We start from the raw sequence: 144,179 nt of genomic DNA, 5'->3' as shown, positions 1-144,179 counted from the left end.
TGTTACTCTGGACAGTACTCTCACATTGCACCAACATGTCATGAACATATGCAAGGCTGCATATCTTGAGCTGAGACGCATCAGCTCCATTCGCAAATATCTTTCAGCTGATGGCACTAGAACACTTGTGTGATCGTTAGTACTTTCAAGACTGGACTACTGTAACTCAATTCTGTCTGGTTCGTCTAAATATCTACTCCAGAAACTTCAAAAAGTTCAAAATACAGGTGCTCGGATCATACTTAGAGTAACACGATCAGAGCACACCTCCCCGCTGCTCTGTACCCTACACTGGCTATCCATTCAATCCTGAAGAAACCAGCACTAGACCATTACGATTTAAAGAACTACCGCCCAGTTTCTAATCTCCCATTCATATAAAAAAAAATCTTAGAAAACAATAAATATCAGCAACAACAACATTAAATTCACGCAGTCAGTACGAAACATAGGTGTTACTCTGGACAGCACTCTCACATTGCACCAACATGTCATGAACATATGCAAGGCTGCATATCTTCGCAAATATTTGTTCAGTTGATGCCACTAAAACACTTGTGTGTTCATTAGTACTTTCAAGACTGGACTATTGTAACTCAGTTCTGTCTGGTTGATCTCAATATCTGCTCAAGAAACTTCAAAAAGTTCCAAACACAGCTGCTCGGATTATACTTAGAGTACCAAGATCAGAGCACACCTCCCCGCTGCTCTGTACCCTACACTGGCTATCCATTCGATCCAGAATCGAACACAAAATTTGTTCTCTGTGCTACGTTTCACTGACGGACTCTTGTCCAACATACCTATCTGACCTCACCCATGTGTACATACCAGCAAGATACTTACGCTCCTCTTCTGACAATCGTATAATGGGGTCGTCCATTAATTATGTCAACACAATGGGGGGAGGGGGTTTGAAGAAGTTTGACAATTGTTGACATGGGGGAGGGGGGAGGGGGAGTTCAAGATAAATTGACGTCAACAATGTTATTTTTTACAATAAATTTAAGAAATCAGAAAATAGGAAATTAGTCGGTGCGTTGGTATGGCACACACTCGCTCGCCCGTCAACAGCCCACCAGTTTAATCCTAAACCGGTTGAGCTCTTGCCAAGGAAGTCATAGTCTTGCATCATCATATTTTGTTTTTATTCAGTGTAGATTGTAGACTGTATACAGATTTTTAAGGGAAGCTGTTACTAAATTCAAAGACTTCAGTGAGCCATAGACATCTGAATAGTATAGCTATCCACGGACTTCTATTAAACAGCATCTATGTTCTATGTATAGATGCTATATATACTGAAGTCCGTGAGCTATCAATCCCAGGATGGATAACTGAGCCTAGGAAACTTGAGAGCTTGACTATTATACAGTCATCTTTAACATAATACATAAAATAAATTATGTAGCCTACAGAAGCATACAACTTCTGCAACCAGATGCAGTAACCTTAATGCCTTACAAATATAGTACACTTTGATAACAGACTCTTGTTCATTTCAGGCAAATGCCCCCCCCCCCCCCCCCATTTGCATGTGCTGTAAAATTGTTATAGTCAATTTGAAATCTGTTAAACAAGTATAAAAAAATGTATTAAAATGTATTTGTAGACCTTTTAATTTCCACAATTCTATTTTTAGCATATCTTAAAACTCATTTATTTCGACTGCAAGAACAAACTTAAAGACCTAATAATGTTTCCTACCTTAAGTATTTCAGCATTTTTTTTTTTTTTTTAACCTCTATAAACAGCAGAGAACACACCCCTTTTTAGAACATTTTGGAAGAGGAAAAAAAAAAAGCAAGAAACATCAGGCAAATGCAAGAAGAAACCAGCGATGTGAAGCAACCGGGACCGTTCCCGAGCTCTCCTTCCAACTAATGACATCCAACCATTCAACTGTAAGGGAACTTTATGGACCCATAGATTGAGGTCAAACTATCAGGGTTCCTTGAACCCATAAAAGCCTTTGGGAGGTGGCACCATACCCTTCCCCAGGAACAACTAGCAGGCTGCGAAAAAAGTGGCACATGCACAGCTGTGCTCACGCCACTATAATTAAACTCAACAACAACAAATAATGTTTTTTTTATGTTTTCTAATTTCATAGTGTTTGTTTCTTGTAATCATATCATTAGATGTTTTTTAGGTTATAGGTGTTGTCTAATATTGTAAAGCGCTTAGATTAGGCGCTATACAAAATCCTCATTATTATTATTTTTATTAGTATTATTATGTGTGTGTTTGTGTATTTAACACACATGGAGTGCTCCAATAAAATAACGGAGGGAACTACAGTGAACAACAACAACATGGAGGACAACAAAACAGAACGTAGTTATTTTCTGCAGCTACCTAGAGAAATAATTGAGCATATTTTAAAGATTGACTTTCTTCATATAGTTGATATTTGCCATATCGCTCAAACATGCATCATCCTTAAGGATATTGCTTATGACAACGAAATTTGGAAGTATCGAATTCGACGACGGTAATGTCTTGTTCACTAAGATTTATCATTGAGGTTAGTTACTGTGTTTTAATATTAGAAAGCCTGATCATAGCGGGCAAGACATGAAGAAACAGATAAACTTTGCATAAAAGTGGCCATTCAGAATAAGTAAGGTACTTAAATTGTATTTGGGGTAAATGTGTGGAATGTCCCTTACGGCGTTTTAAGTTATTAATGACTAAATGCGCATTTCGTGTGGATTAGAACGGGCTCATCGAAGGGTCCGATTGTGAACTTCGAAAGTTATTTACCATGTGGTAATTGGGAGTAGGAAGGTGTTATCATTATTTTGCCCCTTTCGACCGATAGAATCAAGTGTCATTGACCTGAGCACTTTGAGCTTTTATCATAATGGTACCTCTCACTACACTTAAAACATTAGTTATTGTAGCAAAGTATAAATAACAAATGACAATGAGATACAATGCTGTCGAGCAGTTCTGCACACCTAAGGTTTCCGTCTCCAGTTTTGAAGCAAAACGCTTACCAAATTCGACCAATTCATGAAAATAAAATACTGCAATGCTTACCATTTGAAAAGAGGCAATTGTCACCAGAATATTCTGTTCAAAATAATATTAGTTTTGGACACACAGGATACCACCCCCTAGTGTCGTAGCCTCAACTTGATTTGTTGTGGTTGAGGCAATGAACTGATCCCATATCATGTAATGGAGCAAAAAAAATCATAACTAAAGTCAAAAACAAACAGTGTAGAAATCTACTACGTAAGTATAATCATGTTGTGAAAGAAGTTTGGCTTATTTTGAATTTATTAAGCCCTTACACAATCAAATAAAGCCTCAATGTCCTTATATGGCACACAAACAAACGAGGCTGAGAACGGAAGTAATCATTGTTTGAACTAGTATGGCGGACGATTTAAACGAAAATATCGGATAATAAAGGTAAACGAGATTTTACAATTATTTCTACAATGATTTTCCATATTTCCGGTATTAAAGAAGAGGACTACTCAATTTATTGGATTATATTCAAGGAATATGTTCAAATTGTTATTATTGGGCTAAAAGGGTGCCGGGTGTGATTCACACCTGGCTTGCTCCATTGACATGTATATGCACATGTTAGTACCCTGTCCACAAGGTAGGAGTAAGGGTACTAATATTAGTACTAATCACCCCTATGTTTTAATAACTCACGATATGTCGGCCTATTCTGCGCACAGCTTTTAAAAGATGTAATGTTTATCCATCGGGCTATAGAAATGAAATACATTACTTTATACTGTTTCTGTCAGCATTTCAGTCGAGTAATTAGGTCAGGTTTATAGCTAATTTTACACAATTCAGCGTAACAATGCCAATAAATGGCAAGAGATATTAAGCAAATTAAACCGATCTTGTATAAAAAGTAGTAGAGTTCGACATTTTATTTAAAAAAAGCTATTATGTGGAAGAGAAACAACAATGAATAGGATGTAATGTGTTTACAACGTCTTGCTTTATGGGAAGAATTACTAAATAATTTAGAAACAGACTTCCGGTATATGCCAGGGAATTTCTTGAGAATGCTGTTCTAGCGGCAAGTTGACACGTTGGGTAGCAGATACGCCATGTTACACTTTGATTAAAATCAGATCTCCACTTCACGTAGGACGGTGGTAATCTGATTTTAAACAGATTGCACCACGTTATGGCAGATATGTCAGAATCTTGAAAATACATTTCCACATTTCATCAGTGCAATCAAAGTTTTATCTGGCAAATTTGATTAGTTTTTTTTGGACAAGCCTAATGGGCACATCTCTTAGAATACAGGATGGGCCTGATTTGAAATTAGAGGGGCTCCATGCATCTGGATATCAGATTTATTTTAGCACTGCTTAAAGGACGATTGAAAATTAACTGTTAAAGTAAAATTGCTTGTCATCAGATAGAAAACCTTAATATTTTTATATAAATAAGAAAAAATGTTAATTTAATTATGTAATATATTGTAACAGTATATGTGTCATGTAAATATGCATAAATAATAATAACAAACCACCTCAGAAAATCAATAATAGCAGCTCCTCGTGAAATTTTACGTAACAGGATGAGACCAAGTTGGGATGGGATTTAGTGATGTTAATTTATAATTATATTGATTAAAAAGTGAAAAATATGGTACGTATTCCCAGGCATCTAGTCAATGAACATGATGTATTTCCAAAGCTCTCAAGGGGCATTCACACATGGCCCACACAGTGTGCTGAAGGATCCATTGGGAAACCTCTTTCCCTGTAGACTCATTGGTCCCAAACGTTTGGCCCCTCACTGTGAGTAAACCAATTTTTTCCTCTGAGCCAATGTCACCATTGACTGCAGTATGTGGGTTACACAAGACTCAGTGAGTTCTACAACTCCCAGACCCTGTAAACTGCTAAAAATACAATAACTGAACTGTATAATGCATGTGACATAGTTTATAATGAATTTAATGATTCACATTTTATATGCACAAATGAATTGGATTCATTGCACATTCAGTTATTTCACACGAACACCTGTATAAGATTATTATTATTATAATAACCATATTCATACATGAACATGTTTCTGACAAGATTAATCACACCACATGTCAAGAACTCAGACATTACTCTTCATTTCATATGTGCATCATATAATTGAATTCATCTTGTCTCTTCACTTGTAAAATTGGCTGATGTGAAGCAGACTACGTGTACGAAAACTTCCTCCCTGACTTTAACCAGATTCCAGGTGGAATTTTAAAGCGGATTTCACTTAAAGCCTAGATTCCACTTATTATAAATTTTAGGTGGGTTCAGGGCGGATTCAGGGTGGAATACAGCCTGAAATATGCAAATTAGTCCGTCTATTACTAGGTGGAATTAGTTTATTCCACCTACACTGTACTAGGCAGAATTAATTTATTCTGCCTACTAGGCGGAATCTGTTTATTCCACTTATTTAGCCTAGATTCCCTATATTATCACTTTTAGGCAGATTCAGGGTGGAATATAGCTCGAAACATACAAATTACTGTTACTAGGCAGAATCTTTACTTCTGCCTAATTAGATGGAAATACATGCAGAAACCCCATCCAATAATGAAAATGTCAAGGCGGATTTCAGACAGGTTTTTTTAAAAAGCAATTTCTGCCTAAACCATAAAAAATATGCTTCAGATTTCTATTAAAGTTTAAACTGCCTAATGATTTTGAGACATTATTGGGAATCAATGATAAATATTCACAGTAATATTTAAAATGAAAATGAATCATAAATTTTATTTTGACAGACATTATCAAATAAGATTTAGGTTTTTCTTGTCCAAAGGGGCAATGCCTTTTTCTTTCTTGCATACAAAATCTAATCCAACATGGCATCACTTAAGTATTTTTCATTTCACTTTAAAGTTTGGTGAGATTTCACACATATTTTGACCAAAACTTTCATTGAAATTATGTTGAGGTCTCACTCAAATTTCTTTGAAATATTTGTGAGGTTTCACAAAAAAATTGACTAAAACTTTTCTAAGATTTCACTAAAATTTTGATCATTATATAGTATTTTACTGAAGATTTTTTAGTGCTTCAGACATTTCAGCAGGTTTCAAAGAAATAATGGATATGAATTAAACAGGACTTATAAACCAAGGTGATATTTAAGTGTGCATGAAGACAATTATACTGATGTTGTAATTATATGACATCCAAGGCAAGAGAAATTAGAGTTAATGATAATAATAATAATAATAATAATGACTTTATTTACAGAAGGTAATTCAATTAGTTACAGAACTAATCTACCTTGAGGCCTTCTATCTTTGATGTACAACATATACAGTATATGCAACATGATATGAAGTATCTGACACTAAATAATTAAGTGGTTTTAAAAATCAAAGTATCAAGCCTGGAACATATGCACAGGCATCTGTGAACACATAAACATATATAAAATATAAAATATTAATCTGCATTGAAAAAGTCAGCCGTGAAAATAATGCAAAATTACAGAAAAGCATCCATTTGAGACACTAATTATGAGAAGAAGAAAAGCTAGGAGCCTGCCTAATATGTCACTTGTACTGTAGACTGGATTTTTGATTGCACAAACTATGATGCTGTTGTGGTCTCTCGAATTAGTTTTTGTTCCATAAGCAGCCATGGCAAACATTTATCATGATATAATTACTCTTATTTTACACTGAATTCCAACACACCAAGAATATTTTGATAAGATATACAATAATGCCTCAAGAGATTGAAAGTAGATTCTACTTTTCAGCAAAGAAAATTCCGCAAAGATATGACTATCTTTGATAGACATGGATATGTTGCAACAATTCCCACCAGTGATCTACACATTGTCCCTCCTTAAATTCTGAAGTTAATCAGTTTGGAGTTGTACAACTTCAAAATCATCCTGATTCCTGATTCAATTCCTTGTCCTATTTAGCACGTTAGCCGTTACTGTAAAGCTCTTAATAGCACAAAAATCAAAATGCTTGTCCTGGCATTCAGTTTTCATACAGATTGACCAATTATGTTCCCATCAAATTTGCATTCGGGGTATTCTCATTGCCGCACATTTTTCAAATGGTTATTCTATCTCTCGTCCCTCTTGAAAATTCGAATCGCCACCTTTTGCAAACATGCTGTTTTCCGTCAGTTTCTGTTATGCGACGATTCATTGGGCAATTACAAAATTTTGACCAATCAGAAAGCTTTATACAACGATCCTCTGTTAAACAATAAATGGAACAAATACTTATTTGAAAGCTCATTGTGGAATGAGACTAGATAGAGCATTATTTAAAAAAGTTTCGGAGACGATATTAAAAAATGGGTCCATATTGAGGAAATTCAGGTCAGGAGAAAAACAAAATTATGTTTTAAAACGGAAAACAAGATGAAAACTTGTTTGAGGGCAGTTAAATCCAATTCAAGTTAAACAAAAATACAACAACAACAACAAATTTGAAAAAGAAATTTAACAAGGAAAGCTGTGGATAGAAGTTATAAATTGTGCTAAAAATAAACAATAAAATTACAGCTATCAGAAACAGGAAATATAAATGCTGCTGAAAATCATTCAGATTGTACAAGAAACAATAAATGTTATTGTATCTTATTGATATTTTTATTGAAATGTCAGTGATATTACAATCACAAAATATCACTATATTTTCAGTCATTTAACTTTACAGACACACAAAAGCCAAGTCCTAATTATGCCTTACTTCATTCCACCTAGATGTTGGTTAGAAAATAGACTAAGTCCAGATTCCTGCTTTCATATAATAGATGCCAGTGACTAAGTTCCTAATTCCACCTAGAAGGTGGGTGGAAAATCAACCAGGTCCAAAATTATGCCTAAAGATGTATTTATAGCAGGAATTTGACAGAAGTCCATCTTAGAGTTAGACGGACTCTAGATGGATTCATCTTTGATTTCTCCAATTTTCCATGTCCGCCTTTGTATTAACCAGATTTTTAACATTTTAGGCAGATTCCGCCTGGAGTCTCCTTAAGTTCCAGGTGGAATCCGCCTAATTATTTTGTACGGGTATAGTCTGTCTGACAGCATGGCATTATGGACCATCCCTAAACATTCTGGTCAAATAGTCGCAGACCAAAAATGACCACTAACCATTGGAGGATTACATTAAAACAGCTTTTAAGCACTTAAGGTAACTTTCTTTTGACAAATCCCACAGGAAATAATGTCTGAAAGCTCAATAAATACGAAATAAATAACAGTAAACCCTTATAATACCACAGTTACTAAAATAGTCCTTTATTCACTTGTTTTTTTTTTCTCCATTTGACTTTTGTGACCTTGGAAAGTAAGTATATTTTCCAATTTTGAATAACCTATTTTGATGCTGATGAATTTTTGCAGGTCCTTACACCAGTGCATTTTCTGGAATGAAAAACTCAGCACTATCATATTGACAATGTACATTTGATCAAGTTGAATAACTAGAATAAAAGATGTGTTTACATAGTGAAGAAATGCATTTTAGTATACCATGAAGCCATCTATTTTTATGGTTGGAAGTATTTAATAATACATTATTCCATCAGATATAAATTGGCACAGATATACACTGGTTTTGTCAGATGAAAGGGGAAGGAACCCAAGGGAAATGAAGCTCAGTAAATCCATTATCTCACAAAACTGGTGTTTATCATCAATTGACATATGAGAAGTATTTTGTTTTTTACATAATTCTTAAAGATTTGTCAAACAAGATGAAATTGTGAGTTTTCTAGGTTTATAATTACTCTGCACTCAATATTATTTTCCTCGTGAGTGCCCAACTCTTCTGTTCAGAAGTAGCTTGTCGGTATCATTCAAGTTAACACATGCTTTCAAACTTGTAAGTGCAATGAATAAATGGTTGCAGTAGATTCAAAATAAAATGTCATTGTATCATAATTTACCTGAATTGTGAATCAAGTAAAATACAGGTGTCGAAAAGGTTTTTTGAAGGAATTAAAACATAAACACAAAATGTGTTACCTAAATTTCTTCTGTGAGGGAAGTTGTGGCTTAAATTTTCCATGGTCATCTTCAGTATTGAAAGGGTTAGGGTTTTTTGATGGAGTTGCATCAGTTTTCTCAGTAGCTACATCAAGTCATGATTTGACTTTAAGATTTCATTTTTAAGGATTTAAATACAGTTTTAATATCCTGAAAGTAGTAGTGTTTTATTTCTGAGAAAAAACAGGATTTTCTCAGATTTGAAGAATTTATTCTGCTTGTATTTCAGGGGTTAATGGGCTCCAAGTTTTACAGGTAAATAGTCAGAGCTTTAAACGTGCAGCATACTTGCATATTGTACACAGACAGTTCAGCTAAAAATGCATCAAGAAATTTTGTAATGAGTTCAAATTATGCATATTGTACACAGACAGTATAGCTAAAAATGCATCAAGAAATTTTGTAACGAGTTCAAATTATGCATATTGTACACAGACAGTTCAGCTAAAAATGCATCAAGAAATTTTGTAATGAGTTCAAATTATGCAAAACAATTGAATTTTCAGCAGAGACTGAGCTGTTCCTGCGATTAGTACAGTCCAGGTCATATGATGGCATGTTGGATCAATTTAACTAGGTTGTTATTTAAGGTACTGATGTTCCATACATGTTTGAAACGACAGTACGTGATCCCTTTTGAGAAAATACAATAAAAACGTAAACGCATTTTAAAAGTAGTCTGATCACTAAGCCATTTAATAAATTCAAAATGTCATGGTTAATATTTTAATTATTTGGACACAGTTTCAAAGCACATGTTTTGTGGTGTTCACGAAATGCCCATTGAATTTATTTTAAAAATGTAACTATTTTGAAAATTATTCCAGTTATTAATTTCATAACTAGATCTTCAAAGATTTATTTTTAAACCCTTGTTTAATCAAATACTAACCTGTCACAAATGTCCAAATATTGCCAAAATATCATAGTGAAATGATACAAGTTCAAAGAAAGTCACAAATTATTAGTTTTGTAAGATTTCTCTGTTCCATTGTGGCGATTCTTATTGCTCTTGATTTTCTTGTTTAATTGTCTTGTCATAACAAAACATTTCTCAAAAATGATGTAGAGAGATTCAGATGACATTTGATGAAAATCAAATAAGTCAGTTTTGTTTCCATGCTAAGCATGGGGACTAGATGACCCTGCCTATCTGTTTAAATAGGTTAGCGTCTGTGCAGTACTGACACTTTTTGTATACCATTTAAGATAAGATTTCAAAACCTTTGATTGGAGGTTGTTTCAGATGTATACAACAGACTCTGAATTTGGATCCACAAACTTTGCATGGACATAAGAAATGGGTTTTGGTATGGAAATAATTTGGCTTTTCTGTTTAATTAGCTTTGAAGGTCAAAGATCAAAACACATTATGGGATAGTTTGTCATCCATCATGCATCCATCTTTTAGCACAGATTTGTTATCACAACTCTTCATAAGCTACCAGGATTGCCATAAAGCTTTACACACAGATTCATCCCATAGTCTTGTTTGTCCTAAATAAAAATTGTGCTACTCAGATATCTGGTATGGCTACCACAGCAGCCACATGGAAAAATTTATTATCATTATTCCTTCTGAATGGATGGTCTTATCAACATGAAGTTTTCAAGTTAGGGATTTCTTATATGTGGTTGGTTTTTAACAAAAATGTTTTTGATATGGCATCCAGTATTTACACCAAAGCAGCCATCTTGAAAATCTTGTTATTGTTACTCCTGAATGGATTTTTATATCAGCATGGGATATACACTACAACCTTTTGGTCCTAAATGAGTACAGTGCCAATCTGATCTCCAATGTGACCACAATAGCAGCCAGTTTGAATATTTTGTTATCACTACTCTTTCTAAACAAAAGGTCATATTGACATATGGTTTTAACAAGAATACTTCTTATGATGTCTAGCTGGTCATATCAGCAGGGGGTTTTACTGAAAGATTCTTATGATGTCTAGTTGGTCCTAAATGAAAATGATATCACTTGCATATTAAACTGGTCCACCACACTGGTCATATCAACATGGGGTTTTACTGAAAGAGTCTTATGATGTCTAGCTAGTCCTAAATGAAAATTCTGCCATTCAGACATCTAATATGGTCACTTCATTTAATAAGGCCACTACTGAAACAATGATCATCTTGAAAACCTTGTTATCACTACTTCTCCTGAATTAATGGTCATATCAGTATGGGGTTTTCATTGAAAGACTCTTTATGTCTAATTGGTTGCAAATGAAAATGGTTTTGTCTAATATGGCCACCACAAACACCATCTTGAAAATTTTATTATTGCTGCTTCTTCTGGATGGCTGGTCATAATTATGTGTTTTTACCAAAAGGGTTTTTGTGATGTCTAGTTGGTCTTAAATGGAAATGGTGCCAGTCTGATATCAGTATGATCACCATAGCAGCATGGGATTTTGCACAGAAGACTTCTTAAGATGTCTTGTTGGTCCTAATTTAAGTTGGTGCCAATATGGTCTCCATGGTGGCTGTCTTGAAAATCTTGTTATCTCTATTTAAATGGAAAGTGGTTTTTATATCTGGTTTTCATAAGAATAGTTGTTACAGTTTCTAGTTGGTCCTTGATGATAATGATGTAAACTGGCTCCAGTATGGCCACCAAGGTGATTATCTAGAAATATTATTTCTACTCCATCCAACTAGATGGCCCTATCTTCATGGGGTTTCACGAATAGACTTCTTACAATAACTAGTTGGTCTTAAATTATAATGGAGCCTGTTACCAACCAGTCAATTTGGCAACTCCAGTGGCTGTTTTGAAAATATTCCTGTCTCTATTCCCGCTTGTAATTTTTACATGTTCTCACCATAAAACCTGTGATGATGTCTACTTCATCCGAAATAAAAATGGGGCCAATTTGACATCTGATATGGTGACCACAGCAGTTAATGTATAACTCTTATAATCACTGTAGAATATCAGAAATACTTTCAGCACTTGGCATTTAAAAGGAAGAAACGGTCTTATCTTGAATTCTTGGAATTTCTTTTTGGCCAGTGGAGCAAAAATCCTTCAAGATACTCTTGTTTAACTTAGTTTGCTTATAATGTTTAAGTAAGTGATATTTTTTATTTTTCAGTTGGTATCACCTTCTGGCAAGATATAGTCGAGATCAATCGTACAATTGGTACATAGAGTACAAAAATCGGCACCTTTTTGGACTGATGATTCGTAGAATGGTGGAAGCTCTGTCCCCCAAGTACTACACATCAGAGGAAATCTCTAAGGAAGGCTTTAGAGAATTTAGGTCTCTTCTCTCTCAACACAAGCATGCTGGGGAGTTCTTGGTTGATGAATTGATGGAAATAGTACATCACAAAGATGCGTAAGTGAATACCGTTATCATCAGCAAGAAATGCGAAAGCTTTGAATTAGCTCTAAGTTAAGGAGGGGGCTTTTTCCACAAGATAAGTGAAAATTACTAAAAAGTGTGATATTAGATACCAAGCAATGTCAGTCGTAACTCCAAATGTTACGTTATATATAGAACATCATTCTCTTGATGCAACTGTAATTGTGTTGTTGTACATAGAATATCTCTGGATGCAACTGTACATGTGTTGTTGTACATATAATATCTCTGGATGCAACTGTACATGTAATGTATATAGTACATCTCTGGATACTACTCCAGATGTGATGTTCTGTATAGAAATTCTCTGGATACAAATCTAGATGTTATGTACATAGAACATTTCTGTATGAAACACCAGATGTGATGTTTTTTATAGAATATCTCTGGATGCAACTGTACATGTGTTGTTGTATATAAAACATCTCTAGATACAACTCCAGATGTGATGTTCTATATAGAACATCTCTAGATACAACTCCAGATGTGATGTTCTGTATAGAACATCTCTAGATACAACTCCAGATGTGATGTTCTGTATAGAACATCTCTAGATACAACTCCAGATGTGATGTTCTAAATAGAACATCCCTGGATACAATTACATTTTTCGATATGATGTATATAGAACATATGTACATATACAGGGCCTTCCATTAGATTGGAAGTCAGAGGGTGAGTAGGCAGGGAGGGGGCTTGTGTGTCCTCTTCCAATGGGGATACAGGTTGTTTTTTTAAGGTAGCAGGATGTAAAATAAAGGTAGCCAGGTAAACCACCCAGCTCCAGGCTGATAAGGAAAGCCCTGAATATTAGAACCATGTGTGATCTAATATATACAACATTACAGGATACAACTCCAAATGTGATGTTATGTACATGGCATGTCTAGATAGAATTCCAAATTTTATATACAGAACCTCACTTGATATGACTCAAAATGGTATATTATAGACAAAACCTCACTAGATATGACTCCAAATGTTATATACAGAACCTCTCAAGATATGGCTCAGTTTTATATTATACACAGAACCTCACCAGATATGACTCAAAATGTTACATTATACACAGAACAACACTAGATTTGACTCAAAATGTTATACACAGAACCTCACTAGATATGACTCAGAATGTTATACACAGAACCCCACTAGATATGACTCAAAATATTATATACAGAACCTCATTAGATATGACACAAAATGTGATACACAGAACCTCACTAGATATGACTTTGAATGCTATATTGTATGCAGAACCTCACTTGATATTACTCAAAATGTTATATTATACACAGAACCTCACTTGATATGACTCCAAATGTTATATTTTACAGAACCTCACTAGATGTGACTACAAATGTTATACACAGAAACTCTCAAGATATGACTCAAAATGTTCTATTCAGAACCTCACTAGATATGACCTCAATTGTTATATACAGAACCTCACTAAATATGGCTCAAAATATTGTATTGTACACAGAACCTCACCAGATATGACTCAAAATTTTAAATACAGAACCTCACTAGATATGACTCCAAATATTATATTACACACAGAACCTCACTAGATATGACTCAGAATGTTATATTATACACAGAACCTCACTAGATATTTCTCCAAATGTTATACACAGAACCTTAATAGATGTGACTACAAATGTTATATACAGAACCTCTCAAGATATGACTCAAAATGTTAAACACAGAACCTCACTAGATGTGACTCAAAATGTTATACGCTGAACCTCACTAGATATGCCTCCAAATATTATATTACACACAGAACCTCACTAGATATGACTCCAAATGTTATATTATACACAGAACCTCACTAGATATGACTCAAAATTTTATATACTGAACCTCACTAGATATGACTGCAGATGTTATATAAGAACCTCCCTTGATATGATTCCAAGAAAATGTTATATTATACAAAGAACCTCTCTAAATATGACTCCAGATGTTATATACAGAACCTCACTAGATATGATTCCAATTAAATGTTATACACAGAACCTCTCTAGATATGACTCCAGATGTCATATACTGAACCTCTCTAGATATGACTCCACTTTATATACAGACTCTCTCTAGATATGACTCCAAATGTTATATACAGAATATCTCCAGACACAACTCGAAAAGTAATATTATTGTTACAGGATATTACTGGCTGACACTTTATTGACAATTGAAATGACTCAGTGCACTCTTTGTATAACTGTACTCTTCATAGCCGAGAAACTCTCTTGAGAATATTGCTCCAGTTAAATTTAGACCTAATCTCCAAGAGGGTCACTGTGTTTCATTAATCAAGTCAGTAATCTTAGCTCAAAGGATGTGACATGGGTTGGAACACAGACTCAAATTTAGGTTTTGTTTCATTTTTTAAGAGTCGTAAATTCAAATGTCATCTAAGACCTGCATCCTCTTAAATCTAGTCCCTGCCACAGTGGAGGGATTCTTGGTAAGTCAAGCAAAAAGGATCTTTTACGGCCAAAGTGTCATTCGGATCTCATCCTTGTGTGAGCTGCTGAACCTCTCCAGGAAACACCTGTACAGTGGAGGTAAAAGACCTACTTTCTCCACCCCATAATCTCTTGTCTCCTGCTGCTGACTTATGCTTTCAACACCCACAGACGGTCTATTGAAGGTGCCAGATTTTGGCAAATCCAGTCACATTGGATTGATCTATATTTGCAAAATGAATGGGCGATCCAAGTCATTTCTGAGGAGATTCAGATTTTGTATTTATAATTCCCCCTATTTCTTCCTCTCCCCTTCTAATGGATGTGTCATCAGATAGGGAGAAGTTCAGAATTCTAAAGTAGGCAAATACAGTCGCTTATCGACAGTTGGGCATGGGAGATTGTGGAAAAACCATAACCTACGGTGTTCTGTTCAAGGCTGTTCATTATCAGAAAGGGCAATGGCATGTTGAGGCTTTTCATAGACCTGAGTCACCTCAGTGAATTCATTCTTTCATCAAGGTTCACGATGGAGACAGCAAGATCTATATGATTCTTCAGCTGAAGGGACAAGTTTCAATCTCACCAATGCCTTCTTTCATGCCCCTATTGACCTGAGGTCATGAAAGTTTCTTCCATTTGCTTACCATGACAAATTTAATCAATTTCAAGTTCTTCAGTTCAGATTCAGTATCAGCCCATAGGTCTTTACCAAAATTATGGATTGCATCATGACCCTCTTCTAGTCGACTGCCTCTACAGCAGTAGTGGCATATCTGGACAATGTCCTCCAAGGACACATTTAAGTTCTATTCATTTCAAGGGCAGAAACAATCTCCTATCCCTTTTGAATCATCTTGGTTTTCTTGTAAACTGGAAAAAGTTCAACCCTCACCAGCCCATAGTTTTGTCCACCTAGGTTTGGAGTTTATAACCAATCTTGTATGTCACGCTCATGTCTTGGTCGTATGGATCATTGAACTCATGGCATCTTTTTCCAGCAGGACATGGATTTTAGTGCAGAAGATCTTGCAACTCCTTGGGTTATTCAGTGCAGCAGCAGATTTGATCCTGCTGTGCCACCTTTATTTGCTCCTGTTACGAATGACTTCGCTGGTTCACGATTTTGGATAACATATATACTTTCTTGTTAAGTTGAGTCCTACTGCAAACTGCACATACCATGATCTGCCATTGCATAATGTGTGTTTTGTGAGAAGTAATCAGTAGAAGAAACAAAATAGACCCTGGTCTTCCAGCACATTATGCAATGGAAGATCAGGGTCTATATTGTTTGCATTTTGACTCAACTTTAAAGCGAGCATATATGGTACTTTGTAGATGTGGGCATCTGTCTTAAAATTTTGATCAAGATCTGGTATGCTGGCTAGGAGTGGGGAAGTTGAGACATTGGGGAATGAATTATAGGAGTGGGGAAGTTGAGACATTGGGGAATGAATTATGTATGAAATCAGGGGACAGTGCTGCTTGATTGCCAATTCTAGCGCAATTCATGGGATACAAATGATTTGCATATACTCAGTAAAGTAGTTTTTGCAGAAATAAAATTAAAAAAAATAAATGTATTCATTTTTATGACTAATAGTAAAATCACTATCCATTCTTCTGTTGATTCAGGGGCAAGAATTTGACTGTGAAATATTATGCAGAGAAAGTGCTACGCTTTCTTCAACATGAATATTTAACCCAGAAAATTAAAGACTTTCTTGAGTTAGATCCAAGCAAACAGAAACTAGAAACAGGTGAGCATTATATTCAGAAGTAGATAGCTTTGTAGATATACAGATCATCTTAAAATTTTAAAACTGCAAGTAAATGCATATTTGTTTGATTCTTTCTTCAAACCTAAGAAAACACATTCATGTACCTAGTATTCACAGATGTATTGTTTAGTGATAGTGTCAGCTCACCTTTGACTCCTAAAATAACAGTCAGACCATCTGTAAAAGTCACCTGTATTAAGAAGTCACCTTTCTTAAACAGCAACCTTTTTATATCATCCTGTAAACTGTACTTTTTTACTTATGAATCTCCTGTAAGGGACCACCATTCTTAAGAGAGACTTTACTATTATGGTTTTAGAAAGTTTTCAGATAAATATTATCATTTGAAAGAAAGAAAAAACATTATGGTCTCTGTACTAGGTGCGGTGATGATAGCCCAGTGGTGCCAACCAATGGAGAATATCACAGAGAATGGTATTGCTGACCAGTTGGACAGTCTGGCTGCTGATGTTAGAAAATTGCTTAAGGAAAGAGACTCATCACATCCAATATTTTCCAGGGAATTTAACTATAATGGTAGAATGTATTACGGTTTCCTTTGACAAATGTTTTGGTCACATTCTTTAGGAAATATAGTGGTTATTTTTGGCAAATGTAAAAGGTGTTGATTTTGTTCCAAAACAGTGGCTTTGAATTTGGTTCATTATATTTTAGACAATATTGATCTTGACAGTTTAAAATACTTCACATCATACATTTTGTGATCTCACTCTGAGAATGCAAAATTTCTCAAATTTCTTCATTAAAAATTGACATAATCTCAGTTATGTCATTAGAATTGACATAACCAAAGTTTCTATCCTAGAATTTACACAAGCTCTGTTACTTCATTAGAATCAGCACAGCCTCTGTTACTACATTAAATTGACATAATCTCTTACTGCATTAGAATTGATGCACTCACATTTGAATTGACGCCTCTCTTGCTATAGTAGTATTGACACAACCACTTTTACTACATTAGAATTGACACAACCTCTGTTACTACATCAAACTGTCACAGCCTCTATTATTACATTAGAACCAACACAGCTTCTGTTACTACATTAAAGTGACATAACATCTTAATGCATTAGAACTGATGCACCTTACTACATTTGAATTGACAGCCTCTCTTACTACATTAGAATTGACACAACCTGTTTTACTAAATTAGAACTGACACAACCTCTGTTACTACATCAGACTGTCACAACTTCTGTTATTATGTTATAATTGACAGTCTCTCTTCCTGTATTATAATTGAGACACCCTCTGTTCTTACATTAAGACTGACACACTAATGCAGGCACAACTTTCTTAGCCCACTCAGTAACTTAGCTTTTAATGCATCTCCATCATTTCATTGTTAGCATTAATTCAAAATCAGATCATAGTTACTTTATCACTTTAGAAAATTCTTTGCTTGATAAAGTTTCATATTAATCAGATAGTACCAGTGATTGAAAGGTTGAATTTCTTTAGTTACGTGATTTGTGACACATTTAAAACTTTGGCTGAGAGTAAAGGTGAATTGTGTTCTCACCTAATGATCATAATAAACATTTTGAATTGATTTTCCTATAGAAATCTTATAGCCTTTGCTGATTTTATAAAACTGTTTGGCTATTAATCCGTTAAATCTTTTATCTGTAGAATTATTTTTTAAGTAAAGCAGCAACATCTACAGTCAGTATGAGTATGATAGTAACTGTGCATTGATAGTAACTGTGCATGCTCCTTCTGATGTAAGTCAGTGGTAAAAAGAGAAGGCATCCAGATGCATTTTTGTTTGACAGCACTTTACAAATATTAGAAGATTGGGAGGGGAAGGTAATTGATATTGGTTCATTTTTTATATTTTTTATGTTTGCATTTCCTGGTGTTAGTACTACTTTATGTTTTACCTATGGAAAGGGATAGAGGGTGGGTATATATATATATGGTACATCAGCACTATCCTGGCTATGGTGTACCAGGCAAGTTAGATATGGCATAAAAGTGCTTAAAACATATTTAAAGCCAAATGAGGGTAAAGTACAAAGTCCAGTTTTTAATTCACACTTTTTGAGAAAGTCACAGAACTTATTCAGCTGGAACATGATCACATGACACATTGCTTGGCAAAAAGATGTCTCCATTAACTCCTTGCTTCACAGAAATTTAATTCATTTTGATGTTTTTGTAAAAACTAACAAATGTTGCATGGTACTCTAGAGTCACACTTTAGGAACCTGTCAGATATCCCCCAAAAGTACAAATACCAAATGAAGCTGACATCCAGGATCTGGGGTCATTTTATTTTGATGGCTGAGAAGTCTGTGAATGTGGAATAGATTAGTACATAGATAGCTCCATTGTTTCTGTTTGATCAATAAAATGGTACTAGAATGGTATTATTATTAACATGAAATTATTATTATTATTGAAAGCAGATGAGCACAGATACTGATTGCTCTTCATGATTTGCATACTAGTAATAGATGTACATATTTTTAGATTATGCAAGCGTGTTTATTTTTTATAATATAAATTGACTGTGTTAGACTGACCACCTTAAAATTTCTACATGTACTATTTAATGTTGTGTTTAAAATGTATTTGGTATTTGAAAATACTGAAGCTGGAGGGATTAATTTCATAAATTTATAGATACTGTAATTATGTTCAGCTTCTATTGATTTCATTAGGGACTTTCTTAAAATGTTATTTCATTTTTCAACAGTGGATAAAAAGTGAGGATTTGTTCTAAAAGTTGTGTGATCAATCAGGAGGACTGAATACAGATTTAATTAAAAGAACTTTTCGATGGTATTAGTACTGACTTCTGCTGTTGTTTAGTGTTCTCATTATTCTAACACTCTGTAGATGGGTCTGAGTTTTCCAGAACTGTGCATTAGAATCATCTTGCAATAACATCGTAACTTCAGTTAATTTTATCTTCCTTTGAATAGCATTAATAAAATAAACCAGGTCTACATTTTTCAGTTGTACATTTTGTACTCCATATGGTGGATAATATTAAGAGTTATTTATGATGGTAAACAGGTCAGCATAGGGTCAGCATGTTTTACTGGTTAGCTGAGTGCTAGTATCAACAGACATTTTTTGATGGTGAGCAGGTCAGGTTTGGGTAGGCAATTTTTAATTGGTCATCTAAGTCATAGTAATGATGTCAGCATTGTGTCAGCAAGTTTTACTGGTCATCTAATTCCTAATTTAAGCATTGGGCCAGCAAATCTTCCTTCATAAAGTACTGTATATATTTGCTTATAAGTCACGATATATTAAAACGACAGAAAACCTGAACTGCCTTATCATAAGGTGCTTGCAGGTCAGGATCTGTCTTGTATATTTTACTGATTACTCCTAACAAACTGCAGTCCCAGATCTGTCAGCACATCATGTTCTGGGAGATCTGGGTCTGTGCAGTTTGCAGTAAGACTGGCCTTATAAGCAATTATATTTGGTATACTGCACAATTAAATGACCAGTCAGATGCACAAACAAGGTAACCTTAAAAGGCTTCTTATAGTTTTGTTTGTTAAATGTAATGATTATTAGTTGTTATCAGATCCTAAGTTTTATCTTTGTATGTTACTACCACTAAATTTTGTGGGGTGACCATTTTCATGGATTGCATTATTGGGCAACAGTGGAATTTGTTGTCTGAGTTTTTTATATTGGAACTATTAACCATTCCCTCAGTTATTGTGTTGTGCAGTTTTATAGTCACACATACTGGCACCAACAAGTAGTTAGTCATGGTATGTATTTTAGCTTATGAGTGCATTTAGAAACAATTTTATAATACGGGATGGGGGTCTTGCCATGTAGTTTGGGAGGTTGTAAGATGGGAAAACACTAATTTTCCATGAGTTGATTTTCTTATTCATATTTCTGATGTTCTGATTAGCCAAATGTTTTACTTCAAGGTAATCCAGTTGAATGTTACTAAATTTTCTTATAGCAATTAAATCCACCAGCATTTAAAAATCTTATTAGTAAGAAGGTGGGAAAGATTAATTTACCTGATTTTCTTATGACATTTAAATCCACCATAATTTAACAACTTTAATTATAAGAAGGGGAAAATACTTATTCACCTGATTTTCTTGTAACATTTAAATTCACTGGTATTTAAAAACCTTTATGTTTTATTTTTATTTAACAGATATTACAGAAGATGTGTGGAGTATAGGTCAGTGCCGTTCAGTTATTGACTGTCTTAATACTGTCCTATTCCAGCATCATGAATTTCATGGTAATAAAGATGACTATTACAACCAAACAAACTCCTACATTGACAAGGTAAAATGATATACTGTGTATATTCACATATAGATCAGATAAAGACAAAGTCCTACAGTGACAAGGTAAAATGATATACTGTGTATATTCACTATTTACATGGTAGAGGCTTAAATGCTGTGACAAGACCAGGTAAAAACCAACTAGCAGTCAATTTTCCAAAATAAAAATGTATTTCCCCAAAGTATAAATGTCAAACAAAGTGAAGGAATTAAAAATGACTTAGAGTATTATATGAATTCCTAGAATTTCTAAGTGTGTTATCAATTTAATGATAATCCAGAAAAGTTCCAAAGGTATTAAGAATGACGATTCTCATGTGCCAAATGTGCTAGCACCAGTGAAGGAACACTGTTTTAATTATTGAAAAGTTTTACTTAAAGGTAATCCATTGACATTTGAATGTCACTAAAGTCCTTGCATGTTTCACATAGAATTACCAATGATTATAATATTGTCATTCGCCCAAATGACTCAAATAAAAACTATATTATAAAATAATATATGTACGTCCATAACAACTTATAAGTCAGATCCAAACAAACTCTTACACAGACAAGATAAAATAATATACTGTATATATTAATTTATAAGTCAAATTCCATAGACAAGATAAAATGTTATAGTATATATATTCATTTATAAGTCAAATTCCATAGCCAAGGTAAAATGATATAGTATATATATATATTAAAAGTCACATCCCATAGACAAGGTAAAATGTTATACAGTATATATTCATTTATGGGTCAGATTCAACAGCAAACAACATAGGCCCTGTGACATCACCTAATGCTCTGGGAGATCAGTGTCTATGTTGTTTGTTCTACTGATTACTCCAAAGAAACTGCTTGGACCCAGATCTGCCAACACTTAATGCAAAATTAGATCTGGATCAATATTTGATTGATATACAGTACTTATTAGCTGTAGTGCCTTACAGCTCCATGACTCAGAATAACTTCAGAACAATAGTTTCATCGAACCAGTTTATTTGCAAATTTTACGATTTTGTTTTGAGCTTACTCACATTATCACATGTTTTATCATAATGGCACTCCAGTGAAAAATGTGATATTGATGAATAAGTTTTTTGGGTAATTAAACAAAGTATAGCACTTAGATTGTAACTATATCTATTAGGGCTGTTCCATTTAAGTATACATGGCACCCAGGGAAGGCAGTTTTTAACAAATATATGCCATGGTACTTTGATTCTACAGAGTTCATATTAAAATGATAAGAAAATTCTAAATTGCATCTATCGGTGAGTACCCCATATTAAAAGTGCCTTTCATGGGTCTCATGTATATTTACTGGAACAGCCCTTAATGTTAGTACATTGATGAACCAACACTGATATTGATGAGCAAGTTAAATTAATTGGGTAATTACACATATTATTGGCTTTCAGATTTTAACTACATCTATTAGTTTTAGTGCATTGATGAACCAACAATGAAATTTTCTAAATTTCCAACATCTTACATAAAAGTAGATTTTCTTAAAATGTTCTAAACTTGTTATACATGTAGCTTGGCAATCAAAATAGGGATATTGTCCAAAATTTAAAATAGCACAATATTGTTTATATTTCTTCAAAGCTAAAACGAAAAATTCATAGCAAATAACCATGAGGTTTTGATTCAGTCATAAAACACATAAAGAATGTTTTGAATTATAATATTTTAACACACCATCAAGTTTTTGTAGATCATAAATTTCACAGTTGTCACAATTTGTCTATTGAGACAATACAGGTTTCCAATTAGTCTGTAATTATAAAGAATATAATTTGTGTTATCTGAATTCAAATATTTGGTTGTGAAAATTGTGTGCTTTGTATGAAAATATTGTAGGAGAATTAGTCTTGATAACACAATTTATGACATAAATATATACAAGTGTTTCTCCAGCTTTGTTTTCACTGTGTTTGCATCTTAACATAGGCCTGGAACTGTAACTAAAATATTTTCTTTAATTTCAGTAGTTACTATAACCAACACATATAGCTTGCTACATGGCATATACACATTTATAACTTACATATATGGTCATTTCTGATTTCAGGTACTGCAGAGTAAGACTGGTATTCCGATCTCTCTCTCAGTTGTTTATAGTGCTGTGGCTAAGAGACTTGGTGTAGTTTGTGAACCAGTCAATTTTCCTGCTCATTTCTTACTCAGTTGGAAAGAACATCCCATGTAAGGTTATATTTATTTTTGTGTTTCATTTAAGTTCAGTTGAACCAGTACATAATTTGTTGAAGGTCTTTTTTCACTGAGTCATCAAAAGTTGACTGGTTTTAGCTTTACTGACCAGACAGTAAGAATGTAGGGAATTGCCTGTTATCCATTATCCGCTCATGCATCAGCTTGCTATTGCTGCTCCTACTAAATGACTTCAATGATTGCACAGTTTCATCCCAAGGTCTCAATCATCATAAAAGATGGTAATGCTACTCAGAAATCCACAGTGGCCATTTTGAATATCTTTTTATTGCTAATCCTCTTGAATGGTTGGTCATTTTAACATATTGTTTTCACGAAAACATTTCTTGTGATTTCTAGTTGGTTCTTAATCAAAATGGTGCTGGTCTGACATCCAGCCGGTCAACTTGAAAGTTTTGTTTTCACTACAGAACCAAAAGGCTTATCATGATGGCGTTATTACCACAAGACTTCTAATAATTTCTAATTGGTCTTGAATGAAATTGGTGCCAATTTGACACTCAATATAGCACCCATTTTGAATATCATGTTATCGGTACACCTTCTGAAAGAATGGCCATATTGACATGGATATTTCCGGATATTTCACCAGTTGATTTGCTTTGACATTTGGGTAGGTCGTACAGTATGGTTGCCATGATAGCCATCTTGAATATCTTGTTAGAGCTACATTGGGGAAATGGATGGTCATATGACATAGAGTTTTCACCAAGAGACTTCTAATGATAGTCAGTTCATCCTATATGAAAAAGATGCTGGTACTACATTTAATATGGCTGCCACAGCAGCCAGTTTGAAAATCATGTTATCACAGAGGAATATTAAAAAGGTTTTCACCACTTAGCAGTTAAAAAAGAAGAAATGGTCTTATCATGGATTTCTGGGTAGTCATTTTGCCTAGTAGAACATCAGTCACTTCAAGGGACACCTGTTTCTTTTAGTCATTTTAATATTCACAAAAGCTATACAATATTTATCGCAAGAGTTAGAAGAAAAAGAACAATTATCGTAGTCGGGATGATGACCCAAACAAATTTGTCTTATGAGTCGAGCATGATTCTTAGATTCTGTTATTACAAAGACTTGGCATTACTCTGTAATGCTGCTGTTTGGTTTGTCTTATGTGTAAGAGTGGTACTTGTAAGACAGACAGACTGACAGACATGCATACAGATAGACAGATGGAAGAGACTCATTTATTGGTGTTTTATGATGCATAGTCAGAAAAGAATACTGGTGCCTTGATGAGTTGTGAACCCTGTCTCACCCTTGTGTGCACATGCAGGATGATATCACATTTTTATGTTATGGTCAAACAAGACCAGTCGAGACATTTAAAATTATGTAATCATATAATTGATTTAGTTTCTGTGCACATTGTTTTGGCTCACTGAATCCAATACAAAAATAAAACATGTTCTGACACTGTAATAAATATCCATCTTGCAGAGTCAATGCAGCCAAGTCCAGTATCAAATTCAAAATAATTTGGTGCCTTCAAATCCCACCATAATATTATGTCTAGGTAGTCGTTGTATTGAGGTGATGATAGAAATCAATGTATTATGTATCTTTCCTCAGGTTTAGTCCAGAACTGATGTATACCTACATAGATGTTTTCAATGGTGGTAAATTATTGAGTTTTTCTGACCTGCCCAGGGAATTGAGCACTCCAGCCAATATCATTGACAGGGAGAGCTTAAAAGTAACAAGTCCAAGCCAGGTACCAGTGCTTTTATTTATTTATAAAAATATTAATCTTTTGCTTGTCATGAAGGCTAGACACTGTATATCACTACTATAGATGTGCTTAGATACATACATGCTACTGTCACCTAACAGAAATAGTTAATTGAAATTTTACTTGGAGCTTGAGAGAACCTACATTGATTACTTCATGCACTAATTAGTTAACAGTAGCATAAGTCATGATGTACATAATGCTTTGTTGGAAAAAATGTGTGATGTTTTAAGAGAACAAGAAATTTGTACCAAGAATAGAAAACTTGTACTAGGTTATATCAGTGTTTGGAGAGAATATGAAATCTGTACTAAGTTATATCTGTGTTTGGAGAGAATAGGAAGTGTGTACAAAGTTATATCTGTGTTTGGAGAGAATAAGAAACCTGTTCTAAGTTATATCTGTGTTTGGCGAGAATTGGAAATCTGTACTAAGTTACATCTGTGTTCGAAAAGAGTAGGAACTTGTGTTAGGTTATATCTATGTTTTAAGAAAACCAGAAATTTGCATTTGGTTATATTCATGTTTTGAGACATTAGGAAAATTTTACTCGTTTATATCAATGTTTTGTGAGAATAGAAAACAGTACCAAGGTATATCTATGTGAGAAGCTAAATTACTATTCAATATGACATGTACATGTAAAAAAATCTAATGACATTTAATTATTAAATTTAATATGTAGGCTGTATTAAATATGACAAGGACAGGCAAAGTAACACTGAGGCAATATCTTCCATGAATTAAATATGACAATGGATATCCATCAGCCAAATGAATTTAGAAATTCCATTGAAATTATTAACAATAATTATGTTTTTTCTTCTGTTTATTCAGATACAAATGATATGCAGTTTTTGAGCTAAGGTTAGATTTTGAGCCATCCTAATACTTTTAGCAGAAAAGTTGAGAGTGGGCTAATTAATTATGAGACAAAGATGTTTACAAAATGTTGATATAGTCATGGGTTTATTGTCAGATAACATGGTAATTACACTTACTTGCTTGTTGTAGGTTTTTGAGAGGATGGTAAGAAATCTGGTTGGTATTGGCCGTCAGCAAGGAAGAATGGGAGACAGTTTATTATGCCTGAGAAATGCACTGGAACTTTTCCTCATTATTTGTCCGAATGACTTGGACATGAGGCTTTTGCAGGTCCGTGTCAACCTCCACCTTAACATCAACCTCCCAGATGTAAGTTGGTTTCCTAAATGCAAAATACTTATGAAGCCGCATGTGGTCAGACTATTTAATTGAGCAAGAACTGGTGGAATGGGAGACATACTGCTAGTTTGCAAAGAAATAAAACAAGTCATTATAACAGGTCAAAATTATTTGTAGGCAAGGCAGCTTAAAAGTGAACCTCTCTTATATTTGAATCAGGGATTCCATTTACACAACGTTTTTGTCCAAAATCACACTTTTTATGCAGACTCACCCTGTAGTTAAATTTCCCAATTTCAGTCAACCCTGTGATATTGTATTTTTTTAAAACTTCTGTTGATATAGGCATACATGTATTTGATTGCTGTCATAGGTCGATTGATGCTTTTCTTCTTCTAGAGACCATATATATAAGCAGGTTGTACCCTAATTAAGTGTAATTGTCAGATAATTGACTCTTAGGTAGACCATGTTTGTAGATTAAATGAATAATTTTATTTATCTCTGACATGGTTTTGAAAGACCATTTTGTTTTGGATGAGGTTAAAGTAAACTCGGCACTGATTGATTCCACCAAAAATTGACAGTAATTTCATTTCTATACAGTATCCTGAATATTAACTGAGCTGTGTTGGAAGGTGTTTCTTGTGGTCATAGTTCATATATTAACTGATCTGCAATGGAAGATGTTATGTGTGGTCATAGTTCATATATTAACTGATCTATGATGGAAGGTGTTATGTGTGGTCATAGTTCATATATTAATTGATCTGTGATGGAAGGTGTTATGTGTGGTAATAGTTCATGTATTAACTGATCTGGGATGGAAGATGTTACATGTGGTCATAGTTCATATATTAACTGATCTGTGATGGAAGATGTTACGTGTGGTCATAGTTCATATATTAACTGATCTATGATGGAATGTGTTACATGTGGTAATAGTTCATATATTAACTGATCTGTGGTGGAAGATGTTATGTGTGGTCATTATTCATATATTAATTGATCTGTTATGGAAGGTGTTACTTGTGGTCATAGTTCATATATTAACAGATCTGTGGTGGAAGATGTTACATGTGGTCATTGTTCATATATTAACTGATCTATGATGGAATGTGTTACATGTGGTAATAGTTCATATATTAACTGATCTGTGGTGGAAGATGTTACATGTGGTCATAGTTCATATATTAATTGATCTATGATGGAATGTGTTACATGTGGTAATAGTTCATATATTAACCGATCTATGATGGAATGTGTTACGTGTGGTCATAGTTCATATATTAACTGATCTGTGATGGAAGATGTTACGTGTGGTCATAGTTCATATATTAACTGATCTGTGATGGAAGATGTTACGTGTGGTCATAGTTCATATATTAACTGATCTATGATGGAATGTGTTACGTGTGGTCATAGTTCATATATTAACTGATCTATGATGGAATGTGTTACGTGTGGTCATAGTTCATATATTAACTGATCTGTGATGGAATGTGTTATGTGTGGTAATAGTTCATGTATTAACTGATCTGGGATGGAAGATGTTACATGTGGTCATAGTTCATATATTAACTGATCTGTGATGGAAGATGTTACGTGTGGTCATAGTTCATATATTAACTGATCTGCAATGGAAGATGTTATGTGTGGTCATTATTCATATATTAATTGATCTGTTATGGAAGGTGTTACTTGTGGTCATAGTTCATATATTAACAGATCTGTGATGGAAGATGTTACGTGTGGTCATAGTTCATATATTAACTGATCTATGATGGAATGTGTTACGTGTGGTCATAGTTCATATATTAACTGATCTATGATGGAATGTGTTACGTGTGGTCATAGTTCATATATTAACTGATCTGTGATGGAATGTGTTATGTGTGGTCATAGTTCATATATTAATTGATCTGTGATGGAAGATGTTACGTGTGGTCATAGTTCATATATTAATTGATCTATGATGGAATGTGTTACATGTGGTAATAGTTCATATATTAACTGATCTGTGATGGAAGATGTTACGTGTGGTCATAGTTCATATATTAACTGATCTGTGATGGAATGTGTTATGTGTGGTAATAGTTCATGTATTAACTGATCTGGGATGGAAGATGTTACATGTGGTCATAGTTCATATATTAACTGATCTGTGATGGAAGATGTTACGTGTGGTCATAGTTCATATATTAACTGATCTGCAATGGAAGATGTTATGTGTGGTCATTATTCATATATTAATTGATCTGTTATGGAAGGTGTTACTTGTGGTCATAGTTCATATATTAACAGATCTGTGATGGAAGATGTTACGTGTGGTCATAGTTCATATATTAACTGATCTATGATGGAATGTGTTACGTGTGGTCATAGTTCATATATTAACTGATCTATGATGGAATGTGTTACGTGTGGTCATAGTTCATATATTAACTGATCTGTGATGGAATGTGTTATGTGTGGTCATAGTTCATATATTAATTGATCTGTGATGGAAGATGTTACGTGTGGTCATAGTTCATGTATTAACTAATCTGTGATGGAAGATGTTACATGTGGTCATAGTTCATATATTAATTGATCTATGATGGAATGTGTTACATGTGGTAATAGTTCATATATTAACTGATCTGTGATGGAAGATGTTACGTGTGGTCATAGTTCATATATTAACTGATCTGTGATGGAAGATGTTACGTGTGGTCATAGTTCATATATTAACTGATCTATGAGGGAATGTGTTACGTGTGGTCATAGTTCATATATTAACTGATCTATGATGGAATGTGTTACGTGTGGTCATAGTTCATATATTAACTGATCTGTGATGGAAGATGTTACATGTGGTCATAGTTCATATATTAACTGATCTGTGATGGAAGATGTTACGTGTGGTAATAGTTCATATATTAACTGATCTGTGATGGAAGGCATTATGTGGATTCATAGTTCATATCATGTACACTTATTTAAAAATGTATGGACCTAATAGTAGAGAAGGAGATAATGCATGTGCAGATTGTCTCCAGGGCATGTGATTGCATGAATTCCCCCTAAAAATATCTAGTCCCATGTTGGAAATGTGATTGTATGAATCCCCCTAAATGTAATGAATTCCTAAGTTTGAATGTGATTGTATGAATACCACCCTAATTGTAATGAATTCCTAATTTTGAATGTGATTGTATGAATCCCCCCTAAATTTAATGAATTCCTATTTTTGAATGTGATTGTATGAATCCCCCTAAATGTAATGAATTCCTAATTTTGAATGTGATTGTATGAATCACCCCTAAATATAATGAATTCGTAATTTTGAATGTGATTGTATGAATCACCCCTAAATGTAATGAATTCCTAATTTTGAATGTGATTGTATGAATCGCCCCTAAATATAATGAATTCCTAAGTTTGAATGTGATTGTAATAGGCTTGTTTGATTAACTTTCTATCCATTGCATTTGACATACAATGCATGATTTCTTTGATTGACTTTCTTTTCATTGCATTTGACATACAATGCATGATTTCTTTGATTGACTTTCTATTCATTGCATTTGATATACTATGCATGGTTTCTTGGACTGACTCCTGTCCATCGTATTTGATATTCTCTGCATGGTTTTACCATACATTTTCTATCTCTGAGCCATTTGAGAAATACACTGAGGGTCACAATGCCCTTCTGGAAAAATGTCATAGCAGAAGCTCAGTTAGTAGATAATTTGGGTTGAATGGACAATTATTAAAGTCTCATTCGTTTGAGTGATGTTGATGTAATTATTCAGACAAGTAGTTCACAAAAATGGTATCTTATCATGAAAGCAAACCCTTGGGAAGGTTTTTAAAAAAACTTGGTCCTGGCTGGTTTACACATAACATTGTGTGATGTTGACGACGTTCCTTATCTTTAGCATACAGGTTCAAAACTTGTTTGCTGTAGATGAAAAGATTTTGATTTGCGCAGTCTTTGTCCATAGTCTCATTTTAATTTTTCAGCTGCAGCTAATTCTAAACAATTTTTAAACCACTCTAAGAAAATCATGGAATTAATATTGTCATCCTATATAGTGTTACACATTTTCTTTATAATCAAAAAGGGATTGATGGATTAATCACTGTTAATTTGAGGAACTGTTAGGAAAAATGCCAAATAAGTCAGCTCATTAAATGGGTAAAGGATTATTTTTAATTAGTTAATAGCAAGGATGACACCAGTTATAAAATAATCGTTGCCAGTACTGTAAAAACTGTCATAAGCAACCTCTGCTATGAGTGACCACCTGTAATTTCTGACCACAGTCATAATGCACGAATCGATTTTATTATATAAACGCTCTTTCATGAGTTACCAACTGCTGAATGCAAGCAGAGATCACAATATCTTGGCAAAATATGCATTTTGACTCTGCTATGAATGACCACTTTGCAAAAATGGGGATAAATTCCACTGAGCTTTGTGTAATCTAATGACTGCTAATACTCAAAACAAAAACAAAAGAAGCTGGCTAACGTTATCTGAATTTTTTTTATTTTTTTTATTTTTATACATTATTGTAAACCAAGCTAAAGTATCTGTAGAATACACGTAGCCTGGGTCCAGGCCATATCCTAGCTGCAAGTAGGACCCAGTATCCAGCTCTATGAATGACCGCATCACGAGAACTGAGACATATACCAATGACTTTATGTAATCATTTGTAACAATGATCACTTGAATAATAAGGATTATTCTGATCAGAAACTTGCATTCATGAAAAGAAAAAAAAGAAAGGATTCTGGCTCCTGATAGTACAGTCCATAAACTGGGCTAATGTACATGTCGTGAATTGCCATTGTAGCGCTGAAATTAGGTAGTGGTTGTGTGTTTTGTTTGTCTTTAGAGTTAATCTGTATGCCTGGGGGTAAATATGGTCTTTGTCTATTAAACCAACAAGTGGGAATCATTTGTGGTATTCAGTTGATAGTGTTTTTATATATATTCCTGATTTTACAGTGATTACATCCCAGGCACCAAGTTGTCATCTGTTACACTTTGTTTATTGAGTTAATTCCTGTGTGTCTTCTTTGAATTAAGCCATTGACTTTTGTCTCTGTGCAAATGATTCTGTTTCTGGATGAGATAACTGTTTCTTTTTATTTCATTAATTGTTAGATATGCAATGCACATGTATAGATTTTTCATATTTTCCCAAAGTCTAGTCAAAACCGTCTTTGCAGTTGATTTTAAAAACTGTGCACTAATGATGTTAACACCTAGTACCTTAATAACAATGGAAGAACCTCCAACCAAAATGAGAAATTTTAATGCTGGAGAAAACAGTTATTTAACTGAAAGAAGTGAAGACAAGCAGACCATTTGCAAAATAGCGGTTTGAATGTTGGTAAAACAAATTTAGGGTGTTAAAAAGAAGAAGTAAATCAGAAATGATTTCATATGCTAATACATGTGCGTGTGATCTTCAGATGTAAATGTGATTTCATGTTTAATGATGGAAGTTTATCTGTATTTGCTATATAAATGTATACAATATTTTAGCAAGAACTTCTAATAAAGAATAGAATATGTACAGTGATTGTGGTTATTTTTCATTAAATTGTTATGGAACTGGACCTTGTAAACTGGTCTTTCTGTACAAACCTGTTATGAGAGACCACCTGTCTTGAGAGACCGTTTTTTGTTAGCAGAATGGGTGGTCTCTCATAACAGATTTTACTGTACTCACAACATAGTCTTTATTTCTTGCTTACTTCCCCAGTTCATGCTGTACTTTGCTTTCTGGTCATTTTTCTTAATATACTTTTTGTCCTAATATTAGGTGATGGACAGCTTACAGAGGATAGCAGATGGTGACCAGGCTAGGATGGGACTAGTAGCATATTTGATGCAAACCACCCAAGTACAGATGACACAAAATCAAGAGAACAAGGAAAACAAGGAGGTCAGTTGTTTCACATAGAGAGCAATGTTGTGTTTAGATACACAACCAGATTTTTCAGGAATAATCACAATACACGTTCACAGTCATCTCTGTTTAGCTCATAGATCTTAAACTTTTGGCCCTGAGAAACAGATCTCATTTTTAACCTCAAATTAAGTTCAGAATTCTTATTTCAAATTTAGTACAAGGCTTTACAATAAAAACTTTGGTCAAATTTAGTACAAGGATTTACATACAAATATTTTGGTCAAATTTAGTACAAAGCTTTAGATTAAAATCCTTTAGTCAAATTTACTATGAGGCTTTACGAACAAATACTTATGGTGAAATTTAGCATGAGGCATTACATAAAAATACTTTGGTCAAATTTAGTACAAGGCTTTACATACAAATACTTTGGTCAAATTTAGTACAAAGCTTTTACAATAAAAATGGATTAGTCAAATTTAGTTAAATGCTTTTCATAAAAATACTTCAGTAAAGTTTTATTTTCACAGTTTTCTATCCTAATCTTCTTACATTGAAAGATGGGGCCCCGAGTGGTCTAAAGCGCTCTCCATTACGGATCGCTGCCATCTCACCTCTGTCTGCATTGGTTCGAGTCTTGGATTCAGCCAATGTGGGTATGTGAGAAAGCTTGCCAGTAGCTTCTCATGGGTCGGTGGTTCTTTCTGAGGGTTTTCCCGGGTACTTCCTCCACCATTAATATTGGCCGCCAGTTATAGCCTATCGTGTGTTGAAAAATGGCATTAAACCCTACAACAACAACTACATTGAAAGACCCAATTTACTTTACCATTTATTTTCATCTTTAGATAATGTTTATGGTTGTGATATTTTAAGTGAACATTGTCTACCTTGCAAATCAGGCTCTCTCAAGCTAAAAACATGTTAGTCAAAGCTTTTGTTTTAATTTAGCATGAGAATTGCTGAAAAGATTTCTGCTTGCCATGGTGAATGTTAGATGATAAAGACCCAAATCCCATCAATTGTTGCTTATTGCTTGCCATGGTGAATGTTGGATGATAAAGACCCAAATCCCATCAATTGTTGCTTATTGCTTGCCATGGTGAATGTTGGATGATAAAGACCCAAATCCCATCAATTGTCACTTATTGCTTGCCATGGTGAATGTTGGATGATAAAGACCCAAATCCCATCAATTGTCGCTTATTGCTTGCCATGGTGAATGTTGGATGATAAAGACCCAAATCCCATCAATTGTCGCTTATTGCTTGCCATGGTGAATGTTGGATGATAAAGACCCAAATCCCATCAATTGTCGCTTATTGCTTGCCATGGTTAATGTTAGATGATAAAGACCCAGATCACATCAGTTGTCGCTTATTGCTTGCCATGGTGAATGTTAGATGATAAAGACCCAGATCCCATCAATTGTCGCTTATTGCTTGCCATGGTGAATGTTAGATGATAAAGACCCAGATCCCATCAGTTGTCGCTTATTGCTTGCCATGGTGAATGTTAGATGATAAAGACCCAAATCCCATCAATTGTTGCTTATTGCTTGCCATGGTGAATGTTGGATGATAAAGACCCAAATCCCATCAGTTGTTGCTTATTGCTTGCCATGGTGAATGTTGGATGATAAAGACCCAAATCCCATCAATTGTTGCTTATTGCTTGCCATGGTGAATGTTGAATGATAAAGACCCAAATCCCATCAATTGTTGCTTATTGCTTGCCATGGTGAATGTTGGATGATAAAGACCCAAATCCCATCAGTTGTTGCTTATTGCTTGCCATGGTTAATGTTGGATGATAAAGACCCAAATCCCATCAGTTGTTGCTTATTGCTTGCCATGGTTAATGTTGGATGATAAAGACCCAAATCCCATCAATTGTTGCTTATTGCTTGCCATGGTCCATCAATTGTCACTTATTGCTTGCCATGGTTAATGTTGGATGATAAAGACCGAAATCCCATCAATTGTCGCTTATTGCTTGCCATGGTGAATGTTAGATGATAAAGACCCAAATCCCATCAATTGTCGCTTATTGCTTGCCATGGTGAATGTTAGATGATAAAGACCCAAATCCCATCAGTTGTTGCTTATTGCTTGCCATGGTGAATGTTGGATGATAAAGACCCAAATCCCATCAATTGTTGCTTATTGCTTGCCATGGTGAATGTTGGATGATAAAGACCCAAATCCCATCAATTGTTGCTTATTGCTTGCCATGGTGAATGTTGGATGATAAAGACCCAAATCCCATCAGTTTTTGCTTATTGCTTGCCATGGTGAATGTTAGATGATAAAGACCCAAATCCCATCAGTTGTTGCTTATTGCTTGCCATGGTGAATGTTAGATGATAAAGACCCAAATCCCATCAGTTGTTGCTTATTGCTTGCCATGGTTAATGTTAGATGATAAAGACCCAAATCCCATCAATTGTTGCTTATTGCTTGCCATGTTTAATGTTGGATGATAAAGACCCAAATCCCATCAATTGTCGCTTATTGCTTGCCATGGTTAATGTTGGATGATAAAGACCCAAATCCCATCAATTGTTGCTTATTGCTTGCCATGGTGAATGTTGGATGATAAAGACCCAAATCCCATCAATTGTCACTTATTGCTTGCCATGGTGAATGTTGGATGATAAAGACCCAAATCCCATCAATTGTCGCTTATTGCTTGCCATGGTGAATGTTGGATGATAAAGACCCAAATCCCATCAATTGTCGCTTATTGCTTGCCATGGTGAATGTTGGATGATAAAGACCCAAATCCCATCAATTGTCGCTTATTGCTTGCCATGGTTAATGTTAGATGATAAAGACCCAGATCACATCAGTTGTCGCTTATTGCTTGCCATGGTGAATGTTAGATGATAAAGACCCAGATCCCATCAATTGTCGCTTATTGCTTGCCATGGTGAATGTTAGATGATAAAGACCCAGATCCCATCAGTTGTCGCTTATTGCTTGCCATGGTGAATGTTAGATGATAAAGACCCAAATCCCATCAATTGTTGCTTATTGCTTGCCATGGTGAATGTTGGATGATAAAGACCCAAATCCCATCAGTTGTTGCTTATTGCTTGCCATGGTGAATGTTGGATGATAAAGACCCAAATCCCATCAATTGTTGCTTATTGCTTGCCATGGTGAATGTTGAATGATAAAGACCCAAATCCCATCAATTGTTGCTTATTGCTTGCCATGGTGAATGTTGGATGATAAAGACCCAAATCCCATCAGTTGTTGCTTATTGCTTGCCATGGTTAATGTTGGATGATAAAGACCCAAATCCCATCAGTTGTTGCTTATTGCTTGCCATGGTTAATGTTGGATGATAAAGACCCAAATCCCATCAATTGTTGCTTATTGCTTGCCATGGTCCATCAATTGTCACTTATTGCTTGCCATGGTTAATGTTGGATGATAAAGACCGAAATCCCATCAATTGTCGCTTATTGCTTGCCATGGTGAATGTTAGATGATAAAGACCCAAATCCCATCAATTGTCGCTTATTGCTTGCCATGGTGAATGTTAGATGATAAAGACCCAAATCCCATCAGTTGTTGCTTATTGCTTGCCATGGTGAATGTTGGATGATAAAGACCCAAATCCCATCAATTGTTGCTTATTGCTTGCCATGGTGAATGTTGGATGATAAAGACCCAAATCCCATCAATTGTTGCTTATTGCTTGCCATGGTGAATGTTGGATGATAAAGACCCAAATCCCATCAGTTTTTGCTTATTGCTTGCCATGGTGAATGTTAGATGATAAAGACCCAAATCCCATCAGTTGTTGCTTATTGCTTGCCATGGTGAATGTTAGATGATAAAGACCCAAATCCCATCAGTTGTTGCTTATTGCTTGCCATGGTTAATGTTAGATGATAAAGACCCAAATCCCATCAATTGTTGCTTATTGCTTGCCATGTTTAATGTTGGATGATAAAGACCCAAATCCCATCAATTGTCGCTTATTGCTTGCCATGGTTAATGTTGGATGATAAAGACCCAAATCCCATCAATTGTTGCTTATTGCTTGCCATGGTTAATGTTGGATGATAAAGATCCAAATCTCATCAGTTGTTGCTTATTGCTTCTGCTTATGCTTGAAATCATGTTCTTTCTTGTTTCCTTACAAATATTCAATTTGCACATGCTTTTTTCATCAGTTAAGTGATTCTTTCAGTTTTCTCACATCAGAAAAGTATGCTGCAAACATTGTTCTGCCTGTTCTAGCTCTGTCTTCATCAGAGCTGAATACTTTTTGCACTTTATTTCTCTAACTTTGTATTAGGACAAGCTTTCCAGTGCCATCTTAATTGCCTGCCCTCTGGCTTAGAGTACTTTCAGTTTGACTCAGACCTTGGTTTTGAATTCTTTGACTCAGACCTTGGTTTTGAGCTCTTGGTGACTCATGTGTATGCAAGGGGATCACTGTATCCTGGCATAGACAACACTTGTAACCATTTGCACTGTGCCCAGTACCATCTTGAGCTGTTCTTTTTATCACTACCTCCACAGGAAATTTCTTTGTTGCCAGACTGACAAGCACTGTCTTCCTTCCTTAGTCTGACAGTGTCTTGGGAAGACCCAGCCTTTCATGCAGTGACAGAACTGTTCTTTAACCATCAGTCTCCATCAGTGGCATTTTTACAGTATTATAATGTGTATTGGTCTCTTTAAAAAAAAACACATAAATACTGGCCTTTTTTTCTATAATCTTTTTGAGTCATTGACTCTATACATGGTTTTTAAAGGAAGGTTAAAGTCCATTTGGAAAAATCAAGGATCAGTGACCAATTTAACTTTTTAGCAAAGATTCCCAGTAAGATATTGCATTCTCCCTACTTGTTCAAAAGCCTGCAAATGCAGGTTTTCCATCCAAGTCCAGAAATTTTAAACCTGCATGCCTGCTATATATCAGGCAAGCCCACAGAAGAAATACTTCTCAGAACAAGTGGAGGACAGAATTGCTTGGACAGAAAGGCACACCACTTTGAAAACCAGTGTAGGGGAAATTGAGTTTTCTTCCGGTGGTTCAAACAGAAAAAACATCTCTCCATTAAGAAGTCTCAATGCTGCAAGTAGCAAACCTCGTCCATTGCCACTTTGAGGAGATAACATTAGATCACATCACAATCCAGAGCTCCTGTTGCACAATTTAACCCTTTACCTCATAAATGTATGTTTTCTTAGGCAGTCGATATATATGTACTAATGTTACATAGAGCAATGCACTATAAATAAAACACCTATTACCTAGTTGATTCCATACACATAGACTTGTCTGTGGGCTGTTATAGCTGTATAGTACATGTTAAATTCAACATCAATTTTAAACATTTTACATTTTTTGTACACATTTATTATGTATAGAAATATTTAGGAGTAAAATCTGATCATTATATCTGTTTAATTATTTTTGATGTGCTTTAAAATTTTTAGCGAACTCATTCACTGTCAAGCCAGTGAAGTCGTGTGACCAGCCATCGCTGCCATTTCTCATACTCGAAATTTACATGTTCTTTATGTTTACATCACTAAATCATCGGTATTTGATAAATTATAAAAACTCATTGTTGCCTAAATCAGTATTGGAACCTTTATCCGAGTCATTGAAGCTTTCATAGTAGTGATTTTACTTGTGCACACTCCAGGAAAGTACTGACCGAAATCTGCTACCTCCATTTTGGAGAGTGGAGAATCGGACCCCATTACTTTAAATAGCAGATTACTACTAGAGTTTAAACAGCGACCACATGATCTGGCATGATGGTCATTCAAATCAATGAATGTAGTACCTAAGAAGGGAATTTCCCTGAAGGTGTTGCTATGATAACCGGCTGAAAATGGCTGATGTTTACAGCGGGCGTCTAAAGGCGCTTCCATGAGAATAGTGTAGAGGCATCAAAAGACGCTTCCATGAAAATATTTAGAGGAGTCCAAAGGCACTTCTGTGAGAATCAGGTAGAGGCATCTAAAGCTGCTTACATGAGGTAAAGGGTTAAGACATGTTAAAACATCACAGAATGGAGTATGTAGGCTAGATCTAAAACCTCCACATGTTTCTTGCAAACATTGACTTGTTTCAGTCATAGTATTCTGCTTTTTGCCCCGTAATATAATCGTCACTGGGTTATGATGTAATTGGATTAGAAACCTTCACACCACTGTCTTGAGCCTATATGACTAACCTCTCGTACAAAACCTACTTACTAGTCACTCTAGCTGGAATAGGCAGAGTCAATGATATACGTATCTTGTTTGGCTGACTCAGAATATTCGTGTTGGTTCAGTTTAACTCTTGATGGCTTCTGCTGCCATTGTCAGGAACTGGCTCCCACTCATGAGGAATTAGATTTTTGTCTTGAGACCACTGCCTTCTATTGGATCTTATGTTCCAGGCACATCTACAGGATTGTGTCAGGGCTATAAATTTATGCCTAAAGCAGACTGAACCAATGAGAAGAGGGAGATCATGTTCATTCTCACCACTCTGATGGAAAGGTAGACAATATTTCTGTTCTGGCTTTGACATTCTGGATACGAGTTATTTGCTCAGCCTACAAGGCAATAACCCAAGACAGATTTAAGTTTTCATGCATTTCAGCTCAGAAGGTTAATACCGTCACCACCAGCATAGGTTATGAGCACAACTGCTTTCCAGCTGACATCATACAAGCTGTGAGATGGAAGTCATTCTCCTGTTTTGTCTCTCAGATTTTTCATCCCAAAGGGCTCAGTTTGACATGATGGGACCTTGATTAGCAGTACCCTACCTGGGTAATCAGCTGTTGCTTTATTGGGACAGTGTTTCTCTGTCTGCATCCATGCATGAACGAGATGCTAACTCTAGACCATATTTCACAGGACTCAAAGCTGCTCCAAATACATTAGAAGCTTTGTGGTGTAGGGATGTTACTTCCTCCTTCTTTTCTCTGTTCCACTAATGTATTATGATCAGGTAGTATATTTGAAGAAGAAGACAAGTTTTTGAGTAAAATATGTTTCTTTAGTAATACTTAACTGACCCTCCTAAGCCCTTCCCAGTGACATCAGTGTAAGAATGTGTACATCTGCTCCAGTAGTAACTGTTGCTTAATAGAATTCGGGTGTCATTCCCTTTTTCTACACTCCACTGACTTCCACCTTTGTAAGCTGATGACTTTAGCTTGATTTTTGAGGTTGTGCATGTACTTCTAACTTATTAAGACTGGTAAGTACTATCAAAGAAACATATTTTATTCAAAAAAATGTTTTATACTCCAAAACATTTCAAGGACTTTGTAGATTGTAATTATAATTTGTACAAAGCATGATATTAAAATAACCTATGTTAAGTTGAAACTTTACTCTTGTCAGGCCAAATTTGACAGTGCTACAGTTCATGTGTGATATTCCCGTTTGTTTGCATCCTTTTGGTGAGGCAACCATGTCATATGGTCACATTTCTAGTTTTTCCCTTCTTTTTGAAAAATTGAATGCCAGCCGTGGCTTGTCCTTATTACCCCCCAGTACAGTAATATATCAATTGTGACCGTGAAGGAATTTTTGTCTTCTTAAAATAGACACAAGATTTTGACACTCTTGGCATAATTACTTCATTGTTCTGAGATGTGTACGGAAAACACTTTAATGAAAAGAAAAGGATAAAACTGAAGTAATTTAGAGCATGTGTTGTTGAATTTCAGATAAAACCTAAATACAGGAGAGACAATGCAGATGTTGAATATGCTATAGGGATGATTATGCTACATAAAAGGTAGGTATCATGATTTGAAAATGTCTTCTCAACAATCTTGTACTCATTTATAAAACTGTCACAACAAGTACTTTACAACAGGCTCACAAAAAGGAATCAGAATTAAGGTTGATGGTAGAATTTATAAATTGTCTGCTGGATTGAGCCCTGTATTGGGCCCCATGATTACATTAGGAAGCTAATTTTGCTACTTATCTAATCCTGACCTATTAAGAAAGAAACAAATATGTATACAAAAGGAAGAAATTCATACCTGTTACTTTCATTTAACACCACTAGGTGGCTACCCATCAGTTGCATTTTGCTAGTTTAAGCTTTTGCTGTGATACAGTTTACATTGCTGAACATTGCATTTTTCTATCTAAGGAACTTTAAACTTGAATTCTGCCCCCATCCTTGTAGAAAGTCCAGATAATATTTTTTATTACTGTATTTGTTACATATTGGTATATTTTTTTTTCATTTTTCACAGTTTATGTACATGGTAACCTTGTATTCCAACATGGTACCACATTATGTTGCTTGACTGGTGCCATTAGCAATTTTTATCCTTGCCAAAAAATCAGTTCATGTGAGTCTAATGCCTACGTTGCCAGGGTGATTCAGTGCCCAGAGGGCATCTTCCATTTGTTTTGTGTAACAGTCGTCTATGTTGAAACTTCATTTTTGTACTTTATAGTAAAATATTTATACAGTGGTTTTATTGCAAATATTAGTGAAATGTCTTCTCATCCTTGAGGATATCTCTAAGGATCAATTCAGGGTTTTGCTGAAGCTAGTTTCTCCACATTGATGCATATCTGTGAAACAAAGCTCTTTATTTCACAAAGTATTAATTTAGTGTGGTTGCCTGCGATCACATTTATGATTATGTAGCTTGATTTAAGGTAGTATAATTATATAAAGTAATCAACAATATTTATAACAGTGTTCAACTGATCAATTGAAATGAGATCACCTGACCTAGGGCCCGCTAGATCTGATACACATGGGATCTGCATGCTTTTTAACTTTTATTTTATTTGATACAAGAGATGCAATTACTGTGACAATACAAAGGAGGCCGGCTTTTAATTCATTGCAACAATACAACAAATACTTCCACAAATCAGAAATCAGAATACAGTCAGTACTTAATTAGGTTCTCAGAGAAATGGTCACTGACATTTCTGTTACTTTAGATTGACACATTTTATGTTTGAATACAAGAGAGTGCATTATTTTATGATCATTACACTTCAACCTAACTAAATGATAAAACTAAAATACAAAATTTCACTAGATAAAAAACTTATTTAATTGGTTTTTATTTATTTAAGTACTGACTCCTGTAAGCGTAAGTAACATTTTCATTGATCAAAATTTCTTTGAATATTGTTACTTACAGTATACTAAGAATGTCATTTGGAAAGAAAATGTAAAAAAACAATTATGACTTATTAAAAAGTCGACAGTTTGATAATGTTGATTCAAATTTGCTGGTCCTATCTACCGTTTTTGAAGATAAAACAAGTGATATATCAAAGTTTCAGTTAGAAATTGTGATCATGATTTTCTTCAGGTTCAATAAATAGGGGTCAGTTTACTTGTAATTTTTAGTCAAATAATTTGATCCACACCTGACCTTGTGTTATAAGCGTGTTTGTGAGTTATCAGGGCATGAGTTATTGATTGGTGTGGTATGCTCTCAGTCAAAAGGGATGAGTTTATGATCAGTCCACTAACTTGATTAATATTTTTACATCCCTTTCGTCCTGGCCACACACAAATTCCTTCATTGTTGTGCAGTCCCATTCTGTCTCATCACTGGCCTTTCATTGTTAATGGAAACCATCAATTACATCATCAACCTGTTTGGACCAACCTTGTTAACAGTAACTGCTGCATATTTGGTTGACAGCTTCAAAACAATAAGTTCATCTCTGGTGAAAGACAGAAACAATCTTCATGCCCTTTTCTCTCAGCTGAGGATTGTGAGAAATCAGATCTCATGCCCTCCCAGTCTTGGTATGGATATTTTATTAATCTCATCCTTGATGGTCTCCCTCCCATGCATGAATTACACAGCTCACAGTTTGAACCCTGGCCAAATCATACCAAAGACTTATAAATATGGTTCTAACAGCTGTCTCACTAGGTGCTCAGCATTAAGAGGTTTTTTGTTAAGACTGGTCGGCCTGGTGTCAGGATAATGTGACTGGGTGGGACATCATGCTACATGTCTTCGGCATGATGCCCCAATATTAAACATCACTATAAATTGCCATACTACAGACATCATAGTGATATGACTGAATTTTTTTGAAAGCTATGTTAAAAATCCAGTCAAAGACAAAATCACTCTACTCTTTGACTTGAAGATTAAGAGATGAAACATGGTATTCTTGTACATCAGCACCAGAAGGTGTGTTGTATACCGCATCCTGTCTTTAAGATCAGGTCATAGCTAAATGTTTTCCAGACACTTTATAAGTTTAAAGCCTTTTGAGATTAAGGAACTAAAGTTGGTATATTTATACATCACTAGAATATGTGTATATTATACATCACTAGAATATGTGTATATTTATACATCACTAGAATATGTGTATATTTATACATCATAGAATATGTATTTATACATCACTAGAATATGTGTATATTTATACATCACTAGAATATGTATTTATACATCACTAGAATATGTATTTATACATCACTAGAATATGTGTATATTTATACATCACTAGAATATGTATATTATACATCACTATAATATGTGTATATTTATACATCACTAGAATATGTGTATATTTATACATCACTAGAATATGTATATTATACATCACTATAATATGTGTATATTTATACATCACTAAAATATGCGTATATTTATACATCACTAGAATATGTGTATATTATACATCACTAGAATATGTGTATATTATACATCACTAGAATATGTGTATATTTATACATCACTAGAATATGTGTATATTATACATCACTAGAATATGTGTATATTTATACATCACTAGAATATGTGTATATTTATACATCACTAGAATATGTGTATATTATACATCACTAGAATATGTGTATATTTATACATCACTAGAATATGTGTATATTTATACATCACTAGAATATGTGTACATTTATACACATCACTAGAATATGTGTATATTATACATCACTAGAATATGTGTACATTTATACATCACTAGAATATGTGTACATTTATACATCACTAGAATATGTGTATATTTATACATCACTAGAATATGTGTACATTTATACATCACTAGAATGTGTGTACATTTATACATCACTAGAATATGTGTACATTTATACATCACTAGAATATGTGTATATTTATACATCACTAGAATATGTGTATATTTATACATCACTAGAATATGTGTACATTTATACATCACTAGAATATGTGTACATTTATACATCACTAGAATATGTTTACATTTATACATCACTATAATATGTGTACATTTATACATCACTAGAATATGTGTACATTTATACATCACTAGAATATGTGTATATTTATACATCACTAGAATATGTGTTTTCAGCCAGATTGGGGTTGCTATCTTTTATGTGTAACAGCTCAATATTTTATTTTTTCAATCACATTTGCCTTTCTCTTTTATAATGAATGATGTGTATATCAGCACAAAAGGTGTGTCATGTACCTATCTGCAAGGTCAAGGTGATGCCTCAGTATTTTCCATTTTAATTGCACATTACTTTTCACTCTGTTAGTTTAAAGCCATTTGAGATTATTTGATAAAACCTGGCGTACATATATGTTATTACTAGAAGGTGTGTCATGTACCTAGGGCCTAACCGAGTAGATAATTTTCACCGAGTACCGAATCCGAGTATTTGGATGTACTATTTGCCAGATCCAGGCACGAACTGAGTAGTAGTTGTCAACCTTTTCTTGAATGATGGCTTTCACTGACAAATACATGTTGGGTATTATAGTACGAGAAAAGTGCATGGCCGAAGGGAGCTTATATCGTGGTTCCAGCACCTTCATGAGTCGAGTGAAGCCAATATCTTCAACCAAATAAAACGGTTGCCTATCGACTGCTATCATTTCTCCTATTGATTTAGTTATTGCATGCTTGCATGGATCATTTTGTCCGAATGGTGTCATTTTCTCTATAAAGTAATCGAGGTTACCTTGCTTTGAGTGTTTCCTCTTTAAATCTTCTTCATCATCTCTCTTTCTTTTGTGGCTCTCTGTGGATCTGGTGTATTCGTCATACTCAGAGTGATGGAAGGATCGAAGGTGATTTATTAGAGCTGAAGTTCCATATGAACGAGCATTTTTGCCACCTCGTGTTAGCCTTTCATTGCAGACATCACAATTTGCCTTCGATTCGTCCACAGCATTTATAGTGAAAAAGTTCCAAATCTTGCTACTTAATTTCGGAGTAGACATTTTTCGATGAGTATTTTAATATATATATTTATTATTTATTAATATTATTTTGAATACGTAATAATTAAATTTTGTTAAGATTTTTTTACAAATGGCATCTCTACACTCAAATATTTACCGGAAACAGAAAAGTTACGCCACCTGGGGAATGCTAGTGAAATTACTAAAGGAAATTGAGTTAAATAAATTATCATCAATCATGATTCATGAAGTCCAATGGAATGTAACTGTTTGTGTAATTATAATTTATTTTTAACTAAATTATTATGTATTAAAAACTTGTTTTTAAAAGTTTTCGTTATTTATTGAATTATTTTACTTGTAACCATTTGTGCGCGTATTATTTGCCAAGGCAAATACTTCCGAATAGTACAGAAAAACGGGATATTCGGCCGAGGCGAATGTCCGAGGCGATTTCCGGTTAGGCCATACATGTACCACATTTTGGGTCCTATTGGTATGGTCAAGTTCAGTGTTTTATATTTTCAGTTGCTTTCTTTTTCACTCCTTTACCTTTAGAGCTCCTAAGATTAAGGGACACAACTTATACATATATGTCATCATTAGCAGGTGTTTTGTGTACCACATTGAGGACTGTATCAAGGTCAGTGTCATGGTGTTATAAATTCTTTTTTTCTACTGCACTTTCCTTTTCAGTCTATAATTTTAGAGTCATTTTGGATGAAGGGATGAATCTAGGCAGGTTGTGGTCAGGTAAATAGTTTAGATTTCAGTTATATTTACACTTCTGCTTGTTAACCTCACAACGGTTTAAGAAAAATGGATGAAGCATGGTATACTCTTGTATCATCACTAGAAGAGGTTTAAGCTTTACCCTTAGTTTCTTTTGATAAAACACTTCCTGCAATATTTAAATGGTTCTGAATAGAGTTGGTACCAATCTGACCACCACCATGTTCTTGCTTTTGTGAATGAGTTTTGTAAAACTTGACCTGATTGACCTTTGGGTCAAGTCAGGGTCATTGCTTGCACTGCTTTAGGACACAATGATGTGTACATGTACCAAAGAATTGTTTTTACCAGAGTTTCGTGTTTAGTTGTATTTTGTGAAGAAATTCAAAATCAGCACTCTGACATTAGTCTTGTTGTCATTTTATGTTATACATGTAGTATTAGAATACTTTGAATGATGCCAGTTTAATATTTTATTTTATGTTATACATGTAGTATTAGAATACTTTGAATGATGCCAGTTTAATATTTTATTTTATGTTATACATGTAGTATTAGAATACTTTGAATGGTACCAGTTTAATATTTTATTTTATGTTATACATGTAGTATTAGAATACTTTGAATGATGCCAGTGTAATATTTTATTTTATGTTATACATGTAGTATTAGAATACTTTGAATGATGCCAGTTTAATATTTTATTTTATGTTATACATGTAGTATTAGAATACTTTGAATGATGCCAGTTTAATATTTTATTTTATGTTATACATGTAGTATTAGAATACTTTGAATGATGCCAGTTTAATATTTTATTTTATTTTCCTTAACATATATGTTTAAACAAATTTAGATTGTAGGTATATCTATGACAAGTTTATTGCACTTCCGTCCATGATATCAGGTTCTAGGTCAAAAACCAGGACAAGTTTATTGCTCTTCTGCCCATGATATCAGGTTCTAGGTCAAAGGCCAGGATAAAAATTTGTTTGTACTGCACTCACAAGTATCTTGTGAAGATGATTTGTTATGCTGGAGTTTCTTAAGAATATCAGAGATGGGTTTGAAATACTCATGCTTTATTTTAACCATTCTTTCTTTGAATGAAATATTAATCTTTTTAAACTAATAATACATTTATTTAATGCTAAATTATGCTTGTTTCTTCCTCAAGAAATTTACTTTCATTCATCATTAATTCAACTAACAAAAAATTACACTAGCAAACTGAATGAAAGTGGCATTGTAACCTGTAAGACTGCAGGTGCAGTCTTGAAAATATTAGATTGTAAAATTGCCATCAGAAGTATTTAATGACCTCTGGCAATTTTTGGTGATTGCTCATACCTTCCCCAAAAAGGTCATATCAGAGAAGTAAAGGTTACTTGTTCTTTGTGATCAGCTTTGCTTAAAGGTTGTATTTAGCTGGAAAGGGAATTCAAACTGTCACATTAGACTAGCTTCCATAACAACACATGGCAACATAGTGGTAGTACATTTATCAATATCCATCTAAACATAAATTTTGCATCTAGGATACTTATGTTTCCTCTGCAATTAGTTAGCCATCCTTTGATATACCCATGGTAGGGACAATAGATCTAGTTTTTATTGTGTTTTAATGTTTGAAATATTTCAGATTTTCTGTATTAGGTCATATGTCTTTCAGGATATTAATAATGCTTTTGTAGGCAGAGGTTTAATAAGGGTGGCAGTAAATGTATATTTGACCACTGTTACTAATGCATTGTGGACAGAGGTGTTGTGAGGTTGTCAGTGCATGTATATTTGAAATCCCCATAGGAACCAACGTTCCAATCTAAGGATAGTCAACATCCTGGGGGATTCGATGTGGTACCATGCAAGACTTTACAATTTTACTGGACTTCTTGGCCAGCTATGAAACTTATAGGGTCTGAAATTTGCATGGTATTTTATTGTGAGACCATTAATTGCATTTCTGCAGGAAAATGGATAAATCTAAAATCCTTAGTTCCACATTTACAAACCTCAAATATAAATCAAATGTAAGAGGACATTGTATCACACGTAATGTCATCTATTTAATCACTTGCAGTAATGTGGCAAACAATACATAGGAGAGAATAAATGGGAATTCCAAGTGAGAATAAAATAATTTTTCTGACCACAACATAGATTGTGTTATATATCAGATAATATAAATTATTCAGTCTGATCCAGAGCTCTCTAGTAGCACTATTTTTAGGGAAGATAGAGAACTTTATTGGATGTACCAATTACATACTCTATACACAAGGTCAGGCATTTTTAACTTAATCTTAAATTTTAAACCTGGTTTTAGGCAACAATACTATTATATAATTATGAAATTCATTGATTCTAACATGTTCAGTATATAGTGAAACCCATCTTAATGGAGAGACCGTCTTTTCTGGCAATAAAAAGGTGTCTCCCAACTATGGTGTATCAGAAGTCATTGTCCATCTGTATGTGAAAAATATGGTAATTCATGATAGATTAGCTTCCAGAAGTGTTGTCCATGAAGAATGGTATTATCAGGAATATGGTATCATCAAATCCAACTTTGCCGATCAATATAAACATAGAGACCATAAGTACATGGGGGAAATATTGAGTGCAGTGTTCAGTCTTTCGTAGACAGGCCTTCCACTTCTTGCACTAAATAGGTAATTGAATTGTCATTTTGAGCATATTCAAAAAATTGCTGATCTATACAGGAGAAGTGTTGTTCTTGCTGGGAAATGGTTTTTATGTGAATTCAGTTAAGGAACCTTATGAAGATGTACCACCCAAGAAAATCTTGGACATTTTGAGAGAATGTGCTGAATACAACAGATTTAACCATACATTTTTAAGGATTTGAAATTTTTTCTCTTATTTTTCTATTTTACATACATTGTTATGAAATTGTAACATCTTTGCCAATTGTATTTTATTTTATTTTGTAGTTTATGTTTACATTTATTGAGAATGTATTATCTTAAGTTTTGTGCAGTTAGTCACTTTAACATAGAACTTTACTATTAATTGGCATAAAATAGCCATTATTTTGCTGAGGTCCAGTCTAATGCTAATATATAGGAGATGGATCTGTATTTTTGTATCAAGATGACATTAATAAAACATAATTAGTTTAAATGTAATTTTGAGCTCTACTAGTCATAGATGAGAAGAGAGTATGGGATGATCTTTTGTCCATCATCCATCCTTTGTCCATCACGCATCATCATCAGTCACCTTAACACAAGTTTGTTATCATTACTCCTCCTAAACTACTTGGAGGATTGTGGTGAAACTTTACACATCAATTCATCCCATGATACGGTTGGTCCTAAATGAGAATGGTGCCACTTGATATCCAATATGGCCACTATGGTTGCCATCTTAAAATCTTGATGTTGCTACTTCTCCCACATGGATGGTCACATCAGCATGGGAAAAACTTGTCAAGTGTGTCCTAAATGAAAAAGGTGCTGATTCAATTTCTACTATAACTGCTCCATCGACCTCCTTGAAAATTTTGTTATTGCTGACTCTTCTGAATGGAATGTTATATTGACATGGGATTTTCATCAAGGGACTTCTTATGATGGCTAATTGGTCATACATGAAAATCGTGCCAATCTGATGTCCAATATGGAAATTTTATATTGCTACTTCTTATGAACAGAAAGTTTTATTGCATGGGGTTTTTGCCCAAAGACTTCCTATGATGTATTATTGGTTATGTATAAAAATGGTGCCAATTTGTTATCTAATACAGGCTGAACTGCAGCCATCTATTATATCTTTTTATAGCTACTCATGAATGGTTGTATCAACATGGGAATTTCACTAATAGATTTCTTATGATTTCATGTTGGTCCTAAATGAAAATGGGGTCGATCTGATGCCCTGAAAATCTAGTTCTTGCTGCTATGCTTGAATAGGTCATTTTGTTATTATGATGTCCTAAATGAGAATGGCACCAATCTAATATCTAGTGTAGCCATCTTGGTGACCTTGTAATTGCTACTCATGCTGAATGGAAAGTCATATTGTGGTTGAGTTTTAACTAGAAGACCTATGATGTCTAGTTAGTCCTAAATGAAAATGGTACCATTTTGATGTCCATTGTGGTGAACACAATGGCTGTCTTGAAAATCTTGCTATCGCTATTCCTCCATAATGAAAAACATTACTTCTGTGGGGTTTTCACTAAGAGACTATGATGTTTAGTTCATTCTAAATGAAAATGGGGCCAGTTTGATGCCCAGTATGGCCACCACAGAGGCCATTGTGAAAATCTTGTTTTTGCTGATCCTCCAGGTTTTCAACAGAAGACTTTGTATGATATTTCCAAAATGAAAATGGTTGAATCTGATATTCAGTATTGTCACCACAGTGGACATCTTAAAAATATTGTAACTACTATCCCTGAATGAATGATCATATCAACATGGGATTTTACTAGACTACTTATATTGATTCTTATGATGTCATTTGAACATTCATGATGCCTGCTACAATGGCCATCTTGAGAATCTTGTCATTTTCTTCTGATTGAAAGTCATATCAGCATGGATTTTTACTCAAAGTCTTCATATGATGTCCAGTTCATCATAATTGAAAATCATGTCAGTCTGACTTCTAATTTGCTGCTACAATATCCATCAGGAAACTCGTATCATTATTTCTGGTAGGTGGCTGGTCTTATCAACATTGTGTTTTTACCTAATGACTTCTTATGATATCTAGTTAATACCAAATAGAGATGCCAATCTGATATAAAACATGTCCAGCATTGCATCCATCTTGGAAATCTTGTTATCATTACTTCCCCAACGTGGAAAGTCATATCAGCATGGGGTGTCTGCCAGAAGACTTTTAATGATAACTTGTAGGTCCTAAGTGAATGTGGTGCCAAGCTAACATCCAATACATCACAGCAGCTAACTTTAAAATCTTGCTATCACTGAACAATATCAAAGATAGCGTCAAAACTCAAGCAATTACAAGGAAAAAATGGCATCTTCTTAAATTCCTGGAAATTCTTTTGAGCCAATAGAACATCAGACCCTTTTAGGAACTCTTGTAAAATATTATTAATTCTATTATGTGTACCATTACAGATACAAGTGTGTAGATGGCAGTACAAACAATGCTCAGGTTAAAAAATTGTGTTTGAATTTATTTTTGATTTGTGGCCATAAATTTTGATTGTACATAAAATTCTTGCTAATTGATTTCTCAATTAATTGTATATTGCATTGACACCTTATATTGGCTACCATATATACTTGGATCTGCTGGCACATAATATGCTGGCAGATCAGGATCTGTTTTGTTTGTTCTACCATTTACAGCTAATAAACTGCTTAGACAGATCTACTAGTACATTATGTGATAGCAGATCTGGGTCTTTGCTGTTTTACGGTATTTAAGTTTTTTGGGCTTGTAGCAGTCACACCATTCATTAACATTGGTACCCCATGAATAAAAGTTAATGTATAATGTTTTCTTTTTGTATACTATTTCTCTACTCCAGATATCGTTACAAGTGTGTAATTTATGGTTGGGATTCTACCTGCCAAGCAACAGAGGAGTGGATTGTCCAGATGGGTGTTCATAACCTATCTAGAAAACAGCATCAGCCTTTCTACAATGTCTTGGTGGAGGATGGAACAAATAGATATGCTGCCCAAGGTACTATTATTGTTTTTAAGGACACATATCATAGAGATGAACCCCTTTTATACAGAGTTTAAAATTAGCAGTAATAAGTAGCAGATCTGCCTTCCATTTATTTAGCTACATGGACTGAAAGCAGATCTCAGACCTGTGATGAAAGTTAGTATTTAAATAGGCATGTCTGCATGCATATCTAAATGATATTGTTTTATTTTTTGTCTTGCCTGCCTTTTGGTAGAGCTTGTTATGATATGACCATGTCTGCCTGTCATCTGTCCATTAATGTTTGGGTTTTTGCGCGGTAAAGTTATATTGCACTTACTTTTGCTTGCAGTTGCAGAAAGTAAAAAGCCGACTAATTTCAGGTCGAAAGGTGAAAGGTCATGGTCATTGTAACTAAAAGATTGTACAAAAACAATGAGTTTTACTTCATTGACACAGACCAAACTTCATAGGTAGCTTGCACTTGGAGTAAGAAAGAAACCTATTGATTTGGGAATCACCAAAGTCATATATTGGGGTCACTGAATGAAAGATGAAAAATGGATTCACCAGAAACATTTCAGTTCTCAATCATGTACTTACACCAAAGTTTCTGAAATGATGTTCAGGTTGAGTATGAAAAGAAACCATCTGATTTGGGATCTAAAGGTCAATGTAACTTTGACCAAAGAGGGAAAATGGTTTTTCATAATAACTTTAATTCTGTACCACATATCTTGACCAAAGCTTGTGGATAGCTGTATTTAAAGTATGGAATAGGTATATTGGTTTTTTTTAGGTCAGAGTAGTTATGGTTCAAAGAAAAAAATGGGTTTTGCAGTATAACTATTATTCTGAAGAAAGTTTCTTAACCAAACTTTGTCGATGGCATGCATATCAGGTAATGAAGATACCTGTAGATTCTGCATTCTAGACGCCAGCGGTTACAGTCATGATGAGTCTGATAAGAAAATAATCAGTTTCTGCACATTATCTTCAGTTCAGAATAGCACACCTTATTTAAACAAATCCAAGTCTTTGAGATCCTTTTGTCAGAAATCTCTGGAGTCAGCCATATCCTACCAGTTCCTATGTAGAAGACTATTAAACATATGGACATATAATATACTATTCACTGTACTCTTGTTCACAATCATAATGGACATAGGCTATTCACTGTACTCTTGTTCGCATTCAGGACAGGCATATAATGTACTATTCTCTCTACAGTTGTTCACAACTGGGGAATGGGCATATAATGTACTAATCATTGTACTCTGTACTCTTGTACATTATCAGTATGGATATATAATGTGCTATTCACAATATTCTTGTACACAATCATTGTAGGCATATAATTTACTATTCACTGTACTCTTGTACACAGTCATTAAGGGCATATAATGTACTATTCACTGTACTCTTGTACACAGTCATTATGGGCATATAATGTACTATTCACTGTACTCTTGTACACAGTTATTATACGCAAATGGAATTTAGTAGGCTTCTTGAAATACATATGTAGCTTACCATGCTAGATATTTTGTGCCATCAACACAAAAACGTTTTCCTTTACTTCTTTTTTCTTTGCACTTGGGGTCGGGCACAACATAATTTTCAGTGTAGTAATTCATTGCCTACTAGCATTTTCAGCCAAGCTCTTGCTATCTGCACGCAAAATAGTTTGGACAAAGCTGAGTGTTATAATGTCAGTGAATCTAATTGCAGTTAACAGAGTATAATTTCCACAGGAACATTTTTGTGGTCACATCAAATCTAACTGAACTATCTTGGCAATATTGAGTCACAGCAATCTGATTGACCTATCTTGGCAATATGGGGATGCAGCAATTTAGTTGACATATCTTGGCAATATGGTGACACAACAATCTGATTGACCTATCTTGGCAATATGGGGACACAGCAGTCTGATTGACCTATCTTGGCAGTATATGGACACAGCAGTCTGAGTGACCCCTCTTGGCAATATGGGGATACAGCAATCTGATTGACCTATCTTGGCAATATGGGGACATAGAAATCTGATTGACCTATCTTGGCAATATGGGAACAATGCAATCTGATTGGCCTATATTGGCAGTGTGGGGACACAGCAATCTGATTGGCTTATGTTGGCAATTTGGTGTCTCTACAATCTTATTTGTCATGGTAATATACTTGCATGACATGACCAGATCTTTGCAGTATAAATGGAAGACATGTCCAGAAGGTAAATCTCCATCTTTTTTCTATACAGTGGATGAGAAATGTTGTGATAATAGTCTTTAGTACATTTTTTACATTATATAGGTGTTTTGTTGAATTATTTGCTTTTATGTATGTGTGTCATTATGTGTGTTTGTAAGTATCTATTGGTTACTGCATTTGTAAAGAAAACTATGAATGAGGTTTTTCTGAGTAATACTGCACAACCTAGGGAGTACAGAATTAGTATTTTTTAAAAATGATTTCATATTTTCCCATAGAAATACAGTAACCATTTAATTATATACTCATTTTATTTTCCAACTAAAGCCTGATGATAATGGAATATGTTACCAGAAACAAAGTAATTGAATTTATGCTGTATTTAAAAATAAATACACAACTGTAAATTCATCAATAGACAGTAAAAATATTAATATGCACATGGCACCACCCAGTGACCATTGAACTTGATCTTGTGTTCAATATTAGTGTTTAAAACATTTTCGTTTTGGTCTACTTAAAATTGAAATTTAGAGCTATATTTTGAATGAATATGCATTGAAAAAACTTCTCCAGTTGGTCTGGAATGGGTGGATTTTGTTTTTCTGTTGATCCAACTCAATTTTTCTTTTCTGCTTATGATGAACTGGATTTATTGGGTCAATTCTGTGCAGTAAGGAGAATGTGATCTCAGTTGGAAATGTAGCCAGAATTATAGTACAATGTTGGTGTGTATCAGGTTTTCCATGACATGGGTCATGTCATTTGGATCTGTAGAACTAAGTACATTTTAAATAAATTCAAGATGCAGAAATATAAGTATATTGATTACCATTCTTATTACCAGCTAAAGAAGACATGTGTATGCCCTGTCATTTGCATGCTTACTGTTGAAAGGACCCAGTTATGACCTGTATCATATAGATAGTATAACTTCCAACAGGAAAACTTTTGGGCTCACACAATCTAATTGAACTATCTTGCCAGTATGGGGCAACAGCAGACTGGCCTACCTTGGCAGGATGGAATCACTGCAGTCTGATTGGCCTATCATGGGAGTATGGGGTATAATGATTAGCATTCTTAGTGTATGTCTTCTGATCTTGCTTAACATTGTATCATAATGGTTAAACGGGGAAAATTGCAAAGCAGCTTTTGTATGACAGTCCATTTAGACCGCTGAAATAATACTTTTTCATTGGCTTGGCTTATTGACTCTGATGCTCTAAGTTTCCTACCAAAACCTTCAGTTACATTTTTTTCCTTGAACTTAGTGTTTTTGCTGATTTGTAAAATGGTATGTCTCTGATAGATATGTGATAGACCGTGGCCTCAGTATGCTTTTCAGTGCTATTTTTATACAGCCTAGAAACCACAGCTCATAGTCTGAACCATTCTATTTGCGAAATGTTACAAATATTTCTCGAAAATAACTGTTTAAAGGATCAGAATGGTATTTTACATCTTTCATGTTTGTTGTTGACATTGTGAACATACTTTCATTCATTTGCTTGTTTCAAAATTTTGTTTGTGACTCAGTGACCATGTCTGTATCATTATCTTTATCATCTCTGCTTTCAAAAGGGACAAAATAACTTGTTTGGTTCATTCACAAACAAGTCTAATCAACCAAAAGTGTCTATGACATGAGTGTATATGGTTTGTTTACAAAGTAGTTCCTAATACATGATACTGTTTTTAGCTGCATGCATCATGCAGTATGAAGCTGTGTAGTATTGAAAAATACTGCACAGTTTTGACAATGTAAAGTAACAGAAAAATGAGCACATAATAACATGAGTTATTGATCTGTTCTGAGCATAATACAGTTTATAGTTGTGTTTAATCTTTTTATAAAACTTAATAGAACCATGCCATTTCTTATTTACATGTGTCTAAATTGCAGGGCCATTTTGAGGAAAAATATGACAAATTAATGTATTTAAAAAAAAGAAAAAGAAATTATGAAGACCTCAGTCATGATGTGTGTGTGTGTGTGTGTGTGATTACATATTTTGCAAAAATTATAATGTAGGTGATGCACTAAGCACTGGTTCCTAATGCAGATGTCTGGGCTGGGGCGGGCAGAGACAAAATTTGTTTTGTTTAATACGTATTTTTATTGAAGTGTTGAGACTACATAATCAGATTGGTTCCAGTTTAATCATGTTGTCCTTATTTTGTACAACAATGAATGTTGGTTAAATTCATTGTATTCATTTTACGTATTTTTTATTTTTTGTTATGGTTATATATATCAAAATATTGCTAATATTGATGTTCATTAAGTAATGGGCTACACTTGACCAATCATAGAAGTTTATCAAATCCTTGCGTTAATGAGATTGGTACCATCTGAAGACCATTGGTAAAGTAGTAGCAATGATACACTAATTATACGTAGTTTGTCAGTTTTTATGCCAAGATTGCTTGTCAAGGAGCTATCTTGTGTTGGCCGTGTCCACCCATGAGTACATCTGTACTTAGTTATGTCCTGATATCTGCTCATCTGTCTCAAAATCCTTGTTAGGAGGATATAGAAAAAAACTATTATGTGGAAAAATGAAATTTGTTGACATATTGTTATGAAGATAACTATTAGATTTTCAGGCCACTAAAGTAGTTGTTACACATTTTATTCAGTTTAACATTTGGGACCTGAACATCATTAATGAAACCATACTTAGCCTTGTTAACAGTGTTGTATAAAAAAACACTTGACAGAGACATTTTTCTTTAAATTACATGAAGTATGAACTGAATAAACATCGTGTTTTTGGTTCTTACTTTACTGAATTAAAAAAAATAAACAATCAGTTCTTATAATTAATTTCAACAGCATAAATAGTTAAGTAAACTCATTGTTTATTAACATTCTTTTATTTAATCATATTTTGAATTTTATTCATAAGGTGCAATAAAACAGAACAGTGAAGATTCCTGATATATATCTACAGGCGATCAAAGAAAAGCATTGTTTTTAAAGCCACACCCACTTCTCAGTTGAAGATGAGACCACCACTTCAGTTAAAAAATCAAATTCCGTAATTGCACGATAGAAATCGTAGTTCACAAGGAATTTTTCATTGGTTTCAGGCAAAACATGGCGTTGTTCTTCATTTTCATCAATGTTTAAGACTGTATACAAATCAATGTGCAAAATGTATACCATCATGTCTTCACATCAAGATATGTAAGCAGACAATGTTTATTTATTCATTTATATTGCACTTCATTTGTAGCATTAGCAAAAATATCGCTTTTTTTTTTAAAGTCAAGTATTTGGTTAATGATTGAAATCATAAATAGAAAGACTATACAGGCTTTTATATATTATCAAATACCTCAAATATATAATTTTTGCATAGCTCATTTGGTTAAAACATTGTGCCCCTAATGAATAGGTATTGGGTTTGGACCCACCTGTGGCCATAAATATTTTTTTTCTCCTTTTATTTTGTTTTATTTTAGTCTGCAAAGCAAAATTCTAATTTCCTTATTGTAATGGTATACAGATTTCATATCATACATTATTGCATACACACACACTGATGAATTTCTCACTGCATCGTCATGTCTTTCACATCACGATTTGTAAGTAGGCAATGTTCATTTATTAATTTAACGTGTGTTTTACTTGTAGCATTAGCAAAGAGATCACATTTATTTGAAAAAAGGTCCAGTATTTGGTTCATAATTAAAGTTTTACTTAAGAAGTCTGAGTGTGAGTGTTCCTATATTCTAAATATAGTTCTCATTGAGTATTATGTACCAAAAAATATTGCAGGTGGGCATGGCTTAAAAAAAAATGGGTTCACACAAGTATGAACCCAAAACGTTTAAAAGGGCCTGGCCAATCAGATTCTTTTAATCATAATGACAAAAGAAAATTTGAATTATTTGATAATGACCACCAAAATATAATGAACAAGTTAGCACCATATCTACTTGCTTACAAATAATTTTTATACCAAAAGAAAACGCAGATTAGATGGGTGCCAGATTGGAGTTAAAATTTCATATTGCAACATTTTCCTATACTTGATAATTAAAGAAGTCAGCATTTTTTCAGGGAAAAAATTTGGTAACTACTTAGGAAATTCTAATACCAACTTAGCCATGTTCTGCCAGATTTTTAGGTCTTTCTTGATGTTAAAATTTACAAAGTTCCAGGCTATATGTGGATAATTGGTTGTGAGTTGTAAATTTTTCAGTCATAAAACCTTTGTATTTGTTTAAAAAAATACCATTGTGATTAAAATGTTAAATTCCAAATTTATAAAACCCCTTATCTGTGTTTGTCCCACTTTTCAGAAAATCTCACTCCAAGCGATGACCCGAGTATTGTGACCCATCCTGAAATTGGCCGATACTTCCAGGAGTTTTGTGGCACCTATTACTTTCTCAACCATGAGAAACTTTCAGAGTATCCAGATGATTTAGCTGAAACTGAGAGACTGATTCAAGAAATCTACAATCAGTAAACTGCTGTACCTTGTGCTAAACAGAGTTTTCCAATATGTCTGGATCAGGAATTCTGAAATTTTGAGGACTCATGCAAGACATTTTTTCTATAAAACTCATGTGTCTGCCATATGTTTGTGAGATATATCATAGAAACATTCAAAGGAGATGTGACAAGTTGTGTCAGAAAAAGAAAGATTCCAGATTTGTTGCTGCTTTAGTATTGACATTATCTTTCCATAATTCATTGGTTTTCCATAATTCATTGGTTTTCACTCCAACTTATTATTTAGAAGGACCATTTTTTCTTTCAAAAAAGCACTATACTTTAGAATTTCACCCAACAACATTTTATTCCACTCAACTGTTTTTAAAAATTATTAAGTGACAACAAGCAGACTAACTACTTTGAAAATAGGTAACAACTAATTGATGGGCATTTCTGGTAATGTCACATGGTGACGTTTTATTTGATCTGTCCCCAGTCTTTGATGATGATAATAAAAGTTCTTGTTGATAGTATCTTTTTCTTAATTTAGGATTGGGCTTCACCTATTTTGTTTGAATATTATGATATGCCGACACACAGTGACAAAATAATACGAGGAACAGTAATTTCTGTTATACAGACCTTTTGGGTAATTGTTCAATTATAGCATTTTTTATTAGTCCAGGAGATAATCTTAGCAGGTGACACCTATATTTATTAATTTATTAATATTTATTAATGACCTACCACTTTTACTAAGAGACTCAATAACATCTACAGATCTCTATGCAGATGACACAACATTGTCAGACATCCAAAACACAAAGCATGAGCTCGAAATTTCTTTACAGAATGCACTAAACAAACTGGAAAACTGGTGCACATGTAATGGCATGGTGGTAAATACTGGTAAAACTAAAATATTACTTATCTCAACACGGCAAAGAAGGACAAATCTTGATAGTGATGAACTATGTCTGACATGGAAGGATACAAATCTGCAAATAGTCTGTCATGATAGGCTACTTGGTGTTCTGGTAGATAATAACCTATCATGGACTGAACATATCAAACATACCAGTAAAAAAGTCAATTCAAGTTTATGGCTTCTCAGTAGGATAAGACATTTTCTCCCTGAAAGGCACAGGAAACTATTTTATAACAGTTACATACAACCCTATTTGGACTACTGTAGTACAGTATGGGGTAATTCAAATGATAAAAACATAGCAAAGCTGGCACATCTTCAAAAAAGAGCATTTGGGCTAATATCAATCCAGAAAGAAAGCAAGGAATGTTTAGCTGGTAGGTTAAAAATATTACCTATTAAAGACCGAATCTGTTTGAGAAAAGCCAAATTAATGTACAGGATATCTCAGAATAGTGCTCCTGAATATTTACAATCACTATTCCAGTATAGGTTACCTGGTAATACTCCCCACCTGCGATCCATGTCAACCAAACAGTATAAAATTCCCAAACCAAATAAGGAGTTATTTAAAAAAAGTTTCCAATACTCTGGAACTCTGCTCTGGAATAGTATTCCAGCTGAGATTAGAAATGCCCACTCTATTTCCTTCTTCCAAACCCAATATATCCAGTGGCTTCAGAGATGCAGCTTAAATAAATGAATTCCTTTGTATGAGGGCCTCAAGGTAGATTAGTTTTTAGCTAATTGTGTTACCCTCTTTAAATAAGGTCATTATTATTATTATTATTATTATTATTATTATTGTCCAAGAAATGGTTCTTAAGTCTAGCAGGTAAGCTAAGTAAACAACACCTCTATTGACTGAAACAATGTTTGTCTCATGTTTGAACACTGCATTACAGACTAAAAAAATGAATATTGATAAAGATGAATGCAAGACCAGGGGCATTTGCTTATGTACACCACTCCCTCATTAACTCACACACAATATGGTCTAAAAACATTTATTGGACTATAAGCAAGGACATGAGTTATTGAAGGACATATACAAAAAGTAATAAAGGGATGGAAATCTTTAGAGGGAGGCGAAGAGGAGAGGGGTGGCAGGTTACGTTGTTGAATACTCATTTTATAATCATATATTGAAATTAAGTGTAAATTAGTATCTCTTTACATCAGTGTACAGTAGTCCCCCTTATGAACTGCCCCCCCCCCCCAACCAGCAGCCACCCACTTTTTTACAGCCAGAATCCCTTGGTACTGATGAGGTTGTGTTCAGATGTACCCCTCATGAAAGGCCACCCATCTGATGTGACCAGCAGCCAGCATATTAGTGCATAAATATAAAACTTACCCCTCACGAGCAGTCACATGTTATTTTAATACGTGTCCAAAACCAATATTTAATTCATTGGGTATGGTAAGTAATCCCATTATCTTTACCAATGTCTGTTTCCCAATGTCAGGTTTTCATTACTGAAGAAAGTTTTGGCCAGAATAGATGTTTCGCTAAGGTTACTACTATATCATTAATGCAGATGTTTACAGGAAATGGGGTCAACAATGTTGTGATCAAGTTTCGGCTGCACACAGCAGTTGGGTATTTTCCTTTGATGAATACGATCAGACGTAATTGTCAAGATCATGACATGGTCAGCATAGGCTAAATATCAACACACAGAGAGAAATTGACCTTGAATAAAACACAGTACCAGACAAAGACTGAAAAAATACATGACAGTTCATTAATCAATTCCTTTAACAACAAGCCATTTTGTGGACTTTACAGAAGTTTTGTCTACGTAATAAGTAGCAGTGCTGAACGATTAACAATGGCTGAATAATTAAAAAAAGACATCCATGAAATCAGTCATTTTCCTTCCTTTTTGCCATTTTATTTTCTTGGGCCATGAGAATTGTTCCAGAGATGGGAACACCCTGTCCATGTTGCATTAAAAACTGCATTTATTGGACATACAAGTGATAAATTGTTTGTTTGTTTTTTTTCCTTTATTGATAGGCATCTTTTAAATAGAGGTTAAAGTTGTATGTGAAATACATCAAGTGGTTCTGAAATAAAATTCTTTAAAAGCATGTGTCCATTTTATGGGGATGTCTCCTAAAGGAGGTTTCACATTGGTATATTTTTGAAACATTTATATATATATATATCCCTAAGCATCGGCATCTGGATGAAACACCTATTTGGGGGAGGGTCATTTTCAAAGGTCAGGTGAACTTTAATATGATTTTGCCCTTCTTCTGTTGTGCAATTGCCTGTCTAACTTGTGTTAAATGATGCTGATCCACTATTATATATGGCCACAATGACCAAAATAGATATTTTCTTTAAATGACTTTGCCAAAATCACTGAACAAAATGTGATCAACTTTGACAGAAAGGTCCTGATATGAAGGCCTTTCAAGTTTGCACAAATGATGCTGATCTGTCATCCAGTATAGTTGCTGTTACTAACAGATATACAGACCTTTAAGTGACTTCTTCAAAAACCATGGAACAGAATGCATCCTGGCATGAAGACCTTTCAGATGGTAAAAATGATGCAGAACATCCACCAGATGTGGATGCCATTTGATTCAAATAGAATAGATTTAAAGCAACTACTTCTCCATAACTGCCGAACAGAATTTACCCAAATTTGACAGCAAGCATCCTGGCATGAGTATGTTTCAGATTAGTAAAAATTGATTCTGTTAGCTATCACATATGACTACCATAACAAAAAATATGAAAATATAGATGATACTGTATTTTTGGGATCCCCCCTCTCAACTAAAACTTGACCAACTATTATACAAATCATCCTAGCATAGGGACCTTGCAATATCTTATTATGCTGATGTAGCATCAAATATGGATCAAGATGAAAATATTAGAGAAACAGAGAGAAACTTGAAACAACTTTTACATTTTAGTTTTAGTTGCAGTGCATCATTGGTGCAAAATTGTATCATGGAACTATCATTGCCACTGTAAATTAAATATTTAGACATTGTTTGAAACTGTATTTTATAATTTGCTTTAGCCAGACAAATTAAAAAATATTTTGTAGGTTGAAGTTTGTTTCTTAGTTGAATACAGATAGTGTATTAAAGCATGTTTTAGAAATATTTACCAATGGGTGATGAAAATAGGTTTCTTTTTCCATGCGTCTCAGAAATGTGGAAAAACCACTTACAACTCGTAACTTTTGAAAAGTTATATATACTTAATTATGGGACTTTGGATGAGACTCGCAGAACTTAAATCCAAAGAACAACCCTGTACATGAAACAAAAAAAGATTTATTGCTTCTGTTAATTCATCTGACCATAAGGCCAAATGTGCAAATGGTCCTTTGTCCATCAAATGCCATCTGGTGCATGTGTCAGGAATTGATATTTTCAACTTTTTGAAAAACTGCTTGACCAATTTTAACCAAAGCTTGCACACAGCATCTGGCATAAAGGCTTTCAAGTTTGTATTTATGGTGCAGATTTTTCACATACGGCTACCATTACATTATGTAAAAAAATTCTTGAAATAATTTCTCCAAACTGTTTTGATCAAATTTGACAGAAAGTATAATGGCCTGAAGCTCTATTTAAGAAATGCTGATCTGCCATCAAATATGAACACTGTGACTGAATAGATAAACATTTAAAGTTTGTATAAATACTTACGACCCACCATCAAAAATGGACACCATTACAAAAATATAGAAAAGCCTTTAAATGAGGTCATAAAAACAGAGATCAAAAAAATTATGCATAAAGCATCCTGGCCTGAAGACCTAGGTTTTTACAAAATTTGGCATAAAGCATCCTGACCTGAAGACCTTCCAGGTTTGTACAAAATTTGGCATAAAGCAGACCTTCTAGGTTTGTACAAAATTTGGCATAAAGCATCCTGGCCTGAAGACCTTCTAGGTTTGTACAAAATTTGGCATAAAGCATCCTGGCCTGAAGACCTTCCAGGTTTGTACAAAATTTGGCATAAAGCATCCTGGCCTGAAGACCTTCCAGGTTTGTACAAAATTTGGCATAAAGCATCCTGGCCTGAAGAACTTCCAGGTTTGTATAAAATTTGGCATAAGGCATCCTGGCCTGAAGACCTTCCAGGTTTGTACAAAATTTGGCATAAAGCATCCTGGCCTGAAGACCTTCCAGGTTTGTACAAAATTTGGCATAAAGCATCATGGCCTGAAGACCTTCCAGGTTTGTATAAAATTTGGCATAAGGCATCCTGGCCTGAAGACCTTCCAGGTTTGTACAATATTTGGCATTAAGCATCCTGGCCTGAAGACCTTCCAGGTTTGTATAAAATTTGGCATACAGCATCATGGCCTGAAGACCTTCACGGTTTGTACAAAATTTGGCATAAAGCATCATGGCCTGAAGACCTTCACGGTTTGTACAATATTTGTCATTAAGCATCCTGGCCTGAAGACCTTCCAGGTTTGTACAAATGTCACTAATCCACCATCAAATATGGCCACTGTTAGTAAAACTATAAAATCGTTTAAACAACTTTTTTTTAATGGAAAACCATTGAAAAGAACTGGACAAACTTGACATCAAGCATCATGAGATGAAGACATTTCATGTTAATTAAATACAAATGATGAATCTCTGCAATCACATGTCAGTTGTTCTAAATAGTTTTTTCCAGTTATGTCAGAAATTATGTCTTGTATGCACAATTACTTCTGCAGCTTTCGAATGATTGGGTTAAACATTGGCATGATATTTATCATGATTGATGTATATAACATTATATTATTGTGGCCTGATTTTTTCAGCCACAAGGACATTGTTGTTTTGTGTCCTATGGACATATCTTAATCAAGTTGTAATTCATGTATAACTTCAAACTACATTATAACACAGGTAAATAAAATCGTTTATAATGATCTGATGATACTGATATAATAATAAAAGTTATTTCCTTACCCATTTATTTTGTTTTAATAACATGTTTCTAATGTCCTTGAAAGTTTAGGTTTTTTTGTTGCTACAAATCTAACAAATTGTTTACAACATCTGTTCAGCTCCATAAATGGAGCTGCATCCCCTTTGGTAGCACCAATTCCATTAGTCCATCTCTTTCTAATCATGCATTTGACTGTCTATATCTAGCATAGTCTGATAAATCAGTGCTTAAAACCTGTATTGGTATGGATGACTGGTCTGGGGTCCAATGTCATCTATTCGTCAAACATTGAAATTATTGCTGACAAATCTGTCCACAATGCATCAGTGCACAACAACACTGGAAAAAATTCTTCAGAAAGCATCATACTGATCCAAATTTCTTGACCATCTGCACTTGAACTGGGCTACTAGGTAGAAGTCAGCTGGATGATAAAAATCTAAGATCTATTTTATTTCTGTCAGATATGCAGGGTGGTATCCACTCATCTGACCTCTCACATTTGAAGAGAATGCTATGTCCACTAATTAGTATAGATTTCTATTGGTTATGGGCCAAGTGAGTTTATGGTATGGTCATGTTTCTGGCATTTGCATCATCCATCAATAATTATTTTTTCCAACTTCCTCCCAACAATTCAATGACCAATTTCCATCAAACTTGGTAGAGAGCATCTTGGCATAAAGGCCTTGTAATTAGTTTTAACACATGATGCTAATATGGAAAAACACAGAAACTCGTTCAACTGCTGAGCAGAATTTGACCAAATTTTACTTGAAGTACGGTAGCATAAATATGGTATGAATGATGCTTTTTCTACATCAAACATGGCCACCATTACTAAAAATAGACTAACAATTAAATATCTTCTCAAACACTGCTTAACAGACTTACAGTGAATTTGATTGAAAGCCTACTGACAATTCAGACTTTGAACATTGTGCTAGTGATGATCACATATGGCTATCATTCTTATAAAAGTGCTATTTAAATGCCATAAGACAAGAAAAAAACTGCTGGAAAGAATTTGACAAAATTTGACAAGGTATCCCAGCATAAAAGTTTTTAAAGTTTTAATGAATAATACCATTCTGCAGTCAAATATGGCCCTTGTTATTAAGAGCTGTTCCATTTAAGCATACATGGTACACAGGGAAGGCCGTTTTTTAAACATCTTTGCGGGTAATTTGATTTCACAAAATTATTATTAGTATGATTAGAAAATTCAAAATTGCATCTATAGGCGAGTACCCCACTTTAAAAGTGCCTTCCTTGGGTCCCATATATGTTTTAATGGAACAGTTCTAAAAACAGAAACAAATTTAATGAATTCTTCTCAATTACTGTTAAGTAGATTTTAACCAATTTATGACATTAAGCATTCTGACATGAAAGCCTTTCAAATGTATAAATGTTATTTTAATCTGTCTTCAGATATGGCTGCCATTATTAACACTCATAGACTTTAAATAAGTTCATCAAGAAAAATTTGCTAGACAGAATTTAAACCTAATTGACATTATGCAAGCAGGCAAAATGGCATTTTAAATTTATACAATTGATGCCATCTCCATTACTAAAACAATATAAATCTTTTGACAACTTGTTCTGAAGAAACCACTGAACAGAATTTGACCAGATTTGGCATCCACATCAGCATGATCTGCCATCAGTTGTGTAACATTACTGAAAAACAAGACTTAAGATGGCTTCTTCTAGAAAAACCTGATGAACAGAATTCAACCAAAGATACCAAGCGTCTTAGTTTAAAGGCCTTTCATTTCAATTGTTACTCAAAGAAAACCCTTCAAATGATTTATCCTCAAGAACCTGTCAGTTTAAGCTGACAAAATTTTACAGAAGCATCACAGTCATATCCTAAGATATTTCAGGTTTGCTGAGCTGCCATTTATTTTAGCTACCGTTACTAAAAATATGTAAAATTTGTAAATGTCCAAAAAACATTATACAAACGTACATCTCATAGTCAACATCACTTGCATTTGGTCTTTAGGTCAGTGAATAATCTCAGGCCCACTTGAGCCTTATTTTCACCTATGCAACAATAATAAGGTATGTTTACAGTTTTATATGCATGTGTGTAAACACGATTTTTATAAAATCAGTACATGTGCATTTAATAGTGGGATTCAAGGTTAATTAATTCTTTTTGTAACCACATCACCTTTGAAAATAAAGTTTTCACCTACAGTTACTGTAATGAACATTAATGAATGGATACACCTCAGGAAATGTATCTCAGTCATACCGGAACTTAGAAACTGACCTAATTTGCATGTCTGAATGACTTCTGTAGTTTCAGCAATTCATTCATTATACCATCAATATCTCTTACCCAGTTTCAGCGCCACTCATAAAAAAATGTATGCAGATAGATCAGGACAAAAGTAACTTAACCATACCAATAATAGGTCAGTGTGACTTAATTTCCATGCTATTGTGATTTTTACATTTTCAGCCATTTGTTCCTACAGTCTATATCTTAGACCCCATTTCACCCATACTAATGAAAATTGGTATGTGTATACATACCAATGAAAGTAGTTAAACTGTATAAAAAATAGTGAGAACAAATGTGCATGGTATAGTGACTTCTGTATTTTCAGCTATTTGTTCAGGACACCTCCATTGTACTAGACCCTATTTTATCTAACACAAACCTGATGTGATTACATCTTGATGAAAGTATGTCAACCATTCCCAAACCAGGTCATTTTGACCCAATTTTCACACTTTAGCGACATTTATAATTTAAGCTATTTGGTCATTTCATCCTGAATAAATTGAAGCCTATTTCATTTTCATGGAAGAAAAATCTGTGGATGCATCTTGAGGAATGCATCTACTGGTATACCAAAATGTGATCCTTGAGTATCATTTGTAGTTCCAGTCTTCTGTTTGCTACACCATCAATTTATTAGACTTGTATTTACCAGCAGTCATGAAAATCAACATGGAACTGCATCTTTTCAAAGTTAATTTTTAATTTTTGGCTGTTTGTTACACCCTCAATATCTTGGACCCTGTTACACCTCTACTTATGAAAATTGGTATGTAAAGACATCTCGAGGATGATGACTCAGTTATACTAAAACAGGGTCACTGTAACATAATTTTTATGCTTGATCAACCTTTTATATTTACAGCTATTTGTTCTTTACACCTTCAATATTTTGGACCTATTTCACCTACTCTTCTGAAAATTTGAGTGTAGCTGCATCTCAAAAAATGTAACCTCAACCATACCAAAAGAAGGTAACTGTGACCTAATTTTCAATCTTATATGACTGGTATTTTCCCTGATACCAGTCACTATACTGTCAGCTACTCCAGATCTGCTTCTGTTAGCAAGGGAACTTGTGTTAACAAGTAAACACCTTGTTACAGTATTAATATAAATTTTATTTAGATGCAGAAGTACAAATCCAAGCAATCTAGAATTTTGGAATTCTTTATTTTGAAAATCATTTCAGTGACATGTACTTGAAAGTGTTGTAAACATTTAATACTAATATACAAGTGTTCATTGCAGATGTAGATTATGTACTTAAGTAGATCTGCAGAGAATTATGGGTATCAGCTCCGCTAATTAGAAATTTAAATAACATATAAAGGTACAAGTATTCTAGTTCTGCCAGCATCCACTAAGTACTTTTTTATAGAAATGAAAGAAAACTTAAGAAGTTTATATCGAAGTAACAGAAATTAAGCTTTTTCCATATCATTGCAGTATTAAGCCAGAGATATATTTTGTCGAAAATTGCATTTAAAATTCCAATCACATTCTTGCTCAAATTTATTTTCAAAACAAATTTGCAGCTGTAAAATATTTAGTGGACCTTCATTTTATCTATAATATTTTCCTCAATATTTTGATTTGTCATTTTCTTGCTAAATCTTAAATTGAGGAAATGTGAAGACACAATTTTAATTATTTTGGTTGGCAAGTTGCACTTGAGGAATGAAGTTCTCAAAAAGCATAACCTGTCAGTTACTTCTAAAAATATATTAAAGAACTTGTCACAAAATGGCAGTACATAATCTGACATTATTATCACACAGAAATGGAATCATATGCAAATCTAAAGAATGAGAAACATGGACTTTTTCCTTCCCCAAAGTATTACAACAAATCAATAAAATCTTGATTAAAAACAATGTTGTGTGTGTGTGTGTGTGTCTATATATATATATATATATATATATATATATATATATATATATATATAATGTATTCCTTCCAAAATGTCTTTCTGAAACTAAAAGAGCCTTACTTATTTTTACAGTACAAACACACTTTGATTGTTTTTTTTATGTTTTTTTTTAATTGGAACAAAAAATATAATGAAAGAAACTAACCTATTGTGTTCCTTTTGAATATACAAATGTCATGTCCAAGTATTATTCAACAGTTCAAATAGAAATGTTTTCTAAATATCACAACCTTCTATTGTGTTTTTACCTTGATTGCATTATTATTAACAGTATCATATTTCTGACACGTTCTTGAAAATTCTGTTCTACAGATTACCAATGCATGCTAAACTAGAACATAAGAAATTAAAAATGTTGAATGTTAATACTCTTCCGCATTCCCATACATTCCACTTCATCAATGAATAATGTATTGGATTTAACCTCAATATCCTCTTCAAGTGACAGCTGCTTACGAATCAGTCCTTTAAGTGAATCCTGTGCATCTTTAAGACGATCCTGTAGCTGTTCAATGGATGCATTAATTTCATGAACCTCCTCGATCAGTTTGTACTGGACTGGGTCACGACACAGTTCCACGCTGGGTCGATTTTTGCGAGTATCAAGGCGAGTCTGTGCAAGCTTCATTGGCTGCTCTTTGTCAGCAATGGCAATCTGTAGTCTTGCAATGTTCTCTTCCATCTCCTTGATCTGAGCAATTACCTGTCATAAGATAAATAGGATGGTAGTCACATTCCAAAGCTATTCCAAATTATGGATTGATAGTTTTGTCCAACAGTCGATCTGTCTGGTGTGAACACTGATGTTAGGATCGACATTTAGGTGATTTTCTCTGACACTATTGCTTGTAATCGCATTACCTTGTATTGTAAATGTTTCATGATAAGTACTATAGCCATCAGTGAAAATTAAGTTGCTAATACCAATATTTTAAGGTTTGCAATCTGGCTGCAACATCACTGGCAGTTTTCTTGCAATTAAACAATGACAAAAAAGCTACAAACTATTAATGCTTTCCATTGTTTATTTATAATGTCAGATAAAAACTCTCAGCTGTATATAAATGCATGGTATGTATTAACAACATAAGTATAACTGATGAATATCAATTAAAATGTTGATGAATTGAACATTATTTGTAAGATTTGTTTTATGCACACACTAACAAAAACAAAAGGGAGGAAGTGCATTAGATAATCAAATTACTGCCTGACATGGCATTATAAATGTGATACCTCTGTGACCTTTGGGAAGACTCCCTAATTCAGACTCTGCAAGTGGCCAAAAAAGAATTAAGATTTTAAGTCTTCCTTAAGCTAATCCAGAATTTCCTGACATGTTGTACAATATTCCGTCTGTACTCACTTATAATTCAAAATCCAACTGCAAACTGCACAGGCACATATCTGCCATCGCATAATGCGCTGGCATAGCTGGGTCTGTGCAGTTTGCTAGGAGTAATCAGTAGAACAAACAACATATACCCTGATCTGCAGGCTCATTATGCAATGGCAGATCAGGATCTTTGTTGTTTGCAGTTTGACTAGACTTATAAGCAAATATACATGGTAGGCACCTTTTTAAAAATTTTTTTATTAAAATCAAGACAAAATCTCCATGAAGGCTATTACGTTATATGTATATCTAATGGAAAGGTAAGGTTGCATTCATATACTGTAGTGGCTGATGGCAAAGCAGCTTGATGGATTATAAAAATTATAGTGGACATGATACTATTATAAACCTTTGTTTTGGTGAATATGAAGTTTAGGAACCAGTAAACCTCAGTTTGATTAGTGAAGAGGTCACTATGATGGGTTTCCTGGTTAATGTGTGTGTATTTTTAACATAACTTTAGCAATTTTTCAATGACATCTCGCTACAATGTCTGCAATGTGGCAGTTTATAGAGATGTCTAGCACTGGGGCATCATGCTACAGACATGTAGCATTATGTTCCACCCAGTCACATTATTCTGACCCCAGGCTGACAAGTCCTAACAATAACCTCTTAAAGCTGAGTGCCTAGTGAGGCAGCTGTCCTAATTTTTATAATTTTTTGGTATTACTCAGCTGGGATTTGAACCTGCAACCTCCAGCATCCAAGGCAGACATTCTGACCACTTAGGCCACTGGTATGCAAAAGTAAACCTCAGTCTGACAGATGAGGAGGTCACTATCATAGGTTTACTAGCTCATGAACAAGTAAACTTAAGTTTGACGAGGTCACCATCATAGGTTTAATGGTTTATAAAACCTCATATTCTTCAAAACAAGGTCTAGAATATTATTCTGCATTGTAATTGTACAAATGCCATTTCAGATGCAAGAAGCTTTGAAATTAATGCTATGACATTACATAAAAGCCAATGACATCATGCCCATGCAACATAAAAAATGACCTAGGTGACATCACATAAAAGCCAATGACATCATGCCCATGCAACATAAAGAATGACCAAGGTGACATCACATAAAAGCCAATGACATCATGCCCATGCAACATAAAAAATGACCTAGGTGACATCACATAAAAGCCAATGACATCATGCCCATGCAACATAAAGAATGACCAAGGTGACATCACATAAAAGCCAATGACATCATGCCCATGCAACATAAAAAATGTCCAACGTGACATCATGTTAAAGCCAATGACATGCCCATGCAACATTAAAAATGACCAATGTGACATGAAGAAATATTACATGTGACATTGTGCCATCCAATAAAAACCAATTCTCAAAGGAATTATGTAATTAATAATTTTGTGGAAATTATCTGACGATTATTTTAGGCAGCAATTCAACTGGGGAAAAAATAATAATCTGTGCTATTAAGTTTGTAACAGTACAGCCTAATTTAGAAATAATCATGCTGAGAAATATAGTCCAAAAATGGTGCAGATTGTTTGATAAAATGAATGTTTAGATTTAAATTTGTGCCGGGCATTTAATAGGAATAGTAACCACATTATGCTGGTGGAGTTATATTGACAATTACTGAATAACTGGGTTTTAGCTAACCAATACTGTATTATTCTATGCACAACAAAAAATTGGGAATACTTCACTAAATCACAAAATCTGTTGAAAAATAAATGCTTTTACATATAAAGTACTGTATATATAAATAGAAATTGCACACAGCAGAGTAATTAAAAGATCTGATTTTAAATTTTCTTTATATATTTAGGAGTTAATTGAAAACATTAACTGAAATTTGTATCAGGTCTTGCCTTTATTTTGTAGAATGTATTTCCTAATTCATGCAAGTGTCATTATAATTTGATGTGGTGGATGCTGACCTTGTTAAGGTGATCCTCCAATTTACTCTTAGCATCCTTGGTTTCGGCAATTCTCTTGCTGAATGCCAAGTTGACATCGGAACATTGTTTTCTCATATCATTGGTGGTCTGCTGGAGAATGCCATCAACCAGAGAACGAAGTTCAACGGAGCTCTGTCGTTCTCGTTCTGTCATCAGGATGTTAGCATTTGAGAAATTTTGCCAGTCCTCAGGGGACACGGAGCTAAAGAATAAAGAGAAATGTTATTTTTTACATGCAGCAAGGGTTGGTGGGTTAGCAGTATTTATATAATGGATAAATACATATTTTTTCAACATGAAAGTTTTAAAACATATTTAAGAAAAAAGATATGTAAAAGCAAACATAACTGCAGCTTACTGGAATACATAGTAATTGTTGAAAATTTCTTCTTTTTTTTATAATTCAAGAATTCTTTGCCATAACAATTTTTCATGCTTAAAAATTGAGCCCAGTTCTCGGATAAATACTTGCATGCAGCAACCATTCAGCTCAGTGTACAATAAAACTAAAATCATTATTAGCATCAAAACTGATAACTCTATTGTTTCATTATGCATCTCTGATAGGAGTACATGTTAATCAAACTGATTCAGCCATTCTAGAGAAGAAATTAAACACAGATGTGTTCACCTGGTTGCTATTGAAGTTACGTTATTGCAAAGGAAACCATTCCAATCATTATTTTATAGAATATATCCTATAAAACAAAACTCCTGCCAAGCTTGATCGTAACATTGTTCAGTCATTCACCTAGTTGGTACAGATGCTACATTACTGCTATATAAACCATCCCAAACATAATTCTGGTATAATATGTCCTATTAACGATTCCTACAAATTTTGATCAAAAATGGCTCAGTCATTCTGAAGAAGTGGTTAAAAATGGGTTTTCCACCTAGTTGCAATGGAAGCCATATCACTGCTAGAGAACCACAAAAAGAAAACAATCTGGTCAAACATGTAATACAAATTGTTCCTACAAAAAAAAAATTGCCTTGGCTGTTCAAAAACAACAAGTTTAAATATTGTTGCAAATAAGGTCACTAAATGCTAGAGAAACTACACCATACAAAAATCTCAGAACATAGTTAAGGAACATTCTTTTCTCATTTTCTAAAAACTAAAAATGGCTCAGTCATTCTGGTTAAGTAATTAAAACTAGGTTTTCCATATCGCTGTTTTGGAAGCCACACCTATTCTAGGAATGCCATCTCAAAGCAAATTCAAATAGATATGGAAAGATACAGAGCTACAGCTAAAAGTGAATTTCATTATTTTAAATCAAAGTTGATAGGGAAAGATGAAAAATTAAATCACAAGAATAACAGAGAGAAGAAGCAAAACAAAGAGCATAGGAGAAGGATCAAAGTAAAGGGTTAATCAAGTTGGTTTTGCAGTCTAAACATGAAGAAAACAGTATTAAACTATCAATTCTATTGTCAACTAAAAGTCAACTGATAATACAATTTACCATAATCCTCACAATTTGTTAGAGTCAGAGAAAGATACACAGAAAAATCACTGTATGCGGAGTTCCTGCATACTCTGCATACCACAGCGGCAAATGAATTCAAGGTAGGGGCAGAATGGCAGTCTAGCACACAACCAAGAATTGCTGACAAGTTCAGATCTTGGAGACTGACCACAACCCCCACCTCAATTAAAGACTGAAAAAGAGTGTTTCATCTTGGAATCTTGGAAGTTTTCCCACATTATTATTCATTTTGGCAAAACATTATGGTATTATGGACAAATATATTATCAAATTTCTGCCATTAATTACTGGGCTACAACTGGGGCTGTTAAAATAGAATGCTCCAAGTCACATGGTTTTATGAATATATTTGATACCATCAATTATCAAACTTTCACTGTTAATTAATTGCTATACTTGGGGCTGTTAAACAGATGAATTTGTGTAATGTAAATTTCACCTAACTTAAATGTACTTAATCAAGCTAGTTTTCTAAAGTTTCACTGTACATGTATAAAGACTATTACTTACTTAGCTTCAATCTTGGTGACACCTTCTTTAAAGCCAATAGAGGGTGTGTTATTTCGCAGGTTTTCACAATACTCATCTATTGCTACAGCTGAGAATTTGTCCTTTAAATCCTTTTCCATCTGGAACTTTGCTTTTCGGTTTAATCTATTGTCAATGATTGAGGAGAAATGTCCAATAAGTGATATGTCAGTATAAGTATAATCTGATATAGCACACACATGCACAATATATATATATATATATATATATATATATATATATATATATATATATATATATATATATATATATAAGAATGTAATAATAATAATAATAATAATGCTTTATTTATAGAGGGTGACTCATTAGTCAAGGACTATTCTCCCTTGAGGCCCTCTTAAGGAGAGTATAACAATGCACATTATATGAAGATGGCAATAATTACTGTTTATTTTAACATGTTTAGTATTAAAATACTAAATTCCATTATCTGTTAGAAACACATACATGCTCATGATATCTTTTCTTAAATATTCTAATATTTTCAGCAGATTTTACATGTAGTGGAAGCTTATTCCACAGAACTGTACCAGAGTATTGAAAACTCTTTTTAAATTGCTCTGTTCTTGGTTTTGGTATTAGAATGTTTCCATGTGATATTGATCTCAACTGGTATTGTGCTGAAAAAGGCCTGAATAAGTCTTGAAGATACTCTGGTGCAGTTCCATGTAGACATTTATATAAAAGAACTGCCTTGTGAAAATCTATCCTGTCATATATTGTGAGCCATTTGAGTTCTGTAAATAATTCTTTTGAGGGATGATCAACAGATGCATCTAAAATTACACGTGCTGCTCGTTTCTGAAGTTTATAAATCCTGTCAAGCTCAGATTTGGCACAGTTTCCCCATACATTAGAACAATAATCCATTGTTGGAAGAATATATGACTTGTAGTATAGATTGCGAGTTTCCATAGGTAAATATTTCTTGATTCTGCTGAGAAGGGCAATTTTGGATGACAGTGTTTTACAAAGCTTATCAATATGGTCATTCCATAATAAATTATTATCTACAGACACACCTACAAGCCTTTCATGTTTGACATTTTCTAATGGATGATTATTTATTGCAAGAGACAGTTTTGGGTTCCCTGACTTGTGTAGCTTTTGTGATGTCCCCAAAATCATACATTTTGTTTTACCTTCATTAATTACCATCCTATTTTGTTGTGCCCAGTTTTGGACTCTGATAAGGTCTGAGTTTAATTTCATTTGGATAACTTCAGTATCAGAACTAGATGTATACAAAGTTGCATCATCTGCAAACAAATCTGTGTTTGTGGATTCATTATTTAATGGTAGATCATTGATATAGATAAGGAAGAGGAGAGGGCCCAAAACTGAGCCTTGAGGGACTCCTGAATGAATAGTGCGAGTTTGAGAGCTAATATTGCCAATGCTTACTTGTTGAGACCTTTGGTTTAGGTATGATCTAAACCAGTTTAAAGAAGGATTGTCAAATCTGTAACAGTTCAACTTTTGCAGCAGAATTTCATGATCAACAAGATCAAAGGCTTTCTTGAAGTCAAGGAAAACAATCCCAGTCATATGTCCATTATCCATTTCCTTCAGCCAAAGATCAATTAATTTGGTAAGTTCTGTTTGGCACGAGTGGTACTTTCTAAATCCTGATTGAGCTTTATGAAATAGAGAGTATGTTTCGAAAAATTTATAGACCTGAATGGCTACATGCTTTTCAAATAGTTTTGACAATACAGGTAGAATTGATATTGGTCTGTAATTTCCTGGATCCTCCTTTTCTCCTTTCTTAAAGATAGGTGTAACCTTTGCACATTTCAATGTTTCTGGAAAATTACCACTCATTATACTTAAATTTATGATATGCGTTAGTGACTTTGTTATTACTGGTGCAGCAATTTTAAGAATTCGTGGACCAATACCATCCAATCCAGAGGATTTATTAATATTAACCTTAATTAGCATATCAAAAACATCACCTTCACTAACATTAGCTATTGAAAAATAATTTTCATCAGGAATTTTAGCTTTTATAAATAATAGAAGAGCATCAAGTTCAATTGGGATATTAGTCTGGTTCTGAATACTCTTACTGGAGATGCTTATGAAGAAATTGTTGAACATTTCCACAATGTCTTGTACAGATGTTGCTATATCATCATTTTGCTTAAGTCTAGGGGGAAGGCAACTGTTCTTGCGTGGGTTCAGCTCTTTTAGATGCTTCCACAATGTTTTGGTACTCTTACTTTCATTAATAGCCTGTTTATAGTAGTTCTCTTTTGCCTTATCTATCAGGTACTTAGTTTTATTTCTCCACTTTCTATAGCTTTTCATGTCTTTTTTCTTGTGGAAATTATCTCTTAGGTGCCTAGCCTCATTGATCTCAGGGGTAATCCACTTGGGTGTAATTTGGTGTTTAAATATATATATATATCCATTAATGACATCAATTGTCATGAAAGAAAAATCACATAAAGGTTGACGTTACAATGAATGACATGATCTTAAAATATGAAACCTATGACTCTTTAAAACATTTCTTTGCTGTGACTGATCTGAATTTAAAGAGATGATTAATAATTGATTAGAATGAGTCAGACTAAAATGCCTGTCACATGCTAGTTCCAAGGTAAAATGTATGTGTATGTGTAATCATGACTCTTATGATTGCTTTGCTTATAAGTTACATCTGATTAAAAACAATTTACCTAATCCTAAAATGAAAATACTGATTGTTTTCTTTTGCTTTTAGTTTGTACTCTTATATATATATATACATACAATTATATATTTACAATTGATATATATGTGCACAACATATCAATTCTTTTATTAAAATTTGATCAAATTCTATACAATGCCTTAGCATTAAGGCCATTGTGATACAAAGTATCTAACTGATGAATCCAGTAACTTTGTTTTTAATCAGCCTCTCCATCTATCCATTAATGACATCAATTGTCATGAAAGAAAAATCACATAAAGGTTGACGTTACAATGAATGACATGATCTTAAAATATGAAACCTATGACTCTTTAAAACATTTCTTTGCTGTGACTGATCTGAATTTAAAGAGATGATTAATAATTGATTAGAATGAGTCAGACTAAAATGCCTGTCACATGCTAGTTCCAAGGTAAAATGTATGTGTATGTGTAATCATGACTCTTATGATTGCTTTGCTTATAAGTTACATTTGATTAAAAACAATTTACCTAATCCTAAAATGAAAATACTGATTGTTTTCTTTTGCTTTTAGTTTGTACTCTTATATATATATATATATATATATATATATATATATATATATATATATATATATATATATATATATAATGTAGTGATGATGTTTGTACCCGAGCCATGCAACAACATACACATATATATTGTACTGTTCATGTCTGTACCTGATCTGTTCAATAGTCTGTATATATGTATTGTAGTGTTGATGTCTGTACTTGATCTATTTGATAGCCTGCAAATATGTATTGTGGTGTAGATATCTGTACCTGATCTGTTGTATACATGTATTTTAGTGTGATATATGTACCTGATCTATTGTATACATTTGTTGTAGTGTTAATATCTGTACCTGATCTGTTGTATACATGTATTGTAGTGTGATGTCTGTACCTGATCTGTTGTATACATGTATTGTAGTGCTGATGTTTGTACCTGATCTGTTCAATAGCCTGCTCCAGGGTTCTCTTTAGAAGTGTCTGTACTCCCTCAATTGTCTCCACCTCTTTAATCAGTTCCTTCTGAACATCATCATGGACCAGATCAATCTGCTTTCTTTTCTCTCTACAATAATACAGAACTACTGAAACTGAGCACTTAGAAATAAGCAAAGACACTGCTCCCTCTCTATATCACTGTACATAATAGTGACCTGTGTAAATGTAGGTAAGTATGTCATATAGTGGCAAAAATGTGTTATAATAATTAACAAAATACTAAATAGGACATTTACCTATAGGAAGCCACACTGTAATTAAGTATGAATATCAGAACAAACTTTTATTTCTTTAATAGGATCCAAGACATTATTTATTCTGAGAGACTTTGTACTGTGAGATCACTTCATGGTCAAGCCATTATATGGAAGAAATATACAGTGTAACTGCTTAATCTTGAACTCAGTGACTATTTATGACAATCCTGGGCTATCATATACACATGAAGCATATTACTAACTTAAATCTGGTTCATTTTAATAATTTTATTGCTTTTAACAAGAAATTCTATTCGAATGAATCTGCTTAAAGTATCCCTTAGGGTTAAGTCATTTAAACACATGACATTACAAATGTGTACTTTCAGTTACTGTACTTTCGTGTCTCTGAAGTGAAAGCACTGTTCACGGAACTATATCCCTGTAAATGATTTAAAAGCTATTGAAAATTGGTTGGTGCATCAAAATAAAATGAAGTCCTTTTTCCTCCATCTTGTTTCAGGCAAATGCAAGCATGTGCCCTTAAAAGGATATTCACCTGTTCATTAAGCATTGTCTTGCTATATGAAGAGGCTCATTTGTTGATTCCAGGGCCTTATCAACTCTTGTTTTGAAAGCCTGAAGGTTATCTATCTCTACTGTGATATCACTTAATTTGTCCTCAAGCTCTTTCTTCCAATAGTGGATATCATCCAGGCGTTGTTCTATAAACAAAAAGAGCAGCAATGAGAACTAAAACAGATTAATTAAGGATATTCATCCGAAATTCTTTCAATATGGGAATTAATATGGCAAAAATAGTTAATTCTTTTCCTTTAAACTATATTGCATTGAATACAGTGCTTGGAGCAACAGCAATTCAAAATCATAAGTATTATGTGTACACCAGAAATTTCATGTATTTGATAAAAAAGAAAGACACATAATTAAAAGGCAACATTACATTTTTTTATTTCTACTTATTTCAAGGGCATTCAGAATTGTATATATATATATATATATATATTAAAAATCACTAATTTATTATGCTTCATATTCAAACTTTTTTTGTTTTTTGTTTACAAAGAAAGGAATATTACTGCACTGAAATTCAAATATGTGTTGGTTTTGAATTAGTGAAAAAAAAAGCAACGTTGACAAAATATTATGCAGAGTTTTAGCCATGGATTATCCTTTTTTGAATTAAATCTAAATCTCGCATGAAGCTGATAAATCTCAAACTACTCCCTCATGCCCAATATCCTGTCCAAAAGGATATGACTTACAAAACGAGTGACTGAAATATTTAACTTACGGAATTTTTTGTTGACATCCTTTTGTGTCTTCTCTGTTCTTTTCTCCCTTTCATTTGCTAAGCGTTTTGACTCTTCTACCAATCTCTCAGCTGCCTGGCGCTCTGTCTCTGCATTGGCATATTTTGTCAAATTTGATGTTGTCCAATCCTGGTGAGTGAATCTTGTAGGTGGCTGCACCAGCTTGGCCATTCTTTTGCACTATGTCTATATTTGTAAAAAAGAAAAATATATAAAATTTCATTCTTTCAACTTTATCATAATTTCTTTCATACTCTTATCTTTTCACTAAGAAAGCAATGGTGTGCAAATGCACATAATATTCAACACAGGTTGATGCAGAATTACTAGACAGACTAACCCTAAAGTGAACTTCAATGTAGCTGCTTTCATTGATCCTAAATAAGATAATAATTGTTGTTCTAAAATGTATGTAGCCTGTGTTATATTGGACATAAATGTTATATTGGTGTATGTATTGAACTGCCTATATATGTTTACAGTGTACAGCCTGCCAGACTGTGCATTACCATGTGCAGTAGAATATGCATGTACAGGACATCTCAAAACAACCTGTAACATGTATATGTAAGTAGGTAGTTCAGTGAAGTGAGTAAAAGAATAAAAGTGTTCACCAAAACAGAACATACATTGCATTTTGGCACTCATTACTAACCCTGTCCTATTCTCCTTTTTCTCAGTGTAGTCTATCAGAAGTCTTCACAGAGAGCAGTTGTGCAACTCTCATTAATGTAGTGATACTTGTAGAATATAAATCTGTATTTAAATACATATTTCTTTTACAAGAAATATAAGCTACTTTTTACAATGAAATCTTATTTCTCGCACGGATAGTAGATAATTTATAACTATGAATGATATCTGCATGATATTTACATTGCATATGAATTGTGTAAAGTTTATATTGTCTCTGTTTTAATTTTCTTGTTTGTATCTGTACTTGAATATTTGTTTCAGATGTTGTAGGTTTAACTGCTACCTACTTGACATAAGTTGTTGTTGTTGTAGGGTTTAATGCTAATTTCAGCACAAGATAGGCTATACATGGTGGCCATTATAACTGGTGGAGGAAGAACCCTGGAAAACCCTGGGAAGAACCACTGACCCACATGAAGCTACTGGCAAGCTTTCTCATGTACCCACATTAGCCAAGCCTGAGACTTGAACCCATGCAGACAGAGGTGAGATGGCAGTGATCCAGAACAGTGAGCACTTTAGACCACTCGGAGCCCCACCCAACATCAGTGAATAAATTTATATTGACTCGTGAATCACCAGTCTACATTTAATATTTAATTAGTTTTACCAAAGTCTATCAATTTCTAACGTTTGAGTGACCTGCACCATAGTTGTCATAAAAAATCTTCCCGATGAATATCTACTGATCAATATAAACATTGATAATGGCAGCTGAGCAGTTAGTTGAGCTGAGAAAATGGTATGTCAAGTTTAATAATTGCCAATGCAGACAGGGTTGTACACATTTTTCCAATATGTGGCATTTCATTGTAAGTTCATAGTGTGACCTTCAGTCTGGTTTATAATGGATCTCACCTCTTCGTTGGCCTTATCTACAAATGTTCACACACTTTAAAACTGATTTAGTTTGATGTATTTCCTGGGGCAACAATATAATTTTCTTGCCAGAAATATTTATAGATGAGCAACAAAATAAACGAAATATCTGCGATTTAAAGGTATGTTTAATTACATTTTCATAAATGTCATTTATAGACATGAAATAACTTAGTTGGTACTACACACCGACATGACCTGTATATCTAACATTTTTGTTCATTACAGTAATTATTATTACCTCATAATAACACTGAACTTCCAGGGGTACATGGCTAGCAGAACACCCGGCCGCTTCAGACCTTTTCCTTTTCTTTTCCACTGTTTATAATATATGACAAACTTTACTTACGTATGTATCAGTCATTTCAGACATTCTGAACCGGCTGGGTGGTCTGCCATATTTCTACTCTCAAAACGACAACATGTAGGCGACCAACGATGCTTATAGGCAAAAATAATGACTATACTATATATTAACGAACCTCAAAATCTCGGTCGAGGCTAAATTATAATACCAAACCCACCCACCCTCTAAATATCCATCTTAAATTGTTTCCTCACCACAACTTATCTCGCCAATTCAACGTGGTAGTGGCAATTTACAATTCCAAACTATTTTTGAAAAATGGAACTGACTAAGTATAAACTTTTTTTGTTGAATAAAACTCACCAAAATCTCCGAAGATCTGTTTCCAAACGTCAAGCAACAACTATCACCGTAATAAAAGGTTTTCCTAGCAACCGGGTTGCTAAAGCAAATGTACACTGAATTCTATTGGATAAACTCACTTGAAGCGCGAGACGAATGTTACATAGAATTTCATTGGTTAAATTATCGCGTGATACGATTAGTTGAGCTTGTATATAAGATGTTTCATGCGGCGAGAGCAAATTGCAGTGACGTGTTATTGTTTTGGAAAGGCGAAGTCAGTGTACGTATAGTTCTATATAACTCGGCTGTTCCTTCAACATGGACCGAGATAGAAGCGATTTTAGGTCGCCTTTCCTAAGGCCACTGTCACACCATCTTGCTGCATCAGCTGCCAGTTCAGCTGACAGTTCACCGAAATCCACACAGAAGACCCTAAAGGGGATAATTGCAGGTGAGTACAGTAACTTTGTTATTATTATACTGTGTAGTATTAACACGTGAAAGAGCAGACACCGGCTATTTCGGGATTTCGGGATTGACTATTAATAATATTCAGGATGGTGTTTAAATTTATTTAGAGCCGGGATATTTTTATTTTATTTATTTTTACCTCATAATATATTTTGGTTGCTTAATATAATGGATATAACAGGATTGTTTCTTTGTTTTATGTCAGTCAGAGAAAAAAAATAAAACAGTAGATCAGGCTCTCTGCAGTTTGTTATGTATCTGACCTAAGTGAGTATTGACATTATATATATGTGAGAAATCTGAATATTACTCAGCAGAGTGAAAACAGTTTATTTCAACATCATTTTGCTCGGTATTGAATTGCTTCAAGACTGAAGGTGGGAGGAATCATTAATTAAAACTTAAAAGTTTTTATGTGTAACCATTTTTCAGAAAATAATAAATATCGCAGAGAACATATTTTGTCAAAGTGCATACATGGCCACCATTCTAATCCATTGTATCAATATGGATCCATCTATGTACCTGTAGGCCCATCTGTCTATCAAGTTTTATTCTGTTGCAATGTAATAGATGAAATATGCACATTTGGACCAAAACTGACACCTGTCACCCCAGAAATTAAGTACATGTATGGTATAATCTAGAATTTGTGATTTCAATATTTATGCTAATTTAAAAAACAAGCAAACATAATATTAAAAAATCAGCAGAATACACACAAATATATTATGATTTACAAGACCTACCATTTATCTTCTTTTACACTCTCCTATATTTATAACCACCCACCCACCCGCATTTTATTTTTGAAATTGAGATTTTCTATCCAGATATTTTGTTTTGAATAGTAACCATGCTTTTGTTCGATGTTCGTCTTCTCGATTTATTGGGAGTTAGTGCCATGAAGACACAACAAATTATTGATGTATGTTTCTTTTAATGAATGATATTTTAATCCTGTGTGAAAACTAAACAAAAAGTACAGACCTTAATTTAATGGTGCACTTTATATTATCTCATCTGGCATTTATGTATTAGGTCCCTGTATATGATGCAAACAGGAACTAGTCTGTATTTGTGTACACAACACAGGTAAAGTACATGCACACATATTTCTAAGATTTTAGGGAGTTCCGCAAAACAAGTAATTCATCTGTATGTTTATATGGCAGCACTAAACATTCTGCGTGAATTAAAGTGGAAACCTTTTGTATTGAGAATGAGGAAGTTTGCGTGCATGAATGTTTTCTGTAGTTCCCAAAATAGCTGTGTGGTGTAGTCTTACTTAAAAAATATGTAAATGTAATGTTATTGTCATATAACAGTAGGTTGAAGCACCATGATTTTTCCTTTAAGTTTGTGTTTTGATTTTTTACTTATTAACTTATTTATTCAGTGTATTTAATCCTTAATGGTTATATATATATATATATATATATATATATATATATATATATATATATATATATATATATATATATAATTTTTAGTTTAAATTATTTGATTTATCAAAGTCAGAACTCTTATCAGCTTTTAGTCAGATTTGGTATGTGAGCTTTTGTCATTAAAAGATTTGGATTATGAGTGACATTCCTGTATATTAATGAGGTGGTTTTGAATCTGGTAGGTTTAGCAGATTTGGATATGTTTGTTAAAGGTGGTGGTTTAGAAATTGCAAAATGTTTGGAAGGTAAGAAGACTAAGTCATTTACATTGAAGACTGTTAAAGAGTCAATATTCTTATGTCACTTGTTTAGGCTCGAATAAACAGTTGCACAAGAAAGAGTGACAAAAACAAGCTTTGAAAAATTAAAATAATTTATTATAGAATCAAATCCAAGAATACAATTTTAATAGTCCTAATAACAAAATGTTCTACTGATTTCATGTTCGAATCCCAATGAAGAATCCAAGATGGAATACGATGATGTATGCTGCAATTTGTAGTGTTAAAGTCTACAGTTCCTTGTAGAAACAAGAATTATCACTCCAGTTTCTGAGAGCTGAATAAAATTTATTAAAAAATGGCCTTGTTCCACAGTATAACACGAGCACACATATTTTTCAGAAAAATAACAGAATTAATCCATTTGAATCCAAATAATTTGAAATGGCTCCAAACCAAGTAATCTGAAATAACTCCAAACAGCACAATGTACAACTAACAGCTTAACAGCCCAGCTTCTACTGAGATTAATTCTGTAAAACATGGATTAAGTCGTGTTCTAAACGTAAACAAGGTCACGTGATCATCTTTTGGAAACTTATGCAAAGCAAGTACCTGTTATAGGTCACTTACACCCAGAGTGACCCTGACGAAAACCAATCATTTTAAAATAAAATGGAACTTGTTTACAATGGTTGCTACAAATTTTGAAACAAGGTCAGGATTTATAAACTAAGTCAAGGTCAAACTCTTTTCTAAAAAAAATAAGTATCATCTCTAGTGAATAAATTTACATTACAATATCATATAATGAAAAATAAAGCATAAAAATTTAAAACTGACAAACAACTAAATTGAAATAAATATATATTAAATCAGATATACAAAACAATATGAGAAGTACAAATTTAAATATCCAAGTTTTTTCTTTACCTATCATCAGGAGTTAACAGGGGATGTATATTTAGCAGAGGTTATAGAAATTGAAAATTTTGATGCATTTAGTAGTGGCAACATGAAATTTTTGTATAGGGGCAACTATTAAAAATATTACGGTACTTTAAAAGTGCAAATATGAAAAGTTTATAAGTTATGAATTGGGACTTTGGCTGTAGTGGCAGGGAGAGATCCAGGTGATAATGCTTGCTTTATAAATTATTTGTCCTTTTTATTCCAAGAAAATCTTCCTATGGCTGTGGTCTAGGAAATAATATGAATGACACCACTATTGACAGGCAATATAGCAACTGCTATCCCCTTTATTGCTTTAATGTATGCATGAATTTGCATTCACAAGCTGAGGTATTTGGCTCCTCATGTGAGTGATATTGAGTGAGTTTGGCCACTTGTGTTAACCTTTGACCTAGATTCTCCACAATTGTGCATTAGTGTACTTGAATTTATGACTCTTATCTGCCTCTGTGCTCCATGGCATTTTCAAATACCTGTACATGTCAGAGTGAGTTTGCAAGTTATAAATATCCTGTTGACATTTCACTACACTGTATGTTAATGACATTTTTCAAATTTAGGTGTGATTCAAAGCCTTACATTTTAGTTTAAATAATTTTTTCATGATGCACTGAATTGATAATATTGTTGAAGTGCAGATTATCCAAACTGCTCTTTGTAATTAAGTCGATTTAGCACATATTGGAATAAATATACTTTCATATGAAATTCATTAAGTTTTGTGCTCATTAAAATTGTGATTTACAGCAGAATGCTTTAACCCTATTTTACAGAGAATGAAAAGTGGTTTAAGTATTAAAACATGTTACTGCATTTAGTTCATAGGAAATGTACATTTTGATCATCAAATATTGACAGTACAAACTTAGTAGTAACTGCCCCATTGCAAATAGCCCAAGTAGCTAACTTTATCTACCTGGTAATACTCCCCACCTGCGATCCGTGTCTACTAAACAGTATAAAATTCCCAAACCAAATAAGGAGTATTAAGTTTCCAATACTCTGGAACTCTGCTCTGGAATAGTATTCCAGTTGCGATTAGAAATGTCCACTCTATTTCCTTCTTCCAAACCCAATATATCCAGTGGTTTCAGAGATGCAGCTTAAATAAATGAATTCCTTTGTATGAGGGCCTCAAGGTATATTAGTTGTTAGCCATAGATGATAAAAACATTTTTTTCATTTTTTATTTTACCTCGAAAAACGCGTTTTTTTTTACGTTTTTTATTTTTTGCTGGACAATATAAATTATATGGAGGAAACCATAGAGTAGTCAGCTCAGTCAGATGGTGATAACGATATTGAGTGAAAAAAAATTCAATGTTATCTGGACTATGGTTTAAAACTTTTGACATTTTTTTCATATTTGTATCACTGAAACTTTAAAACTGGTATGTAGCATGTAAATAAGTAAAATATTGATTTTTGTGTTGCCTAAAAACTACTGGAACGTTATTTTTTTTAATATTATTTATTGAGAAAAAATGCATTTTTTAAATGTTTTTTATTTTAATTTTAACGTTTTTAACATCTATGTTGTTAGCTAATTGTGTTACCTTCTTTAAATATGGTCATTATGAATTCATGACCCCATTCTTGGTTCCACCTGCAGGCTCATTTTGTAAAATAGGTTTCCTCCCACATCTTATTAGAGGCAACTAGTGTTAGTCTTGGGATTGCCTAATGATAAGAAGACACTTGAGTCCAATGGCCTTAATAGTGAATAACGGCTTGTGTTGCTGCGATGTAATCATCAGAACAAAACCAAAACCATTCCTTGTTATTTTTTTCTGATGACCATATAGTTATTTTGCAGACTTGTGTATATATTTGCACCAATAATTATTGTTGGTTAGAGAGATCGCTTTTTGGCTGAAAATTATTACTGTTATTAAGTGGTAAACTTTCTTTTATATTCATAGCAGGTACGTGTACATTGTATTGAAAACGTATGACGCCATTTGGGTTTATTGCCATTGCCACATAGGTACATCCTGATATGTATTGGGATTTCTCAAGGCAACTTTTTCTGCTTTGGTGGGATTGATTTTAGCTGTAAATTAGTGACTATAAGTTAGAATTAAATGTATACAAAGTAGTATCATCGATATATATAATACCTGTATAATCCACCACCATTCCATTTGTTGGTATAGAGATGCTTGGATAAATAACCCTTATTTCATTCTGCAGTTCAAGGCCATTTGATCTTGTGCTGTCTGATGACCATAGGGTCAGAAGTTCATTTTGTTAATTTTGAATTTGCAAGTCATAAACTTCCTATTGAAGGTGGTCAGTTTAAAAATACTGTAGTAGTTGACAGGAATTGTACCTTTAGTGGTATTTCATTTTTTCAGATGTCCTCGGTTTAATGCAGAATGAAGAAAGTTAAATAAACTTTTCTAAGACCAAATATGGTCAACTTTCAAAATTTGTTTTCAGCTATAAAAATTACCATCTTGTAAACATGGGTAAATTTTGTGTGGTTACCCTGAATATATTTACTTCATTGTTTATGTGCATATATCTATATCTATATATATATATATATATATATATATATATATATATATATATATATATATTCTTAAATACCTCAATGCCTCCATTTGCTACATGTGCCCAATGTGTTCAACAATTTTGGCCCAGCATGAAAACAGACATCAGCTATATGAGTTCTCAATTATCTTGTCTTTAGTTAGTTAATCTATGATGCTGTCAGATAAACACTTTGATGAATTAAAACTTCATTGGTCTAGTGTACAGATTGCTCCTTTGTCAAACAACAATAAAAAGATGTTGCCAACTAAGCTTAAGCCAGTTCAATTTGTGCGCTTTCATTTTGATACCATTGATGTCACTATGTTCTGTGACGTTCACAGCTCATGTACGTGCATGTACATCTAAGCGAGTATCACATGTATTTAAAAATTATCCGTTCTATGCTCTGTTGTAGATTAAAAAACATAAACAGAACATCACATGAAATACTTTACAGCAGCTGTCAATGAATTTACAGTAGGGGCCATTCTTGTCAGTGTGTCACTGGTGTCAAGTTTTCACAACTTTATATCATTAGTAGCATTGTAGAAAAATCCCATAAAAACTGTACAGTATAATTTTAATGACACTAGTTGTTACTTTAATAAATATTTGATATTAAATATAATATATAGACGGATTCATATTGATATAGTGCATGATAAACCCTCTAGCTTTCTATAGCAGCCAGGATAAAATGTAATGTTTATATCTGAAATGTCCTTTTGAAAATTTGGAAGGAAAGTTTGTATGACTATTATGGCATGTTTTGGGTTGAGTTTTAGCTGTGTGGCTTCTTTATCAACCAGAAAAGTATGTCCTTCAACCAAAATTTACCTGGTCAGTGGTAATGCTGGTTTGTAGGCTAATGTGAGACAGGTGAGACTTCCTGGTCCCACTTGTGTCTTGTTTTGAGATTGAGAGTAAGGTATGAGGATGAATATGGCCTCATTACCTGTCTGGTCATTTATACACTAGTCTGAAGCTTTGTCCGCAATTAAATACCTTGAACATTGACCACTCTATCAGTTCCAAGGCCATTTGTCCTTACAACAGGGGTTGATTATAGAGTCCAAGGTTCATATGTGCAGTGTTATGTTCCAGGTTACAGTCATAGGTTACACTTGCCATTGAGGGTGGTAATTTTGGCAACACTACAGCAGTTTGCATAAATTCTTTGTTATATGAAATATCATTCAATTATCCACATTTTAATGCTGAACATAAGAGGTTTATACCTAGAACTAATGTAAATTGACCTTCACAATTTTTTGGGGACCAAAAATCAGATCTTGTAGGATTAGTATATTTTTGCAGAAATTTTAACCACACAACGTGCCTTTCCATTTTGATTGACATGTTATTTAAATGTACTTGTTAATTCATGTGTATGTACCAGCTGTTATGTTAATGTCTATACCACTCCTACTGTCCTTGTACAAACCAGTATATGTCCACAAGTTTTCATAAAAAGTTCTGCACAGTTAAAATTATGAGTCTCAGTCCAGACAGTGTACTAATCATTCACATGAGAGGAAAAATCAATTTTATCTTTCTTAGGTTTAAAATATTAGCTCTCTTGCACCTGCATGAATTGCTTATCTGGTGCATTGTTAACTGATCCAGGTATGCTGTGTATCATAAGCCCAGTCCAAAGACAAACTGTACTGACCCAGATCATCCATTGCATAGTGTACTAACAGATATGTGTCTGTGCTGTTTGCTCAGAGTAATCTGTAAAACATCATTGACCCTGATCTGCCATCACAATGTGTAATGGCAGGTTAGGGTATTATGCTCCTTGTAATATGACTAGATTTATAAGTATACAGTATATGGTACATGTACATAATTTGAAGGATCAGTAGAATATATTTACATGTCTGCAATTTTCCTATAAGGTATCCTGTCTGTTCTTATATGACCGATAATCAAATTGTATTTTGAACCCAATTAATTTACCACAACTATCTTTTCTTTGCACCCTCATTTCTTTGGTTTTTTTTATTATATAGCATGTTGATTATGTACAAATATTTACAGGTTTTAAAAACAATCAAAGAAGCGAAGCACATGTATTTACAAATGATGTTATCCCACAAATTGTTTTGAATAACTATCAGGCATTATCCATATCTTGCCCTGTTAGTGTAGAATAAGCAAAAATATCAGGAGTATATTAATAAATTTGGAAATATTTAATTTGTTATTGAAACCTATTTACATGAAGTTTAAATTTTTTTGTTGATTAATAAATTAGGAACAAATTAATAACTGATTATTTGGTAGTGTCGAGTATAAGTCATAATCTGTTAAAGGCAGTGTGGAGTCAGAGTCATAATCTGTTAAAGGCAGTGTGGAGTCTAAGTCATAATTTGTTAAAGGCAGTGTGGAGTCTAAGTCATAATCTGTTAAAGGCAGTGTGGAGTCTAAGTCATAATCTGTTAAAGGCAGTGTGGAGTCTAAGTCATAATCTGTTAAAGGCAGTGTGGAGTCTAAGTCATAGTCTGTTAAAGGCAGTATGGAGTCTAAGTCATAATCTGTTAAAGGCAGTGTGGAGTATGTTAAACATTCAGAGGCAGAATGAAGTATTACATGGTTGTCATAATTTCTCTTTCACAAGATAATTTTTGTTTGAGCAGGTGCCGAAAAGAAAAGTACATTGAGTTTATGATGTAGGAGTTTACCTTTACATTCTATCTATTCTTTGTTTTTTGTTCAGCTCACCTGGCTCAAGTCCAGTCTGAGCTTATGGTATGGCCTTGAATGCATGAGACTTTTCATGCCATCATTCACATATCTCTCATAATTTACCACATTGTTTACATCTCCCAAAAAGTCTGGCTCACTTTCAGTTAATCTTATTAAAACATGTTCTATCAATGTTGTCTAACCTTATTAAAACATGTTCTATCAATGTTGTCTAACCTTATTAAGGCATGTTCTGTCAGTGCTGCCTTTTTTTGGGTTTAGTAGCAACCTCCGTCAGTTTCCGAACTTTGTAGAAATGTTTTTTGTGCTTTGGCAGTTTCCCTAGCAACTGTATGACTTCTATAAGAAAATGTGGAACATGTATTTTTTTTAAATGTCCCAGTTACTATTGTGCCAATTTTGATAATACTTTGTAGGAATGTTCCTTGAAAAATGTTGCAAGAACAGCAATTTATGATAGTGTCATATGTGGCTTCCATAGCAGTGCAGAAAATGTATGTAGATGCATGTAGTTTCTCCTACAAGAGTACTGGACCAGTTCCTTATATCCCTACCTTTATTGTGGCGGACGTATATATTAATACTTTTATTCATCTGTCCATCCATACAGGACAGTCTTGTACTAGTCCTGAAATTTTGATGGATTACCATGAAACTTAGTAAATATTGTGGTCCTCAAGAAATCACTTTGTTCATGCAAGTTTATGAGAGTGTATGCCATGCATGTACTGTAGCTCAGTGCAGTCTGTAACTCATGTTAGCACCATTATTCGCTGTGTGTGTGTGTGTGCATATTAATGAATCCCCATGTTAGCACTAGTCACACCGTTTGAACTCTCCTTTTGGAGGAAATAATAACTAACTGATTGATTGTGCATATTGACAAATTACTTTGTTCCCATATATTTATCAATCTTTGTACTTGTTTGCATTGCATGAGAGCTATTGCCCCTTTCTTACTTAAGTTGCATTCAGTCTGTGATAGAATTTTGTGAATGCACTTATGCAGGTTTTAATTTAAAACTTACATGTACTCAGAAAATACAGGTTAATTATGGTAAATGATGGTTAACATTTCTTGCATTAGCATTGATTCTTCTCACAGGGAGAGTTATTTAGCATGTAACCATATATTTGTACCTGCCAATTATAGACAGTTGATTAGGACACAGCCATTTTATTCTAGGGAAGTATGTCTTTTGTGCCCTGCTATTTATCCACAGATGAGTTTTTTTCAACATTTGATTAATTTTAGCAAAATCTGTTACAATCTATCCTCTGATGACTTTCTTTTTTTGTATTTTTTGTTGTATTGTAGATATTTGTGTCACAAATTATTAAATGATCATTTAGTAACCTGTCATGATTAAAAACTGTCAACTTTGACCTCTGTGATCTTAATTAATTTGGTGCTAATTATAATCATATTAATGCAGATATAAAATAAAATTGTTACAGAAAAGTATATGACAGTACCAATTTTGAAAATAATTAAATGTGATTTTATGAAGATCCAGTAGTTATGATTAATATTTGTGTTTTTGAAAAAAATCAATTCAGTAATTATTGTTGGTGGAAAAATATTATTAGCTTTGGTGATTTCTACTGTTCTTTCTGATTTGCATTATATAAACCTTTGTAAAAAGTTATCAAACTATTTTCTACCTGCCAGTTACATTGGTTTAAGGGCTTCAACAATTGTTCTATACCGAGGTTATTATTTTTGGTGCTTAGTCATAATTGGATGAATAAATCAAGCTGCTTGTTTTTGAAGTTCAAGAAATATTTCATACTAGTTATTTTTATTTCCATTATTTTACATTTTTTCTAAAATGTAACAGTGGACATGCTTTAATATGCAAACTTGAAAATCCTATCACTGCCTCAAAGTCGTATTAATCTTTCATCCAATATGGCTGTCATGACAGCCATATTAAAAAATTTTTATTCCTACTTCTCCAGAGGATGGTAATATTGACATTGGGATTCCAGCAAAAGATTTGTTATTATATCTTCTTGGTCCTTCTTAAATTAAACTGGTGCCAATCTTACATCCATGATTATGCTGTTCACTGACAAGAATGCATGAGCTGTACACTCAAGACAATTAATACAAATGCAGATGTAGTAAAGTCTAATTCAACAACCAGTCTGGATAACTCCATGCTACCTTCCTTCATTAGAAATTTGTTTATGATACTATGAAGGCAGATTTCAACATCCTATGTCACAGGTGTTTGGAGCATTTCAGGCATTTCTTTATTAGCTTTAAATCTTGGCCAATTTAAACAATTGGGCAGAGTATTAATTAAAGCAGAGTTACAACAGGAAAAGAATGAAGATAGTATCTTTCACATTAGTGCATTTGGAGTGTGCTGTAAAGTTTCCACAAAACGTTGCTGAAGGGAACATCTTACCTGGATCTTGCATTTTTTACAGAAACTATTATTCAGTGTTTAAGATTGTTGTTGCCTAAAATTTTAATTACAAGCAGTTTTTCTTAATGTAGGGTAATGTACCTAAGACAATGAAGTAGTGGCTATTTATACATTGGTATTTATTTGTTAGAGTGGATCTGTTTCTTTGTCAAGAGTGGATCTCATTTGTTTGTCATACTGGATCTGTCTTTTTGTCAGAGCATATTTCATTTGTTTGTCAGACTGGATCTGTCTTTTGTCAGAGCATATTTTGTTTGTTTGTCAGACTGGATCTGTCTTTTGTCAGGGCATATTTCATTTGTTTGTCAGACTGGATCTGTCTTTTGTCAGAGCATATTTCATTTGTTTGTCAAAATGGATCCATTTTCTTTAAACACTAAATGTTACAGTTAGGTCATACAAAACCACTCCAGTGGCTTAATGATTAGAGCATCTGCCTTGGATGTGGGAGGTCATAGATTCAAAATCCGGCCAAATCATACCAAAGACTTATAAAAATGGTACCAGCAGCTGCCTCACTGGATGCTCAGCATGAGGAGGTTAGTGTTAGGACTGGTCGGCCTGGCATCAGGATAATGTGACTGGGTGGGACATCATGCTGCATGTCTGTGGCATGATCACTGCCCCATTGCAAGACATCACTATAAACTGCCACACTGCAGACATTGTAGTAGTATGACTGAAAAATTGTTAAAGCTATGTTAAAAATCCAAACAACACAAACATATTCATCTAAGACATAGAGACACTGGCAAAAAGACTAGTATTCTGCATGCATGTGTTAATTTTTATAGGATGGTGAGATTGAAGTAATATATAATATAATCATAATTATTATGATATATTCATTCTTTGAATGATATTGATATAAACTAAATAAAAATAAAATATTTTCGCAAAATTAACATGTCAAAGTCACATTTCCAGGTTTTGAATGGGCTTAAACTAAACCTGTATACAGAATTTGCTCCCTATCTGTACATTGGGATAGAAGGTAGCAAAACTTTAATAACTGTTTAAAAAAATATAAAATGCACATTTTTCATTCAGTAATTGTTACATAATGATTTTGAAGCACATTTTGTGTGTGTTGTTTTTATGTCCATGTTTTAATCTTAAAAATAGTTCATATTACCCAGAATAAGTAACCTTAGAGTTACATCCACTGTAGCTTTGGTTCATTCAAAGGTAATGACCTTGATAAGCATTTTTAACTGTGGGATCACATGTAAAGCATGATGCCCTGTTGTTGTATCCATGCCTGTCCTGTCCATTCACATGTATTATACAAACAAAATTCATGTTCTGACCATTTACTTGTATACTATAAATGGTGAGCATGTTGGAAGTAACTTGCTGAATGAGTGCATCATGGCATGAAGATGAATATTATAGGTATCTATGCTTGTTTTCAGCTGTACAGGTTGAACAAGACCCAGCAAGTCTCCATAAATTGAGGGTGACAAAAATCAAATTTACCATTCAAGACTTGGTTACCCTTTGCCATACATTGATATAGTGACCATAGAGAGAATGTCCTGATCTTCTAGTCTATTACAATTGGCTGTTTTAAAATTTGTGCATTTTATAATCAGGATGTTATATATTTATCCAGTTATATGTCATGACATCAGCCATACAAATTCACTGAGTGAAAAAAATGTGGTTCTCCAGTTATGACCTTGGGAGAAATGAGCCATAAAAATTCACTGTTTCACTGAGAGAAAAAATGGTGAGCTGTTATTGTAGTGGTTTTAAAATTAGGGTAGGTTGGTCATATTATTATTATTATTTAAACATGTACAAGACCGCTCCGGTGGCTTAGTGGTTAGAGCGTCTGCCTCGGATGCAGGAGGTCGTGTTCAATCTCCGGCCAAGCCATACCAAAGACTCACAAAAATGGTACTAACAGCTGCCTCGTTTGGCGCTCAGCATTAAGAGGTTAGTGTTAGGACTGGTCGGCCTGGTGTCAGGATAATGTGACTGTGTGGGATATCATGCTGCATGTCTGCGGTATGATGCCCCAGTGCTAGACATCACTATAAACTGCCACACTGCAGACATCATAGCGATATGACTGAAAAATTGTTAAAGCTACATGATTTTTTGGTAAAAAGATTTTTTTGGGAACAATGGGTGAGCAAGTGCTAGGGTCCCCAGTGAGCAACAAGGATGGTTAGCCAACCGGAAACATTTTTTTTTTGTGTTAAATTATGACATGGACATAAAGGAGTGGGTAGGATAGTATTATCAAGCATGGTGAGTGTTGGAGAAATAAACATCTCTTTTATATAAAATAAAGTATATATTAAGGCAACAGTTCTATGGTTCTGGAAAATAAAATTCAGATATCAGGTATTTTCATTCAATAATTTAATTGTATCAAAATTTCTCTGTCACATCTAATGAAACTACATACTAAGTGATGTTTATGCACTATCCTGTACATTAAAAAATGTAACATTAGTCAGACTGCATGTAGACACTTAGGACAGATTTAATGCAGCCTTCATCAGTTCAAGGCCATTTGTCCAGACAGTAGGCATGTTACCAAAAGGGTCAGAAGTTCATGTACTGTAAATTTCAACCCTGCAGACTTCCTATTTCTATATTGAGGGTGGTGATTTTAATAATACTGTAGCAGTTGACAGTCCTTGTAGTATGAATGAAATTGCTACTGAATTTCATATTTTTGTTGAAATGTTCTCTTTTTAATGCAGAATGAATTTTTTTTATAACTTGTATACTTATTTAGACTAAAATTCATTCATTCAAAATTTGATCTCAAATTATAACCCAGCTCTTTATAAATATGAGTAAATGTTGTGTAGTTATCATGAAAACTTTAACTGCATACTGTTTGTCTTACTTTCCCAGTATATATTACTTTATTGTTGTGATTGACGCATGCTCTGCATTAATCGTGACTTGTGCTACAGCTTGGTACACATAACCACTATGTCAGCCAATTCTGCACGTCAGGTAATTCTGCACAGCGATACTACATTCCTGTAAACATTGGATAACGTGTTGTGTTTGGTCGAATATCCAATTTTTATAAAGAAAGAACGATTGTCCTTTTATTAAGGATGTGATATAAAGTGTACATAAATATCCCACATTTCTACTCTAATTGCATATGAAAATGTGATTTCTAAATTGTCAACATGAATTAAGACCCACTCCATGACCTTCTTGAACTTGTAACCCAGAAAATCCGATTTACTATGTATCTTTTAGAATCATACAAGTAAATACATTATATAAAAAATGGAAATGTATACCTTAAAACAATACTGCATTTTAATCCAAGTTTCCAATTTTGCAAGAAGCTGTCCCACATGTACAAAATTGTCTGCTATCCACAAAGTGAACTTTCTAGAAATTCCCCAGCGTATAGTCTGTTTCTAAATTCTATAGTAATTTTTATTCCCATAAACAAGACATTGTAAACACATTGCAACCTATTCATTGTTGGTTCTCTTCAACATAATAGCTTATTTTTTTATATAAAATGTTAAACTTTACTAATTTCTTTACACAATCAGTTTAGTTTGCTTAATATTGCTTGCCATTTAGTGGCATTGCTAAGTTGAATTTTGTTAAACCAGCTATAAACCTGACCTAATTACTCAACCAAAATGAAGACAGAATATATTAAACAGTCCAGAGTAATGTATTTCATTTACATAGCCCGATTAATAAACATTACATCATTAAAGCTATGTGCAGACTAGGCTGACTTACCAAGAGTCATGAAAACAGAGGGTTGGTATCCAGTGTGTCCAAAGTTAATATTATTTTGAACAGAATATTCTGGTGAAAATTGGCTCTTTTTAGAAGGTAAGTATTGCAGTATTTTATTTTCGTCAGTCGAATTCAGTAAGCATTTGCTTTGGTATGAAAGACGGAAACCTTAGGTGCACAGAAATGCTCGACATCATTATATATGTTTGAAATATTGTAATGAAAATGTTTTTTTATTTGACCCAGTTCACTGAAATTAAAACACCAGAGCGACTGCTCGGGTGGCCTAGTGGTTGGAGCGTCCACCTCATATGCATGCACAGAATGAAGGCTTTGGCTGTTAGTCATCTCTGCTCCTACACTTGATGTTCTATATGCGATTTTCCTTGCACAAGGAAATTGTACTGTTTCTTCTGTTTTGAAGATAACTTAAGGCCTTTTAGAGTTAAGTGAAGACATGAAATTAGTAACAAGATGTTATACAAACATTTATGCAATGCAAAACAAAGGGCATGGTGACCAGAATGAGCCCTGAGCTTTATTTTAAAAATTGTCAAAGATGAGAATGGCATATGAACAGATGACAAGTCTATGTCTGTCTGTAATCTGCATGCTAGAAATAAACCAAGATGTTGACACAAAAAAGAACAGCAACACCCTACCTGTAACGGACCTTCTGAAGATGAAAAGACCATCAAGTTGTGTCGATGATGTTTGATATAATAGGCAGTTTATCAAGTTGTATCGATGATGTTTGATATAGTAGGATGTTTATCAAGTTGTATTGATGATGTTGAAATAGATCAGGGTGGCCATCTAGACGACATATGGGAGCCTCAGTTTTGTAGGCAATATTGGAAGGAGTCTTTTTGCAAACATCTGGAAAATGCAACTATGAAGACAAGAATAGAGGATTTGAGATAGAATGGGAAGATGAGTTTGTTTTTGTGGAGAGTAACGGCAATATATAAATAAAAATATGCAATCAGTTCAGGTATGTCATAAGAGCTGCACCACAGGATTGCCTGAGCCACATGCATTTCATGAGCCATGCTATGGCCACCCCTGATATAGGGCGTGAAATTACACTGGCTTTGTTGATATAGGTCATGAAATTGGACTGCCATATTTGGCAGAGCAGCTACTATTTCACTGTGGGCACGTTTGAAAACATTTTACATTTTTTGAAATACATGAAGAAATAATGTAGTCCAAACAACTTAATTATTAAAATTGTTGGGCCCCATTTTAAAAAATATTTTATATATTCACATAGCTTAGAGTCCAAGCAATCCAAAATCACTTGAAAATCTCTTGGTATGTATTTTCTTGTACTGCTGAGTTGTATATCTATCACCAAATAAGAACCTTAACAAGTACTTGAAAAAGTTTAAGTCACTAATTGCCATAAATATTAATAGCCAAATAAATATTCAAGATTTATTTAGTTTTTGCAATACATGTATAGAGAATCTGTGTACAGCCTTCTTATGACCGTCAGTTTCGTCTTGCTAAATTACCTAGCTACACAATTTATATTGCAGTTTGTCTCTTATTGTTGTGAATGGGATTGTTACAAACATTGATTTCCTCTAACAAGAAAGATAGGAGTGTTTTATCCCAACCACTGAATGCCTTGTTCACCTTCCAAGCATTGATTCTGCTGCCTTATGCACCAGAGTAGAAAGGATACCCATTGATTTTGTTACTATATGTACCCATGTACATATATATAGGATGCCCAATAATTATGTTGCCCTGTGTACTTATATATAGTGTTTTCTTTATGATTATTTTGCCATTGTACCCATGTACAAGGATATTATGATTACATTACCTTATGTACCCACATATTCTAGATATTTAATGATTATGTTGCCTTGTGTATCCATATACAGTATACTGGATACCCATTAATTATGTTGTCGTCTGTACCCACATGTATTGAATATCCAATGCTTATGTTGCCATATGTATTCCACATATACTGAATATGAAGTGATTATATTGCCATATGTATTCCACATATACTGAATATGAAGTGATTATGTTGCCATATGTATTCCACATATACTGAATATGAAGTGATTATATTGCCATATGTATTCCACATATACTGGATACCAAGTGATTATGTTGCCATATGTATTCAACATATACTGAATATGAAGTGATTATGTTGCCATATGTATTCCACATATACTGAATATGAAGTGATTATATTGCCATATGTATTCAACATATACTGAATATGAAGTGATTATGTTGCCATATGTATTCCACATATACTGAATATGAAGTGATTATGTTGCCATATGTATTCCACATATACTGAATATGAAGTGATTATATTGCCATATGTATTCCACATATACTGGATACCAAGTGATTATGTTGCCAAATGTAGACATGAATAATGACACTCATTGATTCTGTTCCTTTTTGTACCAAATTTAAATGGATACCCAGTGATTCATGTACCTGTGTATACTGATATTCATTGATGTTGCCCTTTGTAGCCATGTGTAATGGATACTCAGTGATTATGTTACTACATGTACAGATACCTATATTCCGTCTAATGAATAGATATTGTGTCTATCAGCAGAATATTTGCAACAGCCACCCCACCCCCGGGCATGCATGGTAATGTAGAATAGTCCCAGTGTACCCACCTCCATGCTGATAAAGGTGTCAAAAGAAGGCAACCTTTTTGCCCAGGAATGTGTCCAGTGATGACGTTCCAGATGAGTAGGTCTTAAACATTTAAGAGTTCCTTTCTTTCTATTATTGCATCTTAAGGTTTTTACACTTTTGCCGTTCTTGTTGTTTTGTATGGTGTTTTTCTTTATATACCTAGACTTACTATGCATTATAGACTGCACCAGTAGTCTAGTGGTTAGAGCATCCGACTCAGATGCAGGAGATCAATGATTCAAACCCCGGCCGAGTCATACCAAAGACTTATAAAAATGGTACCAACAGCTGCCTTGCTAGGTGCCCAGCGTTAAGAGGTTAGTGGTAGGACTGGTCGGCCTGGTGTCAGGATAATGTGACTGGGTGGAACATGTCTGCATCTTAATTCCTCAGTGCCTCAGTATAAACTGCCACAGTGTAGACATCATAGCGATATGACTGAAAAAAATTGTTAAAGCTACGTTAAAAATCCAAATCACACACACATACTATGCATTATATAGTCAGGGTTTGTATTGATGTGCCCTATGCAGACATAGATACATACATGCATGCAATTCAAAACATTGATTGCTATCAGTAATGGTGGCCACAGCTGGTAACATGTATTGTGTTTGGGGAATCTTGTTGATTTTTTCCCCAAAATATTAAACTGAAAAGGCTAAGTAACAAGCTGTGTCGAGGAATGAATAACTACTTGTATACCGTTTATATCATTGTCTGTGTAAAAAATTATATATTCTTGTACTTCATAATGAACATATATTTTGTACAATCAGCCCTGCATTTCAAATGATCTAGGCAGGTCTGTAATTCCACAAGTGCTCAGGCAACAAAAACAGGAGTGAGTAACAACAAAAAGAATCCAGAAAACATACCCATTTTTAAATGTCAGTTTACTAAAGTAAAAAGAATGTTTTGCAACTTGCATAACAATTTGCGAGATTGCTATTTATAAAAAGAAACATTCATTATTGAAGTTGGTTAGTAAAATTTGAGTGTAATTAAGTGTTTTGAAACCAGTCTTTACCTTAAACATATTGATGTATGATAAACTTTATTCTTATGTATACAAATTAAAACTTTCATGGTCAGTACCTTTGTCCCCTCTGTATCTATAATGTTGTCATGTCCAACATTTAGAAAGTCTTTCTGTCCCATATTCCACTAATTTTCTTTCCAATTGATTACCATATATATTCAATTTTATAAGCTGGATCCAATGGCAAACAACATAGATCTTAATGTGCCAGCACATCAGTGTCTTTCTTGTTTGTTCATTTAATCCTTACTGTATAGACCCAGATTTGCCATTGCATTATGCAACCATCGATCCAGTTCTGTGCAATGTGTAGTTGGATCCAGCTTATAAGTCAGCATATATCAGTATATCTATCTGGTTCTGTGCAGTGTGTAGTTGGATCCATCATATGGGTATTTATTGTACAAAGATCTGGGTCTGTGCAGTGTGTAGTTCCATCATTTGGTTATATACTGTACAAAAATGAGTCTGTATATATGGTATGCATAATGAGTTGAACTCGAGAGTTCATTAGATTTAACATAAGTGAAATCAGTCAGGTTTGATTTCAGAATCTGAGTGGACTTGTCTGCAACCCTTGTTTAACCTAATTGTTTACTTTTTTTGTCATGAATTTCATTTCTTTCATTCATATTGTACTATACTGATTAAAATCAAATTTAGTATCTGTCTTAATATCAGAAGCTTTAAGATTTGGTTTCCATCTTCTTACATCAAAATTTGAGCAATGGTCAGATTGAATTTTGTTTCTGCATCCTGAATCGAGACTTTTTCATTTATTCAATATTGGTGAAAGGCATCCATGCCGTCCACATTGGTTCACCCTGATGATAAGATCATGGCTTACTCTGTAATTGTGTCCAATTTCTCTCAAATCTTGACCCTTGTTTGTCCCCTGGGTGCACTTTTTTGCCAGGTAAATTTTAAAAAAATTTCCTACTATGTAGGTCCATCCACATCTATGAAGGCACTAGCAATAGCCAAAGTCATTAAAGGTGATACAAAGCAAATAATATAGTAATTAGTAATGATTTTAAAACAAGATATTGGGAATCAAAAGATAAATTTTTTAACTACTGAGTTCCAATGTAAAGTCTTTGATGGCTGCTAGTGTAATATAATTTTGAGGTTGAAGACACCTATGGCAATGACGATTTAATCTATCTTGACGTTGAATCAAATACAACTGGACAAAATTTATGAAAATAGACTTGACTTTACAATTTAATTAACGTCACTTTCACCCATCAGGGCATGCGCAATGGAATTGAAAATAAAACTCTTTTTGATATAAGTTAATTTCTAGTGTGCAGCTCATTTCAGGTGAAACATATTTAGACTTGTGTAAGTCTTCTCTAGTTACTTGATAAAACATTTATTGCAATATATAATTGTAGTTGACTGCAGTCTGCAAAGTTAAGGTGGCAAAACTGTCCAATTATCATATAGTTAGCACTACCAGTTCAATAATTGCTGTCTGTTTTTTAATGTTGTATGTCCCCGACATAGAGAGGAAGAGGACAGTGTTCACTGGGCATGGAATCCCATGTGCAGTACTAATATTTAGTTTTTCATCTTTGGGAACATTGCTGTTCTGTTTGTTGACTTGTGACTTGTTTGCTGCAACCCATTATGATTGGGCAGTGAGATGGAAAATTAAATCTAAGAAAGGCAGCAGCATTCTTATGAAATTACTGACCAGGTTTTAAACATAAATATCTAGTTGTCTGTGATACCAATATTGATTATTCTTGTGCAATTCCAGTACACTAAATCAGATCCATTCTGTCTTGGAGAGTAAATGTTTAGTACTGATATCATCTTTTCATTAACCGATTTTCAGATCTGATAAAAAGCTTTATAACTTCATGGTAATACATTTTTCTGTCTCTTCATCTATTCCTTAGAATAAAAACATTTAGTTTTCTTGTAGAATAAAACCTTGTTTATCTGACTTCCTCAAGGGACATGTACAACCATGTTTATCTGTTATCCTCAGGGGATACATACAACCTTGTTTGTCTGAAGGACTCAGGGGACACATAAAACCTTGTTTATCTGAAGGACTCAGGGGACACAAACAGCTTTGTTTTTCTGACGGACCCAGGGGACACATTCAACCTTGTTTATCTGAAGGACTCGGGGGGACACATACAGCCTTGTTTTATTTGAATGACTCGGGGTGGGTACACCTAAATAATTGGGATAATATTAAACCAGGTTGACTTGAATTAAATCCAGACACTAGGGACATATTGTATAAGTGGTTTCTATAAACTGATGAACTGGATTAACATGGTCCTGATGAATAAAGTCATACCATAAGAGATGAAGTAGCCTCAGTGGTTAGTGTGCCAGACAGATGACCAGAAGGGTGTGGGTTGGAACCTTGTTCAGGCAATGCAAGATTGGCTGCAGTAATGTGTCTCAGAGCAATTCACTCTGTTCTAATTGAGTCTACATGGTATAACCTTTCATGTATTGATGTGTCATTAAATGCCAAAGAATCGGCATGCATGTGATAGAACAGAGAAGTCAGCTTGAGACAAATCAGGATATTGCAAAATTTGGTCAGGAGTTTAATGAGTTTCAGTGAGAATGGTGAATTTTTTATTGTGACATATGTCTTTGACTAGCTTGTCCAAGTGAGGACCCAAAGCTAGTGTGTCTCTTAGTGAGTAGTTTTTGTCAATTTGTATTGGAACATTTATGTTATTTTTGATTCAGGAAACACTATTTTGACTAGATCTGAAAAGTTATCTGCTACCATAGATGGGAGACTATGACTGGCTAAAAAGTTAGCAAACATTTGATGCATGATCCACAAACATAATCTCAGTTACGGTATATATATTGTCACACCTAATATGCATTATGCATGATGTCACTTTTTGCCGCAGTAGCAGATTTTAAAATCAGTGTTATGGGGTTTTGCTATGTCTTTTGATATCTGGTTGGTCTATATTTAAAATGGAGCCATTCTGATGTTGAATATGGCCACCACAGCAGCCAATATTAAAATCTTGTTATTGTTACGTCTCTTGAATGAACAGTGATATTGCCATGGGATTATCACCAGAATATTTCTTGTGATGCCTGACTGGTCCTAGATGAAGATTTTTCAATATGGTTTTCAATATGGCTACCACAGCAGCCATATTGCAAATCTTGTTGTGGCTACTCCTAAATGGGTGGTAATGTCAACATGAGGTTTTCATTCTAAGACTTCTTACGATGTCTAGTTGCTTTCAAAATGAAAATGGTACTACTTTTTCATCATGAAAATCTTGTTATTGCTACCCCTCCAGAATGGATGGCCCTATCACCACGAAGGTTTTACTAAAAGACTAATTTTGTTGTCTGGTTGATCCTATTGAAAATGCTGCTGCCCAGACCACATGGCAATCTTGAATATCTTATCACTACTTTTCCAGAATGACTGGTGATGTTAACAAGACGTTTTCTCTGAAAGACTTCTTATGATGTCTAGTTGGTTGTAAACCAAATGTTGCTGTCTGCTGTCCTATTGCTACCAGAATGGTCATCTTGAAGGCCTTGTTATTGCCTCTTCTAGGTGGATGGTCATATCAACATTTCATCAAAGATTTATTACGATATCTTGTTGGTCCTAAATGGAAACAGTGCCAGTATGATGTTCAGCATGACCACTTTAGAAGCAATCTTCAAAATCTTGCTATTGTAAAATGGAAAGCTGTTAGCATGGTGTTTTCACCAGAAGACTTCTTAAGATTTCTTGTTGGTCCCTATATAAAATGGTGCTAATCTGAATATCAAAGTTACAAGTACTTTCAGCAATCGGAACTAAAAGGAATACTAGTAAATGACCTGTTTAATTTGTTGAGGCTACTGGAGCATGATGATTAGTACCTTCGGAGGATTCTTTTTTATATCGCCACTTTTGCAAATAAATTTTGATAGGTCATCTGTCTTTTAGGCATTTCTTGTAACCTGAATTTCAACCACACCAAATGAAAACAGGTCATCATTTTGTATGATGTTATATGACCATGATTGAAATGGCAATGAAGGTTTAAATTTCTGGATGCAACAGGAGGAAAAACCTGGACTGGATGTGTCAAATCACATTGTTTATATGCATTATTTACTCTTATTTGTAACTCCATATAGTACACTGGTTCCGCAGCGATCATGTTTGGTATGATGTGTTTATAAGACTAAGGTAATGACATTGAAAATTTCAGATCCAGGATTCAGTATCTTTCTGGGAAAATTTGTGGAGGTCCAGTCTGTGATTAGAATGCTACCTAGCAACCTGCACACTAATTGTGGGAGGGTGATAATACATGTATTAGCTACAGTAGTGAGTTTCATGACGCAGAGTAGATGACAAGGCACATGTTGAATCCTGAATCCAGAGATGGGGGTGGGGGACATAGGTAGTTAAGTAAACAAGTTGGCAGGTAGATCAGAAGGCTGATGGCAAAGGCAATAGATGCCATGTCTGGAATCAGCAATACCTGGAACCAGGCATGGCATGACCAGGACACATGTGATCTGTGTTCTGTATACCTGCAAAATATGGTCACTGAGTAATTAAAACAGACAGGTTATTTACTTTTGAAACCAGATGCTACAGATGGATTGTGTAATCTACAGGCAGGACCAGATAATGTGGATATTAAGAACTGTTTGGGAACTAAAAGGGACATTGTACAAAATAAAGATTACAGGATGGGAACAATATTTGTTTGAGCAAATATGCAGAAAGAAGAACAAAAGGATGATTAAAAGTGTAATCTTTATTCCATCTAAGATTACTGAAAATCATGTTTTTTGAAGATTGACAATGTTGTTTAGATTTTTTGGCATGTATGAGTATTTGAAATGATGTATGTAACTGTAATAAGAGGAAGACCAAGCATAGCTTATTGTGTGCTGAAAAATGGCATTAAACCACACAACAACAACTGTCTGGAAAGGTTTTTAAGTTGGTAGTCACTTGATACTAGTTTGCCACAAAATATGGATATGTGACAAAAAAATTAGAAAAGGTAATTTATTAAGAGCTCCTTTGACCAGATTAGTCTTAAAGTATCACAATTATACAGATGGTAGCAATTTGGCATCAAATGTAACCACCATAGCTGCAAAAATGAAAACAGTTGCAGATTTATCAACAACAGGAAAAAATGCATTGAATGGGAAATTTGATTAAATTTTCACTCTGGTATTTTGACATTTTAACTTAATAAATAAATATGGAAAATGTAAACTTCAGGTTTAGAAAAATAATGTTTATTGATAAGATAAATTGTTTGTATCCCCTTCAGGAGGTAATGAATAGCTCTCATGGCTATAAGTACCTTTGGTAGAACTTTTTAACCTGTAATATATCAAGAACTTTTTGTTATTGTACCTTTTAATGAAATAAAAGCATTACAGTACACAAGTATAGGATGTTGCAGAGTGTTGTACCTATTTTTTACTAACAATTTATACATATCCTGTGTCACAGAATTAGGCAAAAAATAACTTGGTTTTGCCTTAGAACTATTTGACTATTTCTCATTGTACATGTGTACAATGTTATCTAGGGTGAATATGTGTTTTTCCAGGAAAGGGACTGTATTAACATGTACCTCGCTAGAAATTACTTGTGACAAAGGAACATTAATAACATGATATGCACAGGTATTTTACCCTGACTTTTGCTCACTCTCCTTTGGATTTAATTAAGATCAATTTCTATAACCGACACTGGTCGTTTTGGATCACGTCAAGGAGTGTACGCTTTCCATTGTTTTCCAGCCATAGGGGTAAGTGTTAAATTTATATTTCATTTGATATGGGGAGCTTATTCGGTTTGTAATGTCTTATCGCATAATAATGCATTTATTACAACGCAAATTTGAACTTTGAATTACAAATTACAAGTCACTATTAGAGGTTAAAGTATTATCATATATCTAGAGATTTTACAGAAACTATTATTATGACCAATTTGGTTTTATTGTAGCTGATTGTGACTGTCACTGGGATTGTGACAGTGACTATGACTAGAGCTGACTATAGTTTACTAGAGATGTCTGAAGCTGTCTAAAGTTGTTTAGAGCTGTCTGGAGTTTCCAGAGTATTTAAGGTTGCCACAGACGTAGACGTAGCAAATTCAAAAGGGTGCCGTATGCTGTCTCTACATGTGTATATGTATGACTGTACATGTGGTGGATCAATAAATGAGTGTTTAGGTATTCTTTACCAACAGTTTATCAGCTGCTTGTGGGTGCAGCACCTTTTTTGCCCCCGCAAGTGAAACCTTGCAAATTCTGTGTGGATTTGTTATTTTAAGAACCATGGACATCACAGTATGATAATGGTCTATTGCATATCATAGGTGGATTTGTTATTTTAAGGATGATGGGCATCACAGTGTAATAAAGGTCTATTGCAAATCCTGGGTGGATTTGTTTTTTTTAAGGACCACGGGCATCACAGTATGATAAATGTCTATTGCAAATCCTGGGTGGATTTGTTATTTTAAGGACCATGGGTATCACAGTGTAACAAAGGTCTATTGCAAATCCTGGGTGGATTTGTTATTTTAAGGACCATGGGCATCACAGTATGATAAAGGTCTATTGCAAATCCTGGGTGGATTTGTTATTTTAAGGACCATGGGCATCACAGTGTGATCAAGGTCTATTGCTTTGGAACAGTATGTTTCATAGTTCATAATTTTAATGTGTACTTCAGCACCAAGTAAACAAACGTATATCCTTTGCATAGTAACCACACCGATTATGATAAAATGTATTCCAGTACATGAGGAAAGTGTTGTTCAACATACTATCCAAAACTATTTAAACATGGCAATTTATACCAAAAAAAGCTATTGTTAACAAATACTTATATAAAGATAGAAAGAACTAAAAAGTGCTGGAGCATATATTTCTTTATACCCGACATGACAGTGGTTGGGCAATAAAGTACCACCCAATCATCCATACGCATGTCCATTCATCACACCTTACATTGGCTGTTTTTGTAAAGGTTTTGGCTGTTAAATGTTTTCAGAGTTGTAGGCAAGAAATTTTTATTCCCTGACTGAATACATTACCTGGGTAACAATGAGTATACGAGTGACTGTGTTTGACTATACATTACCTGGGTAACAATGAGTATACGAGTGACTGTGTTTGACTATACGTTACCTGGGTAGCAATGAGTATACGAGTGACTGTGTTTGACTATACATTACCTGGGTAACAATGAGTATACGAGTGACTGTGTTTGACTATACGTTACCTGGGTAGCAATGAGTATACGAGTGACTGTGTTTGACTATACATTACCTGGGTAACAATGAGTATACGAGTGACTGTGTTTGACTATACATTACCTGGGTAACAATGAGTATACGAGTGACTGTGTTTGACTATACATTACCTGGGTAGCAATGAGTATACGAGTGACTGTGTTTGACTATACGTTACCTGGGTAACAATGAGTATACGAGTGACTGTGTTTGACTATACATTACCTGGGTAACAATGAGTATACGAGTGACTGTGTTTGACTATACGTTACCTGGGTAACAATGAGTATACGAGTGACTGTGTTTGACTATACGTTACCTGGGTAACAATGAGTATACGTGTGACTGTGTTTGACTATATATTACTTATTGCAGGTGGCATCACAGGTGGGTTGGAGATCTGCATCACATTTCCAACAGAATATGTCAAAACACAGCTTCAGCTTGATGAGCGAGCTGGCATTGCAAAACGTTACAAAGGACCAATAGACTGTGTACAAGTAACTGTCCGAGACTATGGAGTTCGGGGACTGTACAGAGGACTCAGTGTACTTGTATATGGTTCCATTCCAAAGTCTGCAGTCAGGTTAGTTGTGCATTGTGTACTAACCTTAAGCTGAGTATTGCAGGGAATGTACAGCATACAGCATTTGCTGTCAGGTTGGTCATGTAAAATGTGTACTAACCAAATCATGTGCAGTATATTAGGGGTCATACAGCATTTGTTGTTAGGTTATGTAATGTTTCTTAACCATATCACATGCTGTATATTATAGGGGTCATACAGCATTTGCTGTCAGGCTATGTAATGTGTACTAACCAAATCATGTGAAATATATTAGGGGTCATACAGCATTTGCTGTCAGGTTATGTAATGTGTACTAACCATATTATATTGGGTGTATTGTAAGGACTATACAGCATACAGTATTGGCAGTGTACAAATATTTGCCACAGCACAGGGGAGTTGGAAGGTATTATCTGATCTATCACAAAATATATGAAAATTCTGTTTTTGTTTTAATAATAAAAATGAAAATGGCTTTGTTTATATCAGATGACACAGCTTTTGTGGGTTTTACTGTATTTTTTAATACATTATTTGCTATATTATGCCATAGAAATGGGAGCAAAGCACCTTTCCCAAGGATACACCGAGGTAACCGTCACCAGCATGCTAGCAACTGAGCTACCATGGCTTCAGAATTAATCTACCTTGTGGCCCTCTATTATTTACATGTTTACATGAATGTTCAGCACAAATTAAATGCCCATCTCCCTCACTCTTGCATTTTCGTGGTTTCAATTTAATTTTTCCCTGTAAAATACAATGTATTCATTTTTGTTCTATGCATGGTGATGAGCAAAGTAAACTCATTACAGCAGTAAATGATTGTAAAACACTTGTCTTTGCACTTCCCTGTTTTAACCTCCACCCCAAACTTGGAGCTTCATGGAGAAGAACAGTCAGAAGGGCAAACATCAGTTTGGGATAAATATTTGTCTTGTCCAATAATTATGTACATGACATACTCAAGCAGCATATGCCATTCTCATGTTGGACTATTGCTTGCCTAACAAAGCACTTGTGTCAAACCAGCCAAATGATGCAAGGATTGCATAACAAAGCACTCATGTCAAACCAGCCTAATGATGCAAGGATTGCATAACAAAGCACTCATGTCAACCAGCCCAGTGATGCAAGAATTGTATAACAAAGCACTCGTGTCAAACCAGCCCGATGATGCAATGAGTGCATAACAACTTACAACTTCATGCTCAAATTGTATTTATTATTATTATTATTATTATTACTATTATTATTATTTTTCATAGGCGACTTAGTCTCAAGAGACCATGCAAATATCACCCTTGGAGTGTCATCTGTCTCTGGGGTTTTGGCATCATCTGCTGTGGCTGTGCAGGCCTATGCACAAGTGACAGTCCCTACTAAAGTTGGTGCAGACATACTGGAGAGTCTTGACTTGCTGGGGTTGCTGCTGCGCTCTTCTTTCTCTCATGTTTCTCTGCTGCCAGCTGGCCTCTCCTCGCATCAGCGACTGCTATGCCCTTGCTTACCATCAGTCTTTAGGTGCCTCTGTCCTTGGACTGCACTTCCCAGCCATCAGTGAAATATCACATGCCTTCGTGTCCCTCTTGCACACATCCTTGAAATGGAATGATGGGCAGCTGACTCTTCTGGTGCCAGTTTCCAGCTGTCCATATAGGATGTCCTTTGGCAGCCTCCCATCCTGCATGCTGGGGATACTTGCATGCTGCAGGATCTTGCTGTGTGGGACACAGTCTTGCCAGCTGATTTTCAGGATGCGTTTTAGGCACCTTATCTGGAAGGGGTTGAGCTGGTGCTCTTGCCTCATGTATGTGCACCAGGTCTTACTTCCATATAGAAGGGTGCTGAGAACGCAGGCCTGGTAGACTTGGATCTTGGTGTGCTCTGTCTACGCATTGTTTTCCCACAACCTCTTCATTAGCCGTCCCATGATGGTGTTTGCCTTTCCAAGCCTTCTGTCCAGCTCCACATCAAGCAATATAGTGTTGCTGATGATTGACCACAGGTAAGTAAAGTTGTTGACGGCTTCCAGGGTGACACCGCCAAATTTGATGGAAGGGGCAATGGTGGTATCTTGCACCATGACGTGATGGTGAGCCCAAACTGCTTGCAAACATCAGAGAAACAGTCTTTCTGGAGGGCATTCTTGATGTGGGTCACAAGAGCCGCGCCATCTGCAAAGAGCATCTCCCTGATGAGCACCGACCTCACTTTGGTCTTCAAGCATAGCCATGCCAGGTTGAACAGCCTCCAATCGGGCCTGGTGTGCAAATATACACCATCAGTGAACAAGACGAAGGCATATGACAGGAGCAGGGAGAAGATACTGAAAAGGGTTGGCGCCAGCACGCAGCCATGCTTGGAGTTTGAGGAAGATACGTCATATATAGGACTATTCTCTTCATAATGGCAAGGAAAGAAATTATCATGCTATGGAGTTTTGGGGGGCAACCGATCTTAATGAAAGGTTCAAATAAGCCCTTCCTGCTGACCAGGTTGAAGGCTTTGGTGAGGTCGATGAACATCATGTAGAGTGGCTGACCTTGCTCTCTGCTCTTCTCCTGGAGTTGTCATACTTGGACTACGCCAATCGGGTAGGACTTATAACCCATAGACTGTCAGCTTCTGTGTTTTTTCCTCACTCAGTAGTAAGGCTGGAGTGGCTGTCCAGGGCACAGGCCTGGGCTTGGACTATGTATGGAGATCCTGGGCTGCCCAGATGTCAGGATTCCCCTCTCATCCTTGCTGGTGGGGTCTAAAGGAATGCTGAGCATGACATTTGGCACCAGTTCAGATGCAGGAGCAGCTGGCAGGAAGCCATAGTTGACACCCAGCCATGTTAGGGGCTCCACTTTGGATTTTCTATCTGGGTTTATTCTCATAGCCTTTCCTTCTCCCAAAGATATCCACAAGGCAGCAGAGCCATCATCCAATGGCTGGGACTTGGTGGGCTTGGAATCAGAGTTACCTTCTCCTAGACGAACTGCCTGACAAGGATAACAAGTTCCATCTGCCAGGGTTTGGAGTCAGTTTTTATTCTCTTAGACTGATTGCCTGCCAAGGCTAATAAGCCAAGTCTGCCCACCCAGTTACACCGCCGGGCACTTGGTCACGCCACACAGCAGGCTCTGTGAAAACAGGGGGCCCTGCATGAAGGTGCTGCTGTGGATACATTAGTGCTGGGAAGGCCATATGCAAGTAACCTCCTGCCCAGCAGAGCCAGACATTGGTCCCATCGCAATCACTACACCTGGAAAGGTGAGGCAATGAGATACGCTTCACTTTCCTTTGTCAAGCAGGATGTCAGGCCCAGACCTTGCACACACCCCATATTATTATTATTATTATTATTATTATTATCATTATTATTATTATAAATAAATCAGATTTCTTATTTCTGCCTAACTGTAATATGTATTATTATCTTAAGAAGGACTGCAATATGCAGTTGACTTGATCTCATAAGATCATAAAAGAATATTGTCTAATTACAATTTAACTTATCAAGCAGATATTTAAGCTAATGTTGCTGATTTTTAAAAACAACAATGAATAAATTATGTCAGGCGATACAGATCCAGATTTTAAAACTTACTTTTAGACCTGTCCCAAAATTTACTTTTAGGCCTGTCCCAAAATTTACTACAAAAAATGTTATTTCTCCTGGCAATTATTCATAAAGAAATCATGGAATAACTGTACATATCTAATTTATGGAAAAATAATAAAGAAAAGAGTTATCTTTTCTTTGCACACTGACTTGTATGGACTTTGTTGTACAATAGGTAAGTGGCTATCTCATGCACTGTCTGGACACAGAACTTGTGACACAACCCTTAGAAACACAACCAGGTCCTAGCATAGATGCTGACAAGCCCTTTTATACTTCTGCACCTGGCAGGGAAAATTCTGCCATATTTCTTGGTAGCTACATGGGGAAAATCCTGCATGCACACACTTGAAGGGGCAACCATACTTTGCTACCAATAGCTACAAAATCACACCTTGATCAATAAAATATACTTGGTAACCATACCAACCAGGGATTATAATGAGGCTGATATCGAAGAGAGATATACAACCATTGATGGCATAACATCATGAAAGTAAAGAGTTCAGAAGATGATTTATGATAAGTTTATATGAAATATATCCCTGGAATCATACTAACCATTGTTTGATTTTGGATAACATGGGGTATTAATAAATAATATATTAACAATAAATGTTGACACCCACCAGCCTATGTATGATGTTGTAGCCCCATCCACGAAGTATGGATACTAGTGTTAGTGCTTTCACCCACATTGCTTTTATAATTTAAAAATAAATAAATTCCAAGGCTAGATTTCCTGTCCATTACAGTTACTGCTGTTATTACAAATTCGTGGGGGGGGGGGTGAGTGGTTTAAAGTGCTCACCATTATGGATCACTGCCATCTCACCTCTGTCTGCGTGGGTTCGAGTCTCGTGTTTGGCCAATGTGGGTATGTGAGAAAGCCTGTCAGTAACTTCTTGTGGGTCAGTGGTTCTTTCTGGGGTTTTCCCTGGTTCTTCCGCCACCGTTAATACTGGCTGCCATGTATAGCCTATCTTGTGCTGAAAAATAGCATTAGACCATACAACAGCAACAACAACAACTTCATAGGAACAAAATGGACATGAATCAGAGATGACCGAAACTAAAGGTGTTACAGACACTTATGTTGCTAATGTTTATCCATTTTAACTTATTTGTCAAAGAGCTTTTCTTTTTGTCTGTTTAAGAATTCTTCATTGACCAAGCTGGTGTCTCACAGCTTAGCAAAGCTACTGTTAAATGTTAGACTGCTAACTGGGATGAAGAAAAAGGATCATACTTAAACAACTGAATAGAGATGTTCAATTTAACCAGTGGGAAAAGACATTGATTTTGACATGTGGCCAAGTTTAGTCAATATTCTCTCTCTCTTTAGACCCATTTGAAATAGGGAAAGTGATAGATTTAGATGAGGAAACAGAGCAGGTAATTATTAGGTGCAGAAATAAATTGCAATTTTCCACCTAAATTGTAATCATTCTTGGTTATATTGGCAGGCTAATAACATTTTGGAGATTTGATAAATTGATCTTTAGAATAGTTTTGTAAGAAATGAATCTCACTGTTTCTTGTGTGGAATGAAAACTTGGATTCTTTTTGTAAGCAATTTTTAACCTAAAAAGGTGTGTAAAATTAAATCATGGATTTCACTTGGGTGATTTGAGTATAGGTCCAGTGCGACATACATACATACATACATACATACATACATACATACATACATATGCACACACACATACATGCATACATACATACATACATACATACATACATACATACATACATACATACATACATACATACATACATACATACATACATACATACATATGCACACACACATACATACATACATACATACATATGCACACACACATACATACATACATACATACATACATACATACATACATACATACATACATACAAAGATATAATAGGATTTGAATTTAGGAAGTTTCTACTGAGAGTAAAGATGCATGATAAAAAGGACTAATCCCTTTAGTCAAAACATGTTCAACTTTGACCTTGAATTCCTATCACAGTGATTTGTGTTAATCATTGTATTCAGCTTAGTTTCATATACAGTTGCCTGCAGTCATGAAACTCATAGATATGAGAGTACTACAACCCCATCAGGAAAAAGCAATATCACTGTGACCTATATTTCACATTGCAATGATTTGCAGCTGCATTGGTTGTGTTTAGTGTAGTTTCTCATGCTATTACTAGCAGAAATTCAACATGGTATTTATGTTTCTTGAGAATTACAATTAATCAAAGTCGGGTCACCTGTACCTTTATTTCTTGCACCATCATTGTGTTTAGCTTGGTTTCTTAGACACTTACTGCAGATTGATGTTCACACTTGATACGTGTTTGTTCAGTTTCCAAACCTTATGAATTGTAGCTGTCATACTGTAGACCGCTTCGGTGGCCTAGTGGCTAGAGCATCCACCTCGGATGCGGGAGGTTGTGGGTTTGATCCCGGGCTGAGTCATACCAAAGACTTATAAAAATGATACCTTACGAATTGTAGCTGTCTTACTGTAGACCGCTCTGGTGACCTAGTGGTTAGAGCATCCAACTCGGATGTGGGAGGTTGTGGTTTCGATCCCGGGCCGAGTCGTACCAGAGTGCTAGACATCACTATAAACTGTCACACTGCAGACATCGTAGCTATATGACTAAAAAATTGTTAAAGCTACGTTAAAAATCCAAATCACACACACACTTTGACTGCAAAATCTGTCCTTTCATATTTATGTACTTGATCATCAGTCAAGGTCCTGGTGAACTTATGAATTCAAGAATTTAACTCAGCCAGTGAGCTGATGATAGGCACTTCATCTGTCTGGTGTCCATGATCACTTGCTATTGCCCTTCATCTGTCTGGTGTACATGATCACTTGCTATTGCCCTTCATCTGTCTGGTGTACATGATCACTTGCTATTGCCCTTCATCTGTCTAGTGTACATGATCATCATTTGCTATTTTCAACTTCTCAAAATCATGAGACCAGTTTTAACCAAATTTGACACAACATTCCTGGCCTAAAGGCCTTTTCAGTTTTGTTTTAAAAAAGGGTGCAGTTCCACCATCAAATATGACCTTCATCACTAAAAACATGGAAACCTTTTAATGATGACTTCTCTAAAAACCACTGAACAGGTTTTGATGAGATTTGACAGAAGGCATTCTGGCATGAAATACCTTTCATATTTTATAAAGCAAATCTGGTATCACTTATGGCCACATTTAATACAAATGGAACAAATTTGAAATGACTTCTTCGATAAACCTGCTGAACAGAGTTTGATCAATTTGGACACAGAGTATCCAGACTTGGAGATCCAGTGCTTAAAAATTTGCATAGTCTGTTGCCCCTCTGATTTCAGATCAGGCTCCTCGTGATGTGTCAGTTGGACTTGTAAAAAAAAATGTTTAATTTGCCTGAGAAAACTTAGATAATAATAATTCATGTAATAATAATAATAAAGACTTTATTTAGAGAAGGTAACTCAGTTAGTTACTGAACTAATCTACCTTGAGGCCTTCTATATGTTATGTAAAATATGTACAGTATATACAACATGATGTGAAGAATCTGGCTTCTAAAACATCATCAATATCTTCAAAGATTTGGACTGTATTCCATGGAATCTGTTTCAGATCTTCTAGGTGTTTAACAGTATCAAAGTTTTGAAAAGATCAATAAGTAATAGATTTATGGATATAATTTGTTAATTTGCAGTTGACTTTACGTGTTAGAAAAATTGCAAAGTGGTCACTTATACTAATCTTTGGAACCATTACTTTCTTTTGTATTAGTATAAATATGATCTATAAGTGTTTTAGAGGTAGGTGTTACTCTGGTGGGTTCATTTACTAGTTGCCTCATACCTTACGAAGGAAAAAAATTCATCCAATTCCATTTTATTTGATCATTCAGAAGATCTCTGTTTATATTGCCTAGAATGTAACATTCTTTCTCTTCATTTGAAATTTTATCTACTTGAAGTTCAAAATATTCACACCAATCGGTATGTGATGATGGGGTTCTGTACACAAAACCTATTAAATAGGGCTTATCTTTTTCTGGAGTGATTTGTAGCCAAATGGATTATATTTCCTGTATTTCTAGGTCTTCACATCTTTTGCAAATAATACCAGTTCTAACATACACAAGGAGCCCACCACCGCCTACTTTCCTATCCTGTCGATAAGGTTTGTTATAGCCATTGATATACAAGAAATTTTCATCATGCTGATGAAATGCTGAATTCTTTTTCAAGATGTTGATAGACTAGTCAAGTTATTAATACACATGTATATGTCCCCATGTATGCACCTGGTCCTTATGAAGATTGTCTACTTATCATTTTTTGTCAAAAGCATGTGACATTTAGGGAATAGACTGCCAGTATTACCTTTAATTAATGCTCACTTGGCTTTAACACATAATGGATTATAATGGAGGTAGGAGGAAGTTATCAAAAATCAATATAATGCATACTGGAACTATTTCAGCAGTCATTGCAACCATTGTAGTGATGAATGTCCAAGTAATGGGATTAAGGACTAGCATGTATACACAAGAAGCTGTTAATTGGTTAGAACAAGAATCTGTTAATTGGTTAAAACAAGAAGCTGTTAATTGGTTAGAACAAGAATCTGTTAATTGGTTAGAACAAGAATCTTTTAATTGGTTTGAACAAGAAGCTGTTAATTGGTTAGAACAAGAAGCTCTTAATTAGTTAGTTTATTGCTGTAATCTGGAGCATTTAGACCATATGCAGGATGATTTCTGAGGTATTCAAAATCAGATGTGGTCCATGATGGCTTTTGAGTCTTTGATTAAACTTGGTTCTCCTTTGGTTGAGACAAAAAGAAAAGATGATTTTTTAGAAACATGATTTTTTGGTCTTTTTTTATTTGCTGCTGCACTTTTTAAATTGTTTCAAGTTAAAGTTTAATGAATAATAATTGTTGAACTTCCCTTGCTCCTGCTTACACCAGTGTTAAGCATTAAGTGGCACTTATGAACATCAAGAGTGTAGAACAAAAATGTGTAAGACAAGACACACTTTAAATGAACATCAAAACTGCTGATCCATTGAGTAAGGGGACATTGATAAAGCAATTAGACATTGGCTGGCTCAGAAAAACATTGCTTTGTATGAAATATTTTGAGATCTGAATAAACACAGAAGTCATTTGAGCATGATTTTGTTTTTATTTTTTATATTTGAAGTACAGCAGTTGCAGTGGTGTGTGACAAATAATAGTGAAAAAATAATAAATAGGGCTATTGTGGGCATATGACAATAAGAGTTGGGGCATGTAGAATTTGAGTTATTGCTTGTGATTATTTTTGTAAGCCATCCACCCAGGGCCTGCATCTAAAAAATTATTGGAGCAGCAAGATTTTTAACATTTATACAAAAAGTGCCAGTTTGCTATCAGATATGACAGTCATTACTAAGTACAGCAAAATCTACAAATACCTTGTCTCCAAAATCACAATGAAAAAATTTGACCCAAGTTGGCAGAAAGCATACTGGCATTGAGATGTTAAGACTTGATATTAAATATTGTTACCATGACCAAAAATCGTAAAATCTTTAACCGACTTCTAAAGAAAACAGAATGATCAGTATCTTGGCCTGAAAGCCTTTCTAATATTTACAAATTGTGTTAGAATGCTGTGAAATATGACCTCATTACTACAAACTAAATTTTTTAATGACTTTTTAAAAGGCACAGTCACACAGAATTTCACCAGATTTAACAGAAATAATTCTGGCCTAGAGGACTTTCAAGTTTGAATTATTGATGCTGATTGAAATGTAGCTGCTGTTAGAAAATTTAGAAAATCTTAAATTGTTCTCATGATATATTAGTCAGTTTCTGTCATTGCTAGCCATGAATTTTAGCAAGAAACCAGTTTCAGACAGCCTCCCTATTCTGTATTCCCAGTCATTTATATCTCTGCTGTGGGTGGACAAGCTCATATTTTATGCACATTTTGGGCTTTGTTTCTTTCTGGCAGTCTGCAAAAGAATAAGGGTAGGAAGAGCTGATATTTCAGCTTCCACTATTTTTAGGTGTATTGTTACAGCAATCAAGTGACCTTATCAGCCATTGCCAAGAGGGACCTTGCATTTGTGCTAATAGAAACCTTTCATTCATGCCAATAGGGACCTTGCATTTATGCCAAGAGAAACCTTTCATTCATGCCAAGAGGGAACTTTCATTCATGAAGATTAAAGCCCATGAGGGTCCAGCCATTGTCACCGAATGGACCTAACTTATTCATTTTTGGAGGATGTGGTGTAGGCCATATTTTGGCATATCATTCTACTTTCTCCTACATTCATTCCATGGCACACCAAGTGAAGACACATTTGCTTTAGAGGCCTATAGTTGTGGCACAGAAAGTGGCCAAATTGGTTAGCATGTTGCAGAAGTGGACACTTCTACCTTAAAGGGTATTTATTTGTTACCAGTTTGGAGGTCATCAGCCTTCCACTGACCTGGCAGATTGAGGTATGCAATAGCAACATGCATGTATTACTGATATTGAATTATAATTTTAGGAGTGGGATGGTAGTAAAACTAATTTTAATGATATAACATTTACTAGATTTCCTCCACCCACCCCACACTGATATCTCAACTAGTAGTCTACATCTTTGAAAAAGATGAAAATGACAGCACATGGGCCAGTGACACATGGTCAGGTTCCAGAAATTTCTCCAAGTTGTTGTTGTGGGTTTCATGCCATTTTGCAGCACACAATAGGCTATACATGGCAGCCAGTATAATTGATGAAGAAAGAGTCTGAGAAAACACCAGTAAGAACCACCAACCCACGGAAAGCTACTGGCAAACTTTCTCACATATCCACATTGGCCAAACCCAGACTTGAACCCACACATATAGGTACAAGTCACCCATTGGAAGGAATTTAAAATCATCATATGGATGAGGGTAATTTCCATCTGGAAAAGTAAGCTGCTCATTAGCAACAATTAAGTATTAAAATTAGTTCCCCATGCTTGCCCCCTATTGCCTCCAATTTTCTTTAAATGTTTTCTCATGTTCTTATTACTAACAAGTTAAATTGCTAATAAAAATTAAAATTTATTGTGATTATCTAATATCATTTTCAGGCTTGAGAAGTCATTGAAAGTAATTTAATTTGGTAATCACTAGCTGTCATACGTGTTGGTTTTGTTCTGTGCATTTCACACTTACCATGTCAGGATAACCTTAATTTTCACTTTCAGTGAATGAGATAATGCCATAACCTGCTATACCTTTGATTATGAACAACTGTGAAATTTGTCTATTGTCCACTTACACACAAATTACCATCAGTATCCAATAACAACCCCATCTCCACTTTGAAAAATGTGTAGCAGATTTTTATTTAAGAAACCTTTACCAATGATCATCCCACCCACTTTTAACAGAATTTTACAAGACAAACCCTTGGACTTTTCTTGGGAGAAATACACTAAATTGCAGACATGTCATGGATTTTAAGCTAAAAGGCCAAAGGATTAAACTTGCTTGAAGATTTGGGATGTGGATAGTTGATGCAGAAAAGACAATTGATTTCTCAGATGGTTATGGATGGATGGATGGCACTCTCAACTACTGAGAAATATTAAAATGTATGCCCCCATTTTCAGGCACTGTAATGAAGAGTACTGTTTCTGCTGTGCAGAAACTGGGCATGTGACACAGGTATGCCACTGTGACGTTTGCACGCATTGGGGTGGGGTTCTTCCAATATAATTTAATTAAATTATGACGAAAGTTCCACCCTGGCTCGTGAGGTTAGAAAGTTAAATTAGTGACGAGGTAGATTTACAGCTCTGAGCCCCCAGTCAGCTATGCCGACGGTTAAACTATAGAGAACACGAAGATGAAATTCAATGAAAAACAATTTAATAAATTCGATAATTCAAAAACGATAACTTCCACTCGCTCGTCTTTCCCTTGACCAAGTGACAGCCTAATTCATCCCGTGATTTACAGTGTGAGTTCGATTTTCCCCCTGTCCTTGCATCTACTCATCTCTTCTTTCCCGCTAATTCCTTCCTTCTTTCCGTTTCTCTAACTCCTCCTTCGTCTCCATTTTCCTCTCTACTATCTCCTTCTCAAATTTCGCTCCCAGACTTCAACTTCTCCTTCTCCTTTCCCTCTCTACTATCTCCTCCAATTTCGCTCCCAGACTTCAACTTCACCTTTCTTCTCCTTTCCTCCATCTCTCTATCTGAGACTACGGGACCAAACTGTAACTGGTCTGTCCCTCAAAGCTTCCTGTGAAAAACCACAAGGCGTTAACATATGTTTTATCGAATCTCACCTCACACTATATCGCCAATTAATCATCAGGTAAGGCCATCACGGTTTCTGTCATGCATGCATACACATCAAAATTCCCACACACTTCTTGCAGGGTAAACAATGGCATAATAACACGGTATCAGCGAATTGTTATACAGACATCAATACATTGCATCACATCAGTATATACACATATATTTAATCTCATCGTACTACAATCTGACAACAATCAGACGCATGTCTGTACATTACAAATATTCAACAATGGCAAAATCTATAATCATATGAACACTTGTGTTAGTCTACTATAAAATACCCACATAGCGAATTACAATATTAACTCATACGACGGCTAGCAAGCTATATAATTCTTTACAAATGTCACTCATTTCTTCAAAATATGCAAACATATTAACAAAACAAAGTACTTCTTCGTACTACGATTCTAGTAATAATAAAGTATACATATGACCTACAATTAAAATGCAGTCGCATTCCACAAAGACTGAACAAATATCCCACTGACCTTATTTGAAGCTCTCTGTACTTAGAATTTCCTGCTCTAAGATTTTCTCACCAATAACGAATGGCTATTCGGAGTTACGCTAACCTCTTCTCTGGGTAATTTCTCTTAGCGAACTAATTCTTGCTGGAAGACGCGGAGATATCATTCTACCCAAATCAGGGTCTCTCCCCTATCTCGATTCTGATTGGGTAACGCTGTGACCCTGTCCAATCATCTTAGCGGCCAGTTCAACCTGTCTGTCTGTCTGCAGGGAAAAGAAGTTAAGACACTCCCACTCCTTCAGGCAACTTCTTTGATCTTGGACAACATTTCCACACCTAGGTGATAATTGGCTATCTGTGACTTCGCAACTCCGAGGTCCGGCTCTCCACTTCTAGCTATGGCAATCTTACGTAACGGATTAGTGCTAGCCATTGAAGGTAATTTAATTTGGTAAACACTAGCTGGCATACATGTTGGTTTTGTTCCTTGCATTTCACACTTTCCATGTCAGGATAACCCTAAGTGTCACTTTCATTGAATGAGATAATGCCATAACCTGCCATACCATTCATTATGGACAACTGTGAAATTTGTCTATTGTCCACATACACACAAATTACCATCAGTATCCAATAACAACCCCATCTCCACTTGAAGATTTTTATTTAAGAAACATTTACCAATGATCAGCCCACCCACTTTTAACAAAATTTTACAAGACAAACCTCGTGGACTTTTTTTCTTGGGAGAAATACACTAAATTGCAGACATGTCATGGATTTTAAGCTAAAAGGCCAAAGGATTAAACTTGCTTGAAGATTTGGGATGTGGATAGTTGATGCAGAAAAGACAATTGATTTCTCAGATGGTTATGGATGGATGGATGGCACTCTCAACTGCTGAGAAATATTAAAATGTATGCCCCCATTTTCAGGCACTGTAATGAAGAGTACAGTTTCTGCTGTGCAGAAACTGGGCATGTGACACAGGTATGCCATTATGCCAAACAGACTGAGGGCTTCAGATGCCATAAATTTGGATGCAAACAAAGACTTGGTCAATCAATGTATTATACATTTTAGGAAGCTGGCAAAGACGAGAATGCATGTGCTTCAATTATAACAAGCCTAATTGTACCTAATGAGACTCTTGTCTCTAACTATTCATTGGACACTATTGTAAATGCAGAAGTTAATGGATTTTCAGGGTTTGTATGTGACTGAAGATGCTAATATATATGAACATTTAAATATGGAAATAGGATGTCAGAATGATAAAGGTAGTATGGAGACAATTTCAGTGAGTACCTGATTGCATGATGACATACCAGTACATGTAATTGATATGAAACTAAATACAAAAGGTTTTAACATAGGTCACTTAAAGGTACAAGGTATAGTGGGGAAAATAGACCAGATTAAGTTAATGTTGTCTTCCAAGGAAAATAACCAGATTAAATGCTAACCACAGTGATAATCTATGTCACTGTCAAGGCTACAATAAACCATTATGCAGGGACAGAGACAGCAGGGTCAGGTCTTGTATACATTAGGGAAGATGTAAATGCAGAAAGGTGACCTGACTAGGAGTCTCAAGAAATTGATATTTGTCAGAATAATGCAAACTCATTCCTAGTTGGTTTCATTTACAGGCCACCTTCCTCCAGAGCAATTTGGAATGACAAACTCTTTGAAACAAATGGAAAGTGTTCTTGCGCAGAAAGAAACATATACTGTGTGATGTTGATAAGGACTTACTCAATGCTCAAATAAGGAACAAAGGGATGGAATTTACTGAATCGTTAGGCCTCGTCCAGCTTGTATATGTATGAACCCACAAGGGTAACAGAAATATCAAGCACTCTTTTTGATCACATTTATACAAACCTACCCCACAATGTGGCATTTGTTGAATGTTGGTCTTAGAGGCCACTATCCTACTATTTTGAAAAGAAAGGTAAAATGCAAGAGAATTAGGAAAAATACACACAAAACTATCACTTATAGATCGGTCCAAAATTTTAATGAAGGACAATTTCTGGATGACTAATATAATGTTCCATGGAATATAATCCAAAATTTTGATGAAATAGATGATTTTTTGTTGTTGTTGTTTATAGGTTTAACGCCATTTTTCAGCACAAGATAGGCTATACATGGTGGCCTGTATAACTGGTGGAGGAAGAACCCTGGAAAACCCAGGGAAGAACCACTGACCCATGAGAAGCTACTGGCAGGCTTTCCCATGTACCCATGCTAGCCGAGCCTTGGACTCGAACCCACGCAGACAGAGGTGAGATGGCAGTGATCCGGAACGGTGAGCGCTTTAGACCACTCAGTCACTCGGGGCCCCTGACGACATAGATGAAGCTCAGAAGGTGTGGACTGACTTATTTTTGGATGTAGTCTTTAAGCATGCATGGCTGAAAGTACATTGAGTAAAGTAATGCAACGTAATTGGATTTTCATTTTGAATAGGAGAAAGAAAAGAAAACTTAATTCCAAAACACTTACAGTAGCTTTTTTATTTGAGATATTTCTAATTTTAATTTTAGATTTGGTAGTTTCGAAGAATTCAAGAAAAGAAGTGTAGATGCAAATGGAAATCTACCTGCAAATAAAAGACTTTTGTGTGGTTTAGGTAAGAACTGTTTTGACATTGTTCTTTGCAATACATCCTAAAGAATTGTAATTTCTATATGTATGTCGTGGTTTTGATCTTTTTGTGATAATGTTTTATTAACTTTACCTTTGAACACATTGATTGGTCCACAGTAATAAGAGTTCAGGTTAAGTTCTAGTAAATCAGGAGTCAACTTCATTCCATGTGTCATTGCTTTACTTCTCCCAAGATGCCAACAATTTGTCACATGGTTAAAACAAAGCATATCCATATTTGCTGACATGGATAAAAGAATGGAACAGTGTCTCTACATAGAGTATGATGATGCAGAGCATGTCTGACAGATGTATGCTTATTTGTAACCAGATATTAGCATGACACAGAGCATGTCTGACAGATGTATGCTTATTTGTCACCCAATATTAGCATGGTGATGCAGAGCATGTCTGACAGATGTATGCTTATTTGTCACCAGATATTAGCATGATGACACAGATCATGTCTGACAGATGTTTGCTTATTTGTCACCAGATATTAGCATGACACAGAGCATGTCTGACAGATGTATGCTTATTTGTAACCAGATATTAGCATGACACAGAGCATGTCTGACAGATGTATGCTTATTTGTCACCAAATATTAGCATGATGACGCAGATCATGTCTGACAGATGTATGCGTATTTGTCATAGCATAACATACAAGCAAAGTATTGACATTGCAAAGTCATATTCTAGTATTATAGTTAAGGAGCTACAAAGTGGTAAACATGTTAGATCTAATGGATGTAGGATCAAGTCTTGTTTGATATAAACAGTTCTTGACTGCTGTGAGAAATACAGGGTCTATTTTCTAGAATGCCGGATTGCAGGATTTGCACTATTTCTGAAAGAAATGTATGTTTGTTTTACAGTAATTTACTACAGTAACTTATCCCCCACTTAGAAAATTGCCCCTTTTATGTATCTTCCATATGGTAGAACATGTTATGATGTATCTGTGCTTTCATCATTTTTCTGTTCACTATTTCATGTCTGCACAATAATTGAGTTCTCCACATTCTACATTTACTAGACATAATAAATAGCTGGCATTTAGGGTAATAATAAATATAAATAAAGACTTTATTTAGAGAGGGTAACTCAATTAGTTAAAGAACTAATCTACCTTGAGGCCTTCTATCTGTTATGTACAATATATACAACATGATGTGAAGAATCTGTCTTGACACTAAATAATTAAGTGATTTTAAAAATCAGAGTAAACATATATAAAATATCAGCCTGCATTGAAAAATTCAACAGTGAAAATAATGCAAAATTACAGAAAAGGAGGCGGTATTTATTGTACCAGAACTGTTAGTTGTTTAAAGATTTCATCCGTTGGAGACATTGATTGTGAAAAGAAGAAATGATAGGAGCCTGCCTTATGTCACTGGGAATGTTGTTCGAAAGCCAGACTGATTATCATGAATAAGATCGTAAGTGAAAGGAAAGAAGCCTATTGATTTGGGTGTCAAAGGTCAGGATCACTGTGACTCAAAATTGTTTTTAGGTCACCTGGCCAAAATGTAAGTAGTGGCATGGTCCTGCATCTGTTACATCATCCATCTGTCCTTCAACGCTTGTTTGCAAACACTCATTAGGCTTTATTTGTGATCAGATTTTTATTTATTTCTGATAGATTTGGATTGGATTTGGTGTATAAGCTTGTATCATCAATACCTCAATTGAATTCATTATTGAGATTTGTTGTGTAAGCTTGTATTATCAAGACCTATGATGAATTAGTTTGAGATTTTGGTTTCTAAATGTATATCATCAAGACCTATGATGAATTTATATATGAGATTCGGTTTGTAAACGTATATCATCAAGACCTCCAATGAATTCATTTATAAGATTCAGTGTGTAAGTTTGTATGTCATCAAGACCTACGATAAATTTGTTTTTGTGATTTGGTGTATATGCTTGTTTCAGCAATACCTCCGATGAATTCATTTATGATCAGCATCCACAGATATTACTTTGGTAATCTTGTTTTTGATTGGCTGAACATATCATTGATCATATTTCAGCTCAGATTTTGATCATTTTCTTTTGTGAGTTTATCAAGACCTCAGAGGAGTTAGATTGTGAGCAATGTCTACATGTATTAATGAGGTGATCCTGCATCTTAGTGGTAGAGCTAACAAACACTTATTTATATTTTTAAACAGATTTGATCAGACTTGAGTGGTAGCTTTGTATTATCTTGATCTGATTGGTAGCTTTGTATTATCTTGATCTGTGGTAGCTTTGTATTTTCTTGATCTGATTGGTAGCTTTGTATTATCTTGATCTGTGGTAGCTTTGTATTACAGTGTATCTTGATCTTAGTGGTAGCTTTGTATTTTGATCTGAGTGGTAACTTTGTATTATCTTGATATGTGGTAGTTTTGTATATTTTGATCTGAGTGGTAGCTTTGTATTATCTTGATCTGAGTGGTAGCTTTGTATTATCTTGATATGAGTGGTAGCTTTGTATTAACTTGATCTGAGTGGTAGCTTTGTATTATCTTGATATGAGTGGTAGCTTTGTATTATCTTGATCTGAGTGGTAGCTTTGTATTATCTTGCTCTGAGTGGTAGCTTTGTATTATCTTGCAATGAGTGGTAGCTTTGTATTATTTTGATCTGAGGTAGCTTTGTATTATCTTGATCTGAGTGGTAGCTTTGTATTATCTTGATCTGAGTGGTAGCTATGTATTTTGATCTGAGTGGTAGCTTTGTATTATCTTGATCTGAGTGGTAGCTTTGTATTATCTTGATCTGAGTGGTAGCTTTGTATTATTTTGATCTGAGACAAAATCAGTTATGAACAACATCAACACACATTAACGAGTGATCAGCTGGTGGGAAATTGAGCCCACATCCTTCTGGTCTAACCACTCTGCTACTATAGCACCCTTGAGTGGGGATCTTGATGCTTTCCAGGTTATGATAACAGGGGAGTATAGATAGACCCAGTAATACATGCTGACCACAGATCAACTCCCTTTATAATGCCAAGTATATACTTTAATCATCATATGGGGAAAGTGAAACTAAAGGTCAGTTTATTTGCATCTCACAAAAGTACACATGAATGGCCTTAGAAAATTGTTGTCAATTTTCTTATTGTTTAAATCCATTTAACATGATTACATTTTTGCAATTTTGACTAGGCCTGAATTTCACCAACAGAACTTGAGTAGAGATATAGCTTTAAGTTGAGAGTCCAGCAATCTCATTGGCTGAAATTTAAGTCGGAATTAAAATTGACCAAAACATCAAAGGACTTGTGTTCATGAAACTGAAATTAAGGCCTGGTCATGAAATATCTTTTTAGCTGAAAAATTCTACTTTTGATGTTAAATTAAGATGGCAAGTTTTGCAGGGACAGGGTAAATTGATCCATTTTATTTACCTGTTATCATCCTATATTACTTATATTTCAGGGGCAGGTATTTCTGAAGCCATTTTTGCAGTTACACCAATGGAAACTATCAAAGTTAAATTTATAAATGACCAGACATCACCAAATCCAAAATACAGAGGCTTTTTCCATGGTGTTAGAGAAATAGTTAGACAGCATGGTAGGTTACAGTTTTCATGGTGTTAGAGAAATAGCCAGCAAGTATTGACGATTGTTACAATAAGTAGAATTGCATTTTTTTAAATATATTACCTGTAGTTGTTAATTACCATAAATTCATTAGTTTTCATTGGCTACCAATTTTATTTGTTTTGTGGTCACTGCAAATCACAAATTTAAAGGCCTAATGAATAAAACATCATTCTGTGAAAGGAATGAGAATCTGGCCCCAAGCTGTGAATTTCAATATAGATAAAAAGTTAGTTTTGAAGAAGAAAAAGGAAATAGATGCATGAATTCACCAGCTAAAACAAATCTGAGGCTGCTATTGCATTCTAGTCCTATTTGAAAGAAATAACAATATATGGTGAGAAATTTGCTTATAGGTTTTTGGACAAGGCATAAATAATATCATCACCCCATCAGAAAGTTGGCAGGGAATATGTTGTTATGGGTTCAGTGCCATTTTTCAGCACATGATAGGCTATACATCATGGCCAGTTTATTTGGTGGAGGAAGAACCTGAGAAAACCGTGGGAAGAACACACAGACCCAATGGAAGCTACTGGCAAGCTTTTGCTTACGCTTGCAGTGTCTGAACTCAAACTCTAACCCACTCATTGATCTTGCACCTTAGACAACTCGGCCCCCTGGCAGGGGATGTAGCATTTGTTTCAGTTGTTTATTCATTTGTTATTTATTTTTTCACTCATTTGTTATGCCCTCAGTTTCTTCCCTATTATATGAAATTTGATATGTGTATGCATCTTGAGGGAAGTAAAATAAAAACATGAAACATAGGTCACATTGACATAATATCCTTGCACTAGAAACTTGTGTATTTTCAGCTGTTAAATCGTTATACAGCCTTCACATCATGGACTCTATTTCACCTGCACTTGTGAAAATGGTAAGAAGAGCATCTCAAGGAGAGTACCATAACCAACCATACCCATATTAGGTTGCTGTGTCCCAATGGTCATACTTGTGTGACTTTGTATTTTCCTTTTGTTTCACCCTAAGTATCTTGAACTCAAATTTTAACTACCCTTACAAACACTGACATATGGATGCATTTCAAGGCAAGTTACTCAACAATACTAAAAGTGTTCATTATGATCCAGGTTTCATACTGATGTGACATTTTTGTATTCTAAATTTTCATTTGTTACATCTGTAATACTAATACCATAATTTTTACTATACATGTCCATATTTTATCCAGCAGATGAAGAGTTTAAAGGGCATTTAATCTGGGAGTGACCAACACTTAAGTTTTCCACTTCCTATGTTGTGGTTTGCACATTTACATTAGGGAAATTATTGACATTTCACAGGCAGTTAATTGAAAAAGAAAATCTCATGGAATCAATAATTTGCATCAAATATGGGTGATGGGAATTCACATCATTTATTTTAGTGCAGGAACTAAAATGCACATGAAATTGCCATTGCTGTGTTGTTGCATTTCATTTTGCACCCCTTACTGCACAAAGACGTCCACACTTATATTGTGAGCACTTGTTGGTCATCTAGCATATAAAATCATGTGACTAACCTCAAATAAATAAATTTTCATCATTCTATTTGCAAACAATTGCTGATCATTTTATGAGAACAAGGTCACATGTTACTTAAGGATGCCTTCAAGAAATGTCTGCCTAACTCCAGGTTAATGAACCCTCAATGCAATAAAGATTTCCATTGGTCAGACTATAACTGATCATGCTTTATTTATTTCTGCTTAAACTGTATGGATAATTATTTTATACCAACTTCTATAAATAATGTCCAATGCAAAATAACCAAAGTAAACACTGAATAAAAATTGAGATAAAAATGTTGCATGTATGTCAGGTGTTATTTATATTTAATTTGTTTTTGTTTGTTTGTTAGTTTTGTTTTATTTTATTTCATTACATGCTATTGTAATGTAACATTATATGTTGGACTTGATCTTGTTCAAAACTGAGTTAATTTCTGCTTGACCTGATTGATTTTATTTTATTCTGTGTAAACAACTAATACATAGCAAATTATTCTCTCTGTGTATCAGGATTATTATTAAAGAAGAAGTAAATATGTTTATTTGGGTGTAAGTTTTGGATTTTCCAGAGTGTAAACCAGGTTATAGTTTTGATTTTGTAAACATTAGGTTCATTCTAGAGGGTTATTTTCCATTAGGTAATGTTTTTTTTTTTTTTAAAGGCTATTGTGACTTGAGGTCAAGTAGAGAACAATATATATATATATATATATATATATATATATATATATATATATATATATATATATATATATATATATATATTGTAACTGAGAGGATTTTATCATTTGTGCTTTAACAGTTAGCACTTTTAAGTTGTATTATATTGTGTCCAGTTGGGTGGAAAGTTTATTTCTAAAACTTATTGAATAGATGGTGATTATTTTCTCTGGAAATACCAAAGTGCTCTGATAAAATTCTTGGATAGAGATGTTAACTGGTATTTATAGAGTATTCAAACCTGGAATTATATCTCTGCGATTTAATAAAAGACTGTTGGCACATCGACACTCCAGGAGGTATAACAGACGCATCATCACCTTCAGGTTTGAGATTTATTCTGGACATTTATTGAATTTTACTCTTGACTTCAAATTACTCAGACTTGTGTCAGTAATTCTTGGAAATTTGCAGTATCAGATAAATTTCATGGAGAACACTATAACCCATCAATATATGAAATGCAAGGCAAATTACCTAGCATTCTAAACAAAGAAACTAGACTTGAATAACTTGCCATTTGAACAGCAGGACGATCTCAAATCAAAATGATTTAAACCTTTCAAAATAAGAAAGATGGCCAAAGGCCAAAATGATTTCAATCTCTTAAAGAGTAAGATCTCTTATATAGACACTCATCTCAGAGCTGGAAAACCTGAAATCTACCAAGAAAAAAAAAATTGAGGATAAAGTAATACCTAACTCAACAAACCAAAATACTTGGCACTATTAGGAACTACATTCCTTTTCCAATACTGATACTAATAATGATAATGTAAAAACATGAAACCAAGTCAGAAAAACATGAGGCAGTTCACTATGTTGTAATACCTTAACGGTATTGTGAATGGAGTTTTGCATGAACAAACATTGTCCAGTTAATGTGTGAAGATTATTTGATGTTAAATGTTGAGATGTGAGATAATGTTTGATCTACAAGACTTTGGCATTTTTAATCATGTCATTTTTTTCTGTCACTGAAAACATCTACCATGTGTGAATTACTTCTTCCATTTCTGAACGTATGCCACCCACCCACCATTGTTTAGATCACCATCTGCATCTCTTATAAATGTGTGCTCTGTATTTTATACTAAATGTGAGTATAAAACCTTACCCTGGTCCTTGCAATGTCACGCTGTTGTCATGAGTATTAAATGAATTCATCAAGGAATTCATCTAAAAACATCAACAGTTCTACAAGCCCTGGGACATCAACATTAAGTGGAAAGAAGTTTGCATGTTAGCAGTTATTGTGTCATATTCATTTCCATGTTGGACCATATGTGTGTCGTGCTGGAATTTCTCATGAATAGTTTAGGAAATGAATTATCTTACCTTCCATGATTTTGGAATATCAATGCCAGAAACATGATGTTAGTCCATAAATTAGTGACTTCACCTATCCGGTTGAGTTTTGTTACTGAAACAGTGGAGATGCAGGATAGTGATTAAATCATTGTGCCCAGCCAAAGAATCACATTTCTCTTGTCAGACTTTTGTTGAACAATAAGTTAGAACTAATGTTACTGTTCATTATTGTAAGTTCTTGATTGTGTAGAACTTGTTATTTTACTTTAATATGTGAAATAGTATGCATTTGATTGGGACTATTTATAACCGTATTACGACTCATTGCATTAGCAGTATGTTGTACTCTTGCTCGATTCACATCAAAATTATCCTGCCCATTTCGTTTAGTTCTACTTAATCATAGGTATGAATATATAAAAAAGATTAAAAGCAAAAACACACACCATTGACATTGAGAGGACAACTTAATTTGGTCTAAATTTTGTGTTCAGAGGGATTTTTCCATGCAGTTTGAACAATTGACTTGGTTACCACCATGGCTAACCCTGAGAAGGACAAACATTGATTGGCTAACTAAGGTCATGTGATGTGAATAGGAGTCTATAAATACGAGTGCAGACATTGCACTGGCAGATAGCTGTCAAAGTGGCAAAGTATGAACATCTAAGTAGAAAAGAATTTTGGCCATGTATTCTAAAACCATCACTTATATATTTTTCCATTACTGATATCAACTTTGGCACTTTAAAATCCAAAAACTGAATCAAATTGTTATGAGAAATTTTAAATAGATTTATTACATGATTGCTATTGATATTAAATGCTTTATAATTATTATATAATTCTTTATAAAGCCACTGCTATCTCCCACCACACTGCTCAAGTACACTAGTACTTAAAAGAAATTTTTCCATTGAGATCACGCTACTCTGTCAGAATGTGTTACAGTCAGTCTAATAAATTTAGCTGTTAATATATGCATAAATTTATCAATATAATTAATTTCACCATAATGTGGTGTATTACAATGTTGTCTTTTGGCATTTAGACACACAAGACTGCTCTATATTATCAGAAGTTGATATTATTGTGACAAACACTGTGTGATGTAAAGTCACTATATGATATTGAAAGGCATGTTCTATCTCACCTTTGTTATTTATAAAAAGCATTTTTAAGTTTTGAACTCTGGTCTTTTTTATATAAGTAAGATTCATTTATCGTGGTATTGAGATATCAGTTGCCAAATCACACATCTTACATAATGCCCCCAGCAGTTATTTGTTGTATGATTTGGCATCTGATGGTTTATACCATGATAAATGCAGAACAAACATTAAACTGTTATGTATATTTAATTTGTATTGTTTATTATTTTGTCTTAATGATTATGTTTTATACATCTGTATTTTGTACTTGACATTGTCCAAAATCAAGTTCATGTGGTACCTGACCAGTAACATTTATTTTGTAAACAACAGAATACATAGCTAATATTTTCTCTATGATTGTGGCTTAAATATTCAGATCAGTTTATTTACTGCACTTCAGAAATATTCAGATAAATCCAGATATTCAACTTGCAGCAATGACACCATTTTGGCTTGTTTAAAATAGACCTATCACTTAGGGGCCGTTACTGTATATACTTGTGTACAAGTTGACTGCGACTGCAGAACATAGATACTGATATGCCACACATAATGCACTGACAGACCAGGTCTGTATTGTTTGTTCTACGGATTATTTACAAAATGCACAGACCTATATCTGCTGGCATTTGTTGCAGATCTAGGTCTGTTCAGGGTGCAGTTGTATATTTATCAAGTTTTAGGATTAATTGTGAGGTTGTACAACACCATATTTGTGGCATTATTACTGCTATAGCAGGTGTTTTACCCTTTGTTAAAAAATCATTAAATGGTTATCACAGAAATCATGATACTTGTATATCCATTATAACTAATCAAACTTTGTTTGATCCATACACTAAAACTGTTTTTATCAAAACACATGACTCGATCAATTGCTTAAACTTACAACCAGTGGATAACAGGCATGAATTGTGTTATAACAGGCTCTCATGGCATACATCTGTGAAAGGTACTATATTGCCATTGCCATGGCATAAAACTCCATACCAGTCTGTCCTGGCATAACTCTATGCAAGGGTACTTTACTGCCATTGACTTGTAATACATTTCCATACCAGTCTGCATATCATTAGTTACTCCAAATGTGCTCCTGTTGGCAAGGACTTGTATGATCACGTGTAAACAATTTATTTCTTTGGTAATATATCTTGGAGCTTGAGTGGATTTGAATATTTGCACTTTGGATGTCACTGTATGAATGCTTGTGTACCAGAGAAGGGGGAAAAGACGAGGTCACATGATATCAAAATGTAACCATGCATGTTGCACAAGTTCAGCATTGATTTAAAAACAGTCAATTGGGTTGAACTTTTAATTTAACTTTTTAATATGAAGTTAAGTGAATGCTAGAAGAAGAAAAAACATATTATATTTCAAACTCATATTTTACAAACATAATTGTTAAATATTTTGTGTTCCACAGTGCTGTTAGTCGGATGGAAACTGACGCATCAGTGATACCAAGAGACTATTAAATCTCGAAAATTGTTTGATTAATAGATATGAAGTATCATAAGAGACAACAGAAGATGTTTTCTCATTTAATCATGAAATAAATGTTCAGGGTACAAGCAAAACAATTTTTATGCAGACAATTTTTTAAAATTGTATTTAAATATCAATAACCTTTAATTAACATAATGTATATATTGATTGCAGGTTTAAGAGGAATATACCAAGGCCTAACACCAACCATACTGAAACAGGGAAGCAACCAAGCAATACGATTTTTTGTAATGGAAACACTTAAAAATTGGTATCGTGGAGGTGACCCCAGTAAAAGTGTCCCTGTTTTTGTGGTGGGTGCTTTTGGTGCTATAGCTGGTGCAGCCTCTGTGTTTGGAAATACACCAATAGATGTGATAAAAACCAGATTACAGGTAATAATTGATGACGTTTTCCAGATATGTTAATCCATCTGTATGTGTGAGGGGGTTGAAGGACACAGCAGCACAATCCTAGTCTTAGGAGTGTTGTGCAAGAGGCACACAAAACAAAGACAAAAGTAAACAGTAGTAGAATGCGAAGTCAAATTCTGATGCAAAAAAACGAACTATAAAACTCAGCTTGGAAATCATGGGACACATCGCCAATTCAAAAATGTTGCCTGCATTTGTCACTTCTTATGACATGTAGGAATGAATATTTTGCATCTCCAAACCTGTAATATAACTGTTTTTCTGCATCCCCAAACCTGCAGTAGGACTGTTAATCTGTGAAACGTTTGGTTTATGCAAGACCACTTTGCTGGGAATTGTTGGATTTTACCCAAATAAATATGTTTGTGGCTTAATGTTGAGGAGAGCTGGACTTCAGCTTTCTTTCATTTTTCTCTCATCAGAGGAGCTGTGGTCCCTTTTTGTCCATCCACTTAATTTACATAAAACTTTATATTGATGAAACATTTACCGAGTTGGATTTCCAGTATTCCACATCATCATGTAGATTCACTGTGGCCCGAGAATACCCTATCTCTCAAGAGTGATTTCCCAGTATGAGCTCCACTGTTTAAGGCCCTGCCTAGCAAATATTTGAGTAGGGCCCATTGTTAGGCATCCATCACTTATGTCTCTTCTTGTTGATTTGCAGGATTATGTTGATTTTGTATGATTCACTTAAGATACTGTAAAATTAGGACCCTCTGATAATTAAGGTTAAAGTGTACATTTTGTCACTGTCATTCGATTGCAAACATATCATTTGCATCAGTTTAAGAATATACAACAGCTGCTTTAAGGAGTAAAAAGTGAAGTTTAATTTTAGTTCAGTTAGAATCTTTCAGAGGAAAACCGAAGTTGTCTCTTTGGATGACAGATTCTATAAAAAAAAAAACTTGAAAAACAAATGGCAAAATATTACTTTGTCAGCTGTTATATTTGTGCTACTTAGAAAAATCCTAAAAGATCAATGAATTTCTCAAACTATAGTGACGTCAAGTGAAGTATTTTTTTTATCTGAACAAGTTTATTATCACATTAATAATATCCTTAAAGTTACCCAAATATAAAATTAACCGCAGACAATAATTACAGATACTGTCAGAACTGTTGTACAGATTGCGCAGTCATGGCCCAAAATTTGCCTGGTGCTGCAGAAATGGTATGCTTCCATCCTTCCAGTCAAACCACCATCCATTGAAAAAAGTAAACTTTATGTTTTTGTAGGTTGCTTTGCTAGATGTATGCTTATTACCTATCACATCACTCTCAGTTTTATATTACAAGTCATGGGCATGTTTGGCACAGATTATTTTTCAGTTTTGGCTTAGAGCAATAATAGATTGTTGTAATGTCTTTTGCGAGTGCAACTAGTGTCTCATTTTTGGGGACAAAATGTTTTGATGTTTGATAATCTACCTCACCATCATGAAAATTCTTATTTCTGTTTTTTTTTCATGAAATTTTGTATTGGAGTCAAAGTAGACTGCAGTGTACATCTTGTATGCATAACTAGTCTGTCAATTATGTGCTGGATTGCAGTTAGATTAAAGTTTGTGTATAGCTTTGTTTCTGTGACACTTTTTCCTGAAGAGTCCTGTAACTCTTGGTATGTGAATGCATTATAAAGAGTTCCACAGCCTTCATTAAAACTAGGTTACCATGACATATTTCACCAGTGGCCTGCGTTACCCTTTCATTAAGATCACTTTCTCATACATTATTGTCCGCATCATCATGTAACTGGGTTTGTAGATGTGTTATGAGGAGTAGTACAAATTAAATCAAAACTAGGTCACTCTGACATATATTTCATGGTCCAAGGATCTACAACAACCATTGAGTATAGCTAAGATTCTTCAGAACTATTGCCTGCAGAGCAATGTAATGTGGTGCAAAGATGTATGATAGAAATCTCAGCACCATTTACACCAAACAAATCTTGTAGTCTGACCATACCACTTTTGGTGGTTTTCTTGTTGATGCTATGTTCTTAGCTCTGCTTGTCATAGACAAGAAGATATTATGGGATGGTCCGTTCTTTATCATTTGTCATCTGATTTCTGTCCTTCATTTACCTCAGTTTTGTTATTGCTCCTTTCCAAAATTAACTGGAGGATTGTCATGAAACTTCACACACACACACACACACACATTTATTCCAAAATCCAGCTGGTCCCAAATGAAAATTTTGCTGCTCAGACATCTAGTGTGGCTACTCTTCCAGAATGAATGGTCATATTTTGTGCCATGGTGTTTTCACTAAAAGACTTACTATGATGTCTAGTTGGTTTTGTATGAAATGGCAGTGATCTGACACAGAGTATGGCAACCATCTTCAAAATATTGTTATTGCTGCTTTTCCTAAACAGAATGTCATATTGACATTGGATTTTTACCAGAATTTTTATTCTTTCAAGTTTGTCCTAAATAAATGAAAATGGTGCAGTCTGGACAAGTTAACACTACCTCTTCTGAACTACTTGCAGGATTGACATGAAACTTTATACACATTCATCCCAAGATCTAATTTTTCATTTGAAAATAGTGTTACTCAGACATCCATTATTGTCACTACAGCAGCCATCTTGAAAATCTCATTATTGCTACTCCTCCTAAACGGAATATCATGTCAGTATGGGGTATCATGTCAACATGGTGTATCATGTCAGTATGGGGTATCGTGTCAACATGGGGTATCATGTCAACATGGGGTATATTGTCAGTATGGTGTATCATGTCAACATGGGATATCATGTCAACATGGGGTATCCTGTCAACATGGGGTATCATGTCAGTATGGGGGTATCATGTCAACATGGGTTTTTCACCAGAAGACTAATAATGATATTAGTTACTCCTGGCTGAAAATGGTGCATATCTACCCAGAAATATGGCTGCCACAATGAACATATTGAAAATCAGTTACTAATTCTCTAGAATTGATAGACATTGGGGTTTTGACAAAAATATTCTGTTGTCCTGCATGAAAATGGTGCCAATCTTACATCCAATATAGCTTTCCACAGTGGCAGCATATTTACAGGTTTCTTCTGTGATAGACAAGTTGCACAATATTCCCCTCCTGCTATTTCCAGTATTATTCCTTGTGGTAGCGGGAGACTTTGGCCATGTTTGTGACAACCTCTTTTATATCATGTATTTACTTTTCAGGGACTTGATGCCCACAAGTACAAAAACACATTGGATTGTGCAATAAAGATATTCAAACATGAAGGCCCTAGAGCGTAAGTACTTCTATAAGTTCCAATAGTAACTTTTAGCTTCTATAATTTTCATTTTAAATTGTCTCCATTTTTCTGTCTTCTTGTCTTTGTTATATCTCTATGACTGTTTGCCTTGCTTGCTCTCTCTCATACATACACTTTCAAATTTACTGCCATATGTTACATACATTTACAGTTTGTAGAGCAGAGTGAGATTTTTATTTTCATGTATAAAGCATAAGTGAGACATACAAATTTCTTTTCTTATGGTGGCAGTGTTTTTGTTGTCATAGGCAATCCTGTTATGTTGTTACATCAGTAACATTTCTTTGAAAGCTTTGGATGTAGTCATGAAATGGACCGGGTATATTCAAAGTGAGAATTGTTGCTATCATATATACTTGCTTATAAGTTGAATCCTACTGCATTTTGCACAGACCCAGATCTACGAACTGATAATGCTCCTGCAGATCTGGGTCTATGCAGTTTGCTAGGAATAATCAGTAGAGCATACAACATAGACCTTAATTTTCTGGGACATTATGCAGTGACAGATCAGGGTCTTTGTTGTTTGTAGTTGGACTGGACTTTTAAGTGTACGTGGTTATTATGGCTTTTCCAGAATTAAAGGAAAAGGAAGTGGTTTGGGTCTGAAGTCACTTGACTCAATTAGACGTAGGTTGTAGGAAAATTTAGGATATTACCATGGTGATGGGAAAGTCAGTTAAAATAGGATGACTGGCAAGCTTGGATATGCTTTTGGAAAATATTGGCCAGTGATGCAGCATTTTTTTCTCCAGTAAATATATTTTCTGTATTTAGCTATATATCTTTCATTCAGTTAAAAAAAAACGATGTATAAATGTATTCTTTTGTTCCTAGTACAGTTAAAAACTTTATAAATAAATGTATTGATTTTGATGGCAGGTATTCTCAGCATAAAAACGTGGGTCACAAATGTCACTATGATCTCAAGTGACTAGTGTTTTATAATTGTGGAGCAGGCAGGAAGTAATATTGTGGAATTTCTGTCACCTTTAAGTGTTCTTTGTAGAATAGAGATAACCTTCGGTGAGATGGGGCAGAACTTTTCCCTTTTGAATTATTCTTTGATTAAATAGATATGAAGATCCGATTTGCATCAGAATTACACTTATGAATTTTGTCATTAAGATTTTCGTTTTCATTTTCAGATTTTACAAAGGCACCGTTCCTCGGCTTAGCCGTGTTTGTCTTGATGTGGCCATCACCTTCATGATATATGACTCCTTCATGGAATTTTTCAACAAAATCTGGAAAACAGAATCTTAATGTTGCCCATGTGCAGTGAGATCTCAGTATATATACATATATATACTGTATATGTAGTAACAAGGACCATTGAAACATTTGCCGATGTACAGTGAGATCTCAGTATATATATATATATATATATATATATATATATATATATATATATATATATATATATATATATATGTATATAGTAACAAGGACCAATGAAGCATTTGCCAATGTGCATTGAGATCTCAATTTATGTATGCCTTTTGTATTAATAAGGACCAATGAAACAGTTGCCACAGTGCAGTAAAATTTAAATTGATGTATACTTTCTATAATGATTGGGACCAATGAAACTGTTGCCCATGTGCGTTGAGGTGGCAACACATGTATACCTAATGTAACCATGTAAAATGTGCACTCAGTTAAATCCAGCACAGATGCAATATCAATTTCATATCTACTTTGGTAGATTAATATATATGCCCTGTGTACCTCGTCTTGTTTCAAGCACTTGTGTAAACTTTGACCTGCTAGTAAATTTTGTAATGCCAAAACTGGGCCTATAATGTTCATAGTTTAATGTGTCGTTACGTCTGAAATTGTTTTTTGTTGGTACTTTTAGATTTACGTTTTCAGACCTGCCAGCCCTACCAAGACCTTCTCTCTAAGGCAAATTTTTTCCTTATGTTGGACCAGGTTTCAGTAAGATGTAAAACGAAATCATGTACTGCTATTGTTAAGCTGGAAAACATGCACTGAAAAGTCCAGAAGTGTGATTCAAGACTGATGCATTGATGGGAAACATCACCTTCAACTCAGAAATTTGTAAAGTTTATTTGAACTTTAATTACCTCCAGTACAGTTTCACAAAATGTAATCAAACTCTACAAAGCTCAGTAGCTTCTTGCTATCTCTCAACTTCTTTTTAAAAAATTAATTTCACCTGAGCAGTGGCCTTGGCAGTATCATTCATCTCTCCTGCCATATGACATACTCAGATCAACTCACAATGCCATTAAACTCGATTGTTGCCTTTTCCTCTTTTTCCCAAGAATTTGAATATTCCCTTTTATTCTTCTGCACTATTTAAACCTTTAATAATTTTTTTGTCCTGATATCTCACTTGTTGGACTCTATTTTTAAAAATAATAAGCAACACCTTGACCATGCAGATGTTTTGCAACACAAAATATGCACAGTCTAAAAGCATCTGAGGTACTTCAGTTAGTCTGGTTCCCTGACCAGTTCCACTGAATCTGGATCTGAAGCAAATGACAAAACAGTATACAGATTTGACTACAAAGGTAAGGGTTGGCAGGTCTGTATTATTTCTGCAGTACCAATTATGGCATATTTCATGCTTGCTATAAACCACAAACAGTTGCATCTTTTTCACCCGAGTAATATGTGTCTTGTATTTTGTGCAACCTCCATTTTAATTTTAAAAAATCCTTCAGGAGACATGATTGGCATTTGTGCAGCATATTTTGAGGTGAATCGAATCCACTATGAAATACTTTAAAAGTGTGAGCTCTTTGCTGTTGATGCCATTATGACTAACATTGCTAAGAAAATAATTTCTCACATTTCTGTTGCCATATAATTTGTTTAGCCTTAAGAAATATGCAGTAATCTTGTTGAAAGTGATGCACAAATTCCACAGGTGAGATGGTATATTTATAAAGAGATCACATCCTTGAACCATGAATTTATGTACTGACCAAAAACTGTTGTCTAAAAAAAAAAACAGAAAAATAGCAAATTTGCAGTAATCGAGATTATGTGGAAATGATAACTATCTGAGTATCAATATGCACCAAATAAACTTGGCAATTTTACATTTCTTATATTGCTGTTGTCCATGGGCATTTGTTATAAGTTAGCATCAGAAAGAAAAATGGTGATGTTTGGTTTTGGTTTTGGGAACATGCTTTAATGAAAGTCAAGAACAAGTCTGTTGTGCATACTGAAAGAATAGCATACATAGTACACAAATAATGTTGGAAATGAGTTTTTCTAACATTATTTCTTATATTATGACTAGTTACCATATTTCATAGTCATTTAAAATAGCTGAGCTATGCAATCCAACAAACAGTTCATTTGTTTTCTTTCAGACTTGTATGTACTTTTAAGTGGGATATGATGTACAGAAATATGCATTCTGGATTATCTTTAGATACATTTTGAACTCCCAAGTGTATTATTTTTTATTAACTCAAATTGTTAAATGAGATATGGAAGATGCAAAAAAGTGGATTATACATTAAGGTCATAGTTGTTGTGCATATACTGTTGTGACCTACACATCATGGTTATAGTTATAATCCATATATTGTGGCCTACATGTCAAGTCCATGTGATAATGCATATACTGTTGTGGTCTACACATTAAGATCATAGTTATAATCCATGTTGTTGCCTGCACGTCAAGTCCTAGTGAAAATACATACACTTTTGTGACCTACACATAAAGATCATGGTGATAATCCATATACTGTTGTGACCTACACATAAAGATCATGGTGATAATCCATATACTGTTGTGACCTACACATAAAGATCAGAGTGATAATCCATATACTGTTGTGACCTACACATAAAGATCAGAGTGACAATACATATACTGTTGTGGCCTACACATCAAGGTTGTAGTGATAATGCATATATGTTGTGCTGTCATATGCAGTATTTTAGGTAGTACAAATGATGTTCATTTATCTATATCTTACATATGTAGACAAAGTTTTTTTTTCAAACGAGGGTTAATTTGGTGCAGGTATTCAACATAATTTTTCATAGTGATCATAGTACTGACATGTAATAGGCACAAAAACTTTGTGGGTTAATGTCTTAAAGCACTAGCATTGCAAATATTTTATGCTGCATGTGTTTTTTGTGAGAAAAAGTGCAAATAGTTGACAGTTTCTGTATAGGTTAGTAATGATTAGTGCTTTAATAAACCAAAAAATGAACTATTTAAACCATATTAGCTTATTGGACTTAGAGAACATTTTGTTTTTCTACAAAAGATTGTTTTACACAAAAGATATAAAAGAAAAAACATTTAATTATGACTCCTAATGAATTTTGCAAGATTTAAGCAGGACTTTTTTAGCCCTTGTACAAATTAATGTTTGTGCAACCCTCTGCATTAAATGTGTTGACTACATCCAGTAAGGATGGCATAATGCCTGGACTACATCCAGTAAGGATGGCATTATGCCTGGACTGCATCCAGTAAGGTTGGCATTGTGCCTGGGCTGCATTCAGTAAGGATGGCATTGTGCCTGGGCTACATTCAGTAAGGATAGCATTATGCCTGGGCTACATTCAGTAAGGGTGGCATTGTGCCTGGGCTGCATTCAGTAAGGATGGCATTGTGCCTGGGCTACATTCAGTAAGGTTGGCATTGTGCCTGGGCTGCATTCAGTAAGGATGGCATTGTGCCTGGGCTACATTCAGTAAGGTTGGCATTGTGCCTGGGCTGCATTCAGTAAGGATGGCATTGTGCCTGGGATACATTCAATAAGGATGTCCTAGTGGGAATTTTCAGTATGGTGAACAGATGCTTGCATAAAAAATTGTCATATTATTCAATGTTTGCATTTTTACACTATGTATTGCAAATATTTATAAACATTTCTTGCTCTTAGAAAATGTTTATTTAATCAATATTGTCAAGTAAATGGGTTTAAATACCAACACTCAAGGTTAAATTAGCTATATATATAAATTCTTTAATCCTCTGTTTACATGTCTAAGTTGGCAGCTCTTCTGTGAGTGAAATAAAATTAGGTAGTTAGCCACAAGCAATGATTGCAATGTTAACGTTTGCCACCGTTCCTTGGCAGCTGATATAGTAGGAGTATTAGCCTAATGATGTCCAATGCCAGCCGTATTCAGTGCAGCCCTTTTTCATTTTGGAGATGAAATTTTTAATGCTTACCCTAGACTGTTTGTCTTCCATTAGTGCAGAGAGATATAGTAATTTACGAATCTTTGGTAATTACCGTTCATTTATTATCAGTTATTTCTTAGCCTCTGCATCAATTGCATTTGCATATAGTTACCACTTTCAGAAGGAAAAGAACAATCATTGCTGTGAAAAAAGCTTTCTTGACCTGTCCATTATACATCCATGTTTATCACATTTTTCAGACTCCATAAGTAATGTTTTTTGTCTTTGGTATACAAATTGTTTTGGATAAAAATTATAATTTTGATGTTTTTGATTTACAATTTGATATACATTTATTTAAAGATGTTTTTAATTTTAACTAGACAAGGTTGTTTCTTTCCAGGATTGAATAATTTTGCACAGATGTGATTGTTTATTATTTGATTTGTTTTCAGTATATATAAAAATTCAGAATCATTTGCTTCTAATTATCGTAGAAATCTACTTTTATTGTCCAGTATATGAGCTTTTTGTATTTCATTTCCCATTTTATTTACACCCATCAGTCTTTTCTTCATCTTTATGCTTCTTTGAAAAAAATATTTCAGCTAAATGGAGTAGTCCCATTATAATTTGAATAAATCAGGGTCAATTTAATTTAGACAGACTTTGTTCACTTTGAATAGAGTTGGTTTACTGTGTCATATACTAAATTCAAACAAAATTATGCATACTTTTATTGGTGTTTTCAAAATAAAATTGAATATGTAAATGTGTCAGGTTTGTTTTTTGTCATGTTTTTTTAAATGGTGTTTTAAACACCTAATTGCCTATATCATCAGAGTCAAGTGTTTTTGCCAAGGACACAACAAAGCAGATCTGGGCCAGCCTGGACTGGCCAGTAATCAAACCCGCTACTCCCTGCATGCATCAAGTCCTTGACGAGTGGTATTTTTAAGGTCATGAAGAAACTAGTTAAATTACTAAACTAAAATAAAATTACAGGAAGACAGCCGGGTGGACAGACAGATGAAAAAGACGTTCCTTTGCTGACCAGTGATGTATAATGCATGTTCTGAATAGAGAACACTGATGAGATCATAATTGAGAGATATCGTGAATGTAGATGAGTTGGTTATCCATTCATTTCTGATATCCTTCTTTTGACATTTAAAGTTTTAATAAGTGATGAATGTTGTTCTATCCTTTCATCTTTGTATCACTGAAAAAATGTCAGAATGTAAAGATTTGGAACCATTTATCTGTCATGAAGTAAAGTTGTATCAAGCAGAATGTACATGAAGAAAATTTGTATGTAATATAATGTATCCATCATGACGAAAAGTCGTATCTAATTTGAAACATATCCAAGAGAAATGTATGTCTTGAAGAAAAGTCATCAAATAAAAATGCATCTGCCTTGAAGAAAAGTCATATTTAATAGAATGTATACATCTTTAAGAAAGGTCACTGAATTGAAATTTTCGTCTTGACAAAAAGTCATATCTAATTTGAAATGAATCCATCATCAAGAAAATTCATATCTAATAGAAATGTTTGTATCATGCAAAGTTGTATCTAATGGAAATGTATCTGTCATGACAAAAGTCATCTTAGAGAAATGTATGATATGAACTCGTAATAGAAATGTACCTGTCAGTTCAATATAATACAAATGTACTTGCCTATTACCTGACTGAAATCCTTCTATATAATACAAATGTACTTGCCTATTACCTGACTGAAACTGAAATCCTTCTATATAATACAAATGTACTTGCCTATTACCTGTGATATCCTTCCATATATTGATGTGCTAGATTAGATTACATGGTGCCATAAATATTCTTTCATTAACACAGCCAGTAATGCATATTTTATTGTCCAAATCTCGCAAGTTTATGAGGATGGTTTTTTGTGTGCCATAATCTTAAGCAGCTTTGTTTTCTAAGTTGTAGAGGTATTTTGTCTGAGCTATTGTTAAATTTCAGGTTTCATTTTTATCTATCCAAAATTATGTGGTTCAGGAAAGCTTTTTCTTGTCAATAATTTAGGAATCCAGAAGCATTAAATGGCTTAGTACATAAGTGCTACTGTTTAATGTTGACTCTGGTGTTGTATTCTCTAAACTTTTTGAGCAAAAGACTCTAGGCTCTGCCACAAAACTTGGACCATTCTACTTCTTTAATTGGAATAAAATGCCAGTCTGTATCTTTAAATAAAATAAAGGTAGAATGCCAGCCTGCAACTTTAAATAGAATAAAGATAGAATCCCCCTCTATGTACCTTTAAATAGAAGAATGATAGAATGCCAGTCTATGTAACTTTAATTAAAATAAAGATAGAATGCCAGTCTGTAAATTTAATTAAAATAAGGGCAAGTTCATAGATTTTTGTTTACTATGGTCCAGTTTAAAAGACAGCAAATTTTGTTGATGTTGGTAAGCCCCTAAGTATCACATCAGATTTTGGGATTTCAAGTTTGAGCTCAAGTTCCTTGTTCAGAAGAGAAGTTAATATGAGGCCAGGTCCATGTTATAGAATGTAAAAGCAATGGGTCAGAAGTCACATTACTGTCTATAATTTATTTTTCATGGTGTATACATTTTAATGCATTTTACGCTACAAACCATATTTCGAAGACCAAACCTGTAATGATTCCTTATGTGGAAACAGTATGATCACTTTCACAATTAATGATTTTGAAAAAAAATTATACAAATAAATTGTCCTGTACTTTGGGAAAGATCCTTGCATCATTGTGTGTAAACAGTAGTACCACTTTCCTAATCGATTATTTAAATACTGAAAAAAGCTAATTATCAATTGTCCTGTACTTTGGGAAAACTCGTTAGATTTATTTACAGGAAAGACTTAACAATTATGGCTTTTAATTATAGGATTTCTGAGAAAGTCTATTAAATAATACACTGTAAGAAATCATGAGTATAATAGAAACCAACCATTTCATATTTGTTTCTAGCAATTTGTTATCAACTGAATATTGTTTTCTCCAGGAGGGCATTTTTGCATCTGAGATGACCCGAGTTTATCCAATTGAACCAATTTTTCAGAGTGCTTATCTTTACAATGATCTCAATCTCAGGAGAAATACTTGGACATTACAGGATTGCTGGTATGTGATGTTTAACTTATTGAATGTTGTAAAATGTGAACTGCGGTAAATTGTATTAAATATTTACTTGATAGAAATTGAGTTTCATATATTGTTGTACAAATTAGCGCATTAAAATACATTATAAAATCATGAATGTTCCATTTGAATTTATTCCCTACTAAATGTTGTTTTCAGTCACATGATTGAGTTATATGAATCAGCAGTTGTCAAGCAGACACATAATTACTAAAATCTAGTGGTAAAACTTGTAAAAATTCAAGGAGTAATTTTTACTAAGACACAGGAAAAGTGAAACTGACCCTGCTGCAGAAGAATTTTATTAATACATCCATTAATATGAGGGTCATTTGAAAAGTTCTGAGTATATTCAACTTTTTGCTTCTCTGACAATAACCTTGATGCCATTTGATAGACAAAGTAATGCTGCATGCATACGTGTGATTGAAAAAAGACAGGACCGACAAGATTTCCAAAATTTGGTCAGTAGTTTTGACCTCAAAAGAAGGAGGTCAGTTGTTAAGCATGCAAGTGGACAAAAATTGAAACTACTGAACAAAATTAGCATTCAAATTTACCCATCATCTCGTCAAGTCAGTCACAGAACTTTGTTGCCATCCATATACTCAACTTTCTTAGATTATTGCTCATCATCGTTGATCTTAACACTCGGAAGGTCATGTACATTACTGGTTTCCTCACAATCAACCTGACATTCGCTCAAAATGGAGATTGTCCTTTTTTTTTGTCTGCATTGGAATGTGGCAATGTTAGTGCAACTCGACTGATTACACCAAGAAGTTTAAGCCTATGAGTAGAATGCTGGCTGCCTGCCAGAACAGCTCAAGATCGGTACTGTCAGGATCAAATTCTATTA

At 34.4% G+C, this 144,179-nt stretch overlaps 4 protein-coding genes across 5 annotated transcripts; 2 read left to right on the top strand and 2 right to left on the bottom strand.

The window, feature by feature from the left end:
- The first annotated feature begins 2,289 nt into the window (after positions 1–2,289).
- On the top strand, positions 2,290–57,822 carry LOC149777557 (F-box only protein 21-like). Of its 2 annotated transcripts, XM_089942163.1 has the most exons (13): positions 2,290–2,494; positions 12,144–12,389; positions 16,532–16,656; positions 17,059–17,214; positions 20,852–20,988; positions 23,059–23,192; positions 24,801–24,942; positions 25,975–26,154; positions 31,956–32,078; positions 39,757–39,827; positions 50,504–50,661; positions 55,936–56,032; positions 57,154–57,317. In XM_089942163.1, exons 1-13 carry the CDS (start codon positions 2,316–2,318, stop codon positions 57,173–57,175), a joined length of 1,770 nt encoding a protein of 589 aa, XP_089798289.1. In that variant the 5' UTR covers positions 2,290–2,315; the 3' UTR covers positions 57,176–57,317. The 2 variants fall into 2 exon arrangements, with proteins under 2 accessions (XP_089798289.1, XP_089798288.1); XM_089942162.1 differs by lacking the exon at positions 55,936–56,032 and having other exon boundaries at positions 2,291–2,494; positions 57,154–57,822.
- Positions 57,823–61,838: 4,016 nt separating this feature from the next.
- On the bottom strand, positions 61,839–63,195 carry LOC149777556 (uncharacterized). Its single transcript, XM_089942165.1, has 2 exons — positions 62,099–63,195; positions 61,839–62,017 (listed from the first exon to the last, which is right to left on the bottom strand). The coding sequence occupies exons 1-2, from the start codon at positions 62,658–62,660 to the stop codon at positions 61,989–61,991; spliced, it is 591 nt and encodes a 196-aa protein (XP_089798291.1). The 5' UTR covers positions 62,661–63,195; the 3' UTR covers positions 61,839–61,988.
- Positions 63,196–66,614: 3,419 nt separating this feature from the next.
- LOC149777555 (tektin-1-like) lies at positions 66,615–80,385 on the bottom strand. The gene is made up of 7 exons (XM_089942164.1): positions 80,261–80,385; positions 77,994–78,198; positions 77,238–77,403; positions 76,420–76,548; positions 72,726–72,869; positions 70,699–70,921; positions 66,615–68,094 (listed from the first exon to the last, which is right to left on the bottom strand). The coding sequence occupies exons 2-7, from the start codon at positions 78,181–78,183 to the stop codon at positions 67,738–67,740; spliced, it is 1,209 nt and encodes a 402-aa protein (XP_089798290.1). The 5' UTR covers positions 78,184–78,198; positions 80,261–80,385; the 3' UTR covers positions 66,615–67,737.
- Positions 80,386–80,462: 77 nt separating this feature from the next.
- Positions 80,463–143,434, top strand: LOC149777554 (tricarboxylate transport protein, mitochondrial-like). Its single transcript, XM_089942156.1, has 7 exons — positions 80,463–80,693; positions 106,201–106,411; positions 121,401–121,486; positions 124,947–125,084; positions 131,477–131,697; positions 134,929–135,002; positions 136,175–143,434. The coding sequence occupies exons 1-7, from the start codon at positions 80,561–80,563 to the stop codon at positions 136,290–136,292; spliced, it is 981 nt and encodes a 326-aa protein (XP_089798282.1). The 5' UTR covers positions 80,463–80,560; the 3' UTR covers positions 136,293–143,434.
- Positions 143,435–144,179: the final 745 nt, after the last annotated feature.

This window comes from Sinohyriopsis cumingii, chromosome 18 (assembly GCF_028554795.1).
Source record: "Sinohyriopsis cumingii isolate HCF-2022 chromosome 18, ASM2855479v2, whole genome shotgun sequence".
In the NCBI taxonomy this organism is placed as follows: domain Eukaryota; kingdom Metazoa; phylum Mollusca; class Bivalvia; order Unionida; family Unionidae; genus Sinohyriopsis; species Sinohyriopsis cumingii.
The sequence above is the reverse complement of the archived record's forward strand: the minus strand, read 5'-3'. Positions and strand labels throughout refer to the sequence as shown.

Coding starts and splice junctions, on each gene's coding strand:
- LOC149777556 (XM_089942165.1), bottom strand. CDS start 62,660: ATGCTTAATGACAAATATTGTACAAACCGTGAAGGTCTTCAGGCCATG. Junction 62,018..62,098: donor ATTTTGTACAAACCTAGAAG/GTCTGCTTTATG, acceptor GTAAAAACCTAG/GTCTTCAGGCCAGGATGCTT.
- LOC149777554 (XM_089942156.1), top strand. CDS start 80,561: ATGGACCGAGATAGAAGCGATTTTAGGTCGCCTTTCCTAAGGCCACTG. Junction 106,412..121,400: donor ATTCCAAAGTCTGCAGTCAG/GTTAGTTGTGCA, acceptor TTTTAATTTTAG/ATTTGGTAGTTTCGAAGAAT. Junction 121,487..124,946: donor AAGACTTTTGTGTGGTTTAG/GTAAGAACTGTT, acceptor CTTATATTTCAG/GGGCAGGTATTTCTGAAGCC.
- LOC149777555 (XM_089942164.1), bottom strand. CDS start 78,183: ATGGCCAAGCTGGTGCAGCCACCTACAAGATTCACTCACCAGGATTGG. Junction 76,549..77,237: donor AGACAATGCTTAATGAACAG/GTGAATATCCTT, acceptor GTATTATTGTAG/AGAGAAAAGAAAGCAGATTG. Junction 72,870..76,419: donor CAGGCTATTGAACAGATCAG/GTACAAACATCA, acceptor CATTGACAATAG/ATTAAACCGAAAAGCAAAGT.
- LOC149777557 (XM_089942162.1), top strand. CDS start 2,316: ATGGAGGACAACAAAACAGAACGTAGTTATTTTCTGCAGCTACCTAGA. Junction 12,390..16,531: donor ATAGTACATCACAAAGATGC/GTAAGTGAATAC, acceptor CTGTTGATTCAG/GGGCAAGAATTTGACTGTGA. Junction 26,155..31,955: donor TTAACATCAACCTCCCAGAT/GTAAGTTGGTTT, acceptor TCCTAATATTAG/GTGATGGACAGCTTACAGAG.